This window comes from Mustela putorius, unplaced genomic scaffold (genome assembly GCF_011764305.1).
Source record: "Mustela putorius furo isolate JIRA1106 unplaced genomic scaffold, ASM1176430v1.1 tig00003834_pilon_pilon_pilon, whole genome shotgun sequence".
NCBI lineage: Eukaryota > Metazoa > Chordata > Mammalia > Carnivora > Mustelidae > Mustela > Mustela putorius.
In genome coordinates this window covers 104,092,490-104,236,668 of record NW_025421987.1, presented here as the reverse complement: position 1 = coordinate 104,236,668, position 144,179 = coordinate 104,092,490, and the positions used below count along the sequence as shown (strand labels likewise).

General features: G+C 37.5%; 1 pseudogene; it reads left to right on the top strand.

The window, feature by feature from the left end:
• Positions 1–105,592: 105,592 nt before the first annotated feature.
• LOC101687552 lies at positions 105,593–105,966 on the top strand (annotated as a pseudogene).
• The last annotated feature ends 38,213 nt before the right edge of the window (positions 105,967–144,179 follow it).

The window sequence follows — 144,179 nt, the reverse complement described above, 5'->3', positions numbered from 1 at the left end:
ACACAAGAAACAAGTGTTCGCAAGATTGTAGCAGAAAAATAATCCTCATGCATTGTTGGTGGGAAAGCTGGTGTAACCACTGTGGAATACAGTACAGAGGTTCCCCCCAAATTAAAAACATAAGCATCTTAACCCATTCCTTGTTTCCTATCTCTCTTTTGTCTCTTAATATGAAATTCTGAATAATTTCCCAGGTCTACCTTCTAGTGATAGAAAGATTAGAATTATGGAATTTTCTCTTCTTTTCTAATTTATGTTCAACATTCCATGACATTTCTAAAAGTCATATTTGTTCCTCTTTCAAATTTATCTGACTTTTTTCATAGAAACTTGATACATCTTTAGAGAATTATTTTATTTTTTAAAATAAATTTATCTATTTTGAGAGAAACAGAGAAAGAGAGGAGGGACAGAGGGAGAGAGGAAATCACAAACAGACTCCACACTGAGTGAGGAACCCAACTTGGACCTCAATCCCACAAACCCGAGATCATGACCTGAGCCAAAATCTAGAGTCATATGCTTAACTGACTGAGCCACTCAGGGCCCTCTAGAAAGTCATTATTTTATCTCTCTAATCATTTAAACATACATTTTTTCCCAGATTTTTCTCTTATTTCAGATTCTTGTTCTAATCATTGCATGCATTGCCTCTGTTGATGCTTACTCATGGTGCATTGCTCATGTGCTTAAGTGTTTTAAATTGTAAGTGCACTTATTATTGGATTATAATCAGTTAGTTATTGTCACAGTAATGGTTCATAGTAAACCATTTTAGGATTCAGTGCAAAAGAGATACAATAATGATTATTATTGAACACTTATTTTTGCTCACACCTGTGGGTCATTTGAGGTTTGGCTGAGTTGTGCTGGGCTTTTGCTAGGTTTGACTCTAACATACAGGTTAGTTCCTGATATACTTCAGATTCTAGTTGCAGATTAGACTCAGGTCCATCTGAGTCTGTTTATTTTGAGGACAAAATGATAGCAAAATATAAGAGTGCAACTATAGCTGCACTTAGCTTGTTTCATGTCCATCAATAAAACATTGGCCAAAGCAAACCACATGGTTAAACCCAACATCAATGAGGTAAGAAATTCATTCCACTTCTAATGGGAGGAACTGCAGAGTCACATTGCTCAGGTAGGAGGGGAATGTAGGAAGGGTTGAAGAACTGAAAACAATAAAGCAATCTATAACATTAGGCCCTCTTTTGGGGTGAGAAATCTATGTGGCTTATATTGGAAAATTTCCTCCAGAGTAGTTTTGCATTTATTCTTTTCAAGAGTCCCAGAGGACCAATTTCCATGACATTTTCTCCTTTATAAGAAAATGCTGACAGTATAAATTCAAATCCCATGGCCATATGAAGTTGGGCCCTGGATTTGGAATTTTCATGTCCTTGACTTCCTGCATGAGCTGAAATAGGAAGAGAATATATTTATCATCTTTCTGTGCCAGTGGATAGATTATTTTCCTAATTTCCTTAGGACACTGCCTTTCATGGACCCTGTATATATGAAGGTTCTTAAGTCTAACTCTCTATCTGACACAGCACCAGAGTCTCATTTCATATTCCCTTTTTGGGCCAAACTCAAGTGTCAAGGTTCATAAAATGGGCATCTTCCTCCCTGAACCCAAAGCAAACCCAACATAAACTCACCTGCAAATTCCTATCGTTTCAAGTTTTTTCAGGGTTTCTTGCACCTAGGTATTTCTCTTTTTTTACTGCAATTTCATCTGCACAATGAAGTAAATACTGTATCTACAATTTCTTGATGTTTGTCATGGGAAGGTTTTCATTGAATTCAAATTGCCACTGATTATAAGACACACTGTTATTTTTCATGCCACCAAGGGGACAGAGTAGTAATAATAAGACTGTCAATTAAGCTATAACACAGAGTTATCTTATCACTTAGAAATTTTTTATTTCTTTTTAGATATATAATTTTATTGTAACTCATGTGCATATATAAAAAAGGAAACATACGTAATATAAAATTAGTCAAGGTAGTTTTAAAACTTTTTCACACTCAGAGTTTGATGTTTCTAAATTACTTTTTGACTAAGAATTGTTGTGTTTTTTCCCCATGACATTACTTTCTTTTATTAAGAGAGCTGGTGATGAGTATTCTTCAAAGAGCTGGAGCAAATAATCCAGAAATTTGTATGGAATCAGAAGAGACCCTGAATCGCTAAGGAAATGTTGAAAAACAAAAATAAAACTGGGGGCATCACGTTGCCTGATTTCAAGCTTTATTACAAAGCTGTGGTCACCAAGACAGCATGGTACTGGCATAAAAACAGACACATAGACCAGTGGAACAGAGTAGAGAGCCCAGATATGGACCTTCAACTCTATGGTCAATTAATCTTTGACAAAACGGGAAAAAATATACAGTGGAAAAAGACAGTCTCTTCAATAAATGGTGCTGGAAAAACTGGACAGCTATATGTAGAAGAATGAAATTCGACCATTCTCTTACACTGTACACAAAGATAAACTCAAAATGGATAAAAGACCTCAACGTGAGACAGGAATCCAACAGAATCCTAGAGGAGAACATAGGCAGTAATCTCTTCAATATCAGCTACAGCAACTTCTTTCAAGATATGTCTCCAAAGGCAAAGGAAACAAAAGCAAAAATAAACCTTTGGGACTTCACCAAAATCAAAAGCTTCTGCACAGCAAAGGAAGCAGTCAAAAAAACAAAGAGGCAACCCATGGAATGGGAGAAGATAATTGCAAATGACAGTACAGACAAAAGGTTGATATCCAGGATCTATAAAGAACTCCTCAAACTCAACACACACAAAACAGGCAATCATATCAAAAAATTGACAGAAGATATGAACAGACACTTCTCCAATCAAGACATACAAATGGCTATCAGACACATGAAAAATGTTCATCATCACTAGCCATCAGTGAGATTCAAATTAAAAGCACATTGAGATACCACTTTACTCCAGTTAGAATGGCCAAAATTAACAAGACAGGAAACAACATGTGTTGGAGGGGATGTGGAGAAAGGGGAACCCTCTTCCACTGTTGGTGGGAATGCAAGTTGGTGCAGCCTCTTTGGAGAACAGTGTGGAGATTCCTCAAGAAATGAAAAATAGAACTTCCCTATGACCCTGCAATTGTACTCCTGGGTATTTACCCCAAAGATAGAGATGTCATGAAAAGAAGGGCCATCTGTACCCCAGTGTTTATAGCAGCAATGGCCACAGTCGCTAAACTATGGAAAGAACCAAGATGCCCTTCAATGGACGAATGGATAAGGAAAATGTGGTCCATATACACTATGGAGTATTATGCCTCCATCAGAAAGGATGAATACCCAACTTTTGTAGCAACATGGATGGGACTGGAAGAGATTATGCCAAGTGAAATAAGTCAAGCAGAGAGAGTCAATTATCATATGGTTTCACTTATTTGTGGAGCATAACAAATAGCATGGAGGACATGGGGAGTTAGAGAGGAGAAGGGAGTTGGGTTAAATTGGAAGGGGAGGTGAATCATGAGAGACTATGGACTCTGAAAAACAATCTGAGAGGTTTGAAGTGGTGGGGGTGTGGGAGGTTGGGGAACCAGGTGGTGGGTATTATAGAGGGCACGGATTGCATGGAGCACTGGGTGTGGTGAAAAAATAATGAATACTGTTATGCTGAATATAAATAAATTTAATTTTAAAAAAAGAGAGCTGGTGATGGAACAGTTTTAAAAAGCACTTCATTATTACTTGTGTGTTTTTTTTAATTTTTTATTTTTTATAAACATATATTTTTATCCCCAGGGGTACAGGTCTGTGAATCATCAGGTTTACACACTTCACAGCACTCACCAAAGCAAATACCCTCCCCAATATCCATAATCCCACCCCCTCCTCCCAACCCCCCTCCCCCTAGCAACCCTCAGTTTGTTTTGTGAGATTAAGAGTCACTTATGGTTTGTCACCCTCCCAATTCCATCTTGTTTCATTGATTCTTCTTCTACCCACTTAAGCCCCCATGTTGCATCACCACTTCCTCATATCAGGTAGATCATATGATAGTTGTCTTTCTCTGCTTGACTTATTTCGCTAAGCTTGATACGCTCTAGTTCCATCCATATTGTCGCAAATGGCAAGATTTCATTTCTTTTGATGGCTACATAGTATTCCATTGTGTATATATACCACATCTTCTTGATCCATTCATCTGTTGATGGACATCTAGGTTCTTTCCATAGTTTGGCTATTGTGGACATTGCTGCTATAAACATTCAGGTGCACGTGCCCCTTTGGATCACTACGTTTGTATCTTTAGGGTAAATACCCAATAGTGCAATTGCTGGGTCAAAGGGCAGTTCTATTTTCAACATTTTGAGGAACCTCCATGCTGTTTTCCAGAGTGGCTGCCCCAGCTTGCATTCCCACCAACAGTGTAGGAGGGTTCCCCTTTCTCCGCATCCTCTTCAGCATCTGTCATTTCCTGACTTGTTGATTTTAGCCATTCTGACTGGTGTGAGGTGATAGCTCATTGTGGTTTTGATTTGTATTTCCCTGATGCCGAGTGATATGGAGCACTTTTTCATGTGTCTGTTGGCCATCTAGATGTCTTCTTTGCAGAAATGTCTGTTCATGTCCTCTGCCCATTTCTTGATTGGATTATTTGTTCTTTGGGTGTTGAGTTTGCTAAGTTCTTTATAGATTCTGGACACTAGTCCTTTATCTGATATGTCGTTTGCAAATATCTTCTCCCATTCTGTCAGTTGTCTTTTGATTTTGTTAACTGTTTCCTTTGCTGTGCAAAAGCTTTTGATCTTGATGAAATCCCAATAGTTCATTTTTGCCCTTGCTTCCCTTGCCTTTGGCGTTGTTCCTAGGAAGATGTTGCTGCGGCTGAGGTCGAAGAGGTTGCTGCCTGTGTTCTCCTCAAGGATTTTGATGGTTTCCTTTCTCACATTGAGGTCCTTCATCCATTTTGAGTCTATTTTTGTGTGTGGTGTAAGGAAATGGTCCAATTTCATTTTTCTGCATGTGGCTGTCCAATTTTCCCAGCACCATTTATTGAAGAGGCTGTCTTTTTTCCATTGCACATTCTTTCCTGCTTTGTCGAAGATTAGATGACCATAGAGTTGAGGGTTTGTTTCTGGGCTCTCTATTCTGTTCCATTGATCTATGTGTCTGTTTTTGTGCCAGTACCATGCTGTCTTGATGATGACAGCTTTGTAATAGAGCTTGACGTCCGGAATTGTGATGCCACCAACGTTGGCTTTCTTTTTCAATATCCCTTTGGCTATTCAAGGTCTTTTCTGGTTCCATATAAATTTTAGAATTATTTGCTCCATTTCTTTGAAAAAGATAGAAGTTACTTTGATAGGAATTACATTAAATGTGTAGATTGCTTTAGGTAGCATAGACATTTTCACAATATTTATTCTTCCAAGCCATGAACATGGAACATTTTTCCATTTCTTTGTGTCTTCCTCAGTTTCTTTCATGAGTACTTTATAGTTTTCTGAGTATAGATTCTTAGCCTCTTTGGTTAGGTTTATTCCTAAGTATCTTGTGGTTTGGGGTGCAATTGTAAATGGGATTGACTCCTTAATTTCTCTTTCTCCAGTAAGGAGATTGAAACAGTCATTAAAAATCTCCAAACAAACCAAAGCCCAGGGCCAGACAGCTTCCCGGGGGAATTCTACCAAACATTTAAAGAAGAACTAATTCCTATTCTCCTGAAACTTTTCCAAAAAATAGAAATGGAAGGAAAACTTCCAAACTCATTTTATGAGGCCAGCATCACCATGATCCCAAAACCAGACAAGGATCCCATCAAAAAAGAGAGCTATAGACCAATATCCTTGATGAACACAGATGCGAAAATACTCAACAAAATACTAGCCAATAGGATTCAACAGTACATTAAAAAGATTACTCACCACGACCAAGTGGGATTTATTCCAGGGCTGCAAGGTTGGTTCAACATCCGCAAATCAGTCAATGTGATACAACACATCAAGAACCATATGATACTCTCAATAGATGCTGAAAAAGCATTTGACAAAGTACAGCATCCCTTCCTGATCAAAACTCTTCAAAGTGTAGGGATAGAGGGCACATACCTCAATATCATCAAAGCCATCTATGAAAAACCCACCGCAAATATCATTCTCAATGGAGAAAAACTGAAAGCTTTTCCGCTAAGGTCAGGAACACGGCAGGGATGTCCATTATCACCACTGCTATTCAACATAGTACTAGAGGTCCTAGCCTCAGCAATCAGACAACAAAAGGAAATTAAAGGCATCCAAATTGGCAAAGAAGAAGTCAAATTATCACTCTTCGCAGATGATATGATACTATATGTGGAAAACCCAAAAGACTCCACTCCAAAACTGCTAGAACTTATACAGGAATTCAGTAAAGTGTCAGGATATAAAATCAATGCACAGAAATCAGTTGCATTTCTATACACCAACAGCAAGACAGAAGAAAGAGAAATTAAGGAGTCAATCCCACTTACAATTGCACCCCAAACCATAAGATACCTAGGAATTAACCTAACCAAAGAGGCACAGAATCTATACTCAGAAAACTATAAAGTACTCATGAAAGAAATTGAGGAAGACACAAAGAAATGGAAAAATGTTCCATGCTCCTGGATTGGAAGAATAAATATTGTAAAAATGTCTATGCTACCTAAAGCAATCTACACATTTAATGCAATTCCTATCAAAGTACCATCCATCTTTTTCAAAGAAATGGAACAAATAATTCTAAAATTTATATGGAACCAGAAAAGACCTCGAATAGCCAAAGGGATATTGAAAAAGAGAGCCAACGTTGGTGGCATCACAATTCCGGACGTCAAGCTCTATTACAAAGCTGTCATCATCAAGACAGCATGGTACTGGCACAAAAACAGACACATAGATCAATGGAACAGAATAGAGAGCCCAGAAATAGACCCTCAACTCTATGGTCATCTAATCTTCGACAAAGCAGGAAAGAATGTCCAATGGAAAAAAGACAGCCTCTTCAATAAATGGTGCTGGGAAAATTGGACAGCTACATGCAGAAAAATGAAATTACTTGTGTTTTGTATTCAAAGTTGCTGCTGTTCATTGTGCAAGGTTTATGCTGTTATCTTCTTGATCTTAACATATTGCGTTAAAGAAAGGTTTACTGATGACAACAGGACTCATTTTCCTTCCCCTAATGGTTCTTAAATCATTTGCTGATTAAAATGTTAAGGGGATACAGTTATCTAGTCCTATCATTAGGAACATCCACCAAGTTTGTATCTGCACAGGCAATGAGAACACCATCATTTTCAGATGTCAATGTGAAAATGTAAAAAATATGCCTCTTAGAATCAATAAAATATGGCAGTCTGTATTTTTGCTATAACTGGAAGTCAATGTGATTTTTTAATAAAATCAAAATAATTTTTAAAAAAAGGGTCACTCAAGAAAACATGTGCATGTATACAAACAACAAATGTGAAGTTATATACCAAGATAGTAAGACCTGACATTTGTTTGGTAGTTACTCTTGCCAGACACCATGCTAAGGATTTTACATACATTATTTCACTCAGTCCTTACACAGTCCTACCTAACACACAATCCTCTTGAAAACTTTATTTGATCCTTAAACAATCAACTTTTGAACCCACTACCACTTGAGTATGCAATGAAAACATACCACGCACCTATCCTTAACTAATCTAAGCACCACAATCTCTCACTCAGCTGAGTAGGGGTCCAAATAGGTGGATAGAAACAGATTCAACTTTTCAATTTCAGTATCTCACTCTCTTTCCTAGTAAAGGCTCTTGCACTTTGATGGGACTCAACAAATATCAATGGTTGAATGAATGCCAGTGAGATACAATAATAGTCCAAATAGCTATAGTCTGTTGAGTGTGTAGTACATACAAGGTACTGTGCTAGGTGTTTTAAATAAACATGTTCTACCTTAATTCTTAGCAAACAACTTGCAAGGTAGGTATTTTAAAGAAGAGAAACCTGAGCCACAAAGGGCCTAAGTGACATGTCCAAATTCATGCAATCAGTGAGAGAACTATATTTGTATCACAGTAAAAAACACTTTGTCCACTACCTTCCAATAGCCTCAAACAGCCTATACAATCATATGCCCTGGAGGTACATTTAAGATTACCTGGGATTTCTGCATTTTCTAGGTTAGAATATAAGTCAGAGTCTGAGTTCTCAGGAATCTCTGAGAATGTTCCAGGGACAAATGAGGATGACTCTTGCTGAGTCACCATGACAGTGTTCATGTACCTCTTGGGTATTCAAATAGTCTGGCAGAAATTCCATTTCTCTTTTTAAGCCACTGACTCAATCTGCCTACCATAACCTAACCTGTAATTGAATTAGCTCTTAATAAAATGACATACACTTTGAATCTATCTTCATTGCAGCTTCAGAAATTATCCCTTGCCAATTTTTCTGGGTCAAATAACACTTTGTGTCAGGTGATTAGTGAGGAATTCTGATGTCATTCATTTTACTCTCTACATATCTCCCAGAAAAGGGAGAATTGGGATATAAATGACTGTGCTACAGAAACATAGATTAGCTTAGGTTTATAAAGTTGTACTAACAAATCTTTAAGGCCCAATTCAAATCATTCCACCTCCAAGAAAGCTCAGATTCCCTTGTTTCTCTCATTTCAAACTCTCATAGCAACTTGCTTATAGTTCAGTACTTAACATAGTCTACTTTCTTTTCTTTTCATAGTCTACTTCCTATTAAAATTATTTATGTACCCCCTCACCTATCATTAGTCCCTTGTGTCCTTCTTATTTACTTTTCTTGGGTCCCTTATAGCACCATTTTTTTGTATATGGAATTTGCTCAACAAATATTTGTTGTAGTGGTCCAAATGTTCAATATTGAATACCAACTCTTATTCCAGTTTTGATTTTTTTTATCATGATCTGATTAGTATGGTTAACTTTTTGAAATAATAGCCTAAGAACATTCCATTCTTGAAAATTCCATTCTATGATAATGAGTTAATCACTCAGTTTCATTTTTTTAAATACAGACACAATGAAAACAAATTCCAGAGCCTGGCATCTTTCCAAGTACACCAATAATTGCTTTGCCTTTTTCAGTTGCATTGAACTCAATCAATCACCTTAAACCTTCACAAAACTCAGTGGCAAAAAGTGAGTATAGTTTGGTGAAGTTATGGAAATTATTGGCCTATAAATGCTCCAATTTTCCCATGATGAATTTTATCTTATTTACTGTGATTTCTGGAAATTCCTTATCTTTGCAGTGTGCTCTGTAGTAGGTACTCAATATTTACTGAATAGGTTGAATTACTCTTGGTTCCTAGATTCATTTATCAGAATCCAAACTAGTTTATCTTAGAAAACTCTATGATAATGAGTTAATAACTCAGCAAGCGGCCAGAGAAGGCTTTTAATTTGTGATCAAGCTCATGCTGAATGTAGGTTTTGAGAAGTCTTCTTTTTTTTCTGAGAAGTCTACTTTAAAGATTTTATTTATTTATTTGACAGAGAGAGATCACAAGTAGGCAGAGAGGCAGGCAGAGAGAGAGGAGGAAGCAGGCTCCCTGCTGAGCAGAGAGCCCGATGCGGGACTCGATCCCAGGACCCTGAGATCATGACCTGAGCCGAAGGCAGCGGCTTAACCCACTGAGCCACCCAGGCCCCCTGAGAAGTCTACTTTAAAACTGCAAATCAAACCATATTGGCATGTTTTTGTTTTGTTATGACTTAATTCCATATTTTCCACATAGTGCGGAAATTTAGAAATAAGGAAGATGTGGTCCATATACACTATGGAGTATTATGCCTCCATCAGAAAGGATGAATACCCAACTTTTGTAGCAACATGGACGGGACTGGAAGAGATTATGCTGAGTGAAATAAGTCAAGCAGAGAGAGTCAATTATCATATGGTTTCACTTATTTGTGGAGCATAATAGATAGCATGGAGGACAAGGGGAGATGGAGAGGAGAAGGGAGTTGAGGGAAATTGGAAGGGGAGGTGAACTGCAAGAGACTAGGGACTCTGAAAAACAATCTGAGGGCTTTGAAGTGGCGGGGTGGAGGAGGTTGGGGGAACCAGGTGGTGGGTACTAGAGAGGGTATGGATTGCATGGAGCACTGGGTGTGGTGCAAAAACAATGAATACTGTTATGCTGAAAAGAAATTAAAAAAGAAGAAATTCCTTCTAAATCTATATGACATTCAAACATTTTAAAAATTTAAAAAAATAATAATTGAGCAACTGAAAATATTCTTGGTATGTATTTGGTATCTAAATAATTACTGGAAGAACTATTCAAAAAACCTCAACCAACATATTTAGAAATGATTATAGCCCCAGTGCCTTAGGTAGATTTGACTGTGACCTACTAAAGTGTCCTCTAGATGACTCCACTGAAAAATAAGCAACAATGTATACCTGAAGAATACAGTTACCACTGATTCAATTTTTTTCATTAATATTCTATGCGAGGCTCTTACCTGGCTCCTGACTTCACATACTTGAAGAGTTGTCATGGGCAATATTAGACTTGTCTGTGCAGACCTAAGGCCAAAACAAGAACCAGATTAGTGGAAGTTACAAAGATACAGTTTTTGGTTTAATATTTTACAAAATATTTAATTATTATAAATTATATAATCACCAAAAAATTTATTTACACTCACTGACTTTTTTTTAAAAGTAAATATAGAACTTTGAGCATGAAGGTGGAAAACTTTTAAAAAATCATTCATAGTCCTATCAACTGGAAAGAATCACTGCTATCTTTGTGACTATCATATATATATATACTATTTTAAGAAAACAATTTTCTCTCTTTCTCTCTTCAGTATAGGAAGTTGGGGTACCCCAACTTTGGAGGTGTGCAAACAGCAGCTGACCTCTCTGTCAAGGCTGTATGTGGACAGTTGGACACATGGGCCCTTTTAGAACTATGACTTGGGGGCCCATACCATGACTGTGAGGGTCCTCTGATTCATATGCATTCATATTTCTTTCACATTCATCAGTTTTATTACTACTTTCATATGGATAGTCTCTCTTTTATAGATTTTTTTAAGCTTTATTTAGGTAAAATTGACAAACCTGTATGATATTTAAAGCATACATGGGGATTATTTGATATTCATTTACATTGTGGAAAGATTCCACCCATCTAGTTAATTAACACATTCAACACCTCTTGGATTTACTTTGTGTGTGTGTGTGAGATCCATATTTATTTTTATTTGTTCTTTCAATAAATGATAATAATTCACATTGCTAACATTAAAAGTGGCCAGGGCACCTGGGTGACTTAGTTGGTTAAGTGTTGGTCTATTGATTTTAGCTCAGGTCATGATCTCAGGGTCACAAGATAGAGCTCCACTATGGCCTTTGTGCTCAGGACAGAGTCTGCTTGAGATTCTCTCTCTCCCTCTCCCTCTGTTTCTCCCCCAAATAAAGAATAATAATAATAATAATAATAAATGGTCCTCATCTTGGAAAATCTAGGATGTAGAAAACTAGAAAATCTTTAAGACCACTTCCTTCATGCAGTTTTAAGGAAAGAACTGGATGTTTTTCTTCTTTGTGCAGTACTCATCAGCATCAGAGCTTTCCCATGTTGAGCCCTGAAATGAACCAGCCTTTCCTATTGCTGTAACCCACACAAAAGCCCTTTGACTAGGTATTACTTTATTTTTCAATGGGGGCACTATAGATGAAGAATCAAGATTTAGGGAAATGAGGTACATTATTTGCCTCATTTCACAGAGGGAAAACAGAAACAAAAGCACCCTGTCTCTCCCATAATTGTTTAGACTCCACCTGTCACTCTGAAAGAAAAAAGACTGCGGTGGTTTTGGATTGTATACGTGAATGCTCAGATCCCCCTGTCAGGTGTCCTGAGAATCTGCAGTGGCAGGGCCAGCCCGCAAGCAGCTGGCCCAAGCTCACTGGGTCCTGGTCCTGATTTTCAGTACCCAGGACAGCGGCTGGATTTTCGAGGAGCAGGGCTGGACACACATTCCCAATACTCTGTCTCCCAGGCTCTTCCGTCTATCTTCCCAGAAACATCCCGTTATAGAGACACCTCAAGTGGTCTCCAGTCCTTCCCAAAGGTGAATATAGTCTTCCCCTCAGAGTCACAGAGCTTTCAGGCTGGGCACTCACGTGCCTGGCAATTCTGAGCTGCAAGCCGGCCACATTTTCCGGCTCACATCACGGCAGAAAGCAGACAGACTTGGGAATGGTTATCGGCCAAGAGCTGCAGGCGAACAGCTAATCCAGTCCTGGAAGGGGGCACTGGTAGTTAAGCCCTTTAATGGCCTCAGTCCTATGATAATTAGTCCTGGCCTGGAGCTAGCGAATAGCGAGCCCTTCTAACCTGAAAGGGAGCCTCATCCACTGCTCAACGCTAATCCCTTGCACAATGAAAGCCGAACTAATTCACTGGGTAAACACCCTCTCCAGTTACTTACAAGCTGTCTTATTTCAGCCCCAAACCAAATAGAGAGGCGGCCAGTGACTGGAGAGAAAATAAAATATTAAGAACTCATTTTGCCTGAAACTCCCCCTGGGATGCTTGCCTATCACAGTATTTTGTTATGGCAATCCGCACTGACTAATATAGATGGAAATAATTTCATTTTAGAAAAATTCTTCTATACTTATAAACCTGATTTTTCATTTACTTATAAACCTGCTTCACAAACATTCAAGAGCAGTCTCCTGGATGCCAGGCGCTGTTCTAGGCATTAGGCATAAGAGTGGAAGAAAAGCTGGATACGCTTCCATTCTCAATTCTATGGGCAGGACAGTGGATGCCTGGTCTGCACAGAACTAAAAGCTGTGATATGCACATTTATGGGTCAGACAGCAGTTTTCCTGGGGACACAGAGCTGCCTGAATTAACCAGCTAACTATATTTAGGAAACATACAGTATTAGCACAGCCCCATTTCAAGTCCAGTAGAAAGAGATTAAGAAAAACAGAGAAAACTCTTCCTGGACATGAATGCTACTAATTGCATTTTCTCAGTCCCAAGCACCTGCCTTTCAGAAACAGGAACAGCTACAACCTAAACTTTCAGTAGAAGATGACACTGTTATAGAAAAGAAGATTTTTTGTCCAGGAAGCCAAGATGAAAGCTCCCCATCTCAGTTTCTAGAGCAGAACATAAGAATTGTTCTCCTTTGAAAAGTGAGAAGATTCGAAGTATCTATATTCCTGTGCTTGAATCAAGCAGAGAGTTCTTAAATCCTGACTATGTTTACCATGTTTTAATCTGAAAAATTCATAGAAGAGTTGCATTGGAATCTCAGATTTTCATGTTTCATGACTTTAGCAAATGGGAAAGCAGTGTTTTGTTAACCACCATAAGCACACAAGAGCCATTATCTTTCAAAAACTAAGCAATTTGCACGAAAAAAATCAACTCTTTCCAAAAATGTTTTCCATGGTGGTTTCTTCAGATTTGGGGGATTAAACTGCAATTGTCAAGCTCCTTCTGAACTTGCTCTTGATCCGATTTGGGGTTTCTTGAGAGTATAAACAATATGCATCATCTCCTGGACACAGATGTGGTCTCCAGTGGAAGGTTATGCATCATTCAATGCTTACCAAGCTCCACTGGAGCCAGGCACTTTCCTGCACCCTAGATGTAGACTGCCTAGAGGCAGATGAGACAGACCTCTACCCCCCAATTATTTACAAGCTAACACTCGAGATGAGCAGGCAAACAAACATGGGTGGGTGTCACTGGCATAGCATTAATGGGGAATTGATACATACTCATGACAGAATACAGAGAATCATGAAACAGACATAGGTTTTCAGGCTGACCTTGGTTTGGATTCTAGCTACTTTCTAGCTTTGTGAACTGGTGCAAAGCATTTAATCTCTCTGAGCTCCAGTCCCCTCATCTGTCACATGGAAGAGCAATATCCAAATGTACAGGGTAGTTATAAAGATTAAATGTTAAATTCTAACCAGTTCTCTAGCACACTGCCTATAACTTTCTGCTGGTCCAATAAATGTTTGTTCTGTCTCTTTCAAATAACTGTCAATATTATTTGTATAAATCACTTATTTTATCTGAGCTACATATGATTACCTTCAAGTGTTCAGAAATCCAAGTGGGCTATGGTAAGAGCAATTGAAGTATTTCTTATAGTACTCCTAAGAACTTGGTTTTATGCTCAATATTTGATTGATTTTTCAGAAAGCTGTGCTTCAGGATGTGGGCCTACCATGAATCCAGCAGACATGGAAGATGCCTTTCTCCAAGCCAGGGAGGGGCTAAATCAGGAGACAGCAGGTCTCCCTTGTAAAGAGAGGGTGGATCCTGGTGTCAAGAAGTCAGGAGGTCAACACTAGTCTTTATCACTCAGGCTTCTGACCCTGGCTGGAAATCTGATGAGTACATAGGACCCTGGGTCCATGGGATAGGGGTGAAAGAATGGAAGAAAATAGGAATCCCCCCAAGAAAGGGATAGAGACTGCAGTACCACTTAATGACAGTAGACATTCAGGTGCAAGAGGACCAGGAAGGAAGTACAGCTGCCACCAAAGTTTTGTCAGGTCCATTAACAGTAGGGACCAGGAAGAGAAGTCAGGCTGGGCCCAGTCAGCTCTCAACACGTTACCAGTGATTCCCTTTGAGAGCCTATGGCTTTCACCATTGTACTGTCAGCTGTGTCATACCTACCTGATGCTAGAATGTCCACTGCCACCTGCATTCATTCTGGGACTGCTGACTTTTGTTTCCGGTTTACTTAATCTGCCTTTTTTCTGAGACTTCCTTCACTTCCCAATTTTAGTTTCTGACTTGGGTTGCCTGCTTCAAAACTACTCAGCTTAAACTCCCACCTCAGTCCAGCAGGCTGGGGTCTTGTGCCCTGGGGGCCTGGACTGGGCTGGGTTACCTGATTCTTACTGTGGGCATGGAGCCAATGATAATCTGAGACAATGTGTCTGGGGTGGAATTGAAGGGAAAACAAATCACATAATCCACTATGGGAAGGAGTGCAGCTAGAGGGGAGATGGGAAGCAGAGAGCATTTTTACGAGAAGAGGAAGAGCTAGGGACCAAGCTTGGGCACATCCATAAGCCCATGATCTCTGATCTCTGAAATTGCACATTTGAACATGAGAACACCTTGAACATTCGTCAAGGAAGTAGCATATCAGGATACAAGAAGCTGTCTTTCTGTTCACGTGTTTCTACCTTCATGTCACACTGCTCACGCTGTGTGGAGACCACTTTCATCAGAAAGAAACTGAGATTCACCAGTCAGGAAATAACAGGTGTTGGCAAGGATGCAGAGAAAGGAGAACCCTCATACACTACTGGTGGGAATGCAAGCTGGTGCAGCCACTTGGGAGAACAGTATGGAGATTCCTCAAAAAGTTAAAAATAGAACTACCCTATGACCCAGAAATCATACTACTGGGTGTTTACCCTAAAGATAGACATGTAGTGATCTAAAGGGGCACCTGTACCCCAGTGTTCATAGCAGCAATATCCACAATAGCCAAACTATGGAAAGATCCTAGATGTCCATGGACAGATGAATGAATAAAGAAGATGTGGTATATATATACAATGGAATATAAGGCAGCCATCAAAAAACCTCCAAATCTTGCCATTTGCAATGGCGTGGATGGAACTAGAGGGTAATGTGCTATGTAAAATAAGTCAATTAGAGAAAGACAATTATCACATGATCTCTCTGATATGAGAAATTTGAAAGGCAGGGCAGGGGTTCACTGGGGGAAGGGAGGGAAAAATGAAACAAAATGTGACCAGGGAGGGTGACAAACCATAAGAGACTCTTAATCTCAGGAAATAAACTGAGGGCTGCTGGGGGGATGGACACTGGGGAGGGTATGTGCTATGGTGAGTGCTATGAATTGTGTAAGACTGATGATTCACAGACCTGTACCCCTGAAACAAATAATACATTTTATGTTAATAAATAAATAAATATTTTTAAAAAGTAAAAGTAAAAAAAAGCAATTGAGGCTCTAGTCAATAATATTGTAATAACATCCTATAGTAACAGATGGTGACTACTTATTGTGGTGAGCACTGAGTAATGTATGGAATTGTTGAATCAATATGTTGTACACCTGAAACTAATATAATATGGTATATTAATTATACTTCAATAAAAAATAAATAATTATAGATAAGGAAAAACAAAACAAAAACAGATTCACAGATACAGAGAGCAAATTGCTGGTTGCCACAGGGGAGGAGTATGGGGATGAAACAGGTGAAGGGTGCCAAAAGATACAATATTCCAGATTTGAAATATATGTCATGGGGCTATAACATACAGTGCAAGGAATATAGTCAATACTATTGTAATACATTTCTATGGTGACAGATGGCAACTAAATGTATAGTGGTGACCATTTTCTAATGTATATAAACTATCAAATCACTATGTTGTACACCTGAAACTAACACAGTATTATGTTAATTATTCTTCAGCAAAAAAATAAATAAATAAAAGCTGAAAAAATGAAGGCAATTGAAGGAGGTTCTAGAGGTTTTCCCCATTGCTGATATTCTACATCCTCAACTGTAAATTAGACTATATCATTCCTAAGTCACAGGGGAAGAATAATTGTGGAGTCTATACTGCTGAATCCTTATTGAGTGTTTTCAGGGTAGAAAGAGAACACTGGAGTCACACTAGTTAGATTTTAGCAATTACCAGGGAAACCTAAAAACTATGGTCACCAGTGAAAACAGGACGGTCCCCCCTACCTGTGGAATCTGTACACCTCATTATCTGAAAGCACAGATAATTTAGCAAGTTAAGATGACAATCCTAAATCTTGACCACATTGGTCAGTTTTCTCATGTTTCCCCAGATTATGTGGGACCCTAAGAGAGACAGGACAGAGTTAAGGGGAGGGTTTGAAGGTCCCTGACCACACTCCCTCTGTTACCTCCCCACAGTTTGGTCCCTAACTTCTGCTAATTCCCATCTTTAGATACGTGACTCATAACCTCCTGGAGACTCAGCTTTCTCCTCTGTGAGGGAGATGGAACTAACGTGACTGACCTGTGTTTTAGGGTTATGCCAAGGATCAAGTAATATAATGGACAGAAAGGAGCCTTGTGAAGTACCACCCACATGCAAGGTATTATATTTAAGTAAGTGCTTAATAACTAATTTTACGTGAAGATAACAATGTTACTTGATACTTAAGTTTTCTCAGCACTTTCCAGATTTCTGTGTTTGACAAGTTAATCCTCAATTCCATGTTATCTACTTTGTCAGCCAATAGAGGATCTTGGTCTCTTCAGGAAATTTAGTGAACAATGAAACAGACATAAAGGCACAATTTGGGTATTTCAGGTTCAAAGACTTGTCTAAAGTATTAACTTCCTATAGAGAGCTTAAATCAGGTGTAATCATACAAGATCTCAGATGTGGTGGAGACTTTTTTTTCAGTTTATAATATAGGGATGATAGGCCTAGGGAAAAATAACTTCTATTATTATTGATAGAAATGCAAAGTTATTATGCACAATGCTGGTTTTCTGAGCATTTTTCATGTACATGTTTTTGTCTAGCTATTTATCAGTTTTTTAGTCCATTAGTTGGTCCTTACCTAATATTCTGAGAATGTGTCCATCAAATCAGAATCTGAGGAGCTCAAAGCCAACAGTCCCTGTCCTGATGAGGATGGTCCAGAACACCACAAAATAAATACTGAAGGATCTATGGGCAGCAAGGGCCTATAATTGATACGACTTTACAGGTACTTGGGGGTGACAGGTTATTTATAGATGATTGGAAGTGACTACAACCCAAAATGTCCTATACCAGTAGCCACTGTCCTATCTCAGAGGACCATCAAACCCTCACCAACAGAATCTGATTCTCCTTCAGAAGTGAGTCATCAGGCTAGAATGAGCCAGGTACTAGAGACCTCTTAGACATATCATGATGGGGCAGACAGAAAGAGTCCCTTAGTAACATAAAAGCATTTGACATCAGGGAATTCTAAACTGTGCCATTGAGAAGGCACGACCTTTAGATTCTGGAGACAGACATTAAGAACAGACACAGACATTCATGTTATGATGTCAGATAGCCCCCACCACAGGGACTGAATAGGACTGGACTGGGGCAGGGGGTAGGCACTGAGAAGAAAGCTCAGACAAAGACCAGGCCCCATGGAACAAGATTACGGCCCTAGTGTTCAAGGTGAGGGTTCAGACACAGAAAACAAGGTTAGAGCTACAATCCTGGAACCTGGATTTCAGGACAGAACATAAACAGTAGCAAACAAGGTTAGAGCTACAATCCTGGAACCTGGATTTCAGGACAGAACATAAACAGTAACAAGTCCCATGAGACTATGAAGTCTAGGAAACTGCTAGAGCTAGACAGGTACAGGGAAAAGACAGGCCTGAGCCATAGGTGGAAATAGTTGAAGGACATCTGGGAGGATAATTTGGCTAAGGGTAGGATTTTGAGCACCACTTGTTTCTGGAGAAATGGCCACACAGCATGAGCCTAGGCAGGTATAGCAGGGGCAGGCCCTACTGTGGCTGATGGTCAGTGCTCGAATAACAACATGGGGTAAAGTTGGGCATGTTAAGTTGGACTTGTCCCAGAGAGGGCAAAGTAGGGTCCCCATGACCTGCCTTGGTGTCAAGAGGACTGAGGATTTGATTCTGTCATGGAGCTCTAGCCTCACTCAAGGAGGACCTTTCTCCAGGGATCTTAGCCCTAGGGTAGCCAAAGATGCTCTGGATCTGCTGGAAGAGATGATCCTCACCCAGATAGGAGCCTTTCATTTTCAGATTACATGGGTTTATCTCTCAGGGCTAGGATCTCTGTCTCATGGCCAGTGTCATTGTTACCTAATATCCACGCTCGCCTTCTAACTAACTAGCGAACTGATTTCACTGGGATCAGTGCTGTGCCTGGCTTAAAAATCAAACCAAACCAAACAGATTTCCAAGCCCCTTAATGAATATGCATAGCCTTATGATGTTCTGGTAAGTGAAGTATATAAGCTGAAGTTAATGGGGGAAGAAACTCTGAGCACTGGTAATTGCCAGGTAGAGTGCTTCTGGCAAGAGCGTTAAAAGGGGACTGACTTACTAGGCATATACCTTTCTACATGTGCCTCTTTACCCATTAACCTTTTTCTTTCCTCTTCTCCTTTTCTCATTACTCCTTCTCCTTCCTTCCTCTTGCTTCCTACCTATAACTCTGATGTGCTTGCCAGAACTACAGTGATAATTCTATAACCAGGAGGCAACCCTGAGGATAGAGAGAAACCATTGCAGAGCACCAGCAAGGTTAATGCCAACCTTCAGGCTTCATATGACAGACTCACTCCTTTTCCATGTTACTGTAGTTGGGCATCAGTATTTTACTGCCAACCCTGACTCTCTTTAGTGCATATCTCTTCTAGCTGGACCACTAGGAACGGGAAGTTCACATGGAGGGAGGAAGAGGCTCTCACAATTTAGGAGATCAGTTGCCTTTAGCTGCCATAAGTGGGTAATGGGATTTCAGTGATGACTTCCTTGACTTAGTTGTCTTCTCTAGCTGAGAGACCGGAAGGAGGTGGACTTTTGGGAGAACACAGTGTCTGGAGGACACTTTGGCAAGGTCTTTTTCTCCAAGACTCCAAAGTCTGTGTCAGGTAGTTGGTCTCTTAATATTATTTATGTGTTGAGGGGAAAAAAAAATACTGGCTGCTTTCTTTAAATTAAGAACTCTTGGTCTGGAGAGTGTGAGCTTTTGAGAGCTTGATATTCTTGATCATGTCCCTAAATCTGGATCTTCTTGACTTTTGGAAATTTAGTTCTCTGGCCCCCAATCTACTCCTGCCAGTTCTCCAGCAGGAAAAGTCGTGCTTTTTTAGGATTGAGGGATGATGGGGAAGAGAGTAAGAGATGTTAAAAGTTAAAAGCTTTTCTCAAACTTCCCACAAGAGCTAGGTGATATGATTGCAGATACTTGAAGAACATATTCCTTTCCTGCTTTACTCCTGAATTAACATAATTAATCACATAAAACATATATTCACTATAAATAATGTTTTTCTGTTCAGGCTATGATGCATCACCTATGGACAGCACAGCAAACCCCTTCCAGTGCTCCCACTTTCTTCCCCATCTTCCCCACCTCAATCTCCCAAGCCCTGCGTCTGTTGAAGGCCCATTAAAGAAATCATTTCCCACCCTGCCCCCACTAGCACTGCACACCTGGTAATAAATAATATGATCATTGCCTAACAGGCACTCGGAAGAGCCCTGTGATAAATAAAGAGACTTCTCATCTCTCCACAGGCTCTGCAGCGAGGGCTGGCAGAGGAGAGCTCCTATTAAAGAACTCGCATAGCCACAGGCAAATTCTCTCATGCATCTCCTGGTGGAGACCTTTTCTTAAAAACTGAGATTGCTGCTATAAACATTCGGGTGCAGCAGCAATGTCCACAATAGCCAAACTATGGAAAGAACCTAGATGTCCATCAACAGATGAATGGATCAAGAAGATGTGGTATATATACACAATGGAATACTATGCAGCCATCAAAAGAAATGAAATCTTGCCATTTGCAACAACATGGATGGAACTAGAGCGTATCATGCTTAGCGAAATAAGTCAAGCAGAGAAAGACAACTATCATATGATCTCCCTGATATGAGGAAGTGGTGATGCAACATGGAGGCTTAAGTGGGTAGGAGAATAAATGAAACAAGATGGGATTGGGAGGGAGACAAACCATAAGTGACTCTTAATCTCACAAAACAAACTGAGGGTTGCTGGGGGGAGGGGGTTTGGGAGAAGGGGGTGGGATTATGGACATTGGGGAGGGTATGTGATTTGGTGAGTGCTGTGAAGTGTGTAAACCTGGTGATTCACAGACCTGTACCCCTGGGGATAAAAATATATGTTTATAAAAAATAAAAAAAAAAAAAAAAAAAAAAAAAAAAAAAAAAAAAAAAAAAAAAAAAACTGAGATTGCTCTGATGGTTCAAGGTGCTATTGAGTTCTAACTCCAGTCACAGCATCTGAGACGATGCTTGTGTCTGATAAGGTTGCTGGAGAATAATGTGAAGGAGAGCGAGGCCTGGTAATGGGTTGCTGTAAGGAGGGGACGAGGCATCTTTGCCCAGAGCCTGAAGACAGAAGCGCTGCTCTTGCGGGAAGGCCTCCCCTGCCCCACCCCCAGATTCTTTTCCATTTTTATTGCATTAAAAAAACACTCTCTAAACATGCACTTCAGAAATCATTTTTTTCCCTAGCTCCAAGCTAGTAATACTACTCACCAACTGATTTTGTATCATGAGAGGTTTTGAGAATAATTCTGTTTTTTCTCATTCAGGTTTTTTTTTTTTCCTGTTTTGTATTGAGAAAACCAAAGAGGGAACAATTGCATTTTGTGCCTTCCTTTTCTCCAGTTGCGTGTTGTTTCACATAATTTTCTACCTTATCTTATTCTTTGGCCTTCAAAACCTTTTACAAAAACAAACAAACAAACAAAAAACCCACAGCCATTATTTCATGGTATTTTATTTTCCTCTTTTCATTTTCCTGTCTCGGGTCTGTGGTCTTTGGGACCTCTCTTTTTCAATTTGGATTCAATGAAAGTGAATTTCCAGGGTTAACTAAATTTAGAAGTTCAGGCCATTTCAGAAACCACAATATAAAAGACAAAAGATGTGAATTCAGTCCAAAGACAGGATATCTTAAAGCAACCTGGAGACGACAGGGAGCAGAGATATGGGAAGGATTTTATTAGTTTGCCTCACTCAGTGTGGCCAGAAGCCTAGATACCCTGCCTACTTAAGGCAGAACCAGTACAGGTGCAGTGGAATGGTTTGGGGGCTGTTACAACACACTTGTAATTCCCCCATTCTTTTCTTTTTCACTTTGGGACTGCAGGAGATATAGCATAGGTAAGGCCTAAGAGTTCTGTGAGTCAAAGACCTAATTTCTTCCAAGTATGAGTGCATGCATGTGGTGGGGGGTGGTGAGGTGGGGAGCAGCATCAGTAGATGCAGGTTGTTTTTCACTCATGCCCTTCTCTTACCCACTGTTTGAGGCCATTTCTAAGGCTGAATAAGTTAACAAGAATACTTGCTCAGACTCAGAAGACAGGAGAGCTGGTTGTTTACCTCAAAGGTAAAAATTAGCACAGGCAGATCAATAATGGATTAATAATACAACAGTGTTATAGTCAAGTTCTGGGCTTTAAAGTACATACACCAAATGCTGGTAGAACCCAAGTGGTGAAGCCTTGGATAGTCAGGGCCATCATTAAGGCCAAAGTGGGATTTATGTGGGCCTTGAAAGGATTAAAAGATCTCTTTTTGACTATGGGCTTCTATAGAGAAGCCATTTAACAGCAGTTCTCCATTATGGACTGTCTCCATGACTATGTACTGCCTGGAGCCTATTGCATAGGAAGGTGAACATACATCTTTCTCTGATTCTAGCTTCCAGGTCCCATTTTGAAACTATGAACACTTGCTTAAAAGAGAGGGCACTGGATCTGGCATTCCTTCAGTACTGATAGTTCTGACCCACTCTCCATTATCAGGAATAACATCAGACCTGCTCTAGACATCTAAGTCTCCAACACGGGTGATGAAGCACAGGAAATTAGATGAGACCTAGAAGCCGGTTCCAGTTCTCCCTGTCTAGAAATCACCAGCATTAACTTAGGGTGAATCTTTTTCTATTCTTAAACTTCCACTTCCTCATCTATTCTAAAGATCCAGTAAGATGGATCCTAGGGTCATTTTGGGCTGCAGCCCTCAGCATGCTGATGTACGCGTCCTGGAGGCCAGCCATGCTTATTGGCCTTGCAACAGTCTATGGTGTTGATACCTGGCAATTGCAAACACACCATTGTGAGTTGTACAAAGATCCAGCAGGATTTTCAAACCCTCACCTCTGGTGTGGCCAGTAGGTAATAGCCAAGCAGGCATCTAGGATTAGTGATTTCCATTCACAGGAAAGAACAAAAGGAGAGTTTGGGGCATGATCGCAGTGACAGCTGTCCTGTCATGTATAGCTTCATTTGAAGGCAAAATATGGGCATAGATTATGAGACTAGAATCCCTATGGTTTAAATTCAGAAGTCTAGGGCAACATGTAAGAAATCCCAGGTGATTTAGGAAAAGAAAAATCTCTAGTTTTAAGTAATTTCAGAAAAATCAACCTGTCAATTGGTAGACCTGAGGCATGGATGAGCTATATAATTTGTGGGGACCTGTTCCAAACGAAGATGTGGAATCCCTCGTTCAAAAATTAAGACTATCAGGGCATCTGGGTGGCTCAGTCAGTTAAACATCTGCCTTAATCTAAGGGCATGATCCCAGGATTCTGGAATCGAGCCCAACCTCAAGCTCCCTGTTTGGCAGGGAGCCTGCTTCTCCCTCTCCCTCTGCAACTCCCCCTGCTTGTGCTCTCTGTCAAATAAGTAAATAAAAATCTTAAAAAAGAAATTAAGACTATTAGTTGGCAACAGCAGAGCATTAAAGACCAGCAGGGGTCCCTCACAAGTGTGGGGCCCTGTGCTATTGCATAAGACACACCCTCATGAAGTCGGCTCTGCTGGGCACATGGAGGAGGTGAGGATGATGATTATTGGTCTTGCAGAATGGGGAAAGTCCCAAAAGGTCATTTAGCTTACTTGGTGCAATGAGCTCCATGCAGTATCCAACTGACTGAGCTTCACACACATGGTGAGTATAAGACTGAAATTTTTTAGGTGATTCTAATTTAAAGCATTCTCTAGTATTATTGCCCACTGCCTAGTTTTATTGTCTTCTTCCTGTTTTGCTGCTCAGAAAGCATAGACATCAAGCATATAAAATATGTTCACTAATTTCTGGTCCTTTATTTCAATAAAAAACTATGTATTAGATTGTTATTCTTTGTTATACAAGAAGATGCAAGGGCTGCTGAGGACATTGCCCTGGCCTTCAAGGAATGATGATGCTTCTCCATTCATCAGAGCAGGCCCAGATGTACCTCTCCATAGCGATACTTTGTCATGCATCAAAAGATGCAACTTTGTGTACTTGGGCACAACAAAATGGACTTAACGATAGTTTGTGAAGGGAACCTGTGACCTTTTTAGGCTTAGTACTCTGGGGTTTGGTAATTTAACAGAGACCCAAAGATGCTTAAAGTGTTATAGTTGAAATTTTTGCTGAGAAAAAAATTTGAATCAAGTCTGTAGACTGGAGTGGAGGAGGCAGGCAATTATATTGGCCACTTGCCTTTCTTTACTATACAGGTAATCATACCTGTATGATGCAGTAGTATTTACAAGGTGGGACATTAACAAGGGACTAAAAATTTACTCTTCTAAATTGTTAACGGATGAATATGAGTGAAACTTGGGAATTATTCAGACTAGTAATCTCATAACTAGTTTAACACAAAAATTTTTTGCTGAATTTCTTTTTCTCTATCTATTTTTATACCCATTGGACCCATTGGATTGTAGTTTTCCACTATTTTTGACCTTCCTAAGTAGTCTGAAGTCTTTCAACATAAGCCCTATATTTGTGTCCTTTCCTACATTGGTGGCAGGGACTCAGTTTTCATATGCACCAGAGGAGATATACTAGTTAGCATATTTAAATTAAAATACTTTATTTGCATAGTTTGCATTTGGGTGGAAGGATTTGTAAAGAATATTTTACTTGTAAGTCCGTTAAACATTTGGGATCTCAGGTAGTTAATAGTAACCTTAAAAGATTTATGAATTGCTGTTTATCAAAGCACTTATTTTTTTCTTTACAACTCAATTACCCAACATATAGTGTATAATTAGTTTCAGAGTAGAGTTCAATCATTTATCGGCTGCATATAACACCCAGTGCTTATCAGTCATTTCACATTGCCCTCCTTAATATCCAACCCAGTTACCTCATCCCGCCATCTACCTCCCCTCCAGCAACTCTCAATTTATTCCCTATAGTTAAGAGTCTCTCGTGTGGGCGCCTGGGTGGCTCAGTCGGTTAAGCACCCGCCTTTGGCTCAGGTCATGATCCCAGGGTCCTGGGAATGAGTCTGGAATAAGGCTCCTTGCTCAGCAGGGAGCCTGCTTCTCCCTCTGCCCCTTCCCTCACTCATGCTTGCATGCTCTCTCTTTCTCTCCTTTTCGCAAAAACAAATAAATAAAACCTTTTAAAAAAATTCTCTCAAAATAATCTGAGGGTTTTGAAGGGGCAGGGGGTGGGAGGTCGTGGTACCAGGTGGTGGGTATTATAGAGGGCACGACTGCATGGAGCACTGGGTGTGGTGCAAAAATAATGAATACTGTTATGCTGAAAATAAATTAAAAACAATTTTTTTTAAAGTCTCTCATGGTTTGTTTCCCTCTCTAATTTCTTTATATTGTTTCAAAGCACTTATTTTTAAAGATCCATGTGTCTTTAGTGCTAGGAAACCCAAGAAATTCAATAATGATCATCTCAGAAAGCCCCAAGAGTCTTTAGATCAAGTGTTTAGTATGAAAGCCATTGTAGGACTAGACAGTGGTGACACCTGTTGTTAAGGAAAGAATAAACACCTGTTTTCCCTAGAGAGACATTTTCTATGTCCCCCCCGCCCAAGATTTTCAATTTCAGTATCATCCTCTCTCTACACAGCCCCTAAGGGAAGAAAGTTTTTCTGAGTTCCACATCTTCCATCCGAAGAACAATATCTCTTTTCAAAAGCATGTGCTAAAAGCCCTCACTGATTCAAGAGTTAAATGTCTGGTCCAAAATATCATTGCTAAGACAATGTTGATGGTTAGGGAGCTTACCATTTCTGTTTTCTCCTAGGAGTTTTATAGTTTCAAGCCTTCTACATTCAAGTTTTTAATCTATATTGTGTTGATTTTTGTGTTGGTATAAGACAAAGGTCCAGTTTCATTCTTTTGTATGTAACTGTCAAGTTTTCCCAATACCATTTATTGAAGAGACTCTCCTTCCCTCATTGCATATTCTTGCTTCTTTTGTCATAAATTAATTGCCCATCTATGTATGAGTTTATTTCTGGACTCCCTATTCTGTTCCATTGATCTGTATGTCTATCTTTATGCTAATACCATACTGCTTTTATTACTGTCTTCATAGTACAGTTTGAAATAAAGAAGTGTGATACTTCTGGTGTTCTTTCTCAAAATGTTTAGGCTATTTGGAGTCTTTTGTAATTCTATACATATTTTAGAATTATTTGTTCTAGTTCTGTGGAAAATGTCCACTGGAATTTTGATAGGGATGCATTGAACCTATATATTGCTTTGCATCATGTGAACATTTTAATAATTTAATTATTCTAATCTATGAGCACTGAAAATCTTTCCATTTATTTGTGTCTTCTTTAATTATTTTTATCTGTGTCTTACAGTTTTCAGTGTATAGGTCTTTCACCTCCATGGTTAAATTTATTTCTTGGCTTTTTATTCGTTTTGATGAGATTTGAAATGGGATTTTTTCCTGAGTTTTCTTTTTGATAGTTCATTACTAATGTATAAAAACAGAATAGCTTTTTGTATAGCAATTCTATATCCTGAAGCTTCACTGAATTCATTTATTCTAATGGGTTTTTTAGTGGAAACTTCAAGATTTTCCATATATAGTATCATGTCATTTGCAAATGTGACAGTTTTACTTCTTCTTTTCCAATTTGTATACCTTTCATTTGTTTTTCTTGCCTAACTGCTATGGCTAGGAGTCCAATACTACGTAGGATAAAAGTTAAGGAGAGTAGGCATCCTTGCCTTGTTCCTCATTTTAGAGGAAAAGCTTTCAGCTTTTCATGGTTGCATATAAGCTATGTTGTGGGTTTGTCACCAATTGCCTTTATTGTGCTGAATTATGTCCTCTATCCCCACTTTGTTGAGAGGTTTTTTTTTTTTTTTTTATCATAAACAGATGTTGAAATTTGTCAAATGCTTTTTCTGCACCTTTTAGGATGATCATGTAATTTTTATTTTTCATTCTGCCAATGTGGATTATCACACTAATTGACTCACAGGTGCTAAGCCAACTTGTATCCCTGGAATAAATCCCACTTGTTCATGATATGTGATCCTTTTAATGTATGGTTGAATTTAGTAAGCTAACAGTTTGTTGAGATTTTTTGCATCTCTGTTCATCAGAGATCTTGACCTGTAATTTTCTTCTTAAAAAGCTTCTGCACAGGGGTGCCTGGGTGGCTCAGTGTGTTAAGCCTCTGCCTTGGGCTCAGGTCATGGTCTCAGGGTTCTGGGATCGAGCCCCACGTCGGAGTCTCTGCTCAGCGGAGAGCCTGCTTCCCACTCTCTATCTGCCTGCCTCCCTGTCTACTTGTGATCTCTCTCTCTCTGTGTGTGTGTCAAATAAATAAACAAATAAATAAAATCTTAAAAAAAAAAAAAAGCTTCTGCACAGTGAAGGAAACTATCAACAAAATGAAAAGTCAATCTACTGAATGGTAGAAGGTATTTTCAAGTCATATACCCTATAAGGGTTTAGTATCCAAAATATATAAAGAACTCACACAACCAAATAACACAATAATCCAATTAAAAAACAAGTAGTGGGTTGTGCTTTAAATAAATGCTTTAAATAAATTTTAGATTTTTTTCCCAAAGAAAACATAGATGATTATCAGACACATGAAGAGATGATTGACATCACTAATCATCAGAGAAATGCAAATCAAAACCACAATGAGATAGTACCTCACACTAGTTGGAATGGCTAAGTATCAAAAAGATAAGAAGTAACAAGTATTGGTGAGGATGTGGACAAAATGGAACCCTTGTACACTGTTGGTGGGAATGTACATTGGTGTAGCCACTATCAAAAACAGTATGGAGTTTCCACAAAAAATTAAAAACAGAACTACCATATGATCCAGCAATTCCACTACTAAGTATCCATCCAAAGAACATGAAAACACTATGTTTGAAAAGATATATGCACCCCTATGTTCATTGCAGCATTATTTACAATAGCCAAGGTATGGAAACAACCTAAGTATTCATTGATGGATGAATGGATAAAGGTGTTATATATATACACATACATACACATATATGTAATGGATTATCACTCAGTCATAAAAAGGACATCTTCCATTTGTGACAACGTGGATGGACCTTGAAGATATTATACTAAGTGAAATAAATCAGATAGAGAAAGACAAATACTACATGATTTTATTTATATGTGGAATTAAAACAAACAAACAAACAAACCTCTAAAACAAACAGAAAAACAAAATCCAGACTCACCGATACAGAGAACAAATTGGTGGTTGCCAGGGGAGGAGGAGTTTGGAGGAGAGAGACAAAATAGTTGAGTGGGACTAAAAAGTAAAAACTTCCAGTTACAAAATACATAAGTCATGGGGTTATAATGTACAGTATATGGAATACAATCAATAAAATTGTATTAAATTTGTAAGGGGATGATGGTAAATAGACGTATTGTGGTGACCATTTTATAATGCATACAAATGTCAAATTACTAAGGTATACACTTTAAACTTATATAATATTGTATGTTGGTTGTACCTTAATAAAAATTTAAAAAGAGTTTAGTGTTAGGGAAGTCTCTATGTCTTAAAAAAAAAAAAAGGAAGCAAGAAAGAATAATTCTCAGTTTTCTAGAGTTCTAAAACTTATTTTTTAAATTAAAAATTTTTAAGCTAAGGATTTATAAATCAGCTATTAACTTTTAAGAGTTTCATTATAGTTTTAAAAATCATAATTACTTGAGGTAGGGGAGAGGGGGTGTCTACTTTATTCCTAATGGAAACTATATAGATGAAGTGTCTATATAAAAAATGGGAGCTGTGATTATATTAATACTGTCTAACTGATATTCAATAACTCACCCTTCTATTTCCTATTGTCCATATTTAAATACTTCAAAAAGAATTCTAATCAAGTGGAAATTAATAGGGGAGGAAAGACTGGGGCTGGCAGGAGAAGGTTCTAATCCCACTATCGCTTAATATTTCAAAGTCTCTTTTATTTTCTTAATAAAAGGGCAAGAGAAAGAGAGGGAGAGAGAGAAAAGGGAATTAATCCCTTGCTCTGAACTGTCCTCTCATCTTAATGCTTTAAATAAATTCTAAGAGAATATTACACATGAGAAGGCTATTTCTGGCCAATGGCCAGGCTTTAGTTTTGCTTCTCAACTTTTTTCCATCTTCCCTTCTCCCTTCCCTTTATTCTACCTGTCTTCTCTCCCCTCTTTTCTCCATTCCCAAGATCTTTAAAACCCAGTGATGGGAGCTATATTTAAAGTCCAAGTTCCTCTGACATAATCTGGCTACATATCTCCCCTGCCTTACTTTCTTCCCCACTCCATCACCTGGGGACAATGCACCCTTCAGAAACACATCATGTGCATTCCTGCCTCTGTGTTTCTGCACTTGTTAGTCCCCTCATTTCCTCCACGCCTACTTTTTCCTTTTGGGCTCAGACCAATTTATTATTCAAGCCCCACCTTCTCTATGGAAGTATCTATATGTAGCTACTTAAAAACTGTGATAATCATGAAACATTATAACTATGAATATTTATTGAACAATTCCAGTGTGATAAGCAATTTACTTTAATCCTCTTGGTTATCCCTAGGAGACTATACCAACCTTGTAGGTGAAGTCTGGGATTAGAAAAAAGTTATCTCAATTCTCAAAGGTTGGGGGACTCTTGAGTGGGAAAGCCAGAGGCAGAGCTCTAACTTCTGCTTTCTCTCTTGTTCCTGACTGCAAATGCACTTAGAGTCAAAACCCACATGGTTTAATAATTTAAAGTTAATTATTTCATGACAACATCAACTTTCTTAAGCAAAATGATAAGTTTTGTGATGAGAACAACCATTCATTTGTATGTGCCTAGGATCTCATCTGGGATAAGTGCACAGTAGATTCTCAGTGCCTACTGCATGATAAAGGTCTGGATTTTTCCCTATGAATTTTATTGTTTTCACTGTATACACTCAACCGCCATATAAACTCAATTTACATCTTCTAGGGATAAACATTATCTTGTTCTTCCTCAAAATTGAACTAAATGAGTCAATGATGACACATTTGCTATTTAATATATATTATCAATCAATTGATCAATTAATTCATTAATCCATTTAACAAACAGCTACTGAACACTTTTATGTGCCAGACACTATTTTAGGCACTGGGAAATAGAGCAGTAAAGAAAATATACCAAAAAAAAAAAAAAAATGCGCCCTTATTACATTGCCCATACTCTAAATTGGGCGACACAGAAAAAGTAAATAGGTAAAATATATTTTAGATGACAATGAGCTATAACAGAAAATAAAGCCGGAGAGGAGACAGGGAGTTGGTAGAAGAGGTGATGGTGCTATAATTTGAATATAATGATGCGGGAAAACTCACTGAGCATCAACTGGGAGGAGGTGAAGGAAGGAATGTGGATATTTGGGTCAAAAGGCAGGCAGAAGGAAAAGCAAGTATAAAGGTGGGAATGTGCCTGAAGTGTTCAAGAATCAGTGTAGCATATTTACCTCTAATAACAGAAGGGAAATTATTTCTTCTAAGTATGCTTGTGTGTGTGTGTGTGTGTGTGTGTGTGTGTGTGTGTGAGTGTACACTGGTAGAAGTTTAATATAAACCTACATAGGCAGGCAAATCCCCAAAGTCCATACATGTATTTTGAGCAGAAAAATAGGAAAGGAGTAGAAATGTGTTACTACAGGGGCACCTAGGTGGCTCAGTGGGTTAAAGCCTCTGCTCAGGTCAGGATCTCAGGTCCTGGGATCAAGCCCCGCATCAGGCTCTCTGCTCAGCGAGGAGCCTGCTCCACCACAACCCCCACCCCTGCCTCTCTGCCTTCCTCTCTGCCTAGTTGTGATATCTGTCAAATAAATTAAAATCTTTTAAAAAAAATTTTTTTACTACAAAAAAAAAAAAAAGTACTGGAATAACTAGTCAGTGTTTTAGCCCAGGCTTCCTAGAAAACGAAGTATGATGCCAGAATTAAGAGCTGAGACTTTTTTTGGGAGGTAAAATCCCAGGACAAAGAGAACATAAAGAGAAGTGAGGCAGGGAGAAAGAGAAGCAGGATGAGTTTATGCATGATTTTTCTGGTCTCTGCCTCATTAGGGGCCTGGAAGAAACAAGCAAATGACCTTGCAAGGGCACCTGCAGAGCAGAAGCTGTGGCTAGCCCAGTTCCCAGGAAGGAGAGATGAGAGAAAATTTTATTGGTGGGCCCCTTGCCATCACATGCTTCCCATTGGTCAAATCTCATCCTATAGGTAGATAACCAGCCAACCCTCGACCTGGGACTTCTAGGTTTTGAAACCTCGCTCCCTTGTCCAGTTCCCATGCCTGCAATGTGACAACTCAGTTAAGTTTAGATGTGGAAAGAGAAAAGAGACTAGACCTGCACTTGGTTAGGCTGGTTGCACAGCAGCTGCCAAGGGGGAGGGCCCAGCATCCCCAGGCAAACTGGTTGGCTCCAGGCATTGGGAAATGTGGGTTCTAGGTGGGGTTGGTAGGCAGGATGCAGAGCACTGACTAAGGGTCTGGAGGTGGCAGTGCTGAGGGAATAGAGGAGGCATATGGGATGAATCTAAAATAATCAGTAATGATCAAGAGCACACGCTTACACAAACCTCAAAACAAATGAGACAGAAGCCCTATTTCCCCTAAGTTTCTGATAAATGATGTAGATTAGTGATGTGTGTATGTATGTATATATGTAAGCATGTGTATATGTATATGTATATACATATGCATACATATATTCTGTGACAAGGGGAAGAGTGAAAGATGCATTGGGAAAAGAACAACCTAAGCTGTAACTAAGAAATATAATAGAACATGATGTTGACTTGTTACTCTCAGGAACGCAATTGCTAAATGAAGTTACCCTAACCCAGGTCAGTTTCAGCTACAAGTGTGTCCTACAAAGTTAAAGCCAGTGGAAGAGTTTGATAGCCTAGGTCAGAGAACAAAAAAAATCAAGCCAATTTAACTGTTTTTAATATGACAATCTCCTACTTTTTAAAATGGGAAAAATGATCAAGTTGATGGATTTTAATCATGGCTGGAAAAAAATCACTGTGTGAATATTATAGGTATCTAAAATACTAGATAAATCTACTCTGCTATATATATATATTTTTTTTCAATTTTCAAATCATTTAGTTATTGGAGAGACATAGTCATAGAAGAAACTCCAAAAATTTAATTTAGCAAAATGTGATATTTTTTATAAAGCAAAACAAATCTAAAAGGAACAGAAACATATAAATATCTAACCAGATACATTACTAAGGCAGAACTGTGCACAACACATTTTTGATGTTTATCATGAGAAACCTCTTTATAAAGATTGAATTTAGAATTGCCTACATTGTCTCCAGGTTTTTATTTGTTTGTTTGGGTTTTTTTGGAGGGTTTTTTTGGGGGAGGGGGATTTGATGTTTTCTAGTTTGTTTGTTTTGTTCACCATTCTTCCTGCCTCTGGATGTGATACCTAAACATTAGCTACATTGCCTTGGCCTTGCTCTAATCTGTCTTCCCTCTAAAAAATAGTTTTGTAAAAATTCAGTCAATGAAATTGGTCTGTTGAACTTCAACTTGGCAGCATAGGAAGAGCACGCATTTTGTAAGCCAACTATCTCACTCAAGAGGTTGCTTACAGAATTGGCAGCTAAACAGGGCCTGGAGAGCGTAAGGGCAACCCTTCATTTTACATCTGGTAAACCAGAGTCTAAAGAGCAAAAGAGACTCACTAAATACCTCAAAACAGAAAGAAATGCCTCCTGACTTCCATGAGTATGCATTTAAAAAATCTACTTCCATGTCTACACACAGGTAGGAAGCATGAATAAAGAAGAAATTTAAGATTCAGTTGAAACTCGTATCTTTTATATTACTTATTTATTACTGCATGACAAATTACTTTAAAGCTTAGTAGCTTAAAACAATAAACATTTTCACTCACAATTTCTGTTGGTCAGGAAATCAAGAGCAGTTAAAGTGTGTGTTCCTGGCTCAGGTCTCTCATCTTGCAGTCAAGATATTGGCTGAAGCTGCACTATTGAAAGCATAACTGGAACTAAAAGATTTGCTTCCAATATGACTCACTCACATGACTGTTGGCAGGATGCCTTGGTTTCTTGTACATAGGCCCCTACATTGGGCTGTCATGACTCACAGCATGGAAATTGGTTTCTGCCAGAACAAGTGATCCAAGAGGTAGAAGCCATGGTGGTTCCACTGGCTACGCCTACTGGAAGTCACATGCCATCCCTTGTGTATGTTATACAAGTCAGTCCTACCAAATGTGGGAGGGTCCTAGGCGGGAGTGTGAATGTCAAGAGGTGGGTATTCTTTAAGGGGTCATCCTGAAGGCTCCCACAATTCTTTTGAATTAAAACCAGGCATTCTTTAACTTTATATGGAGACATACTCTAGTGCTTCATAACTATCATTATCAAGAAATTCTACCTAAATTCTCTCTAACCAGTTAGGCAGCCTTGTAGTTTTTCAAACTAATTTTCAATTTACCACCATACTTGATTCCTACAACAGTTATTGAATGTAAAAATAAGATTAAAGATTTTGCTTGATAAACAAAAAAGCACAGACACACAGGAATTAAGTAATTTGCTTAAGGCAACTCAGTGACAGAGATGAGGGTTCAAATCCTCTTGGCTGAGGCTCATGTCATTTGACTATATTGCCTTCTCTCTTCTCTCATGGTCATCTTTCTTCCTCTTGATCATTACCCATCATTCTGAAATTACTTCAACTCATGGCTCAAATTCATCCTCTCTATCTCCTAGTCTCCTAGATGACTTCATTGTCTCAGTAAATGAATCCAGTCATTATGCTGGACTCTCAATTTCTTGACCTTCACATCTCCAATGACCTTCTCCCCTCCACCCTAATTATCCACATTGATGATCACTCCACTATGTCATACTGCTGTACCTCCAACCAGAATAAGCACATTGGAGTAGATGACCCCTGACATTGCTGTTTTTTATGACCGAAGGCTCCATTTTTAACATTTCTGCTATTTACTCTGACAGGCCTCCTCATGATCCCAAGTTTACAATTATGGCTGTGGAAGACCAAAAAACCCCAAATTTATTTGAAGTTACTTTGGTTGTGGCATTTGTGTGCTTTACCCATTCAAATCAACATTTTTATGACTATGCTTGCATTTGAATTATTGTATTGACAAAAAATAAGTAAATATTCCTTTCTACATTATGTTATCATCAGCACTCCCATTTTAGAGGTGAAACAACTAAGAGTCATAGAGAATGAAAGGCTTACATAAACTAACTTGATAAGAGAAAATAGTTTCAGATAAAAATCATGCTTTCTGAGTACCTGATTCCAAAGCTAGGATTCAGGCTGAGGATGCAGGTCTTTTTTTTTTTTATTTTTTTTTTATTTTTTATTTTTTATAAACATATATTTTTATCCCCAGGGGTACAGGTCTGTGAATCACCAGGTTTACACACTTCACAGCACTCACCAAAGCACATACCCTCCCCAATGTCCATAATCCCACCCCCTTCTCCCAAACCCCCTCCCCCCAGCAACCCTCAGTTTGTATTGTGAGATTAAGAGTCACTTATGGTTTGTCTCCCTCCCAATCCCATCTTGTTTCATTTATTCTTCTCCTACCCACTTAAGCCCCCATGTTGCATCACCACTTCCTCATATCAGGGAGATCATATGATAGGTGTCTTTCTCTGCTTGACTTATTTCACTAAGCATGATACGCTCTAGTTCCATCCATATTGTCGCAAATGGCAAGATTTCATTTCTTTTGATGGCTGCATAGTATTCCATTGTGTATATATACCACATCTTCTTGATCCATTCATCTGTTGATGGACATCTAGGTTCTTGCCATAGTTTGGCTATTGTGGACATTGCTGCTATAAACATTCGGGTGCACGTGCCCCTTTGGATCACTACGTTTGTATCTTTAGGGTAAATGCAGGTCTTTATCACCTAGAGAACAGAATGCTGTTATTTTCTTTCTTGTGAATTTCTTCAAAAATCATCTCAATCCAACAATGCTTGCATACCTTTTCTTTGACACATTCTCTAGGGAACTGAGCAAGTCTTTCTCACTGATGGCACTGGTCCTACTCAAGTCAGTTAATTCATTCTGTAACAAGTTGATAACTAGTTTAAACCTTTCTTTCCCCCTCCAATGGGAAGAAAATATTCTGTCTTCTGGTTTCTCCTTCTGAATGACAATTTATCTAAAAACTAAAGAGTAAACTGAAAAAATATGCTGTTTAAAATATTTCCTAAGTCTTTTGTCCCAGAAGTGGGATGTTTGGGCTTTGCCTTTTTTTCTGTTGAAGAAAGAGAAATTGGACAATGCCTTAAGTCTAATTTGGGGCTTAGAGAACAGTTTCCCTTCTCATAGCATTTGCCTGGACCCCAATGCCAAGATTAAAACTAAGACGAAATTTGCTTTTCACTGTTTCTAGGTGCGTTTCTAGGTGTGTCTTTTCCTTGACTTGGGGGCTGTTCTGAGTCCTTCTCCCACCATCTCCTGTGAGCCTTCTTTACATTCAGCAACCAAAGTCTGCCTTCTCAGCTGGATTTCAAATTTGGGGATAAATTCCTTTGGATTGGTGAATACATTTTGCTTTGCTTTTATTTCTCACAGTGAAACTGCTTTATATTTCTAATTAAATAAATAATATATCTTAGTTAGGAAAAGATGGAGCAATATATAAAAGTATGAAGAAGTAGGTGAAAAAAAAATCACATGAAATCCCAGCTTCTGAGGTATCCATTATTAATGAAATTTTGTTGGCCTTCTGTTAATGCATATATACATTTACATATAAATATGTAATTTTAATAAATTGAGTATCCTACATAATATTTTTTATCATGGCCACATTTTATGTAACCTTTTACTTTTGCATTATCTCCACCTCCCAAGCTCTTTTTCTCTACCCCCCACAAAACCAGCAGAATAACTGAATACATATTTTTCAGAACTTTCTGTATGCATATGTAATTATATTCAGACACAAACAGAGTTTCTTAGATCATTTTTAAACAGAGTTCTTGCTTTGTTGCACTTTCCTATCCAATGTTTATCTACTAATATAGTTTGTATTTATATAAATAAATGTAAATATTTAAGCATAATCTATTTATATTTTGCCAAAATTTAAAATTTTCTTTATATAATAAAATATTTATTTTTAAATATAATTTCTGAGTTTATTTTCTTGGTTAAAATGGTAGCCCAAACCAAGGTTATTCATGTAATCTCCTATATTTTAAGATTTTTTAATTTTATTTTTTACATTTCTCTTTTATCCATTTGATGGTTTTATACTGTATAAAAAGTCTACCTTTATTTTTGTTCAAAATGGATTTCCTGTTGTGCTAGCACTATTTATTAAAAAGTCCACTCTTTTTACATTACATTAGAATGTCACTGTTTTTATGCATTATATTCTCTCACATATCAAGATCTGTGTCTGGGCTCTTAATTATCTCTCAATGATTTGTTTGCTTAAAAAAATATATTTTACCAATATGGGACAACTCTCATAATAATATTGGCCATTTTCAGATATTTACCCTTCTGTAAAAATGTTAAGACGATCCCCATGCAACCCCTCTTTAAAGACAAAAACAAACAGTTAAATCAGTATTTTGGTAGCTATTAAGTCTTCTCATCTAAGAACATTGTACGTCTCTCAGTTTGATCAGATTTTGACTTTTATTAAGATTTGATATTTCTGGGGCACCTGGGTGGCTCAGTGGGTTAAAACTTCTGCCTTCAGCTCAGGTCATGATCCCAGAGTCCTGGGATCAAGCCCCACATCGGGCTCTCTGCTCAGTGGGGAGCCTGCTTCCCCCCACCCCTCTCTGCCTGCCTCTCTGCCTACTTGTGATCTCTGTCTGTCAAATAAATAAATAAATCTTTAAAAAAAAAGATTTTATATTTCTCCAAACATATATCTCATACCTCACACATTGGTTATTTCTAGAAACTTGACACTTTAGTCACTCTGTGAATGGAATAGTTTCTCATTTTTTCTAGTTGGTTTTAACTAGAATATAGAAAAATCAATTAACTCTGTTTATCCTGCATTACTCTCTTCTACCAACTCTAATAATAGTTTTTACTAACATCTTTTTTTATGTTGCAATAATATTATCAAAAAAGTAGATTTATTTTTCTAATATTTAATTTTTGAATTTACTAGAACTTCCAAAACAGCATTCATTTTAATGGGAAAAGGTTTAGTGTTACATTATAAGAATGATGTTGATGTTAATTTTTGTTAAATAATTTTTATCTTTTTTTTTAAGATTTTATTTATTTGACAGACAGAGGTCACAAGTAGGCAGAGAGGCAGGCAGAGAGAGAGATGGGGAAGCAGGCTACCTGCTGAGCAGAGAGCCTGATACGGGGCTCAATCCCAGGACCCTGAGATCATGACCTGAGCTGAAGGCAGATGCTTAACCCACTGAGCCACCCAGGCACCCCAATAATTTTTATCTTTAAGGAGTTCCTTATATTCCTAGTTTCAGCCATAATCTTTATTAGATACAGATAATTCTTACTGCCTGATTTTTGAAAATTTATTAAAATGTTGAAACTTTTAAAAATTATCATACTATTTTTCTCCTTTTATTTATTACTCAATTAAATTCATAGATATCAGATACAAAACTACCTTTGCATTCCTAAAATAAGTCTTATTTGATTAATACACTATTATTTTCATATATTGCTGGACTCCAATATGTAATATTTTATGTAATATTTTTAAAGTTGTCTTGAGATAAAATGGTTTTTAGTATGTTTATTTTTTTCCTTCTATCATTTTATAAAGTTTTTTGCTGAGGTTATACTCATCTTACAAAACAAATTTTAAGTGTCCCCTCTCTAAATGGTCCAGAATAATTTTCATAATATTAAATTTATCTAATTATTAAAATTTACTGGATAGAGCTCATATTTGAAACTATCTGGCAGATTTCTTATCACATTTATGATCCCTTCTTTTGCAATTGGTTTAAGCTTCCTACTTTTTTGATCAGAATTGGTAGTTTAGGTTTTGCTATTAATTTTTATTTTCATATGAAAATAAAAATGAATGAATATAAAAATGCAATGTATCAAAATTTACAGAATACAGCTAGAGTAGTACTCAAAGGGAAATTTACCTCATTAAGACCTTTTATTGAGAAAGAATAAAAGTCTAAAAATTACTAAACTAAGCTTCTACCTTAAGAAACTAGAGAAAGGGACACCTGGGTGGCTCAGTGGGTTAGGCCACTGCCTTCGGCTCGGGTCATGATCTCGGGGTCCTGGAATCGAGTCCCACGTCAGGCTCTCTGCTCAGTGGGGAGCCTGCTTCCCTCTCTCTCTCTCTGCCTGACTCTCCATCTACTTGTGATTTCTCTGTCAAGTAAATAAATAAAATCTTTTAAAAAAAAAAAAAGAAGAAGAAACTAGAGAAAGAAGACCAAATAACAACTCAGAGCAAAAATAAATAAATAAATAAATACAAACAACTCAGAGCAAACAGAAGCGTGGAAATAATAAGGAGCAAAAATCAGTGAATTTGAAAACAGAAGAACAGGAGAAAATCAATGAAACCAAAAGCTGTTTTTATCAAATATCAATGAAATTGATAAACCTTGAGCCAATCTGACCAAGAGAAAAGAAGGTAAAAATTATTGATTTCAGGAATGAAAGAGGGAACATTACTGTAGACATCAAAGGAATTAAAAAAATAAAAAGCAAAACCCCACAACACTAAGGGAATATTATAAAAAATCCTATGCTCATACATGTGACACCTAAGGTGAAACTGACTAATTCTTGAAAGACACAAGTTATCAAAGCTTAATAAGAAAATAGATAAATGAAAAAGTCCTATGTTAATTAAAGAATTTAAAGTGGTAGTTAAGAGCCTTCCAACGAACAATTAAGAAAAAATTCCCAAATAGTGTCATTAGTAAACGCAATGAAATGGTTGAGAAAGAAAATAACATTATTTCTACGTGGTGTCATACAGAAAATAGAAGAGAAGGAAACTCACTAACCTGTTTTATGAGTTCAACATTACTTTAATTCTAAAAAAAGACAAAGACATTGCAAGAAAGGAAAACTGGAGACCATGGCCTCTCATGAACATAGTTGAAAAAACCATTAACAAAATATTAAAAAATCAAATATTGCAATTCATAAAAGAGATAACACATCACAACCAAGTGGGGCTTATCTCTGGAATGCAAATCTGGTTTACTGCATTAACAAACTAAAGAAAAAATAGTGATTATCTCAATAGATGCAGGAAAAGCACTGAATGAAATTAGAAATCCATTCATGATTAAGACTATAAACTTGGGTAAAAAGAAAACTTACATAACTTGATAAAGGACACTTACAGGATACTTATATAAACCCTATACTAAAATCATATTTAATCCTGAAAAATGGAATGTTTTCAACCCCAGATCAGGAACAAGGCAAAAATGTCCTTTCTCGCCACTCATATTCAACAATTTCAGCCAGTAAGTCAAGCAAGGAAAAAAAGAAAATATACAGACTGGAAAGAAAAAAAACCGTCTACAGTCACAGATTCCAAGATTTCTTATGTAGAAAATATCAAAGAATCTATCCCCCCAAAACAAAACAAAACAATACAAAACAAAACAAAAACACCTTCTTAAAACTACAATTGATTTTTTTTTTCAGGATAGGTCAATAAACAAAACAATTATATTTCTATATACTAACAGTGAATAATAGGAATTTAAAATAAAAAATTACTATTCATTTATTCTTCTCGTACCCACTTAAGCCCCCATGTTGCAAAACAAACTGAGGGTTGCTGGGGGGAGGGGGTTTGGGAGAAGGGGGTGGTATTATGGACATTGGGGAGGGTATGTGTTTTGGTGAGTGCTGTGAAGTGTGTAAACCTGGTGATTCACAGACCTGTACCCCTGGGGATAAAAATATATGTTTATAAAAAATAAAAAATTATATTAAAAAAAATTACTATTCATGATAGCACCAAAAAGTAAAAAAATACTTATGTATAAATTTAACAAATTCAAGATCTTTATGCTGAAAACTAGGAAACAGTCATGAAAGAAGACCTACATCAATAGAAAGATAAACCATGTTTATGCAAAAGATGTGATTCTTAAAATGTCCATTTCTTCCCTTTGGCTTATAGTTCCAGTGTAATTCCAATAAAACTCCATAGGCTTTTACATAGATATTTCAAAGATGATTTAAAAATGTAAATACAGAAACAATGGAATTGATTAGTTCAAATAATTTTGAAAAGAAACAAGTTAAAGAACTCACACCATATAACTTTAACACTTAACTGTAGAACTATAGTAATCCAATACTGTGGTGTTAGTAAAAGAAAAGATACAGAGATCAATGGAATTGAAGAAAGAGCCCCCAAATTAGTCCTATATAAATACAGTCAACTGGTTTTTGAGAAATTACAAAGTCACTTTAATGGAAAAAGAATATTAGTCTCAATAAATGGTGACAAACAATTGGATATCCATACACAAAACAAACTTTGATCTAAATCTTATACACCTTATATGAAAATAAATGCAAAATAGATCTAGGCCTATGTGTAAATAGTAATAGTAAAGCTTTATGATTTCTAGGAGAAATCATAACCTAAATCCACATGATCTAGGTTTAGCAGAAAGTTTTTATTTTTATCTTTTTTTTTTTTTTTAAGACAGGGCATACTTTATTTAAACCCATCAGAGAAATGGACAGTTTGGGTCTATAAGAAAGTATTGTGTTTTAAAGCACAGGTCAGTAATTGCATATAAGAGTATACACTGCTTCATGCAAATTAACAGACCAGAGTACAACTTATCAATGTTTAAAACACAACAAGCTTCCCTATAAAAGCAGTACCTTTGTGACGTTAAAATTTTTTTTATGTTTTATTAACATATTATGTATTATTAGCCCCAGGGATACAGGTCTGTGAATCGCCAGGTTTACACACTTCACAGCACTCACCATAGCACATACCCTCCCCAATGTCCATAACCCAACCACCCTCTCCCTACCCCCCTACCCCCAGCAACCCTCAGTTTGTTTTGTGAGATTAAGCTTCTCTTATGGTTTGTCTCCCTCTGGATCCCATCTTGTTTCAATTTTCCTTCCCTACCCCCCCAAACCCCCCATGTTGCCTCTCAAATTCTTCATATCAGGAGATCATATGATAATTGTTTTTCTATAGTTGACTTATTTCGCTCAGCATAATACCCTCTAGTTCCATCCACATCATTGTAAATGGCAAGATTTTATTTGTTTTGACGGCTGCATACTCATGAAAGAAATTGAGGAAGATGCAAAGAAATGGAAAAATGTTCTATGCCCATGGATTGGAAGAACAAATATTGTGAAAATGTCTATGCTACCTAAAGCAATCTACACATTTAATGCAATCCATATCAAAATACCATCAATTTTTTCAAAGAAATGGACCAAATAATCCTAAAATTTATATGGAACCAGAAAAGACCTCGAATAGCCAGAGGAATGTTGAAAAAGAAATCCAAAGTTGGTGGCATCACAATTCCAGACTTCAAGCTCTATTACAAAGCTGTCATCATCAAGACGTTTTTAACTTTAGTATTCCACTCTTTCTTCACCCTCCCCTTCAACAGAAACCACACCAAATTCCTAATAATCCTTCTCAAGGGCAGCCATGCCCTCATGGACCTCAGAAAACTCTGCTTCCTCCATTGCCTCACCCATATACCAATGAACAAAGGCATACTTGACATATATCAGGTCAAACTTGTGGTCCAGGTGAGCCCAGGCCTCAGCAATGGCTGTGGTGTTGCTTAGCATACACACAGCTTGCTGTACTTTGGCCAGGTCTCCACCAGGTACCAAAGTGTGAGTGTGCATGTATACAGTAAAATTAAAACTTATGTTCATACAAGAGCCTGCATATAAATGTTTATGGAAGTTTTATTTGGGAAGTCTGGATGGCTCAGTTGGTTAAGCATCTGCCTGTGGCTCAGGTCATGATCCCAGGGTCCTAGGAGAGAACCTCACACTAGGCTCTCAGCTCAGTGGGGAGCCTGCTTCTCCCTCTGCCTGTAGCTCCCCCTACTTGTGCATGCTCTCGCTCTCTCTCTAATAAATAAATAATAAAATCTTTTTTTAAAGTTTTATTTATAATCACTAAAAACTGGAAACCCAGGGGTCCTTAAACAAGTGAATCTAGCTCACTAACAAGCTAGGTAGCTATCTAAATGTCCGGGTGTATGTGCGCATATATATAGGTCAATTAGTACATACCTATATATTTTCTAGCTCCGTTTAGAAGTAGAGACGCACCAGTAGCAACGAGTATACCTAGTGCCCAGATCTTGAATTTAAGTGACATTCTCCAATAAAAGCAACAAGACTCCTTGGAAAAGTCCAAGGAGTAAGCAGAGAAAATATAAGATGAATATTTCATTATGCCAGAAATTAAGGAAGTGCTAAAATTTAAAAAAAAAAAAAAAAAGGACTCATGTAAAAAAGACACAGCAAACCAACTGGTAGAGCTCCCAATGGCTGAAGATGGAACCATTTCAGCAAAATGATAGTATTAGATTTATAACTCAAGAAAATAAATATCCAGGGGTCCATACTGATAAAAATAAATTATTAAATAAATAAATAGAGGAAGAAAGGGTAACTTTTCTTTACAGAAGAATTCTAGTCACTCTATGTAAAAAGAATGAGATAAATAGGAAATCACCACAAGAACACCATAGTAATAATTGCTACAGGTAATATCCTCCAGTGAATGCTAAAATTAGAAGGTGAAGTATGATTTAAGGTAAAACAAGATTTTTACATAGCCTCAAAGTATCTCCCTTCCCAACTACTTATGAGTTTTATTTTTTAAAGATTTTATTTATTTGACACAGAGAGGGGGGTGCAAGTGGAGGGAGCAGCAGGCAGAAGGAGAGGGAGAAGTAGGGAGTCAATTGCAGAACTTGATCCCAGGACCCTGAGATCATGACCTGAGCCGAAGGCAGACAATTAACAGATTGAGCCACCCAGGCACTCTATTTATGAGTTTTAAAGGGAAAAACAGTAACATTATATTTAAGAAAGCTGTCAGACCCCACCTTAACTAAGTGATCAAGATTAACATAATATCACCAATATTAAGATAAATTACATTATTTAGCCACTGATATGATCCACTGAAAAGAGAATATAAGGGTAGCCTTATATAGGTAGCCTTCCTAAAATCCATTACTTCAGCCTAATCATGAAAAAACATCAGACAAACCAATAGCCAAACCCAATAAGGAGACATTCTACAAAATAGGGAGACATTCTACCTGCTACCCCTCAAAAGTGTCAAAGTTAAAAAAAAAAAAGAGAGAAATGACTGAAAACTGTCACAGATTGGAGGGTCAAAGGAAATTCAACAGCTAAATACAATATGGTATCTTGGATTAGATGCTCAAACATCAAGAAAAGGGGACATTAGCGGAAAAACAAGGGGGAGCTAAATAAGGTCTATAATTGAGTTAATAGTATTGTGTCAATATTAATTTCTTGTTTTTGACAGTTGTACCAGGATCATGTAGAGAAAGCTAGATGGAAGATAGACAAGAGCTCTCTGTACTATGTTTATAACTCCTCTGTAAGTCTAAATTTTTCCAAACTAAAGTATTAAAAATGAATTTAAAATTGTACATCTATATTTATCTAGCTGATACATTGTTCAGTATATATAGATTTCTAAAACTTCATGGTTTTCAAAAATTCTACCTTTATCACTGTAGAACATCCTTGTTTATCCTTTCACCCTTTTCATCCTAATTACCCTTATATTCCAACTTATCAGGTTTAACGTTTGTTTGCATTTGTCTTCAGTTGTTTTTACCTCCCTTTCCTCCCAAGTATTCTTTACTACTTTAAATGTAATAAAGTAATTTTTAAATTTTTATTTATTTTTTAAATTTCTTTTCAGTGTTCCAGGATTTGTTATTTATGCACCACATCCAGTGTTCCATGCAAAATTATAAAACTATTATAACTATTATATACTATTAAATATATATATACCATAACTATTATGTACTATTATAACTATTATATACTATAACTATTATATACTATTAATAACTATTAAAACTATTATAAAAGAAAACAAAACAAAAAAACATATAGAGCAAAAAACACAATACCCAATCTATTATCTATCTCCTTCCAGGAAAATTTTTCTTATTCATAGTTGGGGTAAAAACTGATATACTTAATTTTATTCCTTCCAAGTTTAGATATATACTCTTCATATATTTGTTGTTTTCTCTTTTTCACTTTTCATTATTAGCTTTAATTTGGTCAGATTACCATTTATTCTTTTCTATTAATTTATAAATTTAATCAGACACTTGTTGCATTATATCAATACTCGTGATCAAACATATTTCTCTATACTGTTCTGTAGATAACCAGCTTCTTCTATTAACAATGTGCTCATTTCTACCATTGTCCTCCTCAATATGAAGATCCTCAAAATAAGTTTTTTTTAAGATTTTATTTATTTACTTATTTGACAGAGAGAGAGAGAGAGAAATCACAAGTAGGCAGAGAGGCAGGCAGACAGAGAAGCGGAAGCAGGCTCCCTGCTCACGATGCAGGGCTCGATCCCAGAACCCTGAGATCATGACCTGAGCCGAAGGCAGAGGCTTAACCCACTGAGCCACCCAGGGCCCCCCTCAAAATAAGTTTTATTTCATTATCTCCTCCTTCCATAAAGGAAGGTCAAATCAGAGTACTTTTATTCTCACACTTCAAATCTAAGGTTTTGCTGAGATAATTTAATACTTTTAGTTCCAGAATTTGATTATATATTCTCCAATAGTATGTCTCTTTCATTTGGCAATCTTTATTTGATAGTTATATTAGAAACATTACCTATCAATCTGTTATTCTCCATCGAAATTATTATACCCATGGCATGGTTCACTGCTCACCATTCCTCACCACTTTCTTCTTCGTCTTCTGTTATTATAAGTCTCTGCTCTGTTCATTTGGCTGGAATTCCTCAAATATTTTCTTCAGATTGATATCCAGGCAGTGTATACTCAGAATTCTTGAATTTGTGCAAATATTTTCCTTTTACCATGATAGGTAAATTACGTCATGGCTGGGGATATAGAAACCCTGGATTGGGGCGCCTGGGTGGCTCAGTGGGTTAAGGCCTCTGCCTTCGGCTCAGGTCATGATCTCAGGGTTCTGGGATCGAGTTCCGCATCGGGCTCTCTGCTCAGCAGCGAGCCTGCTTCCTCCTCTCTCTCTCTCTCTGCCTTCCTCTCTGCCTACTTGTGATCTCTCTCTGTCAAGTAAATAAATAAAATCTTTAAAAAAAAAAAAAAAAGAAACCCTGGATTGCAGTCATTTTTTTCTGATGATCTACAGATATTATAGTACTGTTTCTGTCTTCTCCAATTCTCTCTGATTCTTTTTCCATCATAAGAAATTTGCTCTGTTTCTAAGATTTTTCTCATTATCCTTGACGTTCACAGCTTTTCCCAGAATGTGCCTGAGTATATCTATCCTTCCTCATCAATTCTGCCTGAAACTTGGATTTCTAGATTCAGTCTGTCTTCAGCTCAGGGATTTCCCCCCTATTATTTACTTAATTATTGCTTCTCCATGTATTCTTTTTTTCTCCTTCTGGAGCTCAATGTTTTCATGTTAGGGCTTCTGGTTCTGTACTTTGAGTTCTTATCTTTTCCCTTTCTGCATGTTTTGTCTATGTGAGATATTCCTTCTATTTAATCTTCTAGAAGGTTATCTAAACTGATCATACTCTCAACTCAGCTCACCTTACTACTTTTAATTAATATCTTGCTCCTAGAAATTCATTTTACTGCTGTAATTAAACTTCTCTAATTGCTGTATATTTGGGGGGCAGGGATCATGTGACTCACCCAGCAGTACTATTTAACTAGGACTTGCTATTTTCGATTTTTGGATTATTTTGGATCCCTCTGTTTATTGAGTCTCTCTAAATGTTTTGTGAGCTTTCTTTGTCTACTCTTTGGAACTCAGATCCAGCTGGAGACCTTAAGTCATAGCAATCTCAAGACTGATGGACTAGGGGAATATAACAAACCAAGTGGTCAGTCTATGGCTGAAGTACCAAAATGGGACATTTCTTCTCTCTGATTAACTCAGCTCAAAGGCTAGAGCTCCTCAACTTCAGGAAGACCTCAGCCATCTTTGCCAGAGAGTTGGGTAGGTCCTTCCATAAATACTCACAAAAGTGGGTGCTGTCCTCCCTTGAGAGAATATACAAATTTCTAAGGCTTAGAGTTCTTTTCTGATTTTCAACTCATGACTCCCTCATCACCAGTTCTCAGGCCCTTGTTAGGCCTAGGAAAGAAAAATTCCTACTCATGCACTGCAGTTAGCCTGGTAGATAGAACCTGAACTTGGTTCACATCCACAAATCTCCATCTATCTGCTGGCCCTGAGAGTCTGATTCCCAAAGGAGGATACTCGTGGACAAATTATGGAGTTAGGAAGAGGGACCAACCAAAACTATCTATTGACATCACCTTTAAGAATTACCTCTCAGTTTCATGCACAATCCACAAACATGCCAGGCCATTCCTCTATCCTCAGCCTGTCCCAGTGGAACATCATATTTCCAGACAGAGACCTTAACTTCTCAGAACTCACCTATTCTAGAGAGGTGAATTGGACAAAAAAAGTTATCTTTCTAGATATCATTATTCATTATTATTAATCACTGCCCTAATGGTGATGGCAAATAGATTTAATCTTGTTTTTCAACTCCAATTCATTCATTGCCAACAACTGAGCACAAAGAAAGTCCCAGGTTCTATCCTAAGTACTAGAGATACATCAGTGAATCCTGAGTCCTTTGGAAACTCCTCTCGGCTTTTGACACAGAGTCTGAGCTGGGAAATAGGGTGCTACAGGGGCTCCTGGGTGGCTCAGTGGGTTAAGCCTCTGCCTTTGGCTCAGATCATGATCTTAGCATCCTGCGATTGAGCCCCACATTGGGCTCTCTGCTCAGCGGGGAGCCTGCTTCCCCACTGCCTGCTTCTCTACCTACTCATGATTGATATCTCTCTTTCTCTGTTAATAAATAAATAAAATCTTTTTTTTTTAAGAAAGAAATAGGGTGCTACAATCAATTAAGGTATCTGGCATGAACAGAGGACTTCAACATGGTAACATATGTGTCAAGTATTTGCTATCCCTGCCTTAGAATCATGCTCATTTTTGGAGTAGAATATATCATTCTATTTTACTTTGAGACTTTCTTTTTTTGTGACTTGTTGAAATTTTTCTGACTTAGGAATATTTAACAAATTCTGTACTAAATTTGGATCTACAAACCTTCTAGTCTCCTTAATATTGGTTGCTATGTATCTCATCTTTTCGTTTCTACAACTACAGAAGTACTTTCTAGCCCCCTTTCCTTAAGCACAACTTGGCAGAAGCTATAAGGAACAATATATTACAGCTCTTTGGCAATACCAATAACCATAAATGTCATTTTAATGTTAAAAAGGAGTAATTTCCTGTTTCTAAAGGAGGAAACCACTCCTCTCCCACTAAGTATTTTGAATCATTATGTTGTTGAACTGGACAGTGAGAGTCTTATACCCTAGGCACTTCACTTATCTCACATAAGTCCAAGCCCATTGTAATTGCCATTCCTTTGTAAGTAATTGTTCTTTTCTCTCTGGCTATATTAAAGATTCTCTCTTCTTCTTAGGAATTCTGTAGTTTCACTATAATGTGTCTAAACACAAATTTTTAAAATTTATGCTTAGTAGCATAATTTTGTCTCTCATCAATGCAGGAAAGTTCTCATCTATTATCTCTTTAAATATTGCTACTTCTTCATTAGCTCAGTTCTTTCCTTCTAGGACTCTGATTTAATGCATTTAGTTCACCTTTTTTCCTCTCTGCCCTGCATTCTGGATAATTTTTCAGAACCAACTTCCAATTCATCAATTCTTTATCCAACTATTTCTCATTGACTTAGTAAGTCATTTTTTTTTACCTCAATTTTTATATTTATATTTCTGGAGGTTCTATTTGGTTTTCTTTGAAACTGGCTCTTTCTTGGTCTTTTCTTTGAGAGTCACAACTTAAATTTCTTCTTTCATTTCTTTAAGTATTTAGGCAAGCTTATTTTATATATTTTCTGTCTTTGTGGTCTTGATTTTGCTATTTTTAGACTGAATGAGCAAACTTTAGCTCATGTTGCACTATTTTGTCCTAAGAGTTTTATTTTTGATTGTTTGTATTTATTGAATTTTATATGGAGAATTACTTGAGGTTTAGGTTTAAGGTGAGTTCTTCAACAGGGTATCTTAAAGCAATACAAAACAGAGTGCACTTTCAATTAAACACTTAATTTGGATTTTTGGCTCACACATGTAATGTAAATTTTGGTCCATGAAAGGGCCAGTGTATGGTTACAAATTCCCAAGGAAGACATCATCTACAACTAAGGAAAGTCTCCTTTCCATCTTCTTTGGTAGGGTAATTTAGCCCTAGTCCACAATTTATTTTTTCCCTGAGTGCCATTCTTTGGGAGACAGATTTAGGCAGAGAGCTGTGATCTGACTTCCTACCTTGTGCTGATCTTAAATTTTGTCTGTTTCCAAATCAGCCCTTGAAAACTGAAGCTCTAATTTATCTGGAATAAGCTGATATCCCAGGGCAACCACTGGCTCATTGCCTAATTACCTTTCTAGATTACTGCCTTACTATTTTTAGCCTTAAATATTTTCCTTCCACTTTGCCAACTTAGCTACAGATTAAAGCTATTTGTATTTAAACATTTTATCCAGTGTTTTCAGATATTTTGTACAGGAGGAGCCTCTGAATATTTTAGTTCACTATATGCTAGAAACAGGTGTGTCCATCATGTTTATATTTACCTTCACATCTGTCTACCACTAATCCACTTACTCAGTTTTAGGATAGCCAGTCCCTTGGATGACAGCCCTTTAAAGAAATCCTCTTCCTTTCGGCTCATGTCCACACCCTTCTTTTCACTGCCCACCACTGAAATTTATTAATAAAATTAATCTAAATAGAACATAGAGATACACATGCTTCTAAAATACCTTATGCTGTAGATGGAAAAAGTGAATACATCTTTATAATCTTTTCTCTTTTACAGCTCTTCTTCTAGGCTGATAGTGGTAAAGATCATCTCTCAGGTAAACCAAAATAGTCGAAAATAGAATCCGAACACTTAAAAAAATCATCATTATCACTTCAGCACACAACATATATCTTATTCAGTAGATAACTGCTAAGTACCTACCAGGCATTTCAGATACTACACTAAGTTCCAAGAGCACAGCAAATGAGGCTTGCCCAATCTGAAATGACATTGAACATGTGCAGTGCGAAATGCTAACATACGTGCAAACAAAGTCCACGCAGGGTCCTGTCCTGATGCACTTCCACCAAGCTTAGCTCCTGAGGGCTCATCACTCTATTTTTCTCCTGTCCTTTCCCTAATAAGCAACCTTGATAGTGAAAACTCTGGGAGGAATCTTCACTCTCCCCGTAGCTGAAAGATTAAATAAAGTACACAAAATAGCTAACAAAACTCAGCAAATCCCCCAGTTTTGCCCTTTTGAAGAGAAATCACTTTCTCCTAAAGAAAAGGAATTTTAAGTTATATTCATTAAAAGTGGCTGGCTGGCAGTTTGTATTTTTCAGAAAGTTCATCAGTTTAATATAATGTGCTGTTCAATTTAAAAGAAGTGGTCCCTTATTAGAGATATGATTTATTCTTAGATAAATCACTGAGTTATGGCTCACTGGGGTATATATTTAATACTGTCAAAAAAATGAAAGGACACCCCAAACTATCTGCAGTGCCACAGCTACTCATTCTAAAAAGGATCTGAAGCAGCTGAGCCCCCTGGGTGTTAAATGTAATCTTTGCCCGGGATAAAAGCACGGAGAATTGCTGATCTTCATAAAAAGATCTGTCTCTACCCACTGCCTTCCTCCTCTCTCTTCTGCCACAGTTCAGTTCATTGTCAGAAAGCTCCAAACTGAAAATTAAGGGGGAAAATGGGTTATGTTCATGTCATTTAAAAAAATCTACAGCCAGACAGGACTCCTTTTTAATGCTTGCCAGAGGGAAGTTCATCACTAAAACAAATATAGCTTCTTGATGGTAATGGATAAATTTGACTAGAGAAATAATGGAAAACCTATAGAAAAACAGGAAATATGTTTCCCCAATCTTACTGTTACCATCAATTGAATGAAATGTAGTATTGGCTGCCAAAAGTAACTACATAAAAAACTCATGTAGCACCAATTTCCAATTCTGAGTCAGAACTTATGCCTTTATTTTCACTCTGAAATCTCATCTACTTTTATCTGTATGGATTCTACTGATGACATCTAGATCTACAGCTTCTATCCTGACCTCTCCCCTTCACAGAACACCCTCATTTTAGGCCTCTTAATATTTCCCACTTTGATACTCAACTCCACATCAAATTCAGTGGGACCAAAACAAAGCCTTACCCTTTTCTTTCATTTTATTTCAAACTGTGTTTCCTTCCAACTTTACCATTTTACTCAAGGAACTCATCTGGTCTCCCAGTTGAAAAAATTTAAAAACATCTTTCACTTCAATCTTTTCACTCAGCTTCTGTGACCAGTTTGTCACGAAATCACCACATTCCCTATCTGAAACACTCCTTGGATGTAACCTTACTCTTTGTTCCTGCTGTGGAACAGAGCAGGCAGCCTAGTTAAGCTTACACCACCTGAGACTTCCATTAAAAGACTTCTTTATGATGTTCTCTAGATCCACTCAGTCCTTCTTTCTGCATTTCAGTTCATTTGACTTTAACTCTAAGAACCACCCTAAAGAGTGTCTGCCTTCTTGCTTCCACCTTATAACTGATTTTCTCCAATATTACACCCATTTGTACTCCTGTGTTTTTGTCCATTTTGCTTTCCTTTCTGGGAATATCTACCTTCCCCTCCCCCAACATTTGCCTACTCAAATCCAGGTCATTCTTCAAATCCACATATGTAAATTTAGTTAAAAATAAGTATTAAGTATTTTAAAATACAGCAATTAATTGACAATGATCTGGTTACTCTTCTTCCCCAACCCTGCTCCAGACCCAAACCAGTATATCTAAGTATTATAAAAGCATCATCCTTCCCTCAGAGCCTAGGCAGAGTCATATTAATTTTAATTGAGTTCTATCTTCCCTTTAAAAATGATCCAATTGGGGGCACTTGGGTGGCTCAGTGGGTTGAAGCCTCTGCCTTTGGCTCAGGTCATGATCCCAGGGTCCTGGGATTGAGCCCCGCATCGGGCTCTCTGCTCAGCAGGAAGCCTGCTTCCTCCTCTCTGCCTGCCTCTCTGCCTACTTGTGATCTCTGTTTGTCAAATAAATAAATAAACAAAATCTTTAAAATTTAAAAAAAATGATCCAATTGTGTCTATTACAGACTTTCTCTCTGTTATTATACTGGTGTGAGACATAATATAATGATCCTATTTTACAATGTATAATGATCACAGGTTTTCATAGACCTTAGCATACTAGGTAAGACAAAGACTGGCTTCCATCTTCTAGGCTCTGGAAGAAAATCACGGACTCTATAATCTGCAGAATAAGGGGTCTTTCCACTTTGAGTGTTCTTTGGTCTGCCCATTTTCTCTCTCATGAATTTGGAGCATTGTCTTCTGGTTTCATGGAGCCTTGACATGAAACCTGCTTTGTGACATGATCAAAGATATATTCTGAGTCACCAAGAGACAAAATAACTTATTTTCCTAAAAGGTATCTCCTTACTTCTAACTTAAATCCCTCTGATGAACATCTGGCATGAACATCCCTACCACAGATATGAAGTAAGTTCTCCTTTGGAGAACCCTCATGGGTTCCTGGACCTGTGCCAAAAGTCCTAAAAGTGCAGTCCTAGAAATTCAACAGTATTCTCTGTTGAGAAACCAACACAAGTCCAAATCCAAAAGAGGCTAATATTTTAAGTCATCTACTGAGAATCATGGAGATATAGTCTTAAAAAATATAATAGCTTTCCATACTTGTTACAGTGTTTTGTACAAACTGGAAAAAAATAAAGACATGCTCTATTTATTTGAACTGAGCAGGTTGTAATTTCATTTTAGACAAAAACACTAATAAATACATTTGGAATAATTGGCTTCATAAAAAAATTTAAGTTTATAAGTATGATAATTTCATGAAAACCACAAGTTTTAGGCATACAAACCTTATAATGTATAACCATTCATAAATTAGCAATCTGATTTCAGTGCTATAAAATAGTATAGTAATAGTTGTTAATTATCTTGTTTCCAATTGAAACAAATAATTTTCAGTCTTTTGGCTTTTGGCTATAGAAGTTATGGAAAATATTTCTCTCCAAAGAAAATGTATCTTGGGTTGGAGACTTTAGCTCTTCACTGTGCAGGACAATCAGCTCTGGAGACACAAGGGTTGCTGGAGTACATATCATGCATAGGCATCATTAATCAAAGTCAGAATCAAGGTTTGAGCAAGCTAATTTTGCTCTGCCCAAACCCTCCCAGTATGACACAAAAACCATGCTCTTCAACAGTATCTTTAACAAGAAATTAACTCTACAAATATACTGTGCTTTCAATAATTTTGATGAAAATTCCCAGAATATGGTTACACAGTATGTGGTAGTTCCTTGGAAAAATCACCTTTAATTACATCTCTGCTGGGGGAGGGCTTGGTTGGGGAAGGGACTTTATCCTCTCTTCTCTCTTGTCGCCCAACATCTCAGGTTGTCCATCTGCTTCTTCCAGGATTTCTATATTCCCATCTTATTAACTCACACACCTTTATCTTGTGGAACCATGTAACCCTACCCCAGCTCCTCTGACTCTGAACTTGCTTCCTCCACCGCTGAGGGCATTTAATTTACAAAGCCTCCTATATTACCTGGAAACACCCGACCCAATGAGGCAGAGAGATTAGAAACAATTTTAAGTATTGTTTTCCTCCTTATAAGCCTCCCATTATCATATCTGTCATATGCTACAAATGGACAAGGGGTCAGTTTAAATGGTTTCAGCTTCACATGGGTAACCAGACTTGTGCAGGTGGCATCATGACTGCCTTTTCTGACTGGATCACCTGCTGGGCAAGGAGCAGCAAACAGTGGGTGGAAAAAAAACTGTATTTGGGTAAAGCAGAGAAGTAGATGGCAGGCTAAGAGAAAAAGGACTGCATTCAATCTTTTAAAATACTTAAAAGTGGCAGATAAAAGGAAAAGGCACTGATCCCATGATGGTTCTGTTAAGAACTGTAGAAAATCCATGACATTACAGGTGAGAAGCAAGGTGACATGACTTGGAGAGTGACATCACTGAGATCAGCAGGAGCCTGGGCTGGCTGGCAGCCCCCAGAGAGTCAGGAAAGGAAGCCCTGCAGCACACCCCCATACTGTGCCTAGGTGCCTAGTGTGGGGAGTTCTGGACCAAGATAACCCTGAATAGCCTTTCTTTAGGTCACTCTATTTTTATTTATTTTTTTTTTAATCAGGCTCCATGTCCAGAGTGGAGCCCGATGTGAGACTCATGACCCTGAGATCAAGACCTGAACTGAGATCAACAATCAGACACTTAACCGACTGAGCCAGCCCGGTACCCCTCAGGTCACTGTTTTACCACAGCTTTCTCACATTTGTCTTAGAAGTAGATTTTAGATGAGAAGTCAAAAGATAAAAAATATCAGGGAAATAAAACAGGTGGGGATTTTATATCTGGCCATCTGTACTGCTGAGGTAGTTGCTCTTAGTTGGCTTTTAGACTTTAACCCAGTTAAAGTCTTCTTAATTAATGTTTAATTGGTATGAGACCCTATATTGACACTGAATGGGAGACAAAGATAAATAATTCATTTTTAGAAATTTTTTCATACCAGGTACAATTATTCCTACCTGTTTTGTCTGATTTCTGATCTATTATCTTTATTTTAACCATAACACTTCACTTATGGGGATTTTTTTTAATCTAATGCTTTCTTTAAAAAAGATTTCAGGTAAGCAATCAATTAAAACTAAATAAAAATATAACAAACATATATAAAGAGAATCAAGACATGGTCCTTGCCTTAGGGAACTTGCCCTGAATTGAGAGATACAGGTATATTTAAGGCAGACTGACAAGGCAAATAAAAGTACCATGGAACACTGAGGGCAGGCTTCATCTAAGGAGGAGCATTTAAGAAAGGAATGGAAATTGATAAGAAGGAGCAGAAGAAGAGCATACCAGGCAGAGGAAACAAAATGTATAAAGCTTCTGAGCTGGACAAGAGTTTGGCTAGTTTGAGGAACTGAGAGCAGACAGGTACTGCTGAGCCCAGAGACCAGAAGAGGGTGGGTGGCAGGAGGGGAAGTTGCCAAGGCAACTTCTGAGGAGAACTGCTATGAGAACCACAGGATAGGTGTGGTGATCACTCACCTATAGAGGGACAATAGACCACATTCTTTACCTAAACAGCAACACCCTCATATCCTTCGTGTGCACTGTACCAGGTTCTTCCATGATTGGAGAAAAGATTTTTGTGGGATCAGTTACTGGTTAACTGGCTAATGGTCACACACCTTGATCACTTGGTGGCTACTGGTCAAATGCTTTGCTAGCTGATTAGTTTGGCCCTGATGGCAATCAATGCCAAAGTCAATTTCCTTATAAGCTCATCCATTCCCTCTTTTATGTATTCATTCAAAACATATTAAGCAGAGTCATTATCATATTCCTCATCACAGCATTTGCATTTAAAACTTGTTTCTTTGTGGTTGTGTTTATACATCCAACTATATAGCCAAGAAGTGTGTGGTAACATACAAGCACAGGATCCCTAGGAGCTACAAATAGAAGTGGAGCTCGCACTTACTTCACAGACCTACAGTGGGTCTCACAAGAAACCATGAGGATGCAGGCAGAAGAAAGGCAAGACCTTCCCTCAGTGGCACAAGCCTGGAAGAGGGGAGTGACTGCCACTGCAAGAAGTGTATGGAACCCTATATGAACCTTCTCAGCTTCCTCCAGGTGAAACCCCATTGTACTGGGGAAAGGATAAAAGAAACCTCTTCACTCATGGAGAAGGAGCAGTATTCTAGCCATTGGAGTGCCTGGGTGGCTCAGTCTGTCTTTGGCTCAGGTCATGATCTCAGGGTCCTGAGATCCAGCCCCATGTCAGACTCCCTGCTCATGGGAGCATCTGACTCTTGGTTTCAGCTCAGGTCATAATCTCAGGGTCTTGAGACTGAGCCGCACATAAGGCTCTGTACTCAGTGCAGAGTCTGCTTCAGATTCTCTCTCTTCCTCTGCCCCTCCCCCTGCTTATTCTCTCTCTATCTCTTTCTCAAATAAATAAATAAATCTTTAATAGAAGAAACACTGGTCACCATTGGAGCATGCAAAGAAATCACCTAATATTTTTAAAACCAATCAATAAAAGGAAAGAATCAAGTACCTTAGCTGTTCTTCCTTCATGAACTGTACCTTAGGGAACCCTAGTAGTTGTTGAGGGGAAGCTTCTCTTTAGCTGGATGTATTGTAGCTAATAAGGTAAGAAGTAAAAACAGAGGGGCACCTGGGTGGCTCAGTAGTTAAGTGTCTGCCTTTGGCTCAGGTCATGATCCCAGGGTCCTGGGATGGAGCCCTGCATCAGCCTCCCTCACCAGTGGGAAGCCTGCTTCTCCCTCTCCTACTCCCTCTGCTTGTATTCCCTCTCTCTATCTCTGTCTCTCTGTCAAATAAACAAATAAAATCTTAAAAAAAAAAAAAAGGAAGTAAAAACAGAATATCACCCTTTGGAATGCCTTACGAATTATTGGATCTAGAAAATAATCATCAGTGGGTGATAACACCCCCTAAATAGAGAAAAACAGACAATATGTACCTCCTGTTAGAGTACCCAAAACAAACTATGAAGTAGTCCTTAAAAAATCCATATTATTGTTTAATATCATTATTATTATTATTATTACTATCATCATCATCATCATCATCATAAATCTTTCAGGCAGGATAATGCTGTTATGGTATATTTATGGTATATTTATAAAAAAGGAAGCCTATAATTTAATTTGGACACTTTTACAGATAAAATGATGAAAAGAATTAGGTAGGGTCTAGATGAAATGACATTGCCCATGAGTTATAATCACTGAAGCTAGGTGATGGGTATGTACGGCTTAATAAAATGATTCTATTTTTGTATGTATTTGAGTTTTAAAAAATTCAACTATGCACTGTAAAAAAAATTTTAAACCATATGAGCAGTGATAGCTGCTGAGAAAAATTTTAATAAAAATCCTTACCCATTATTTATTATTTAAAACAAACCTTGATATAATAGCAGTAGATGAATTCTTCATGAATATTATTAGAAATATGCAGTTATATATTTACATATATAGTCAACCTAAAAGCAAACCTTGTTATTAATGAAGAAACACTTAAGCACATCTTCTTGTTAAAGGAATAAGACAAGAATGACCTTTATCACCACTATTATTTAATATTGTTCTGGAAGTATTAGCCAGTATAATTAGGTAAGTGAAAAAAATTTAAATATAAAAAATAAGAAAGAATCTGCAGTAGAACTATCACAAATGATAAGGAAATTGAGTGAGATATTTTGGCAGATAGTTAGCATCCAGAAATCAAAAAATACACCCATTTAGAAAATCCTGAGTTTAAGGTGCCCTATTATATAAATATATTTAAAAAGGAAAAACTACATAGGAATAAAAGAGGAAAATGTGCAGATCAAAACAAAAAGATTAAGTGCTACTGAGGAACACAAATAGACCTAAACAGACTTTGGTTAGAAAGATTTCAAAAATTATAAAACACTTCTTCCAAAGTTAATCTTGAATACAACAAAATGCATTCAATAGAAAATAAAGATGCCAATAAAATTTTTTTCTGGGGGTAGATAAACTGCCTCTAAAGTTCATATGAGTAAATACAGATGCCCCCCAAAATCTGAAGAAATATTACTACCACAACCAGAATTCAAATATATTATAATAATTAAAACATACTGCTGCCTCTAGAAAGACTCATATATACATAGAAATATAGTATTTGATAAACACAGCATTCCCAACTAGTGAGAGAAAAATGGATTATTCAGTAAATGGTGTTACAACATTAGGGAAGCCCTATGAGAAATTTAGATTTCTACTTTACATTTCACCAAAATTAATTCCAGATAAATGAAAATCTTACACATATGAATGAAATCATAAAAATACAGAATGAAAATATGAAACTTGTTAACCTAAACTTACCCACTACATTGGGGAAGGCCTTTTAAAATATGAAAAAAAGTCCAGAATCCATAAAATAAAAGACTGATAAATCCAACCTTATAAAAATTAAAAATTTCTCCAAGAGGAAAAAAAAATCAAAAGACAAATGAATAATTGAGAAATATCTGCAATCAACTGGCTGGAAAAAAAAATTCCCTTAATACATTAAGGACTCCCACAGTTGAATAGGAAAGAGAATAGCAATGCAATTTGAAAAAATGGGCAAATGATATAAACAGTTCATAGAGGAGGTACAAAAAGCTCTTAAACGTATAAAAAGGAACACAGCCTCACCTGTAAAAAGGGAATTTCTTTGGTGAGTGCTGTGAAGTGTGTAAACCTGGTGATTCACAGACCTGTACCCCTGGGGATAAAAATATATGTTTATAAAAAATTAAAAATTAAAAAAAAGGGAATTTCAAAATAAAGTTGGTAGAGGTTTAAAAATTTAATAGCCCAATATAGTAATGAATCTCTGGTGGGAGTATAGTTATGTTTCTTGTGAAAGCAAAAACTGATTCACCCATACGAGGGATGATTTAATAGTATTGATTAATAATACAAATGAAGTGACTGAGCAATTCGAATTCAGGAGATTTATTTTCCAAATATTCTCCAAATATGCATTAACAAAATATGACATGTACTACGTAATCATTGCACTGTTCTGTAAATAGCAAAAGACTAGTGATAATCAAGACATTCATCAATAAGGATCTAGCTAAATAAAGCATATCACATACAATGGAATACTATGTAGCTACTAAAAAAAAAAAAGGCAGCCCTACATACATATATATATGCTTGTATAGGCATCTGTAAACTGTAATGACACATAATAAACTAGTAATAATAGTCATCTCTAAGATAGGAAGTTGGTTGTCTAAGGGTTAGGATTAAAAAATAGATTTAATCTTCATAGAATATCCTCTTAAAGCTGTAGAATTTTTAATCATATTCCTTCGGTACCTATTCTAAAATATTAAGTACAATAATTTTAACAATACACTGTGAGTTAGAAAAAAAATACAATGTGATGTATCCCCCACCAAGGCATGCACACACATATTTAAGGATAGCTTTAGAAATCAATGCTCATAATTATGACAGAATATCCTAGACCATTTAAAGGTGACTGCTTAATCATCTAAGAAAGATGGTCATTAGTGGAAAGTTCATTAAATATATTTGTAAATAAATACTACAGAAAGTAGAGTACTACTACAAAAAGTCTAAGTGTACTACAAAAAGCCAAAGCGTAAGCTTGATGAGTTTTTACAAAGTGAATATGCTGAGTCACTAGCACCCAGATCAAAGAAGAGAATATTACCAGCACCCTAAAAAACCCCTTACAATCACTAGCCACCACCATGATATCTAACATTACAAAGTAATTTTGACTGTTTTTGAATTACACATAAATAAAATCGTACAGTGTGGAGGGTTTTTTTTAAAATTTGGTTTGTTTTTGTTTTCTTGTTATCTAGTTTCTTTTGCTTAACCTTATATTTATGGGATTCATCCACATAGTTGCATATTATACTGTTATTCTCATGTAATGGTCCATTGTGTGACTGTACCATTCATCCATGTTGATGTGCATTCAGGCTGTCTCTAACTTCTGACTGTAATAAAGAGTACAGCTCTGAATGTTCTTGTACATCTCTGGGTGAACATATATGCACATTTCTGTTGGGTTTATACCTAGAAGTGAAAGTTGCTGGGTCCTAGGATAGGTGAGCATTTTTAGTAGATATTACTAAGCAGTTTTCCAAAATGGCTGTGTCATATCTCACTCTCATTGTGCGTGATCAATTTCATATTTTAGCCATTCAGGTGGGCAACTAAAGTTATTACATTGCAGTTTTAATTTACATCGCTTTGTACCTGTTCAGTGATGTGCCTGTTCAGGGTTTTTGCCCATTTTTCTATCAGGTTGTCTGAGTTTTTATTATTTGTTTGTTTTATAGTCTACATATGAGCCATTTCTCAATTATGTGTAATGCAAATAATTCTCCAATTCTGGGGCTTTTCCTCCAGATATCTGCTTGGCTCTTTTTTTTCACATCTCTGTTCAGATGTCACACTGTCAGTGAAGCCCACCCTGGTCATCCCATATAGTAAATTTTTTCGTGAAACCACCTGATACTCCCCTCACCTCTATTTCCCTGCTTTGATTTCTCCTTAGTATGTACAACCATATGACATGCTACATACTTACTTGTTTCTTACTAATTTCTCTTCCCCTCCCACCCTACCCTCAATGGCATGAACTTATTTTATTTTATTTATTTAATATGTTCCAGACATTCAATACATTTTTTTGTTGTTGGAGGAATGGGTATAAACTAGATGAACTGCTTAGTGCTTTATACATATTCTCTATCTCACCTTTATCCCTGAGTCTATGAAACATGTTATTTCCAAATTCAAACACACATTGATGTATGTTGTGTGAACAAATTTTATCATCAAAAAGTGATGTCAAGTTTAATATTTAAGAACTGAAAATTAAAGATCACCTTTGACTCCAAGGGTCCAAAAAAATCCCATTGATTCTTTGTCTCTTTGTTTTAACCATGATCATCTGCAATGATGATTATTCTAGCACTGTACATTTATACATTATGTTACCAAATAAATTAAAAAGAAACTCAACATACTAGTTCAAGCACTCCATTATTATAAAAATACAAAGAACTCCTCAAACTCAACACACACAAAACAGACAATCATATAAAAAAAATGGGCAGAAGATATGAACAGACACTTCTCCAATCAAGACATACAAATGGCTATCAGACACATGAAGAAATGTTCATCATCACTAGCCATCAGGGAGATTCAAATTAAAACCACATTGAGATACCACTTTACTCCAGTTAGAATGGCCAAAATTAACAAGACAGGAAACAACATGTGTTGGAGGGGATGTGGAGAAAGGGGAACCCTCTTCCACTGTTGGTGGGAATGCAAGTTGGTGCAGCCATTTTAGAGAACAATGTGGATATTCCTTAAGAAATTAAAAATAGAACTTCCCTATGACCTGCCATTGCACTACTGGGTATTTACCCCAAAGATACAGATGTTGTGAAAAGAAGGGCCATCTGTAACCCCAATATTTATAGCAGCAATGGCCATGGTCACCAAACTGTGGAAAGAACCAAGATGCCCTTCAAAGAACGAATGGATAAGGAAGATGTGGTTCATATACACTATGGAGTATTATGCCTCCATCACAAAGAATGAATACCCAACTTTTGTAGCAACATGGACGGGACTGGAAGAGATTATGCTGAGTGAAATAAGTCAAGCAGAGAGAGTCAATTATCATATGATTTCACTTATTTGTGGAGCATAACATAGCATGAAGGACAAGGGGAGATGGAGAGGAGAAGGAAGTTGAGGGAAATTGGAAGGCGAGGTGAACCATGAGAGACTATGGACTCGAAAAACAATCTGAGGGTTTTGAAGGGGCAGGGGGTGGGAGGTTGGGGGAACCAGATGGTGGGTATTATAGAGGGCACGGATTGCATGGAGCACTGGGTGTGGTGCAAAAACAATGAATACTGTTACGCTGAAAAGAAATAAAAAATAAAAAAAATACAATGACCTAATTATGTCAACTTCCAGAGAACCAAAACAAAGAATTAATTTCTTGACTAAATTCATCATTATTTTCAAAGAAGTTATGTGAGTGTGCAAAGAAGTTATGTGAGTAGTACTAAAAGGCATTACTATAAAAAGTCAGTGAGTATTTAAATGAAGAAAAGAAAGAAAAATATAACTTAATATATTTCAGACATGATATTTAGGCTCAAATGTATCTTCCAATATGTGCCGCTATTAAATATTATAATACCAATCCAAAAATTGTGTCACTTATACAAGATATAATGTTTTTACCTGAACATTCCATTTTGCATATCTTATATTTCAATATCTTTCACAAATCTTTCTTTACAGCTACTAATTTTATTTAACCAAGTATTAATAAATAGATACATATGGGGGGAAAAAGTCAGTGAGTATGAGCTTTAAGAACTTTCCTTATGTCCGGGCTCTCTGCTTGGAGGGGAGCCTGCTTCCCTTCCTCTCTCTCTGCCTGCCTCTCTGCTTACTTGTGATCTCTCTCTGTCAAATAAATACATAAAAATCTTAAAAAAAAAAAAAAAGAACTTTCCTTATGTCTATGAGTGAACAGGGAGAATGGAGCTTCAATTATCCCCACTGAACAAACATGCCACTTTAGATAATTCTATGTTGTCTAACAAGCATTCACTAGACATCTCCCCTCTGTGCATGGCCCAAGTTTCATTTTCCGAACTCTCAGAATAGATGACTTAGTGGGAGAGAACGTGTGTGCCTAAACTGGCATATGAAATTAGGTAACAAACAAAATGCATTGTCCTCCTTCCATCACAGTCTTAATGTCTGTCTCCAGTCTGACTTGGGTTTTTGGCTTCAGGCTGAATGAAATCTCTGACTTGAAAAGGATTAAGAACAAACAGCCCTGTCCTGCTTCTCTCCTAATATGCTTTGGGACAATAGGGGTACAGAAAAGAGTGTCTCATTTGTGAAGACGGCTTAATTTAAATAGCAGTTCATGAAGACTGACTTGAGCCAACATCAGGACTTCTTTGGTTTTCTCCCATCCTGTATCTAGGGCCGTCCCTCATCACAGTCTTCAAGACATGATATGTGCTCCCCATCCAGGTGAATTTACACAAAATTGATTAACACTTCACTTGCATGTTATTGAACTTGATGTATGAGTTTTAAATCATATAGCTCATGGCACTTAGTCAACAAAACACTAAAATGTCTCTTTTTTATAATGATTTGGATGATGTGGCTGAAGTTTTCTAAAAATTATTGAGACTATAAACCAATTTGTTAAATTTAGTGAAAAAGTTTCCATATTAAGTAAGATGACTCTTTTTCCATGCAAAACCTTCTTGTGAAAGGTTAAATGACTTTTTCATCATTCTTTCAATGTCTAAGATAAATGGTCTTGGGTTGTCAGCCAGATGATATTTAACTCAGCACTCTACCAAAATTAAAAACAGCCTATGAGAAGAGGAAGAAAGAGATACAGGAAAGGGGGCTGAACAAAATAAATGGAACATTCATGTTTGTATGTGTATGTTTAGACTCCCAGACAGAATGTAAATGATCACAAAATGATTGTGGGTTTTTTGCACCCTTTTCATGCTGTCTGACTCAGTGTCCAATGTGATGGCATTAAACAATGAACTACTGGAAAGACACAACCTGGAACAGGAATACTGACCTTCAGAAAAATTGTGAAGAAGCAATGGTGTATCTTTGGTGCTTGCCAACAGTTGTTTCCTCCGTTCTATCCTTTCCAGTACTCCTCCATCCTTGTAAACACTTTAATTTTTCAAGGGTCCAGGATCTCTCTTTCAGTGAAAAAGAAAATGCCCATGGAATACCTACTATATCTAGATACAGCGCAAGACACTAGATACAATGCAAGATACTTCCATAAGAACAAGGAAGATTGATCTTGCTTGAAAATGTACACTACATAGGATGTATCATATATAGGATATAGGTGTATGTTTAAAAAGCTACCAAAATACACAGAAGTTGTTGATATGATTCTGACAAGTTCAACTACATTAAAAATTTTTAAAGCCATCTACAAAGAGTAGTGATTAAGCCCATGTTTAGGACCAGATTATAGAAGATACTGAATAGCAACTGAAGGAATAGAGTACACTGAGAGCAAAGGGAAGACATTAAAGGTTTTGGCAACAATGCATGAAAACCAAGCTTTCAAAAAAACAATTTAGGGAAAAACAGATTAAAAATGCGACTTTGGAAGTCACTATTGTCAAAACTGGTATGAGAATAAATAGAAATTCTGAATAGATCTATTTCTATTAAGAAATTAGCTTTATAATAAAAAACATTCATATAGACTTCTGCTTCTGAATGTTTTAGATTTATACAGGATATGTTCTCTTGCAGTGAAAAGCTAAACAAAAAAATATTTCAGACTTTGCACAACAGGTAGTATAAGACTTTGATTTCTGAAAGAAAAGAGATATTAAGATCCTTCTGATCATGCTGGAGACATTTTCTGGATTGTGAGGCAGGGATGGATAACAGAGAAGAGCCAAGTGATCACTATGAGGTAAGAAGACAAAGACTGGAGCTGAGAAAGCTGAGGCTGTTGGAATGTGTAAAGCAGAATACTGGAAAGGAAGGTAATACAGAAAGAAAGAACTCTAGAAATCACCATAGTGGGTCCCCTTGAATGTTGTTTAATACTAACCTGTCATATACAGAATGAGATTCTACAAAGTCGAACAAAAAACTACCAGGGAGTTGTAAGCTGAACAACATCCAGAGCTCATTCAGAGATGATATTTGTTCAAGTTCTGTCCAACTAAACTGAAGAGACTTTGTTGAACACTCAAGCCATTAAGACTCCAGAAATATCATACCTTATAAGAAGGGCTAAAGTTTAGTCCCAGAGCTAAGGCTATTCTGTAAGTACCACAAAATGCTTCAATAGGCCTCAAAAAGATCAAACTGAATCACAAGTAAATCAATTGCCTGCTTAAACATAAGTCAACCCTCTTTAAAGAAAGACAACAAAATCCAGCCCAAGAAAATAATATTACTAATGTCCAGCATCTCATAAATAACAGATGTATGAAGAAGCAGGAAAACATCAACCAAAAGTGGAAGAAAAAAATCAATAAGCAGCCCCTGAAATAACAGGTAAAAATACTTTATTACAATTATTATAAAGCTAAATATTATAAATATGATCAAGGATTTAAAGGGGAAAAACATAATGAGGGGAGAGATGGAAGATGTTAAAAAGTGTCAAATGAAACTTCTGAAGCTGAAAAACGGTATCTGAAATGTAAAATGAAACATAAAAATTAATAGATTAGGTAATATAGATGAAAAGATCAGTGAACTTGAAGACACAGATATAGAAACTATCCAAATTGAAGTGGGGAGAAATAAGACTTAAAATAAGTGAATTGAAACTCTGTCATCTGTGGAACAACTTAAGAAGTTGAACATATATGTAACTGGAATTCCAGTAAAGGGAGGAGCCAGATATATCATGCAAATACTGATAATAAGCACACTGGAGTGGCTATACTAATATTAGACAATGTTCAAGACAAAGAATGTTACTAGGAATAAAAAGGATCTCATTGTAATGTCAATTCATCAAGAGACCATAACAGTCCTGAGTATATACCTACTAACAAAGTTTCTGAGTCGAAGAAACAAATGCACTGAAATGGACATAGAGAAATCCACAATTATAGTTGAAGTTTTCAACAATTCTCTTTCAATCTTTAATAGAATAGAAAGTCTCTAAGGATAATGAAAAGTTGAATAGCACTATCAACAAATTGATCTAATTGACATTTATAGAATATTCCATGCACCAACATCAGAATACACATTCTTTTAAAGAACACATGGACAAAAGATCCCAAATAGCCAAAGCAATTCTGAAAAGGAAAAACAAAACCAGAAGCATCACAATTCCAGGTTTCAAGCAATACTACAAATCTGTAGTCAACAAAACAGCATGGTACTGACACAAAAACAGACACATAGATCAATGGAACAGAATAGAGAGCCCAGAAATGAACCCACAACTATATGGTCAACTGATCTTTGACAAAGCAGGAAAGAATATCCAACATAAATAAAACAGTCTCTAACAAAGAGTGTTGGGAAAACTGGAGAGCAACATGCAAAAGAATGAAATTAGACCACTTTCTTATATCATACACCAAAACAAATTCAAAATGGATGAAAGACCTAAATGTGAGACAGGAGACTATCAAAATCCTAGAGAATACAGGCAGAAACCTCTTTGACCATGACTTCAGCAACATCTCAGTAGACACATCACCACAGGCAAGAGAAACAAAGGCAAAAATGAACCATTGGTACTTCATCAAGACAAAATCTTCTGCAGAGGGAAGGAAACAGTCAAAAAACTAAAAGACAGCCTATTTGCCAACAACATATCTGATAAAAGGTTAGTACCCAAAAATCTATATATAGAACTTACCAAAGTCAACAACCCCAAACCAAATAACCCAGTTAAGAAATGGGTAGAAGACAAAGAAAGCCTGAAATCCAGACTTCATAAGGGAGGAAAGGTGAGAAACCCTGCTCCCCCAAAAATTCCATCCCCAAATAATAAATATTTTACCCTCTTCTTAACAGCTATCAATAAAAGATAAAGATCCAAACCCTAGGGTGCATAGCTCTCCCTTGAGCTTATCCCCTCACATCTCAAGAGTAAACTCTAACAAACTCCTCACTTGTGCTCCTCAACCACTGTCCCGTCCATCCTTGAATTCTTTCTTGTGACAAGATGAAGAACCTTCAGCAACTTCTTTGGGTTGGACTGGGTCAAGGCCCCAGCACCCAGTGTGTCCTTAGTCTACCTGACAACATTATGGCCTAGAATTTCTACTTAGATTTGTACTTAAAGGAAATAAACTTATATGTCTACAAAAACACTTGTACAAATATGTTCAAAATAGCTTTATTCATGAGAGTAAGAAGTTGGAAACAATTCAGATAACTATGAAGAGATAATAAAAAATAAATTGTGGTACATTTATTCAATGTAATATTTTTTAGCAATTAAAAGGAGTAAACCAGGGACGCCTGGGTGGCTGAGTTTGTTGAGCAGCTACCTTCGCCTCAGGTTGTGATCCCAGGGTCCTGGGATCGAGTCTCACATCCAGCTCCTGGCTCAGCAGGGAGCTTACTTCTCCCTCCCACTCCGCCTGCTGCTCTCTCTGCTTGTACTCTTCCTTTCTGTTAAATGAATAAATAAAACCTTTAAAAAATTTCTTAAATAAAAAGGAGTAAACCATCAATACACACAGTATATCTCACCCACACTATGCTAAATGAAAGATGTCAGACACAAAAAAATGTACATACTGAATGATTCCATTTACATAAAATTCTAGAACCATTACAGCTAATTTAGGATGAAAAATATCACATGGGGCCCCTGGATGGTGCAGTCATTTGAGCCTATAATTCTTGGTTTGGGCTCAGATTATGACGTCGGGGTCCTGAGAGAGAGAGCCCTGCGTTGGGGTCTGTGCTCAGCATAGAGTCAGTTTGGGATTCTCTCTCCCTCTTTTTCTGCCCCTTCCACTTGTTCTCTTCCTCTCTCTCTCTCAAAATAAACAAATCTTTAATAAAAATTTTTTTAATTATCACAAACGTGGTTGTCTCTTTGGGGCTGAGATTGGGAAGAGTAGAGGGAATTTTATGGGAGGTGATAAATGTTCTATATGCTGGTAGGCCTAGGTTATATGGATCACAATTCAATAAATTATAAACTTAAAATTTATACATTAAATTGCCTATAAACTCTACCCCACATGCTCGCTTCAGCAGCACATATACTAAAATTCTACCCCAACTTCCTACTGCCCCCCCACAAAAAACCCCACTGGAAACAAATATTAAACTCTAATTAGACTTGTTATTCCCAAAACTATGTATTACCAATTCTGAAACTACCTTCTCTGTGCTCTAGGCTTAAGCGTATTAGTAAATTTACTGAGCTTAATAGAATATAGAAAGAAGGAAGATTAGAACATACCCTGTGGTACTAGATTGGAATTAAAGATACCATTGAAGTTTTTTTTTTTAAGATTTTATTCATTTAATCTTGGAACACTGAAAACTAAAATAAAATTTAATTTAAAAAATAATAAAAAACAAGATTTTATTCATTTATTTGTCAGAGAGAGGGAGAGCGTAAGCAGGGAGAACAGCAGGCAGAGGGAGAAGCAGGCTCCCCACTGAGCAAGGAACCGATGTGGGACTTGATTCCAGAGCCCTGGGATCATGACCTGAGCTGAAGGCAGATGCTTAACTCGCTGAGTCACACAGACGTCCCATCACTGAAGTTTTTAAAAATAAATATAGATACATAAATAAAGATATATATGGACACAAATGGATTTTCTGGCCCTCACCTCGGAAGAGACCTAAAAGTGCCCTCCTTAATACCCATCACCCATTTAGCCCATCTCTCACCCACGTCCCATCATTGACCCTCAGTTTGTTCTCTATAGTACAGAGTCTCTTATGGGACATTTTTGAACAAAAGGACATTGGAGCAACTGATTAAATTTGAATATGAACAATGGATTATATAATAGTGCTGTATCAGTGTTAGATTTCCTGATTCTACTAACTATACTGTAGTTATACAAAAGAATTTTCTTATTCCAACTAAATACACACCCAAGTATTTAGATGTAAAGGGGGGGGGATTGAACCATACCAATGGTGAGTTACCATTATTTTATTATTATAATTGATAAGACACCCAATATGATTTCAGAACAAGGTTAAACCACGCTATTGCCTTTAAAGAGTAGTGACATTTCAAAAGCCACAGGTTGATAAATGTGCAGCATCAAATTTAGTATTAACTTGTACAAATTCTTGAGAAAATAACATGCTAAAGATAAGCCCAAATTTACATTCTAATTTCTCTAAACGTTGATCCTGGCCTAAGTCAAAATTGTCTAAATATGAGAAATAGTCTTGAAATCAGCCAACAGTGAGAGGTTAGTTCAACTACAGAGGAAAGAAAAGCTTTGCAATACTGAGCACCCCCCCCCATATCAGGTCCCATTTAAAATCAGGAGACAGAAAAAAGAAATGAATTAAAATATGTCCCTTTAATAGCTTCTGTGCACGCTCCACAACCACCATCTATCTCTACCCCCATCCTCCTGCTCGACATACAGATTTCTTTTTCCCCACAGACACCATTTCCATTTGGGAATGAACCACAGCCATTTTTCATACATGTTTTTGTTTTTAATCTAAGCATCGATTTAGTATTATTGTATGCTTTTATAGCCCACACACCCTGGCAAGAGTTAACAGGAATTCCAGATATTATCAAATATATTTAAACATGATGCTTGAGTGGTCTTTGCAGCTGGTAGGTTATACATAAAATATGTTCAGCCAGTGATAGTGTCCTTATCTAAAGACAGAAGCTAGCAAAATTTCATCCTGTGTGCTCTCTCAGATTGTTCCCTTGGACAGATGGCAGAAGACTCCCGATGACAAGTGTGAGATGCTATCTGAGTGTCATGGCAGTGGTTTTTCTCATTGCCCTGGACAGAGTTCCCTGGCTACTCTCTTCATTTGAAGCGTGCAAATGAGTAGATGTGGATAGTAGAATGTGTGTGATCAATAAACTCACATAATTAGAATCTTGCTGAAAGGAGTATTCTCTATGAAAAGAACCTCCATTAAGCCGCTTGGTCTCCCTTACTAGACACGGGCTCATATTGTCTCACCCTTTTGTATATTTTTCCCAAGTGACAAGAGTAAAGTGACAACAAAAATGACAAATTTTTAAGTGCTGCCCACCTTGTCTAGAATCAGGTTTTTAGTTCCTTGACTCAGTGCCAGCTGGGAGCTCACTGGGGAATTCAAATCCAACACCTTCCTCAGTATACTGTCTGCTTTTATCTTATCTCATCTCTCTGCTGCTAAAGGGCACTGCTACTCACTGCACATGAACCCATACACCCACAATGCACAAGTTCCTCCCTTAACCCCTATACTCCATTTGCACAGGACCCTCTTTAAACCAAAGGTTAAGGTTGTACACCCCCTTCAAATCATCTCTCGGTAAGCCCTCCCATTCACCCCCTGAAAAAAATAGTAAACATATTCCCTCAAGGCACTTTCACACTTAACATACTTTTATAATTACACACACACACAGAGTGGTAAAATACATGGAACATAAAATTTCCCATCTTAATCATTTTTAAGTGTACTGTTCAATGACATTAAGTACTTTTACACTCCTGTACAACAAATCTCCCAGATTCATTCCATCTTGCAAAACTGAAAATTTACACCCATTAAAAAACAGGGATGCCTGGGTGGCTCAGTTGGTTAAGCGGCTACCTGCCTTCGGCTCAGGTCATGATCCCAGCGTCCTGGGCTCAAGTCCCACATTGGGCTCCTTGCTTGGCAGGGAGCCTGCTTCTCCCTCTGCCTCTGCCTGCTCTCTGTCCACCTGTGCTCACTCGCTCTCTCTCCCTCTATCCCTGACAAATAAATAAATAAAATCTTAAAAAAAAAAAAAAAAAAGAAAGTCCCCAGGCCCTAGCGCCAACTTCTGACAGCCACTATTCTATATTCTCTCTGTAAATTTGACTACTCGAGGTACCTCATACAAATGGAATCATACATTATTTGTTTTTTTTATTTTTTAAAAGATTTCACTTATTTATTTGAGGAAGGGTGATAGCATGAGACAGAGAGAGCACGAGTATGAGCAGGGGGAAGGGCAGAGGGAGAGGGAAGAGCAGACTCCCCACTGAACAGGGAGCCTGACATGGGGCTCCATCCCAGGAACCCTGGGGATCATCACCTGAGCTGAAGGTACTACTTAACTGACTCAGCCACCCAGGCACCCCCATTATTTGTCTTTTAGTGACTGGCCTTTTTACCTAGTATCATGCCTTTAGGGTTCATCTATGTTGTAGCATGTGTCAAAATTACCTTCTTTTTAAGTATGAATAATATTCCTATGTATATGTACCAAATTATGTTTATCTATTCATCTTTTGGTGAACACTTGGTTGCTTTTTAGCTATTATGAAGAATGCTAAAAACACAAATATACAAACATATCTTTGAGACTTTGCCCATAATTCTTTTGGGTAGAATTCCAAAAGTGGAATTTCTGGACTATGTAGGAATTCTATTTTTAATTTTTTGAGGAACCACTCTACTGTTTTCTATAGTTGATGCCCTACTTTACATTCCCACTATCAATGTCTAAGGTTTTCAGTTTCTCAATATCCTCTCCAATACTTGTTATTTCCTACATTTGGTTTGGTTTTGTTGACAGTAGCTATATTAGATTCCTAGGATTGCTAGAAGAAAATACCATAGACTTGGTAGTTTAAACCATAGATATTTATTTTGTCACAATTCTAGAAGCTGGAAGTCCAAAATCAAAGTATCATTAGGTTTGGTTTTGTTGGTTTACAGATGACTGCCTTCTCACTGTGTCCTTGCATGGCTTTTTCTCTGTGTGTACACATCTCTAGTGTTTCTTCCTTTTCTTCTAAGGACACCAGTTCTATTGTTTTAGGACCCCGCCTTTATGACTCACTTAATCTTAGTTATCTAATTAACAACCCTATCTCCAAATGCAATCATATTCTAAGGTGCTGTGGGTTAGGGTTTGAACATATGAACTTGTGGGAGGTGGTGAGACATAATTCACTCCATAGAAGGGGTCATATGAGTGCAAAATGGTATCAAATTGTGGTTTTGATTTGCATTTCTCTAATGATTAGTAATGTTGAACATCTTTTTATGTGCTTATTAGACATTTGTACATCTTCTTGAGATAAGTGTCTATTCAAGTCCTTTGCCTATATTTTAATCAGGTTTTGTCATTGTTGTTAAACTATAGGAATTCTTTATATATTCTATCAAATACATGATTTCCAAATATTTTTCTCTTATTCCATGGTTGCCTTTTCACTTTGTTGATAGTGTGCTTATATATTTTTTAAAAATCTTTAAGTTTACAAATATTTTTTGAGAGTAGAATCCAGAAGCTACTCTTTACCTAATATTTGATATTTAGACATTCAGTAATTTGTCTTAAATTCATGTCATTTAATAACACCATAACTACTTGACAAAAGTATCTAAAACCATGAAGGGCTTATAAACCTATTTTTCTTATAGCTTCCCTTTTTGGCCAGAGTGACTATCTTCCTGATGCATTCAAATATTTCTACTTACTATCAACATGGATGCACATGTTTCTCCAAATATATCTATGGTCTTGGAGGTATCAATATTTCCTTTGATGGTCTCTTGACTTCTTTCTAGGCCTAAGAGAAGGAATGTTAGCCTAAAAAAATTATTTACTCCAACAAAAAGAAAAAAATAGGGCATTACTCATGAAATTATTCCAGTCAACAATGTACTTGCCTACATATGATATTGATAGGCTATACCAAAAGGAAAATAATATAGAGTTCAAACTTAAGAATGGTAGAGTAGGGACCACCAAAAATCCACTCCTCCATAAAAGCAGTAAGAACATTGACAAAAACTGTCAAAATAAACTTTTCCAGAACAAAAGGCTTATAATCTGAGAGTATTAACTTTTTTAAAAAAAATTATTGAATCTCTGCAAGAACAGCAATTCTTGTGGTGCTTTAGCTACTTCCATGCTCCTCTCTTCAGCTCGGCAGCAGCTATTGAAGCCAACAGCTTTACAACTACAGTGACTGTAAGAACCAGAGCCCAACAGGCCTGGGTAAAGGGGACACAAATAGACTTGGAACAATCTAAAGGTCCCCTGCCCAGAGAACTGTCACTGTTTGACTTGTTAAGCAGCTTGTTGAAAACTTCCATTTTCAGAATATGTCTTTATTTTTTTTCCAGTCAGAGCTCACTCCATGTAAACAGCCGTACCCACAGAGCATTTGTCAAAACAAACAGCAACAACTGTCTTATATCATGGCTGCTCATGGCTGCTCAAGACTGTGACATACATATATATATATATATATATATATATGTATATATATATATATATAGCTATCTGCATTCATAGGGCCATGTGCAAGCACAGAAAAAATCTGAGGTCCTAAACTCTCACCTCTGACTTACATTGAGGTTCTGCACAAATTCTAGCTCCATTGGTTAATGGAAAACTTGCCCCAACACATACACAGAACCAGTTAGCAGTGACTAAGAGACTTATTGATTCAAGGTATTTAAGGAAATCTTTGGCCATTCATTAGCTGACAACAGAGCAAACTGATGGCCATAAATAACAAAGAACACAGACTTTCAGAATTAGTCCAAGAAAGTCACTAAATAAACAACATTAACAAAATTGATAGCAGCAACAACAAATCCTGGACAGGAGGAGAGTCTGATTTTCAGAGCTGACACACATTATTTAAAATGTCCAGTTTTCCACAAAAGGTACACAAGACATGCAAAGAAACTGAAAACTATGGCCTATATCCTGGGGGGAAGGGAAGAGATTGACAGAGAAAGTCTCTAAGGAAGACTAAAAGTTGCATTTACCAGACAAAGATTTTATCTTTTTTATTTTTTTTAAGATATTTTTTGCTTATTTGACAGAGAGATTAATTGTGCACAATTAAGCAGAGCAGCAGGCAGAGGGAGAAGGAAAAGCAGGCTTTCTGCTGGGAAGGGAGCCTGATGTGGGGCTTGATCCCAGGACCCTAGGATCCCAAGATCCCATGACCTGAGCTGAAGGCAACTGCTTAACAGACTGAGCCACTCAGGTACTCCAGACACAGATTTTAAATTAACTTTCATAAATATGTTCAAAACCCTAATAGGAATCCATGCTTATACAATTAAAGAAAGTTTAGGAATGATGTTTCACCAAACAGAAAAAACCAATAAAGATAAAAGAATTATTTGTTTCAAGAGAAAGGAAGTGAAGGAAAAGGAAGTAGAGAAAAATAACCAATTAGAAGTTCTGGGGTTGAGAAGCACAAGTGAAACTTAAAAATTGACTAGAGGGGCTCAAATTAGTTTGAGCAAACAGAAGAAAGAATAAGTAAACTTGAAGACAGGTCAAATGAGAATAGCCAGTATGGAGAACAGAAAGAAAAAAGAATGAAACAAAATGAACAGAGGCTCAGAGACCTAAGGGTTACTGTTAAGTATACCAACGTACACACAATGGGAGTCCCAGAAGGAGAGAAGAGCATAAAAAAGTTATTTGAAGAAATTGTTGCCTAAAACTTCTCAAATTTGAGGGAAAATATTTATTTGCCCATCCAAAATGTCAATATATTCCAAGTGGGATGAACTCAGATATACACACATCTGGATACATCAGAGTGAAACTGTCAAATCTAATGACATAGAGAATCTTGAAAGTGTGAAGAAAGTAACTGTTCACACATAAGAGATTCTTAACAAGATTAACAGCTGATTCTCATCAGAAACACAGAGACAAAAAGGCAGTGGCATGGTATATTTAAAGTACTCAAAGAAAACAACTGTCAATAAAATTCTACATCCAGCAAAACTATTCTTAAAAATTTGGGAGAAGACATCAGAAAAACAAAAATAGAGAACAATTTATTAGATTATGTTAGATAAACAAAAATAGAGAAAAATATCACTAGCAGAAATTGACAAATTCTAAAATTCAAAAAGAAATGTTAGAGACCCAGAATAGCTAAAACAAACTTGAAAAGTAGAACAAAGTTGGAGGACAAAACAAAACAAAAGAAAAGAAAAAAACCAAAGTCACCTACTACTACAAAGTCACCTACTAGAATGGTTAAAATCCAAAACACTGACAGTATTAAAAGCTGTTGAGGACATGGTGCAACATGATCTCTCAAGCGAATGCAAAATGGAACAGACACTTTGGAAGACAGTTTGGTGGCTTTCTATAAAGGTAAACATACTCTTGTCATACAATCTAAAATCACAGTCCTTGGTATTCACCAAAAACATCAAAAAGTTATGTATACACAAAACCCTGCAACCTTATAATTACCTTATTTGTAAGTGCCAAAATTTGGAAGCAACCAAGATGTCCTTTAATGGGTGAATGGATCAATAAACTGCGGTACAGGAGGAGTCAAGATGGCGGAGAAGTAGCAGGCGGAGACTACTTCAGCTAGCTGGAGATCAGCTAGATAGCTAATCTAAAGATTGCAAACACCTGAAAATCCATCGGCAGATCGAAGAGAAGGAGAACAGCAATTCTGGAAACAGAAAAACAACCACTTTCTGAAAGGTAGGACTGGTGGAGAAGTGAATCCAAAGTGACGGGAAAATAGACCCCGGGGGAGGGGCCGGCTCCCGGCAGGCGGCGGAGCCACGGCTCACATCACATAATCAGGACTTTTAAAAGTCTGTTCCAGGGACGCCTGGGTGGCTCAGTTGGTTAAGCAGCTGCCTTCGGCTCAGGTCATGATCCCAGGGTCCTGGGATCGAATCCCATATCGGGCTCCTTGCTCCGCAGGGAGCATGCTTCTCCGTCTGACTCTGCCTTCCACTCTGTCTGCCTGTGCTCACTCTCGCTCGCTCTCTCTGACAAATAAATAAAATCTTTAAAAAAAAAAATAAAAGTCTGTTCTGCTGAGGGACATCGCTCCAGAGGCTAAACCGGGGCAAAGCCCACGCGCAGTCAGCGTGGACTCTGGATCCGTAGGGTCACAGAAGGATCGGGGGTGTCGCAGAGCTTGCGGGTATTGGAACGGGAAAGCCGGCTGCAGAGACAGAGCTGACAGTAAGCTCACAGCTCGGTGTTACCTTGAACCAGCCACAGGCTCGGTGAGCTCGGAGCGCGGCCGGAGGTCAGGCAGACGGGAGTAACTGGGTGCTGTTCTCTGAGGGCGCACTGAGGAGTGGGGCCCCGGGTAAGGGTGGTGCAATTCCGCCTGGGGCAAAGACACTTGAGAATCACTACACCAGGCCCCTCCCCCAGAAGATCAACAAGAAATCCAGCCAAGGCCAAGTTCACCTACCAAGGAGTGCGGTTTCAATACCAAGGAGAGCAGCAGAATTCCAAAGGAGGAGAAAGCAAAGCCCGAAGACACCTCCAGATTTAAAGTGAGGGGGTGGAAAAGAATTTACCATGCTAATGGACATCAGAAGAAAGAGGAGTGGCAATCCTTATATCAGATCAATTAGATATTAAGCCAAAGACTATAATAAGAGACGAGGAAGGACACTATATCATACTCAAAGGGTCTGTCCAACAAAAGATTTAACAATTTTAAGTATCTATGCCCCCAACGTGGGAGCAGCCAACTATATAAACCAATTAATAACAAAATCAAAGAAACACATCAACAATAATACAATAATAGTAGGGGACTTTAACACTCCCTCAATGAAATGGACAGAACATCCAAGCAAAAGATCAGCAAGGAAATAAAGGCCTTAAATGACACACTGGACCAGATGGACATCACAGATATATTCAGAACATTTCATCCCAAAGCAACAGAATACACATTCTTCTCTAGTGCACATGGAACATTCTCCAAAATAGATCACATCCTCGGTCCTAAATCAGGACTCAACCGGTATCAAAAGATTGGGATCATTCCCTGCATATTTTCAGACCACAATGCTCTAAAGCTAGAACTGAACCACAAAAAAGAGTTTGAAAAGAACCCAAATACATGGAGACTAAACAGCATCCTTCTAAAGAATGAATGGGTCAACTGGGAAATTAAAGAAGAATTGAAAAAAATCATGGAAACAAATGACAATGAAAATACAGCGGTTCAAAATCTGTGGGACACAACAAAGGCAGTCCTGAGAGGAAAATATATAGTGGTACAAGCCTTTCTCAAGAAACAAGAAAGGTCTCAGATACACAATCTAACCCTACACCTAAAGGAGCTGGAGAAAGAACAAGAAAGAAACCCTAAGCCAAGCAGGAGAAGAGAAATCATAAAGATCAGAGCAGAAATCAATGAAATAGAAACCAAAAAAACAATAGAACAAATCAACAAAACTAGGAGCTGGTTCTTTGAAAGAATTAATAAAATTGATAAACCCCTGGCCCGACTTATCAAAAAGAAAAGAGAAAGGACCCAAATAAATAAAATCATGAATGAAAGAGGAGAGATCACAACTAATAGCAAAGAAATACCAACTTATAAGAACATACTATGAGCAACTCTACGCCAACAAATTTGACAATCTGGAAGAAATGGATGCATTCCTAGAAACATATAAACTACCACAACTGAACCAGGAAGAAATAGAAAGCCTGAACAGACCCATAACCAGTAAGGAGATTGAAACAGTCATTAAAAATCTCCAAACAAACAAAAGCCCAGGGCCAGACGGCTTCCCGGGGGAATTCTACCAAACATTTAAAGAAGAACTAATTCCTATTCTCCTGAAACTGTTCCAAAAAATAGAAATGGAAGGAAAACTTCCAAACTCATTTTATGAGGCCAGCATCACCTTGATCCCAAAACCAGACAAGGATCCCATCAAAAAAGAGAGCTATAGACCAATATCCTTGATGAACACAGATACGAAAATACTCAACAAAATACTAGCCAATAGGATTCAACAGTAAATTAAAAGGATTATTCACCACGACCAAGTGGGATTTATTCCAGGGCTGCAAGGTTGGTTCAACATCCGCAAATCAATAAAAGAAAGAACAAGAATCATATGATACTCTCAATAGATGCTGAAAAAGCATTTGACAAAGTACAGCATCCCTTCCTGATCAAAACTCTTCAAAGTGTAGGGATAGAGGGCACATACCTCAATATCATCAAAGCCATCTATGAAAAACCCACCGCAAATATATTCTCAATGGAGAAAAGCTGAAAGCTTTTCCGCTAAGGTCAGGAACATGGCAGGGATGTCTATTATCACCACTGCTATCCAACATAGTACTAGAGGTCCTAGCCTCAGCAATCAGACAACAAAAGGAAATTAAAGGCATCCAAATCGGCAAAGAAGAAGTCAAATTATCACTCTTCGCAGATGATATGATACTATATCTGGAAAACCCAAAAGACTCCACTCCAAAACTGCTAGAACTTGTACAGGAATTCAGTAAAGTGTCAGGATATAAAATCAATGCACAGAAACCAGTTGCATTTCTCTACACCAACAGCAAGACAGAAGAAAGAGAAATTAAGGAGTCAATCCCATTTACAATTGCACCCAAAACCATAAGATACCTAGGAATAAACCTAACCAAAGAGGCACAGAATCTATACTCAGAAAACTATAAAGTACTCATGAAAGAAATTGAGGAAGACACAAAGAAATGGAAAAATGTTCCATGCTCCTGGATTAGAAGAATAAATATTGTGAAAATGTCTATGCTACCTAAAGCAATCTACACATTTAATGCAATTCCTATCAAAGTACCATCCATCTTTTTCAACGAAATGGAACAAATAATTCTAAAATTTATATGGAACCAGAAAAGACCTCGAATAGCCAAAGGGATATTGAAAAAGAAAGCCAACGTTGGTGGCATCACAATTCCGGACTTCAAGCTCTATTACAAAGCTGTCATCATCAAGACAGCATGGTACTGGCATAAAAACAGACACATAGATCAATGGAACAGAATAGAGAGCCCAGAAATAGACCCTCAACTCTACAGTTAATCTTCGACAAAGCAGGAAAGAATGTGCAATGGAAAAAAGACAGCCTCTTCAATAAATGGTGCTGGGAAAATTGGACAGCCACATGCAGAAAAATGAAATTGGACCATTTCCTTACACCACACACAAAAATAGACTCAAAATGGATGAAGGACCTCAATGTGCGAAAGGAATCCATCAAATCCTTGAGGAGAACACAGGCAGTAACCTCTTCGACCTCAGCCGCAGCAACATCTTCTTAGGAACAACGCCAAAGGCAAGGCAAGCAAGGGCAAAAATGAACTATTGGGATTTCATCAAGATAAAAAGCTTTTGCACAGCAAAGGAAACAGTTAACAAAATCAAAAGACAACTGACAGAATGGGAGAAGATATTTTCAAATGACATAGCAGATAAAGGACTAGTGTCCAGAATCTATAAAGAACTCAGCAAACTCCACACCCAAAGAACAAATAATCCAATCAAGAAATGGGCAGAGGACATGAACAGACAGTTCTGCAAAGAAGACATCTAGATGGCCAACAGACACATGAAAAAGTGCTCCATATCACTCGGCATCAGGGAAATACAAATCAAAACCACAATGAGCTATCACCTCACACCAGTCAGAATGGCTAAAATCAACAAGTCAGGAAATGACAGATGCTGGCGAGGATGCGGAGAAAGGGGAACCCTCCTACACTATTGGTGGGAATGCAAGCTGGTGCAGCCACTCTGGAAAACAGCATGGAGGTTCCTCAAAATGTTGAAAATAGAACTGCCCTATGACCCAGCAATTGCACTACTGGGTATTTACCCTAAAGATACAAACGTAGTGATCCAAAGGGGCACATGCACCCGAATGTTTATAGCAGCAATGTCCACAATAGCCAAACTATGGAAAGAACCTAGATGTCCATCAACAGATGAATGGATCAAGAAGATGTGGTATATATACATAATGGAATACTATGCAGCCATCAAAAGAAATGAAATCTTGCCATTTGCGACAACATGGATGGAACTGGAGCGTATCATGCTTAGTGAAATAAGTCAAGCAGAGAAAGACAAATACCATATTATCTCCCTGATATGAGGAAGTGGTGATGCAACATGGGGGCTTAAGTGGGTAGGAGAAGAATCAATGAAACAAGACGGGATTGGGAGGGAGACAAACCATAAGTGACTCTTAGTCTCACAAAACAAACTGAGGGTTGCTGGGGGGAGGGGGTTTGGGAGAAGGGGGTGGTATTATGGACATTGGGGAGGGTATGTGCTTTGGTGAGTGCTGTGAAGTGTGTAAACCTGGTGATTCACAGACCTGTACCCCTTGGGATAAAAATATATGTTTATAAAAAATAAATAAACTGCGGTACATACAAAGAACATTATTTCGGAATAAAAAGAAATGAGCTATCAAGCTAATAAAAGACAAGGAGGAAATTTAAATGCATATTGCTGAAGGAAGCCATTCTGAAAAGGGTATATACTATATGATTAAACTATATGACATTCTGGAAAAGGCAATACTATAGAGACAGTAAAAGATTGCCAGGAAGATGAGGATAGGGAGGAATGAATTGGCAAGGTACAGGGGACTTTTAGGGCAGTGAAAATATTATAATACCATAATGGTGGATACATGTCATAATGCACTTGTTCAAACCCACAGAATGTACAACATCAAGAGTGAACCATAATGTAAACTATGGACTTTTTTTTTTTAAAGATTTTATTTATTTATTTGACAGAGATCACAAGCAGGCAGAGAGGCAGGCAGAGAGAGAGGAGGAAGCAGGCTCACTGCTGAGCAGAGAGCCCGATGTGGGGCTCGATCCCAGGACCCTGGGATCATGACCTGAGCCGAAGGCAGCGGCTTAACCCACTGAGCCACCCAGGCGCCCCTAAACTATGGACTTTTGATGATAATGATATGTCAGCATAAATTCATCACTTGCAACAAATGTATGACTCTGGTGAGGAATATTAATAATGGAGGAGACTATGCGTGTATGGGGGTGGGGGAGTATATGGGAAACATCTCTTCCCTTAGTTTTGTTGTGAACCTAAAACTGCTCTAAAAAAATAAAGTCTTAATATAAAAAATAGAACAAATTAAAAAGAAAACAAATAAAATAACATTAAACTTGAGGTGCAAAAATGCCAAACAAACATACATAGCTACAATCAAGACAAATGTCTGTGCTTCAAAGAACATCATTAAGAAAATGAAAAGGCACCCTACAGAATATGAAAAAAATTTTGCAAACCATTTATCAGATAAAATATTTGTATCCAGAATATACAAATAATTCTCACAATTCAACAATAAAATGACAATCTAATTTTTAAAATAGGCAAACAATTAGATAATGACTATACTGCTAATAAAATAAGTGAGTCAGAAAAAGACAAATGCCGTATGATTTTACTCATATGTGGAATTTAAGAAGCAAAGGAAAAAGACAAAGCAACAGACTCAACTATAGGAAACAAACTGTTGGTTCTAAGGGGAAATATGTTGCGGGGATAGATGAAGGCGATTAAGAATGATGAGCACTGAGTAATGTACAGAATCACTGAATTGTACACCTAAAACTAATATAACATTATATGTTAATTATAAGGAGCTAATTTTTTCATTATGTTCAGTTAGCTAAAATTTTAAAAATAGGCAACGGATTTGAAAAAGTTTCTCCATAGAAGACATACTGATGGTCAACAAGCATATGCATAAATGTTTAGCATCTTCAATCAATAAGGAAATGGAACAAAATCATAATAAGAGAGCACTGCACACTTACTAGAGTGGTATAACAAAAAGTATGGATCCTAACAATTGTTATAATTAAGTATAATTAAAAGAGATCTAGAGCTTAAGCGTATAAAGGACTTTTGTTTTTAAGATAAGCTCTAGACCTCTTTTGTACACAGCTTCCTTCCAGGCTCATTGCCAGCTTATGTTCACCATAAGAAATAGGTGAGCTTTTGTGGTACCTGCTCCTTTACTGGCCATTTATAGGCTTGAAAACATCTTTGTGACACTGTCATTAGTTAGATTCGTGGTTTTGTTGATCTTTCCTCAGGCTCTGTGGGAAATATTAGTTATGGGCTGGTCTGCCTGTATGGATCCTAATTATAAACTCTTGCACTGAATCAGTATACAATATTCCCATGAGGCTCTGAGAAGGTCAAGACAGTTGCCTGATAAAAGCAGATCATTTCAATTGGACTAAAAGAGGTTTTGTACCCTGTACCTCATCACCACCATCACCACCTTATTTTTAACTTTTATCTTTATGTCTTGAGACCACAGTTGCCTCAGCTACATGCAAACTTCCCTTACCTATCCTCCACCAAACATTCTACTGTAGGAAGGAGACAAATTGCAAAAGCATATGTGCAGATGATACTATTTTATTACCATAAACAGAAATGTCCCTATAGATTGTTGCCATTGCTTTCTAATTACTACCAGGGAAAATATAAGATCAATTATTCCAAAATTTAAGTCATAAGTATTTTTCATCTTTTATCTGGTCTAAAACTAAAATGCATAAGAAAAAAAATGTATCAGGGATTGGCTCCAAGCCTCAGGGTTTAATCCAACATTTTGTGAATGATCTTATTAACTATGAGAGCAAATATTTTGTTACTAGCTTATCTTGGATAGTTGACCTGAAAGTACATTGTTTAGTTAGAGGTGCTTTACTGTCTGAGGTCTACATTCATCAACATGCACCAACAGACTTTCATAAGCCAAACCAGAGCGGCTGTGTCACTTTCCCACCCCAGTATTGGCTCTGATCCCAAATATTTCTGTGTAAAGCCTTGTTTCCACTCATGGGTATTTCAAGTGGAGGAAAACTGGTTTTCTTTTTAACTGAAGTTCCAGTAGCATTTCCTCCATAGTCATGACTGAACATCAATCTTGTTGAGTTGACCTTTAAAGCATGGAATTCTGCATTAAACTGGCCACACAGAATATCTGCAGACTAGTTATTCGTCAGAGAACCCACTACTGATCCTGAATCCCCTGCTGCTCACTACTTACTAGAAGCTCACTGGAATCATGCATAGAACTATTCTCACCTAATGATTGCCATTTTTGCAGTAATTCTACACTGGAAACACACGGGGCAGTTAAGTGAATCATGTTACATTTACTCTAAGAATATTATTGAGGATGTTATCTGGACCAAGAAGAGAATGTTTGAATCTCTGAAGAAATTTTTGTGTCTTTCTTAAGCAATTGGTTTAATTTTACCACAAAGACACTCTGAACAATGGAATTGATCCTATTTCTTTCTTCATATTGGCCATAAGGAAACTGTGAGGCAAGTTTATGGCATACTCTAGTACCCAACACTTAAAATGCATGAGTTCATTCTTGCTACATCTATTGTTTTACCTTTATATTTCCTTGCCCCTATTTTCCCACTAACTAATATTTGTTTCTCATCTTGGTTTGTATTTTTATAAGCTGCTTCAAATACATCTTGCAAAAAGGATGGATATAAATAAATACGTTTCTGTAATAATGCTGTGTGAACGATAGTTCTACAAAGCAGTAGGATAAAATCTTATCAGAAAAGGGGACTTCTGTAGAATCTCTGTGGGTAGAAATTCCATTCTCACATAATTAAAAAGTCATAATAGGGGTATGTTACAGCCCACCTGACTAGGAAACTGAGATAGAAATGTTAATTGAGATTGCAGAAGCTGCGAAATTAGGCCAGGTAGTAATAATGGAAGACTTTAATTACTCAATCATAGATTGGAAAAATGCCTCACTGGGACAGAGGTTGGAAGTGAGATTTTTTTAGATAAGAAAAATTACTGCTTCCCAGCAAAGGACGAGAAGGAGCCTATGCAGTAGAGAAATATACCAGAAATATTCTGACAATGAATGGAACCTGGTCTGAAAGGTGATACAAAATCACCAACAGTGACCACCACACAATTTAATCCCACAGTTTTGTAGGCAAATTTAAATCCACTACATGTCTACTTATTATTTGAAAGTATTCTACTAAAAAAAATGAATGAATTTTAAAACTCAATAACATACAAGAAAGAAACGAAGAGAATATGCTCAAAGTGACTTATCAGCAATCCAAGAAAACATCCAAGAGGTTATAATAACCCTCCAAGGCTAGTTGACAGATTCCAAAAAGTAACTGCTGGGTGCAGGGGAAGGGAGATTTTTTTCATAAAGCATGAAAAGAACCAAGGAAAGTAAACATATAAACCCACAAAATATGGCCGGTTAGGAATAACTTCAAAATTAGATAAATTTTTTTAAAAAGGTTATACATCTTATAGAGGTTTCCAAAAGGACTGGGAAGAGATTCTTTAAATCTATCAAAGGAGGGGCACCTGGGTGTCTCAGTCATTAAGTATCTGCCTTCAGCTCAGGTCATGATCAGGGGTCCTGGGATCCAACCCACATCTGGCTTCCTGCTCAGCGGGAAGCCTGCTTCTTCCATTTCCTTTCCCTCTCCCCACCCCACCCCTGGTGTGTTCCCTCTCTCACTGTCTCTCTGTCAAATAAATAAATAAAATCTTTTTAAAAAATCTATCAAAAGAAAGAAGACAGTTTGAGAAACAATGGAATCTCTTTAAAATAATGACACCAAAATTAAACAAAAGGAGGAAGAGAGCAAAAGGATGGATAAAATCTGTCTCGATTTTCAGAGAGATCCCCTCTTCTAAAATAGCCCTTGAAACCCATATAAAATTGAAGACTGCTGCAGATAGTGATCATGAAGCAGACTAATAAGCTAAAGTACCAAAACAAACATAGATCACTTGGAGGTAAAATGTTCAGAAAAGAAACGATGCAACTTCTACCTACAATGTATACCTGTAGCGTTACTGTAGATGGCCTCCATCCTAGACATATTAAGACCAGCTTCTCTTATGACAGGCAAGGAACTATGATTAAACAGAGACTTGCTGGATACCATTTTTTAAAGAAAACTTACCAAAAAGAAAGAGAATATGACATATGAAGGGACATATTAATATACTGCTATTTTTGGCATCAGATATGTATGTTAGCAATAGATATATTTAAAATGTTTAACTCAATTATCATACGGTTTTGCTTATTTGTGGAGCATAAGAAATAACACAAAAGACATGGGGAGTTGGAGAGAAGGGAGTTGGGAAAAATTGGAGGGGGAGACGAACCATGAGAAACTATGGACTCTGAAAAACAATCTGAGGGTTTTGGAGGGGTGGGGGTTGGGAGGTTGGGTGAGCTTGGTGGTGGGTATTATGGAGGGCATGTATTGCATGGAGCATTGGGTGTGGTACATAAACAATGAATTCTGGAACACTGAAAAGAAATTTAAAAAGTAAATAAATAAAAAGAAAGAAAGAAAGAAAGAAAGAAAAGAAAATGGTTAACTAAAAATATATTTTTAATTGAACTAAGACTGAGGGAAAAGGGTTACAGGGAGACTATTTTAGACAAAAGAGGTAGACTCTGAGAAACAAACTGAGGGTTTTGGAGGGGAGGGGGTTGAGGGGTTGGGTGAGCCTGGTGGTGGGTACTATGGAGGGCAAATATTGCATAGAGCACTGGGTGTGGTGCATAAACAATGAATCTTGGAACATTGAAAAGAAATAAAATAAAACAAAATTTTTTAAAAGAGGTATGAAAACACAGTATCTCAAGGGTAGGTTCCTAGCCTCGTAGTTTAAATTTTTCTAAGTGATTTGAGAAATGAAGCAGAGAGCAAAATCTCTAATAACTCAGATTATTAAAGAGACACACTAATAAAGATCCTATAAGTATTTTAAATAGCGTATGTGAATAGAGGAAAAATCGTAGAAGAACAAAACCTGTACACATAAATAAGCCAAATTTTCCTAATAAAGGAAGAGCTCCAACTTAAGAAATCTTCCAAACAAAATAACAACCTTCCTAACTTTGCACCCGATTTATTTCCTTCAAATTCACCTGCCCACTGTGGGGCCACTTTTCCTAGAAGGGTGTCTTGGGACTGCTGGAATTGAAGGGATACCCATGTTTAGGGCAGTGTGCTTCAAGAGAAGCAACACAATGAGTAGCTGTGCAGAGTTTGGCATATTCACATTCAGTAACCCACCGCCTCCTGAAATCCAGCATGTGGGCAGTTGCTCACTCTCTTTACAGATTAGGAAGCTGAGGGTAGTGAACACAATGTGAGCTCTCTGGCTCACCTCCAGGTCCATGTCCTTGTCAGACACCCTTCTCCCAAATGTTAGGACCAAGAGGCACTTTTGAAACTTGAAAAAAAGGTATTTGGAACAAATAAAAAGGAATGCAGATCACACAGCAGGTTATAACCTAGAAAATTCACTCCCCAAGAAGTAGAGCTGGGGGAAATGGGAATAAAGGCAAAGGTGTTTGGCAAATGGAGAGGAAGGGACAGAGCCAGTTGGCCTCTAGGAGGCCAATCTTGTCATACTGGAAACATTACGTGACGTTGCTCTTGCTAAAACAGCCCCAAACTGAAGTTGGTTTTCTGGCCCTGAATGCCTCATTTCTTTCAGAAGCCCATTCCAGCCCTTGAGGTCTAGACTGCTCCACTATGACTGGATCCAGTCCCCCTGGTCTCCTCTCCTGTGACAGATCTGCTCTAGCTCTTCTAATTCTAGAGAATCCCCAACCTTCCCTCCAGACACCATGCAGCACTGGCCTGCAGAACACTGGCCAGCTGCCACACTTAATCTATTCTGCATGTCTTCTTGGCTGCCACCCAGGTCCCCACCCTGGGCACCGTGTCTGGCCTTTGTGCTGCCTTGTTCTCTTGTAGGCAGAGAAGCAGCAGCCGTGGAAGGATCTCATTTCAACAGACTGTAGGAAATGTGGGATTTACAACCTTTCACTAACCTGGAGTAGCAGCTGCAAATCAATCCAGAGTCTGTAATCTCCCTGATTATATCTCTTTGGGAGAAGTTTTAGAAGTGAAGTGGTTTGCAGGTGGTCTCTTTGAGGCACATACCTGGAACCAATTGTAGAGCACTGGCATGAGGAAGCCGGACCTCATGCTGAAGTATGCATGGCATTCACCTTTATTCTGGGTCTGCCTTTTCCTCCCATCTGTGAAGAAACTACTAAATACATTCGTTCTGAAATGGTTTTGTTTAGCTTCCTATACAAGAAACAATGGTTGTTCAATAGGAGTTTTTACAAAATAATAAAGGAAATAAATTATCATTTTATACTGCCAAATTATAAGGAGGTAGCTGAGGGGGTTTGGGCATAAAACATATGATACACTAAAATAATCACATGTAGCTGTATGTGCAGCCAAAAGAAGAGCTGAAAGTAAAGGCTTTTCCTCCTGAGTTGAATAAGTATTTATTAAATGATAATAAATAATAGATACTGGTTTAGTGGGACATGTATCTAATTGCATACATAAGAGGAACCTAATTTTAAGAGTATTGTGATGGGACCACACTATTGGGATCTGATCCAATCTCTGCTAGGACAGTGCAGTAAAGTGTGTGAGAACATGAACTCTGAAGACAGGCAGCCTGGGTTCAAGTCCCAGTCTGACATTTACTAGCTCTGTGACTATGGAAAAGATATTAATGTCTCTGGCCTTGGTTTTCTCATCTATATGAAGGGCATACTTACAGAGCTGAAAAAATAATTTTGAAAGCATGTAGAATAAATGCAGAAACTTACTTGCTCTTGAGGCAACTAGACCCTTTTGTCTGCCTTACATTCAGCTGCAATTTTTCTCCTTATAAAAGTCCACATACATGAATCATGGAGCACTACATCAAAAACTAATGATGTACTCTATGGTGACTAGCATAACATAATTTTTTAAAGTCCACATATTGTTGAAGGGCAGAAAGATTAAGAGTCACTTATGGTTTGTCTCCCTCCCATCCCATCTTGTTTCATTTATTCTTCTCCTACCCACTTAAGCCCCCATATTGGCCTAGCTTGGCAATATAAAATATTCCCCTTCCATGTGACAATCCTTTAAACTTTAAAAGACACACTTTAAAAAAACACTTCTCCTATGTCAATTATACTTCAATAATATGTACATACATACATACAAATACTTCTCCATGCTGGCCACATGCGTTTCTTCAAATTTATCACATATGATAAAGTCAATGTGTTCGCTAACTCATAGCAGCCAAATCTAAATTCTTTCATAGTTTCTTCCTTGCTGCCTTCTACTATAGTGCTAGAACACCAAATATTTACTTTCCCAGCCCCTTCGCCTCTAGAAATAGAAAGGTGGTCAGGTTCTAGCCAGAGAAACATCAAGAAAATTTACTTTGACACTTGATCTTTTGATAAGAGAGATACACTGACCTATGTTGTCCACTTTCTCCCTTCTTCCTGACTAGCTTGGGTGGGAACCTAAAGCCAGGTTGATCCTCTCACAACCATGAGGATGCTAAAGATGGAGAAGCAGACATAGGAAAAAGCTTCGGCCTTGATGGCAGGGTCGAGCTGCTGAAGATGTGCTGGTAATTGTCCCTCTCTCAACTTCTTTGCACACGAGAAAAATAACCTCCTTTTTGTTTAAGCCAACATTAGTCCAAGAAAACCTAATTAGTACATCTTATAATTTAGTTTGGCAAAGTTTTTATCCTCCTGCTTATTCTCCTTTGGATGTAGGTTACTTTTTTTTCTTTTCTTTTTTTCTTTTTTGAGGAAAGGAGCTAGGAGGGGGCAGTGGAAGAGAGAAAGAGGGACAGAATCCCAAGCAGGCTCCATGCCCTGTGCAGATCCCAGTGCAGGTCTCAATCTCCCAACCCTGAGATCATGACCTGAACAGAAATCAAGAGTTGGACACTCAACCAACTGAGTCACTCGGGTGCCCCAAAGATGTAGGTTACTTTGGTATCATAATTTTTAAGGGATAATTCCAATCTTCTATTCATCTGCCATTTTTGATAATTTCCTAAAACTCAGGGTTGGATCTAAGATCCCATATTTAAATTTTGTAAAGTTCTTGGACATAAATTTACCCGTAACTGGGAATATAAAAAATAAAAATATGCTGCCTTGAGGAAAATAATAAGATCTTTAATCTTGCATAAAAACATACTAGCGATGGATTAGTGATCTAAATTTTTTTAATTAGACAAGTATAGGAAAAAATACAGAAGGATATTGAGAAGACTTTTGTATATATGAAGAAAATTCCAGGGACACCTGCGTGGCTCAGTTGGTTAAGTGGCTGCCTTTGGCTCAGGTCATGATCCCAGTGTTCTGGGATCGGGTCCCACATTGGGATCCTTGCTCAGCAGGGAACCTGCTTCTCTCTCTCTCTCTCTCTGCCTGCCATTCTGTCTGCCTATGCTCTCTCTCTGATAGATAAATAAATAAATAAATAAAGTCTTTTAAAAAAATAAAGAAAATTCCAGAAGCCCAAAGGAAAAATAAATAGATTTGACCACACAAAAATTAAGTTTCCCTATGTAAAAGGGTAAAATATGAGTAGCAGAGGTGAGAACAATATATGAAATTCAGAGAGAAGACCAGGGATTTCTATTGATAACACATTTTAAAATTCCTACAAGTCAACAAGAAAACAATTTATTAAAAATGATCATCTAACTCACATACATGTCCAGTGAAAATACAGGCTATAGGTTTGAATAGGCACTTGACCTAAGAAGACACACAGTGGCTAATAAGCACATGAAAAGATGTTTGGGATCATTAGTCTTTAGGAAAGATTCAAACCAGAATGAGATACTTCATATCTATTAAAATGTCTAAAATTAAAAAGACTGATCATATCAAGTGCTGGCAATGACGTGGAGCTAGTGGAATTCTCAGTTACTGCTGGTGGAATGTAAAATGATACAACCATTTTGGGGTTTTGGGTTTTTTTTTTTTTTTTAAGATTTTGTGTATTTGTTTGAGAGAGAGAGAGAAAGAGAATGAATGAGAAGGAGAGGGAAAGAGACTCTGAAGAGGCTCTGCCTTGAGCCCAGCCTGATGAGGGCTCAATCCCACAACTGTGAGATCATGACCTGAGCCAAAACTAAGATCTGATGCTTAACTAACTGAGCTACCCAGGCACCTGATACAACCACTTTAGATAAGAGTTTGGCAGTGCCTTAAAATGTTAAACATGTACTGACTACATGACCCATCATTTTACCTCTAGGTAATTTACTTGAGAGAATGAAAGCACAGGTCCACACAAAGACTTAAACATGAACATTCATTATAGCTTTACTTGTAATGTCACCAAACTGGAAAATATCCAATGTCCTTCAAAAGGTGAATGGACAGATGAATCATGAAAGAATATGGACTCTGAAAAACAATCTGAGGGTTTTGAAGGGGCAGGGGGTGGGAAGTTGAGTGAGCCTGGTGGGGGGTATTATGGAGGGCACATATTGAATGGAGCAGTGGGTATGGTGCATAAACAATGAATTCTGGTACACTGAAAAGAAATTCAAAAAATAAAAAATTTTTTAAAAATGAGTGGACAAATTGTGGTATATCCATACAATGCAATACTACTTAGCATTAGAAAGGATTTAATTATTGATATATGTAACAACAAGGATAATCTCAAAATGGTGTGAAAAAGCCAGACTGCCCTCCACTGCAAAAAAAAAAAAAAAGTAGGTAGCATATTTTTATACTTATGTAAAATTCTAGAAAATGCAAACTAATCTACAGTAATAGGAAGCAGAGCACATTTTGCCTGTGCTTGGAGTTGGAGGAAGGGAAGGGAATGAGAAGAGATTACAAAACAATGCAAAGAAACCATGGAGAGTGATGAACATGTTCGTTATCTTAAGTGTGGTGATGGTTTCCTAGGTGTATGCACATATGTCAAAATTCATCAAATTGTACACCTTAAGTATAGCAGGTCAATTATACCTCAATAAAGCTGAAAAAAGTAAAAACAAAAAAAGAGAAGAAAAGAAAGATGACCACTAATTGTAATACATGATCCTAAATGGAATCCCACATCAGAAAACAAAATTGGTATAAAGGACCTTATTAGAACTAGTAAAAATTATAAATTTAGTAAGACAGGAAACAACATGTGTTGGAGAGGATGTGGAGAAAGGGGAACCCTCTTACACTGTTGGTGGGAATGCAAGTTGGTGCAGCCACTTTGGAGAACAGTGTGGAGATTCCCCAAGAAATTAAAAATAGAGCTTCCCTATGACCCTGCCATTGCACTACTGGGTATTTACCCCCAAAGATACAGATGTAGTGAAAAGAAGGGCCATCTGTACCCCAATGTTTATAGCGGCAATGGCTATGGTCGCCAAACTATGGAAAGAACCCAGATGCCCTTCAACGAATGAATGGATAAGGAAGATGTGGTCCATATACACTATGGAGTATTATGCCTCCATCAGAAAGGATGAATACCCAACCTTTTTTTTTTTTATATTTTATTTATTTATTTGACAGACAGAGATCACAAGTAGGCAGAGAGGCAGGCAGAGAGAGAGGAGGAAGCAGGCTCCCCGCTGAGCAGAGAGCCTGATGTGGGGCTCGATCCCAGGACCCTGGGATCATGACCTGAGCCGAAAGCAGAGGCTTTAACCCACTGAGCCACCTAGGCGCCCCCAATACCCAACTTTTGTAGCAACATGGACAGGACTGGAGGAGATTATGCTATGTGAAATAAGTCAAGCAGAGAGAGTCAATTATCATATGGTTTCACTTATTTGTGGAGCATAACAGATAGCATTGAGGACAAGGGGAGATGGAGAGGAGAAGGGAGTTGAGGGAAATTGGAAGGGGGGATGAACCATGAGAGACTATGGACTCTGAAAAACAATCTGAGGGTTCTGAAGGGGCAGGGGGTGGGAGGTTGGGGGTACCAGGTGGTGGGTATTATAGAGGGTACGGATTGCATGGAACACTGGGTGTGGTGCAAAAACAATGAATACTGTTACACTGAAAAGAAATTTAAAAATTTTTTTAAACTATAAATTTATTCATAGTAGTATGATTTAGATAATAGTACTGTGTCAATGTCAAATTTTCTTAACTTGGCAATTGTACAGCTATCTGAGAAAACGTACATGTCCTTAGAAAAGGCACACTGGAGAATTTAGGAAGGAAAGGGTGTGATGATTGAAACTTATTTTCAGATAGTTCAGAAAAATAATAGCATAACAACAGTATGTGTGCATGATACATATGGAGAAAGAGACTTCAGCAAAGTGTTGAGGTTTGATTGACCTGTGGGAGCTCTTTATACTATTCTCATACTTTTTCCATATGTTTGAAATCATTTCAAAATAAAAAGATGACAAATAATATGTTAGCACAAATATTTATGAAAAGGCTATTGTAACACTTGTTTTTATGAGCAGAAGTTGGTATGACCTAAATGGGCATCTTTAAGGGAAGTCTTAAATAAATTATGTACCTTGCAACTTTTGAAAAGCATACCGTGTATCTCATTCTTTCCTGACATGAAAAGCTCTTCAAGACAGATCAGCGAAAAAAGCGAGCTATATAATAACATGGTAAGTATGGTCCACATATATGAAAAAGCTAAGAAAAAAAAATATTCTAAATGACTATGTATAGTAAATTTCTACAAAATTATATGAAAGGATATACATAGAAATCTTAATCATAGTTTTTTCTAAGAAAAGGATGTTATATTGAGGATGGAGGTAAGGGATTTGGCAAAACATAACTTTTATATATTATTACAGTTTGATTGTAGTATTTATTATTGTATTATATTATATAGTATTGTTATATATATATATACATATATGTAAATTGAAAAATGGATTTTTCCTTCTCTTTGTCATATATGGAAATTGCACTAGCAACCCTAAGTGATGCATGTTGCTCAAATTCTGTTAGGGACTAAAGATTAAGGTTCATTTTGAGCTTTGTTCTCTGTTACTTTTTGATAGGGTTCTGCTCCTATTTCTAATTCATCCCTATATTGGATCCTTTTACTACTGTTGTGCCTATCTCCCAGGATATAAGTCCATCAAAAGTTCTAGGAAAAGCCTCAGGAACCCTTTTTGCTCCTTGTTCCAATTTTCCTTATTGCATCTGTGAATAATGTTTGGAAGCATCTCAGTTTAGACCCTACAGGTTCCATCCCAGTCCATAAGACTATGCTCCTGAGAGAAAGAAATGTAACTGTCAAATTAAAATGAAAATATGTCTTTTGCAGGAAATATGTGGAAGCAACTACACACATTTTATAGTTCAAGACTGCATTTTTAACCTCACAAGGGTGCACAAAAGTGTGTTTCTTTTATTCATCATCTCTTCATGTTTTCTGAGATAAATTCACGTCATAACAACGCTGATTAATCACAGATAAGAAGCATTCAAATGTGTCTCCCTTATTCTTCTAGGAACCCTGGGAATGAGGCAGAGGCATTCAAGACAGGGGAGGGAACTGGGAACTGTAGGATGTCTTCTCTTTTTGTAGGCAGACAGCAGAGCTGCCTACTAATTCTACTTCCAAATTTCCAAACTGCCCAATGCAAATGGATCTATTTCCCTCTCCATTGCCTATTTCACTTTCTATATTTTGGAAAATGCGTAATAATATCAGTCTTCACCTTACATAGTGTGTAGCAGTCAAATTGCAGTAAATCCTATAAATAACTCAAGAATATTAGGAAGATCTACAACATTCAGCTGCTACATGTAAGAGAAGCGGGAGAAAGAAAGAAGACAAAGGAAATTAAAATGACTTTCTCTTTTTGACCTAACAAAGTTAGGTTAGAATAGGACCGGTTTCAAGAACTAGAGAAATCAGGTAATCAAGTGCTCTAAGGGATACACAATTCTACCTCTTTCTCCCTCCTCCCCACCTCTCTTCCTCTCCCACTTCCTCTCCCTCCCTCCTTCCTCCCTGCCTTCCCCTACCTCAGAAAGTAATCTCATCCTTTCGTCACATATTATTGAAATCCCAGTTCTTTAAAAAACTCTCATTTTTGCCCGGACTGAGAGCATGTCATTTGGAAGTGATGTGCAAGGCAAGAGATAACCAGGTAGAACTCAGCGATTCGCCACAGAAAATGGTTCCATGTTTGGCCGTAATGCTATCAGAGTCTGTCCCTCAATAGCTCTTTACTGCTCTGAGCTCAGAATCTGCTGATTCAAGACTTTGGCGGCATGGGGAGGTGTGAGGGTGGGAGAGAAAGGGAAGCCTAGCAGTGCAGGAAGAGTTAGGAAGAAATATTAATAGTCCTTCCAGAACACATAAGAAGTCAGAGGATTTTTTTTAATAGAAATAGTGCCCACACTCCTTCTCTTCCTCCCTCCTTCTACCTCATTCCGTGTCTTCATTTCATGCTATGGTTGTGTTGATTGGGAGGGAAGAATCTTCTCAGCGAGCTGCTTAGTACCAAGCAGATGCACTTCAGTTGAAAATGGCTAGCGGTTAGGGGTTAGCCATATACAGGCAGCAGACATGATAAAGGTAAGTACGGATGTTTGGGTGGTGTGGTAATGGGAATTCAAAAAATGAAAGACTTCAAATCACCCAAAAGCACACTGGTACATACATATATTTCCATTTGTATAGGTTCCAGAGAGAATCAACACACACCCCAAATGGGCTGACAGAATAGAAACATCAGGGAATAAGTTATGTTTCCATTTCTTTGATAACTTTTCCTTCAGTTTCAGTACTTCTGTGCACATTGAGAGGGAGATAGCAAAGTTTCATTGTCTTTAATCAAAAAAGATTTTTAAATGGTTGTATTACCATATATTTATGATTCTCTTGTTTTAATGTACCTCTTAAACTTTTATTTATTTAGATTTATAAAATAAATAAGTTGTCATTTTTTCAACTATGCTTTATTCTAGTAACTTTCCTTTGTGTTTGAATCATGGACTTTTAGAGTCCTGGACACATGTAGGTCCTCATTTATTAATAATGTTCTTGGAAGTAGAGAGCCAGGTACTAAATTTACAAATTATATTTACATTTTATATGTTTTAAATTGTCCCACCCCTCGGATACTTTTCTGTCATGATGTCTCCAGTCAGGAGGCATTATTTAAGGAAACTGATAAGGACTTCTGTGGATCAGAGTCAATATAAAGGCAGAAAACATTAATGTTTACATTTTTATTCATTACTGTGGAAATTAGTGGATCTTAGCTATTCAGTTATACAAATAATTTACCTAATGTGTTAGAGGAGTGAGAAAGAAAAGGGGAGAGAATCCAGTCTGTTTCCCCACATCTAATAGATCAGCCTGATCTTAATGCTAAGTGGCTTTTCCGTCTTTCTTATCTTTATTTCCTATCCAGCCAGGCCAACACTTAGATGATTTGAGTACTTTCTTTTCTCTTAGAGCCTCACACCTAATGCCAAATTTCATCTATGATGAAGCTCCCTTAATACTTGCATACATACTCCATGTCTGATGATAAATTATATGGATATAGGAACCAGAATCATGCCTGTGAGTGAGAAAAACTTAAAACAACTTTATTTATCATCTTTATACTTAACTCCCGAAAATACCCATGTCTTTTGAGGTATAATCTCCATTATCTATTACTGCCAGGAAGAATCATTGAAAATAAGGTGCTTAAATATATATATTTACATGTGAATGGCATAGAATTTGTATTTCTAACTTGGGTTACTACTCCAGGTAATTTTCACAAAATATGGATGATCTTATGGAAACCAACAAATTTAAAAAGAATGCTAGAAATAAAAGCCTAGCATATGAGGATGACTTTTCTCTATATAATTACTAAGAAATTTTCAAAATTATTGAGTCCTAATAATTTTAGTATCAAATCATTTATTTCAACTATTTTAATGAAATAAAAAAAATCTATAATATCATATATACCTCCTTGCTTTTCTAAAGTAGAGAGTAGTGTGAATGTAACAACTTCTAGAACACTCAGGACCACTATTAGTATCATTAATTATTGCAGTATTTATTTCTTAAAAAAATAAAGAAAAGAAAAGATGGGTACATTAAAAATTTCTTGTGTATTAAGGTCAGAACAAAGATAATAGTTTGGAGGTAAACTCATAGAACAAGTCATAAAAATCACATTTTGAAGACATAATGAAGGTAGGAACTAGAAATCTTAAGCCAGGTTAAGTTTTATTGCGTTCAAGCCAAGATTATCTGAGAACAATGGACAACTCTTTCTCTACATCATTTATAATAATAACCACCTATTCCTGTGCTAAGGCCACATTTTTCATAAGTGGCTGAGAAATTATATAATCAGCCCCATATGATAGGAACTCCTAAATGACTTGGACCCTCTACCAAGAGTCTTCAATGATGTCAAAATCTTGAACTCATCAAAAGACTTTCACCACCACTATAAACTTCACCATCATAATGGTGACATTTCTTCCAGATACTTATATTATTTCATTCAATCCTCACAACATTAACAGGAGATCAATAGCAGTGGTTTGCAGATGCGGGAATTGGCTTTTAGAAGGGTTTTGTAACATTCACCAGGTCATATGACTGGGAAATTATGGAGGTGGGAAAGCCCTTGTTCGTTACCATTCAGCTACACTACTCCTAGTCCTGTGGACCTCTAGAGAGGGTTTTGCCTCCATGAGGACTAATATTCTCTGAGACAGAACCTGACATCAGCACTCATGTCCATTTTCACGTTCAACTCCAAGACCCTTCCCAAATACCTAATATCATACTTTCATATCCACCTTCTGCTCAGATCAGCCCTTCTGCATCTCTTTGCACCTGAGCACCCCATCAAAATGGGCACCTTTCTTTCCACTGCTCCATCCCTCAGTTACTCAATTATCACCATTTATTACCACAGCCTTCTCACCTTTCTTATTTCCCCATTCCATCAAACCTCTCTCCATCTCCTTCCTTCTATGGCCTTCTCAGACCTCCACTCAGTTGACTTAACATCAGCTCATCTAGCTTCACAAACTTTATAAGCCAATTTCTAGCAACATTTAGCCCTCATTCTTGGGTCAATTATTTTAACATGGCTGCCAGCCACTTCAGATTCACAGATTCATTTCCCATGGTTCTCTTTTCCTGCTCTACATGATGCTGTTGGCTACAAAGTCCCCTTAGATCCTCATAAGAGTAAAATGAAGTCAAATAACACTAGCCACTTTCCTCTAATATGTGACACTTGGTAAAAATTTTATTAATCTATTTCCCCCTATTTCTTAAAATTAAAATTCTAAGCCCTTTTGATTTCCTAAGCCCACATTTCAGGACTCTACTATAGGAGCATAAAGGACCCCAAATCCACCTTTGAGGATATCCAAAATATCCACCAATTTACCCATTCTTTCATCCTTCAAAATTCATGGTTGTCTACATTCATTCTCTTTTCTTTTCCTTGATCTCTAGAAGAAAGAGAACATCTCTTTACTATCATTTGAACTGTGAAATCTGTGCTCCACAGCCCAAATATTCCCTCCCTCTCAGGAAACTTCTTCCCAAATTACCTTCACTCATTATTTCCAGTCCCTCTTTGCAGGCTCCTTTCCTTCAAAGACAAGCATGTCTCTTCCATGTTGAACTCTGCTTTATCTGGCTTTGCTCACTTCTAAAGCCCTCCCTCCTTCTTTCACTGGCACAGGTTTTGGGATGAATGATTCTCTACAATTTGATTTCTATTCCCACTAACCTCCAGAAATGGAATATTTCTCTTCTAATGACTCTAACAAGAGTCCTTTCTCAAATTCAGTGGCCTTTCCTCTGTCATCATTTTCTTTGATCTTTCTGAAATAGAATATAGTTTTCTACCTCATTTTTTTCACACCCCCCTCCTCTAGCTTCCCACTATGTTGTATTATTTAGTTTGTTCTCCATTTCTTTAGATGGTTCTTTATTTCCTTTGCTGCCCTTCTTCCTCTTCATGCTCATACTCACCAATCTTCCTGTACACCTGTCTTTAGTGACTACAGTCTTTTCTTTTGGTAATTAACTCCTACTGTTTCAGCTCTATGGATAAAACAAATCCTCCCCCTGCCTTGGCAATGCACCTGACACTACACCAATATCTTCCACTATCTGTAGGACATCTCCTTAGATGTTCTCTAACAACCTAAATCTATACACCAAAGTACTGTTTCTCACGATAGTACACACATATCATATAGTCACCATTACTCATTGCCACTTCCTGTTGCCATCAAGTATCATTGCCTCTACCTTTAAAAACTGTCTCTCACATCAGCCCCTCCTTCCTATTTCCAGCATGTTACTATTTTGTAACACTGTCTTGACTGTATTCCCTTGCCTCTGTCCTCTCTGATTTATGCTATATTCCTGCCCAGATCAATCTTTCCTTTATAAAGCAATTTATTTTTATGGCTGAATGAATTCATTTTATTTTACAAATTTAAAAAATAAGGATATAATAACCAGTAAATACATTTTATAAGCTTATCATCAGATATAACCTCTATTAATATTTTGATGTATTACTCTTCCAATGTTTTTAATACAGACCTTTTAATTTTTACAAAATGGCATAATACACTGAGTTTAAAACTTAAACATGTATTATGAATATTTTCAATGCCAACAAGGACCTTTCTTCATCATCACATAATTTTAATGGCAAAAAAAAAGCATTTCCTCATATGAATGGGAAATATTTATTTAATTATTCTCCTTCTGGGGAACATTGAATTTGCTTTCAAGAGCTTAAATCTTATAAACAATAGTGTGGTAAGCATCCTTAAAGTTAAATCTTTGTGCACATTTACACTTTTACTTAAGTACAATTGCTGAGTCAAAAGGTATCAGTATTTTTAATAGCTTTTGATATAAACATCAAAATTACCCTTCAGAAAGGTCACAACAATTTGGAATTCCACTAGCACTTTATGAAAAATGCCTGCTTTCTTATACCTTATGCACACTGGGAAATATTTTTGAAAATCTGTGCCAACCTGGTTAGTGAAACAGTAAATTGAAGTTGAATCTCTTTTCTTATGTTTGTTAGCAATTTGCAGTCAAACCTACTGAAAAAAAAAAAAAAAAAGGAGAGGGTCTCTGTGTGCTTATTGCATTTCCCATGCGAAGAGAAAAAGAGAATAGAAAGCTTGGAAGCTAAGTTAGAGCCACAGTCTTCATGGCAGAGAGTATCAGGACTCTCTAATCCCCCTCATCTCTAACTCAGAGAATATTTAAATTCCTTCCATTAGCTTTCTCTCCCTCTCTTTTTCTCTCTCTCCCTGTCTTTCTCTCCTTGCTAACCCAACAAAATAATAATATCTAATGTTCTGAGGTGAAATGTGGAAAGACAGCATGTGTGAACTATTTCTTCATTCCTTCTATTAGCTTCAAAGCACCCTTTAAAACGTGCCATTTCAATAAGAGTTATACAGCTGTCAGCTCACCATCTCCTTGAGCTTTTGCAGAAGACTGAGATCTCCAGCAGTATGCTCATTATAGAACTCCGCTCCAACCAAACAACTTGGACACACTATGAAGTTCACTGAATGGGGGCTGGTTAGTATGGAAATGTCTTTGCCTTTGACCCTGACAATACATGTTTGTTGGAAATCTGGGATCTGTCAGAAAGGGAGGTAGAATTAAATGAAGGTGAGGTGAGATGTAAAGATAGACCTTAGAGAAGACAGAGAAGAATGATCAGTGTGAAGACATGAGGGAGGACTGAAAACACTGGAAAGAAAGAATCATCATCATTATCACCCAAACCATCACCTACACTATCTATAATCAACTTTGGATGGGGTTTCTTATAAATTTAAAAGCTTAAGTTTTAACTACTCCCCCAGTGTTTGTTTAGATGACAGTTTTTAATTCTTTCTTCTAGGGGTTGCCAGAAATGATCTGGGATTTGAAATCTGACAGCACATTGCCAGAGCCGTGGAAGGAGAATTGAAATAATTTTTGTTTCTCTGAAATCTGGAATACTGACAGACTTCTTTTATTTGTAATTCTACTTAAAATAAAAGGGAAAATTAGATATCTAAATTCTCTAAAAATGTCTAGGTATGCTTCTGTTTGGTAATCCCGAGCTATTCAATTCTCGAACCTCAAGCCCAGAAGAAAAGTCATGGGACTCTGTCTTCTCATTCTACAGGAAAGGTGAGGTAAGTCCCAAGACATAAGGATGTCTTCAGGTTCCCCCTGCAACCATGTGAAAGAATAAGGACTAGAATCCCAATTCCTAAATCTGTGTCCAGTGCTCTTCAGAACACAACCAGTTTCCTGGCATAACATTCCAGAGAAGCTTCTTTCCTTTATGGGTATGAGGCTGGAAAGAAGAGCATAAATAAACTTCATTGAGTCAGGGGAAGATTTTCTTGTAAGAGGCTTTGGTTTTGTGCATTCTCCCCTTCACCAGATTCTCCCCAAGCTCATTCATTCATTGTTCCCTTCAGAGGACTTGACCTGAATCTGTTTGGTTTGTAAATTCAGAATCTGGAGTTGGAGTGACTTTTTCCATTAAAGAATATTATCTGATTATCTTCATAACTTTGCTTGTAATGTCTAAATTTTCTCTAGCAATTTTTAACTCATGTGATTAATCTTCAATGATAATATGACAGTTTAACTGACATAGTTCTAAAGAAACTATAATTAATTTTAATGTACAGCTCATTTTTTTCCTAATTTCACACTTACATTTATCTAATTATATATGTTATATTAAAGACATTAATATTTCATTTGAGCAAAACATATATTTTAGGTCTCACATGGCTAGAATAAAGTAGGGGATTTTGACAACATAAAATTACATTTTCTTTAAAATTTCTGAACATAAAATTTATGTAAACCCTCATCTTCAGGAACATTAATTACATTCAATGTCCCCCCCCCAAAAACCCAGAAACTCAAAACCTAACAAAAATTCAATTCAATCCTGAGACTAAGAACTGGGTCTGTGGTTTCAGCTCCATTTTCTCTCCTCCCTGTCACACACTTCTGCATATTTACTCTGATTATACAGCAGCTGCCCTAAAAATGATCACATATTGAAATCCACATCATTGAGGATGTGAGATGAGGGGTGCGGGCTCAGCAACAAGAAGAGCAAGAGAGATATTGGACAGAAGCTCTGAAGAGAAGAACCAATAAATATTATCAAGAACTAAGGTCCAAGAGCAAGTTATCACAGAAGGCTGATGTCATCATTAAAATGTCATCCTGAGATTCCAGGAAGCATGAGAACCCCTAGAGGGAAAGTCACCTTCCTATTTTTTTTTTTTGCAATCCTTCTTGTTCCCACTGCAGGAGGAGCCCTCATAGTCCCTGCCACTCTGGCCTTTGCAACCTTTTCTTCTGTACGTATTTGGAATTATGGTTTCATTTTCAAAATAATCTTGGGGCCCTGCATCTTTCTGGAAATCACCCAGTTTCTTTTTTTTTTTTTTTTTTTTTTTTTTTTTATGTTCAGTTAGCCACTGTATAGTATATCATCAGTCTTTGATGTAGTGTTCAATGATTCATTAGTTGCATATAGCACCCAGTGCTCATCACAACACATGCCCTCCTTAATGCCCATCACCCTGTTACTCCCCTCCTTTCATCTCCCTCCCCTCTGAAACGCTGTTTGTTTCCTGGGGTTTATAGTCTAAGATGTGGCACATACGTACTATGGGATAGTACTCAGCCATAGGAAAGGATGAATACCCACCATTTGCATTGACATGGATAGAACTGGAGGGGATTATGCTAAGTGAAGTAAGTTAAGCAGAGAAAGTCAATTGTCATATGGTTTCACTCATGTGTGGAACATAAGCTATAGAATGAGGACCATAGCAGAAGGAAGGGAAAACTGAAGGAGGAGAAATCAGAGAGGGAGATGAACCATGAGAGACTATCGCCCACAGTTTTTAATGTAATCTTACTTTTTCCAGCATGGTTATTAGAAGATACTTTACTAACATGTTATTTCAATAAAAAATGTGTTCTCAAACAAGAATGACCAAACATTTGATGAAATCCAACACCATGAGAGGAAGTAACCTCAATAAATAGAGGAAACATTACCTAAGAAAGCATAGTTAACAGCACTTAGTAGAGCAAGACAGTAGATTAACTTCAATTAATTTCCTCAAAAATAGGTGAAAAAATATAGTGCTTGTATATGTCTATATGTATATATTTGTGTATTCTTGTGAAATAATCAATTAGAGGTCACAGGCATTAAAAATGGGATTGTGGAAGAAATTCAAAAGATGGTCTACAGAGAAAAATGTACTTGGCCAAGAATGATTAATGAGCTGGAAGCTTAAGTGCAGGGTTCTTACCAGAATGCAACAGAAATGAATAAAGATGTAAGAGTATGAAAACAAAATGAAGAGACAAGACTAAAAGATCCAAAAATTTCATCATCTGACTAAAAGGAATTTAGGAAAAGAAAATAAAGAGAATGTAAGGGACTAAGTACATGAATGTGTAGATAAAATTTCCAAAAATTAACAAAAATAAAAAGGCCCTATCTGACTGCAATGGCTTAGTAAATGTCAAGTAGAATTTACCATCCACAGACTCCTCCAGCAGGAAGGATGTCCTCTAATAGTTCGGGAGTTGGAACAGATCTCATATATTAATGTCTCCATTTTACCAATAAGAAAGCCGAGACTCAAGGAGGTCAAAATAATTTTATGATAATCATATAGTTATCAAAGATAAGAGTCAGAGTTAAATCCAAGTATCCTGGCTATGACCCAGTAATTTTTTTCTCACCTTTCTGCAATAGTAATTCATAGATAATTAGGTCTGGTCAGGTTTCAAGTTGTTCCATAACAGCAAGACCCTACTGTTATAAGACTGTAAACATATTTAAAAAAAGAAAAAGAAAAAAGAAAAAAACTCCACATGGGTTTGAATTTAAAAAAAAAAAAAAAGTTGTGATTCAGTGGACATTTAGTCAAGAGAACATTCACTGTTGACTTCAATGACATCAACATCTCCATTTTCCTACATACTTGGGAGTGTATAAATACAGTACTGGCACTAAGCAGTTATTCATTGAGTGATATGGCTTAATTTACCCGGGCTGCTCCCCCAAGCCTTGATAACAGTCTTAGAGAAACTTGACTAGTTTTATTGTGGTTGTTGCTATTATTGCTGGTTTGTTCTTACTATTTACATAAAAGGTTTATTTACTATTTGAATTACTACAGGCAGTTTACTTAAAATAGCTAGCCTCAGTTTTCTCATCTACAATTTGAGTATATCAATACCTTTGCAGTGCTTTGCAGGACTCCTGCATGAATTTAATGATTGAATGTAAGGCACTAAAGCACAAGAAGGGAGTGCTTGCCCCAGGATGTGAATCAGCCAAACACCCACTCCGTCTTCATTCTCTGCCCTCATGCACAAAACAACTCCTTTCCTCAAGAAAGGGATTTCTCTCTTCCCTTTCCCTATTTTTTTTTTCTGCCTCCTTCCTTTTTACTTTTTTGCTGTTGAAATGTGAGATTTTTATAGACATAAATGAAAATAATTTATTTAGCGATATTCTTTCTATTAACTCAGAGTTTTCAAAATACCTAGATGGCCTTTTAAGATAGAAAGAAGCAAATGTGGGACATAAGCTAAGAATCACATGTACAGACATAAGAAATAAATTAAGACAGTAGGTCTGTTTTGAGTTCCAAATTCTAACTCTATTAGTAACTGTATATTTTGAGTTCCAGACAAATGTGAAAGTATTTAGTAACTGTAATATGTTCTGCCACTCTCATATTATAAATGGTCTCAAGATTATTCAGAATAAAGAGTCTCTACTCCCAACACAGATATGAGACTGCTATATAATATTCATACAAAAAATTCTTATGGGTGTGACACCCTGGACTGAAGCAACCACACAGGGCAGTCACAGAAAAGTATCTGCCTGAGGGAGTGCTTCTCTCGGGTGGCACAAATTTACATTGTATTAATGAACACTTTTTGCTTGAGAGCCAACAGAAAATCCCAGCTTGGAATTTTGTTATAGAAGAGACTGTCTGCTGGGTGTTTCTTCTGTGCCTGCATGAATGTGGCATATTTTAAGGAAAACCTTTCTAAAAATTCCACCTACATACTGTACAAGGATTTACTACTCTTAAAGCAAGCTCCCTTGGGCATCTAGAAAGGTAGTTCATGTACAAAAATCACTATACTTGTCCTATTCTCTTTATTTACAGGAATCACCTGAAACAGAATCACTTACATCTTGCAGAGTGCATGTAAACCTGGGATACAAGTTTCCCTGAATTGGGGAATTTAGAACATGAGAGGGGAAAACAACAGGTTTTTTTTTTCCCAGTGCGGGATGCATATTGTCACTATGTTTAGGAATGTAGAGCTTACCTCTGTTCTTCCTTACTGCTCTGAACTAGCTGGTCCTTTACTGCCCCCATTAAAATGCAGGAGACATGAGAAAAAGAGTCTACCTTTGGCTGCCCAAGACATGATTATTTCCATTTTGACACCATTTTCTTACCTTAAAAAGTGACTTTAAGGTGTTTTCCCCTCTCTCCCTTCTTGAAAATCACTTCCAAATACCAAGGAGAAAAAATAAATAAGCAAACAAATCTCATGTTCATTGACTGAGATAGAACATATAAAGAGTGGGAAAGCAGATGGGTAAGTAAAATAAATTACTGAGAGGAACAGAAAGGTAAATGTAATTATTTGCAGAGGGCAACTAGTGAGAAGGAAGCCAATTCAACCACACAACCTCAGAAAGACTCAATTAAGCAACATGTACTCCAGAAAACAGGGTGGAAAGAAACTGAAAACAGGGATTGTTTAGTCCATATAAGAAGCAATTAGACTCTCAGGGTTCGTATCATTTCATAGCAGAGTCAAGTAATTATTTCCCTACCCCCAGAATATACTGTAAGTATATTACAGTAATATATTGTAAGTATATTCTCTGGAAAAATTACGCAAGAGAACTCTAGAGTTGAGATGTCAAACTGAAAATGGGAAGGGAGGATTACTTGAAAATCACTGAAGAGAGGAACCCATCCTGACATTTTCCCCACCCAAATTCCAGCATGCTGTCACCACATACACAGAATTTTCAATAAACATTTTAGAAACTCACTCTTAAATATAAGAGGACAGCAACATTTTACCATGAAAGCATGGACCAAAAACAAAGCAACAAAGGGAAATTTGAAGGGAACAGAGGCAATGCTAGGAAGAGAAGAAATATCATTAATGAAGGGTCATAATTAATGTTCTTCAAAAAAATACTATATCCATGAGATAAAGGTAACATATTTTAGAAAATAGAAAAGAACTCTTAGAAATTATATATATATATGATTAGCCAAAATTAAAAAGTTAACAAAATGGTCAAAAGTAGAACAAAAAAGAAGAGGGGAAAATGGATGTGAAAAGAAAATAAAATTAGAAAATCGCTCCTGGAAGTCCAACATACAATGAGGAAGAGTTCCAAGAGGAGAAAGCAAATAATATTTTGAAAAGGAGGGGCACCTGGGTGTCTCAGCCATTATGTGTCTGCCTTCAGCTCAGGTCATGATCCCAGGGTCCTGGGATCCAGCCCCATATCAGGCTCCCTGCTCAGCATGAGGCCTGCTTCTCCCTCTCCCACTCCTTCTGCTTGTGTTCCCTCTCTCGCTTTCTCTCTCTGTCAGATAAATAAATAAAATCTTAAAAAAATAAAAAAGATTTTGAAGAGGAAATTGTTTTTCAAAAATACCAGAAAGCATCTAAGAAGTGAAGGACATGAGTTTTTAGATTGAATGAACCTGCTCAGTATTTTCCAGTGAATAAAATAAAACCCTGCCAAGGCACATTATCATAAAATTTAAGAGTATAGAGAAGACCCAAAGGATTTTCAAAAAAGCAGTCTGCCTACAAAGAATTACGCAAAAGAAGCCATGAACCTTTTCAAAAGCGACTGAATGAATATGGTTTTCAACGTAGAATTCTATGTATCAATCAAAAGTGAAGATAGAATAAATCAATTGACACACAGGCAAGGTATCAAATTTTTATCTTTCATGAACCTTTTCTCTGGTGAATGTATTCTTACAAAATGAAGAAAAGATATGAAAAGAAATGGAATCCTAGAAACATGGTATCTACTATAGGATCATGAATCTCCATGATAATAGCACAGAAATTGCCAGGCTATAGGACAGGACTAGAGATTCTAGAACTCAATCCAGGGTAATCTGGAAAGCAGAGGGTTTCAGGTGGGGTGTCTCAGAGCAAAGAGATGAACTGAGAATTTTACCATGTGAGAGGTGGTTGACTGAGAGTTAGAGGGTGTTGGAAAACAGCCATGAGTCAAAGAAAATTAAGCAAATGAAAAAAGAAGACAACAGTTAATTCTAAGAAAAACCAGGAGTTATGCAAGAAAGGAAACATTTACACTCCATACTATAATACATTGTAACATTACAATTTACGATTTGTTATAATACCCTGCACTGCAAAGCAAGGAAAAGTATTTTCACAATTATAACACTGCATAGGTATTTAACTAAAAATTGTGATGCAGATATAGAGAGAAGAAAAAGAGAGGGCAACGGGATAGATGAGAATGCTATAATCTTCATTGCCTGTAATATAAACTCAATGTGTAAATGTGATTAAACAAGGAACACCTGTAGATACATGGACTAAATACCATAAAAAGAACCTAGAGTGTGTAAACCTGGTGATTCACAGACCTGTACCCCTGGGGATAAAAATATATGTTTATAAAAAATAAAAAATTAATTAAAAAAAAAAAAGAACCTAGAAATTTTTAAATGGCTCCTTTTTTTTCAGGATGGAGAAGGAAGCATGAAGAAAAGAGTAGATGACTGCTATTTTTGGTTAAAAGACTTTAGCACTAGCCACTTACTGCTTCCCTGTGGGTGGGTCCTTTCTGTGTCCCTGCAGGAGACCACCCAGGGAGATGCAGTGATGGAAGCTGATGTAAACCCAAAGGCCTACCTCCTCCAAGACACCCTTCTCATCAAGAAACTACTGGACCTTGCTTAGCAGTCATGCAACTACAAGCAGCTTCAGGAAGGAGCCAGTGAGGCCACCAAAACCCTCCACAGAGGCATCTCTGAGTTCATCGTGATGGTTGCAGACACTGAGCGCCTGGAGATCATCCCGCACCTTGCGCTGTTGTGTGAACAGTGCGTCCTGCGTGTTTGTGAACCCCTGCTCCTAGCAGGCCCTAGGGCTGTGGGATTTCCAGGCCTGCCATTGCCTGATCTGTCACCATCAAAGTAGGCTCACAACTGAAGCAGCAGACCCAGTCCATTCAGTACTCACTGAAAGGTTCTTAGCCCAACCCGGTGGCCTCTGCTCCACTCATCACTGAGTCCACCTCCCTAGGGTTGTGTTTGTGTTAGCATGCAGAGTCTCCAGCTGCCTTCTCTTGTTATAGTCTAGTATTAAATCTGGTTTTTGCATCTTTGTATTGCTTTTGTTTTATTTTGCCGGTTTTTATCTATATGTTACTCCCCACCCCACCCCAATCTCCCATTCTACTCTCAATCTCTCTCATCTTATCCTCTCTTTTGAAAAATGACCTAATGCTGAGAACAGGAAGAATTTGAGTGGTGATACCATTCAAAGGCAGGGGAAAGCCAGGATAGAGCTCTGGTTCCAGGTTTCAGGTGCTTATTTCCTATTGAGGCAGAAGGCAGAATTAAACACCATGCACCTTGCATCCCTTGTGCCTTGGTTTACAAAGTCATTCTGTACATGTTTGCTCTCCAAGAGATTATGCATCATTTGGGGAGAAAACATGCACCCTGTGAGGTTGTAAGGTGTATGTTCAAGTGCCATCTGCTAATATAATCCTGCTATTTGCTTGGGTAAGGTGATGTAATTGCCCTTCTCCCTCAACTCCCAACCATGCCCCTGAGGGTGGCAGAGAAGCAGCACATCAAAGAAATTCAACTCAGAATTCCTGGGTGAGTGAGACAGGGGGCAGTTAAACTAGGTCTTGAAGGAGTCCAGAGTGGCCAGAAAATAGAGGGTCAACTGATGCTGGAATGAAGAAGTCTGGCAGGTTATGGAGACCTGACTGAAGCTAAAGCAGAGATGTTGGAATCCAAGGGAACATCCTCTCTGGTGAATGGAGATGGCTTCAGTGGACACTTGGTACCAGCCCTAAGAGCCCTGACTCTTATTTCCTGCCACAATGTGGGTCAGATTTATGTATTCTTTATCACATCAGAGACAGTGCTAGTGTGTCATTCTTGTGCGCACCCTAATAAATATATTCATATTCCAAAAAAGACTTACCAACATTTCACTGTTTAATTTAAAATACTGATAAACATAAAAGGTAAGTTTTGAGTGATAAGGTTTTTTTAAATTCTTTTTTATTATGGCTTTTTCATATTACAAGATATATGCAGGCTCATTGAAGAAGACTTGGAAGATACATAATAATTTGGAGAAAAAAATTAAAAACTACCCATTCTTTATTCACAGAGAATCTTGAATCTATATTGCTAACCATTCTTTATTCCTCTGTGGATTATTTTACACAACAGAAACTATTGTCTGAATATGATTTATATCTTTTTTAGCCTGATAATTTATAATCAGAAGTTTTCATACATTTAAGTATTTTTCAGAAACATTTTTATTAGCTGCATAATAGTCCATCTGGTGATAGAACATAATTTAACTATTGCCATATTTTCAAACATTTTTTTAGATGTCCCAGTTATAAACAAAGCTATTTTAAATATATTTGTTTATTGATCTTTCCCAGTGCTTTATTACCTTTCCCTAGGAAGAATTCCTGGAAATAAATTGGTAGGCTAAATGGTAAAAAACATTCTTGAGGATTTTGGCACTTGTTGCTAAATTGCTTTCCAAAAAGATTCTTCCAATTCATATTCCCACCAGCAATATATGAGACTAACTCATTTCAATGACACTGTGCTGACATTGGATTTTTCTCATTATAAAAAATAATTTAAAACTAAACCTCAAGTAAAATGGAGCAGTTTTCCCCCAAGATCTTGGACTTTTTCAAATTTTTCAAAATTGGTGACAGGAAGATAAGCCTGCTAAGCAAAGTCTCATAGAAAAGAAAAGATGCAGGCCCTTTCCCCCACTGCTCATACCCTCTCTGTTATCTGTGTATAGAATAGAGAACTGGTGAGATAATTTAGAGTAAGGAAACAGAAACAAGAACTGAAACACATTATTTCAGTATTCTCCTCAATATATGAAAAATTTGTGCTGATGGAGGTGTTAGCTAACACTATGGTAGTCATCATTTTGTAATATATAAGTATATCAAATCAATAAACTGTATACATTAACTTTATGCAATGTTATATGTCAATCTTAATAAAGCTGCAGGGGGAGAAATGTGGGGGTTGTAAGGGTATTTTGAATTATAAAAATCAAGAAATAAATACATTTATAAAAAACAAGATTCTCTGTGGTAATTTGCCTAGAACTTTCCACTTAGGTCAATGGTGACCTTACCAAGATTATAGGGACATCTCCTTTTGTGGAAGTGGGGGCCAATAAAATAATTAACAGTGGCTAACATTTACTGAAAATTTTTTTAGTAATTTAGTAAAATTTAGTAAATTTTTTTAACATTTACTGAATTTTCCTAGACATGAGACATTTTAGTACAACGTCTCAATTTAACCCACACAGTAACTCTATAAGCTAACAATTATTCCCACATTAGAAGACATTGATGATCTGAGGAGCTAACTTGCCCAAGACCCCAGAGTCTTGGCACACAATGGCACTGCCAATCCAGGGTTCTCACCTTTGCAAACAACCATAAGCCAAAAGTGACCTGAAAAGACTTCATGCTTCTGAGCTACATGCTGAAAAGTTTCAAACACAACCGTAGTCTAACTGGTTTGAAAATGGGTCTACAAGTTAGAGGCATTCTATCTTTCTTTTTGTTTTTTCTTTACCATCACCAGGACATTTTATTTTTTATTGAGTATATTTGACATAACAGTGTAAATTTAAGGTGTATGACACATTAATTTGATATATTTACATGTTGTAACATGATTGTCATTATAGTGATATTTATTTAGCACCTCCATCACAGTATATAATTATCCAATGATCTGTTCAGTGGTTGGAATAATTAGGTTCTAGTCTCTTAGGAAATTTGATTATAGTACAGTATTGTCTGTATTCATTATACTGTGCATTAGATCTCTATGGCTTGTTTACCACTTTTTGCAAGTTTGTACCCTTAAACAACATCTATCTTATCTCCCCCCCACCCCCTGGTAACCACCAGTTTACTCTACATTTTTATAAGTTTGACTTTTTTTATATTCTATATGTAAGTGATACCATATAGTACATGTCTTTATCAGACTTATCTCACTTAGCATAATGCTCACAAGATCCATCCGTGTTGTCACAAATGGCAGGAAGCACTCCTTTCTCCTGGCTAAATAATATTTTATTATATATATGTATATTATATATATTATATATAATATGTGTAATTATATATAATATAGATAATATAGATATAATATATAATATTTTATCCATTTATCCATTGGATTAAAAAATCATACTTTTATCCATTTATCCATTGATGGACAATTCAGGTTGTTTCCATATCTTGGCTATTGTGAATGATACTGTAATAAACGTAGAGACGCATATATCTCTTTGAAATACTGTTCTCATTTTCTTTGGATACATATTGGTTGTGGAATTTCTGGATCATAAAGTAGATATATTTTGAATATTTTTTAAGATTTATTTATTTCAGAGAGAGAGCGTGCATGAGCAGGAGAGAGGCAGAAGGAGCAGAGAATCCCAAGCAGATTCGGCTAAGTGTGGAGCCCCATGCAAGGCTCTATCCTACAACACATGAAATCACAACCTGAGCCAAAACCAAGACTGGACACTTAACTGACTACACCACCCAGGTGTTCCATGTATTTTGAATTTTTTGAGGAACTTCCATATTGCTTTCCTTAATGGTTGGGCCAATTTACAATCCTACCAGCAACGTAAAAGTTGCTCACTACCTCACCAGTCCCCATTGTCTCCTGTCTTCTTGATAGACTGTCCTTTTTTAAAAAAAGAAAAACAAAACAAAACAAAAAACTTCCCAGGGTAATAAGAGATACATGGTAAGGAAAGGGAGAGCAGGAGCATTCTGGTTGGGGAGAGAAGAACTAGGGAAATCAAGTGATGGCGAATAAGGATCTATTCCACACTGTTTACAAAGACAGACTCTGGACTGAGAGGTGAAATCGCAGGCAAGAAAATTTCAGCTCAATGTTTTTTAACTGGTTTCTAATTACATTTTAAACTTTAAAGAATTATGCAATTTAAAGTTATTATTAACAAGAGCTCCTCAACAATGAGGCAGGCTCTCTCCTGAGATAATAAATAAAAATCAATTTCTTTTTTAAAAAGATTTATTTATTTATTTATTTATTTATTTATTTATTTATTTATTTGACAGAGATCACAAGTAGGCAGAGAGGCAGGCAGAGGGGGAGGGGGAAGCAGGCTCCCTGCTGAACAGAAAACCCTATGCGGGGCTTGATCCCAGAACCCTGAGATCATGACCTGAGCCAAAAGCAGAGTCTTAACCTACTGAGCCACCCAGATACTCCAAAAATTAATTTCTGATAATTCTTTTGAGAAAGATTTACCTTCACATATTTGGGCTGCACATGCCAGTCTTAGAGGGTAACAAACATCATTTTATTTCAGTCACCTCCTAGCTCTGCTGTTAGTTGCCAAACCACTACAACCAATAACTGTTCCCAACAGTTGTCACTAACCAAATGGGCAAAGCCCTGGTAGATGGACTCCAGGAGAAACTGTGTTCCAACCACGCTCTCCCATATACCCCCAATACATCTTCGGATTTATACTTTTCTTCCCATATTACCAATTACTCTACATATGCAGGAAACTACAACAAACCTTCTTAGACCCTCTACCAACATCTGTCAAATCTTATTGTACTATGTTTTTGTTTATTTATTTGAGAGAGAAAAAGAGAGAGCATGTGTGCATGAGAGGGGAGAAGGGGGAGAAGGAGAGAGAGAATCTTAAGCAGGTTCCATGCCCAGCATGGACCAACACAAGGCTCAATCTCACAATTCTGAGATCATGCCCTGAGTTGAAATCAAGAGTTGGAGACTGACTGAGCTACTCAGGCATCCCTTAGTGTGCTAATATTTTAAAAGAACACAAATTACAGATACAGTTAAAGGCTTCTGTGAACCTCTCTTTGTTCTCCTCTCTTCCCAGGGTTAAACATCATCCCGAATTGGGTACTCACTATCCCCTTGCATGTGTAACTATTTATATACTTTTCTCTTTATATTTAGACATTAATGTATCTGTATTAGTTTCTGAGTGCTGCTATAGCAAAATACAAGTATTCCCTGCTTTTTACACCCTTTGCTTTTACAGCAAAAACAGCGTTCACTGTCTATTTTGCAATGAGCCATTTAAGAGGTAATGTGAACCCGAAGCAGCCAGAGTGACACCACCAAGCTCCTTTGCTGGGACCTACACTCAGTACCTCATCATCAACCCACCACAGCTTTGAACTGTGTCTGTGAGCATCTGTGCTTCATCTCCACTTATTTTGTATAACTGTTAGCAAGATGTGTCCTAACTATAAGAAAAGACTGAGGGAGGTTATTTTGGGGGTCCACAAATGCTCAAAATGTTTTCCATTTAAATTAACAAATAGTGTTTGCTTTATGCCCTTTTGGCTTCTGAAAAGTTTCATGGGAATACTCTAATAGCTAAGGAAACCCGCATCATAAACTTATGGCTTAAAATAATGGAATATTTTTTTCTCACATTTCTGGAGGCTTAAAGTCCAAATCAAGGTGTTGGTAGGGCCACACTTCCTCCAGCCCCTTTACAAAGGATCTTTCCTTGACTCTTCCAGGCTCTGGTAGTCCCAGGTGTTCCTTCACTTGTGGCAGCTCAAGTTCAGTCTCTGCCTTCTTGGCATTCTTTCTGGTGTCTCTGTCTTTTCCTATAAAGACACCAGTCTTATTGGATTAAATCTTATCCTAACTTAACCAATTACATCTGCCACAATCCTATTTCCGAATAAGGTCATATGCTGAGTACTAGAGGTTAAGACTTCAACAGATTATTTTGGGAGACACAATTCAACCCATAACAATGTCTGTAAACAATACCTGGAAATGATTGGTTGTTTTAAAACTTACATAAATGATATCATTCTGCAACTGGCTTTTTCTCGTTTACTTATAATTCTGAGATTAATCTGTCTCTATACTTGCAACTGTGGTTTGTTCGTTTTAACATAAGTATGACATCATATTCCCTTGTATGAACATAACACAATTACTTATCCATTTTCCTTTTATGGGCATTTTTGTTGCTTCTGTTATGTAATGATCACAAAAATTACTGCAATAAACTTCTTTACACACATTGCTTGTGTACCTGTGTGCCTGTTTGTCTCAGGTATAAATATAGGAAAGTGGGGACTAGGTTTGTAGGATTTGGGCATCTTCAATCTTTAGAAGGTATTGCTAAACTGCTGTCCAAAACTAGTAATAACAAATTAAACACCCACCAGCTCTATCCGGGAATTCACACTCAATATCCTTGCTAATATTTTGTACGATCCTATTTTTTAAAATTTTTGTCTATATAGCTAGTGTGAAATTATTTATTGCTTTAATAATTTCATTTTCCTGATTCCTAACTGGTTGAATAATGAGGCATATCTAGTAGCCATTAAGTTTTCTCTTTCTGTGAATTGCTCATTTATATACTTAAGCTTTTTTGTTTTCTCTTGTTAATTTACTGGGACTTTTAATATATTTTGGGTCCTAACTGATTATAAATTTTGCAACCCTCCTTCAGAGTTTAACTTCTCTTTTTTCCTCATATTGACACCTTTTGAAAATTTTAATATAGTCAAATTGATGAATCTTTCTCTTTATGATTTGTGTATTTGACATGTGATTTACAAGTGTGATATTTTCCTATATTTACTTTTCAAATAATTTTCAAATAATTCAAATATGTGAAGTGATAAATTTTTTTTACCCAGATTCACCAATTGTCAACATTTTATCAAATGTGCTTTTTTATTCTCTCCCTCTCTCTATATACAGTTACTCTTCTGTATGTTAATATAATCAAATGTGTTGTATATTACATATTACCACAGGTAGAAAAGAATATAATTACAAATGATAATTATATAAGTATAATTCATATTATATAATTATATTACTCACTATATATTACTTTAATTAGTACGCTTTAACGTACATTTTCTAAATAATTTGAAAGAAATATCCCATTTCTTTAACACTTCACTGTATACTTCCTGAGAACAAAGACATTCACTTACGTCACCACAGTATAATTATCAGGAATTTTAACTCTGATATAAAACTATAATATATAGATCATATTCAAATTTTGTCAGTTTTTCTAATATTGTAATTTTTTGACATTTTTTCTGGTATATGATCCAATTATATTACATTTAATTTTATGTCTATTTAGTTTCCTTTCATTTAAACACTTCATCATGCTTTATATCTTTTCTAACATTGACTTTTTTTTTTTTTAAGGCATACAAGCCATCTGTTTTGCAGAATGTCTCTTAGCCATCTGTTGTTTTCTCATGATTAGATTCAGGTTATGGAAGGGCACCTGGATGGGTCAGTCGGACAAGAGGCCCACTCCTGATTTCAGCTCAGGTCATAATCTTAGGGTTTCGAGATCAAGCCCTGCTTCAGGCTCTGCACTTAACATGGAGTCTGCTTGAGGTTTTTTCCCCCTCTATCTCTGCCCCTCCCCCCACGCACATGCTCTCTCTCTCAAATAAATAAATAAATCTATCTATAGATTCAGGTTATGGCTGAAATGATACATAATTCTCATAATTCTCTTTTTTTTTTTTTTGCTTTTCTCATTTAAATTTAAAACCGTCTATTTTTATATATGGTGTGAGGTAGAGATGTATTATCTTTTCACATGGATAACTATTATTATTAATCAAATAGTGAGTTATTTCCCCAAATGTTTATAATGATAATAAGATTTCTGCCATATGTCAATTTTTCATATGTACACAGTACCATTTCTGGGATTTCTGTCCCATTCCATGGATTTATTTGCTCATCCACATGTCAATATTGTCTTATTTAATTATTTTAGTTTCACAATAGGGTAAGATAACCTAGTCTGTTATTTTTTCATTTCAAAATTATCTTGGCAACTTTAACCTTTTGTAAAATTTCTCACACACACACACACACACACAACTGATAAAGTATTCACTTGACTGCTTTGAATTAATAGGTTATTTTCCGTGCAATTGCCATCCTTAGAACTAAATCTTTCCATTAATGGACTGAACATGGTTTCTCTTTTTGTTTAGACCCTTTTGGGCAAATTTGATAAGGCTACACATAGAGACCCTATACATTTTTTCTTGCATAAATTCTGAATTATTTTCTAGGTTACGTTTTATTATATCTTTAGATGTTATATTTTCTAAAATCCATTTTGTATTTCTTTAACTAACAGATAAGAACCACAATTTGTGTATATTGATCTTATATCCAAAAACTTTACTAAACCTTCAAATCAAAAAGTTTTCAAGTTTATAGACTTTGAATGTAGATAATTACACTGCCTGCAAACAAAGACTTCCATTACATTGTGGAATAAAAACATCTTTGTACGTTTAAAGGAAATTTGCCTAACTTTTCACTATAAAGAATGTTTTATGCTTTGAATTTCTTTGGGATTCTTTCTTTGATGTTTTAAGACTTTACTTGTTTTTTATTCTAAGTAGTCTCAAAATCCCTATTAATGAACAAATACTCTTCATTATGTTCCTTAACCCCACATTCTGTTTCTCTTCTGTTCCATTTCTCACTTCTCTTCACAGTAAATTCTGCAAAAAGTTGTCTGCATCATTATTTCCATTAATTCTTTGCATAGGCTTTCTTGAACTCATTTCAATCAGGCTTTTATCTTAGTACTCCACTGAAATTGCTCCTGTCAACACCACCAGTAATCTCTACCTGGCCAAATAACGTTTAGGTCTCAATCTCTCAGCAGCATTTGACACTTCTGCCACTCGGCTTCAGAGATACCACATCTCCTGTGTTTCCTCTCTTCTCACCCTCCCCTCCTTATTCTCCATTGCTAGATCCTTCCCCTTTTGCTCAAAATTGTGGAATGCTGTAATCTCAGCCTTCCTCACTATCTATTCCACATTGTTTGTAGGTAATTTCAGACTGTCTCCTGACTTTAACAACCAGCTCTATGCCAGTGACTCCCTAGTATATATCTCCAGCCCAACTGCTCCCCTAAACTCCCAACTTATATATCCACCGGCCTACTTGACATCTTTGCTAGGATGTCTAATAATAAACTCATATTTCAGAAAACAAGCCCTTGACTTTTTAACAACCCCTCCCAGCAACACTCTCAATCTTAGGAAATAATATTCCCTGATTGGAGTTACCCTTGATAACAACTCTTTTGTTCACAATCCACACACAACCTGTCAGGAGATCCTGTTGATTATACTTCAAAACATATTTGTATAAACCACATACTAACATATAGATGTGAGCCAGGAGCCAATAAAAGGGAGGTAAGGTACCTCTAGAGAGTATGGGGCCGCTGGTATAAAAAGAGAGAAAAGAAGCTCTGGGTAAGTAGATAACGGTCTTATAACTAGAGGATCTGGTAGAAATCATGCATTTTTCTGATGTGTTCTCAAAACTGTATGCCAAAATTCCTTGTGCATGCAGACAGACAAATACCATATAAGCAGAGGTGTTTGCTAAAAGGATTATAGATATCACAGTGCAGATTTCCTGCCAAGATAGTCTACTAAGCTTATGTAAAAGAACCCCCACCACAAGTACAGACAGACACATAGATAAAAATTTTTTTGTTAAAAATAACTTTACAATACATAGCCACGTTTGGAAGAAAGAAAGAAGTGGAAATTTCTACAAATAATTAATAAGACAAAAATCGGAGTCCATGTTCATTTTGGGGTCTGGAATTTGGGCTTGTCTGGGGAAGAGGGTTTACACACAAGGCTTCAGTAAAGAGCCTTCCTGTTCCTGAACAGAGACCTTCTTCCCATGAACCCAGGATTCTGCCCTAAGCAAGCTGCCCCTAAGAAGAATGGCCCATGATAAGTCTCATTCATCACCTAATTTTTTACTCATAACCAAAATCCTGCAGACCAATGAGGAAAACAGTAGCATGTCTGAAAAACGATCAAGATAACAAACCAAACTGGTCCAAGGGAAGGAGAAACAACTTAGAGAACAGTGAAGTCTTTAAAAAATCCCAGTGAATTTCTTAGAGAGATTTGAGAAGATGCTGCAGCTACTAAAAAAGTTTAGGCTGCTATGATGAAGCAGCAACTAAGAAACAAGAAAGAAATCTTGGGAATTAAAAACATGATTGTGAAAATTACAAGTGCTACAGAAGTGCTGAAAGAAAAAGAAATCTGCAAAGTAAAACCAAAGAAAAATGGAAAGCATGAGGGAAAAGTCAACGGAAACTATTTTTATAATGTGTATTGTATAATACCTGACATATATGAAAGAATATATGTAACAGCTGTAAGTTATGACAATCACATGAACACCAGTGAGTCCAGCTCCCACAGAGCATCATCAATCTGTTTATTCCGGCTCTATGCCCACTGCCTGCATCCCAACCAGAGGTAAATGTTATGACCTTGCTTTTGAAATTTTACTTTTTTTTGTACATATGAGTGTATCCTTAAACAATAGCTTGTTTGTTTGTTTTTAATTTTTAATTTTTTATAAACATATATTTTTATCCCCAGGGGTACAGGTTTGTGAATTGCCAGGTTTACACACTTCACAGCACTCACCAAAGCACATACCCTCCCCAATGTCCATAACCCCACCCCCCTTCTCCCAATCCCCCTCCCCCCAGCAACCCTCAGTTTGTTTTGTGAGATTAAGAGTCACTTATGGTTTGTCTCCCTCCCAATCCCATCTTGTTTCATTTATTCTTCTCCTACCCCCTTAAGCCCCCATGTTGCATCACTACTTCCTCATATCAGGGAGATCATATGATAGTTGTCTTTCTCCGCTTGACTCATTTCGCTAAGCATGATACGCTCTAGTTCCATCCATGATAGTTTGTTTTTAATAACTTGTTTTTAAACCCAATAAACCCAGATTTGTGGGGAGGGGTAGAGAGATATAAGGCTGTCCTTTCAAGAAGAGGACAGGACAGAGTGAGATGGAGGCAGACTTGAGTGGTGCATGGGCAAGCCAAGGGACACCAAGGATTGTGGGCAGCCAAAAAAAGCTAAAAGAGAGGCTAAGGATCTCTTCCTCAGAGCCTACGGGAGGAACCAACCCTGTTGACACCTTGATTTCAGACTTCTATTTTCCAGAGCTGTGAAACAATAGATTTCTGTCATTTTAAGCCACCAAGTGATTAACTTATTACAGCAGCTCTAAGAATCTAGTACATTCATATTGCAAATCAATGGAGAGTGGAGACATAAACATGACAAAAAGGATGTTGAAATATCTACACATATATACATGTATAGATAAAGAATATGGAGGGGTGCCTAGGTGGCTCAGTGGTTTAAATGTCTGCCTTCAGCTCAGGTCATGATCTCAGGGTCCTGGCATCGAGCCCCGCATCAGGCTCCTTGCTTGGCAGGGAGCCTGCTTCTGCCTCTCGGCCTACTCGTGATCTCTCTCTGTCAAATAAATAAATAAAATCTTAAAAAATATATATATGAAGAAAATGGAATTAGATCTCCAAATTACTTCTCTTCTTGAAAGAACAGCAGTATTGGATTTAGGGTCTAGGATGATTTCCTCTCTATATCCTTAATTGCATTTGCAAAGACACTATTTCCAAATCAGGTCATATGCTAAGGTTTTAGGTAGACATGAATTTTGAAGGCTATATTTAGTCAACCTACTACAATGCATCAATATCAAGATTCCATATAATTGTCTCGTTCTGGGCCCTTTTTTCTTTTCCATTAACCTGCTTTTCTATCCTTGAACCAATACCACACTGTCTTAACTGTGGATACTCTGCTTAATTATTGATATGTGAAAAACAAGTCCTACTTCCTCCTCCTTTTAGAACGTTTAAGCTACTCTTGGGGCTTTGCTTATCCATATAAATTTAGGCATCAGATTGTCTTATTCCTTCAAAAGTGCTGCTGATATTTTCATTGAAATTATACTGCATCTATGGAAAATTGGGGAGAAACTGACATCTTTATTGGATCCTCTAATTCATAAATATAGTGTGTCTTTCCCTTTGTTTCAGCTTCCTTTAATATTTTTTAATAATGTATTATATTTTCTCCCATATCTTTTTCCATTGAGCTTTTCATTGTAGAATAATTTTAGATTCAGAGAGAAATAGCAAAAGTAATACCAAAGATCTAGGTTGACCACTCACATGGCTTCCCCTAATGTTAACATCTTATATCTTTTTTAGGTTTATTCATAAGTAACTTGTATATTATGTTGCTTTTGTAAATGGTGAAACATAATCCACATGGTTCAGCAAATAAATAATAGGAGTCTCCAAAAATGAAAACAGAGGAGGAATTGTCAAAGAGCAAAATTTCTAAACAACAAAGAGGCAACAACCTTTAAATTGAAAGAGCCCACTCAGTTCTAAGCAAGATGAATGAAAAGTAGACTTTCACCTAGGCCCTCCCTTGTGAAATTTCAGAACACCAAGGAAAAGAGATCTTAAAAGCTGTGTAAGATTGTCTACTTTAAAATGTGTTATCCTGGAAAGCAGCTACAACATAGAACTCGGAGTCTCTGGGTTCAGTTTTTCCTTCTAAAAACACAATCTCTTTTTATGCCCTCAGTAGTTCTAAAGTGTTCTCATGCATGTCTTGGATATTCCCTGCTAAGTCTATTCCTAGGTGGCTTACACTGTTACTGTTATTTACATTACAAATTAAAAATTTTTTTCTTATATTTTCTGGTTACCACTGGTGTAGGAAAGCTATTGCTTTTTGTTTTCATTTATCCATATATGGTCACTTACTAAATTCTTATTATTTCAATATATCTTAAATCCGTATATCTGTAGTGTTTTCCTATTACATAATTACATGATCTGCAAACAATGCCAATTTTGTCTTTCTTAGTTCTCTTGTTGCTTTTTCTTTTCTTACTAGTCTGGCTGGGACATTCCAAAAAAAAATTTAATAATAGCAACGATAGGGAGTACCCTTGTCACTACTTTTTACCTATAGTATTGTACTCTTAAAAAAGTGCCTTTGGTTTCAGAGTCTCTATCATCTTATAGAAGAAACAGATTAATCTTAACATATCTTTGGCATTAATTGAAATGGTCTGTTGAACCTTTTGATTTAATGAATTTAATCAAAATATCCCAACAATTGAATCATCTTTACATTTCTGGTATAAATCCTACTTAGTGAAGGTGTGGTATGAACTCAATTTTATTCTCCCCAAATTCCTAAATTGAAGCCCTAACTTCCATGGTGATGATATGGGGAGATGGGGCCTCTGGAAACCACACAGGATGAGATTCTGAGGGTCAGGCCCTCATAATGGGATTAGTGCCCTTATATGAAGAAACACCACAGAATTTTCTCCCTTACTGTCCTTGCCATGTGAGAACATAGCAAGGTCATCTATAACATAGGAAGAGAGTTCTCACCAGAAACAAATCGTGGTGGCATCTTGATCTTTAACTTTAAGCCTCCAAAACTGTGAGAAAATTTTTTTTGTTTTTTAAGCTACCCAGTCTCTGGTATTTTGTTAAGGCAGCCCTGGCTAAGAACTCCTTCTGCCTGACTGCTTTGAGCTGGGACATCAATATTTTTCCACCATTAGACTCTAACTGAAATATTGCTACTTGGGTCTCAAACCTGCCAGTTTTTGGAATGGAACTTAACATTATTAGCTGTCCTGGTTTTGGCCCTCAGATTCAGACTGGATCTACACCATTAGCTGTCCTGGGACTTCCCCTTGCTGATCACAGTTCTCAGGACCTGTCAACCTCCATGACTGTGTGAGCCAATCCCTTATGATAAATGTGTGTTTGTGTTCTACTGGTTCTATTTCTGTGAAGAACCCTGACTAATATAAGGTGTAATGCCTTTTTAAAACACTCCTGAATTTATTTGCCAGTAGTTTATTTATGCTCGGTTAACTGTTATTTTTCTTTAGTTTTTGTATATATGTATATCACTTATACTATTAAGATTTGAAACTGGGTTTGTGTCAACCTTGTAAAATTATCTGGAAATTTCACCCTTTTTTCTATGCTTGGGCAGTTTAAATAGCAAAGACAGTAGTATATGTTTCTTGCAAGTGTGTTGAAATTTTCTCTAAAAATCATCTGGGCTTAGGGGTACCTGGGTGGTTCAGTTAGCTAAGCTTCAAACTCTTAGTTTCAGCTCAGGTCATGATCTCAAGGGTCATGAGATACAGCCCCATGTCAGGCTCCTCGCTCAGAAGGGAGTCTGCTTGAAGATTCTCTCCCTCTGCCTCTAACCCCTCCGATCCCCTTTCTTTTCCTCCCTCCCTCCCTCTCTCTAAAATCAATCAATCAATCAATCAATCAATCTTTTCTAAAAAAATATCATCTGGGTGGCACAGTTAGGTAAGCATCTGACCCTTAGTTTTGGCTCAGGTCATGATCTCAGGGTTATGAGATCAAGCCCTGTGTCAGGTTCAGTGCTCAGCAGGAAGTCTGGCTCAGATTCTCTCTCCCTCTGCCCCTCCCTCCTGTTCTATCCTGTTCCTGTCCGTCTCTCTCTAAGATAAATAAATAAACATTTTAAAATATCACCTGGGCCTAGCATGCTTATTTTCAATAATTCTGTGACAGGTTTTAAAATTATTATTTCTTCCAGTTATTTCTCCAGTTATTTCATCTTTTTTTGCATCAATTTTGGTCATTTTTTAATTTCCCCAGAAAATCATCCATTTTATCCAGAAGGCTTATTAGGACCATGTTGTACCTGGTGTTTTCCTTAAAAATTGTTTAATCTCATCTTTTTACATGGTGATATTCCTTAATATTATGTATTTATATAAACTTTCTTTTCTCTCTACCACCCTTATCACAGGTTGGTATATCTGAAAATTTGTATAATGGGTTGAGTTTATATAAACCAGTATTTAATAAATTTTTGTTTTTTTAATTTGGGGGGCAGTTTGAAGTACAATTGACATACAATGTTATATTAGTTTCAGATGTACAACGTAGTGATTTGACAATTCTACACATTATTCAACATTCACCATAAATGTAGTTACCATCTGTCACCATACAAGGTCATAACAATATTATTTACTATATTCCCTATGCTGTGCTTTCCACCTTTATGAGTTTGTACCTCTTAAACCCTTACACCCATTTTGCCCATCACCCCACACACTATCTCTCTGGCAATCACCAGTTTGCTCTATGTATTTAAGAGTCTATTTGTTTTTTATTTATTCTTTTATTTTGTTTTTTAGATTCCACGTATAAGTGAAATCATATATTTGTTTTTCTGTCTTACTTATTTCACTTAGCATAATACCCTTTAGATCCACCCATGTTGTTGCAAATGTCAAGAGCTCATCCTTTTTTATGGCTGAGTAATATTCTATTGTATACATATACATCACATCTTCTTTATTCATTCATCTAGGGATGGACAGTTGGGTTGCTTTCACATCTTGGCTATTGCAAATAATGCTGCAGTAAACATAGTATTGTATTTATCTTTTCTTTTTCATTTGGGTAAATACCCAACAGTGGAATTACTAGATCATATGGTATTTCTATTTTTAATTTTTTAGGAACCTCCATACTGTTTTCCATAGTGGTTGCCCCAATTTATCTTCCCACCAACAGCATGCAACAGTTCCCTTTTCTCCACAACCTTACCAGCACTTGTTATTATTTGTCTTTTTAATACTAACCATTCTGACATGTGTGAAGTGATATCTCACTATGGTTTTGATTTGCACTTCCCTGATGATCTTTGTTGTTGAGTATCTGTGTTAGCCATCTGTATGTCTTCCTTGGAAAAAATGTCTATTCAGGTCCTCTACCCATTTTTTAATTGGATTGTTTGTAGGTTTTTTGGTGTTGCATTGTATAAGTTCTTAATATATTTTGGACATTAACCCCTTATCATATCTGTCATTTGCAAATATCTTCTCCTATTCAGTTAAATTGACTTTTTGTTTAATTGGTGGTTTCTCTTTCTGTGCAAAAACTTTATCTTGGTATAGTCCCAATAGTTTATTTTTGTTTTTCTTGCCTGAGGTGACATTTCCATAAATACGTTGCCAAGACCAACATCTGAGAGATTACTGCTTATGTTTTCTTTTGGAAGTTTTATGGCTTTGGGTCTCACATTTATATCTTTAATCCATGTTGAGTTTATTTTTCTGTGTTATGTCAGAAAGTGGCTCAAATTCATTTATTTCCATGTAGTTGTCCAGTTTTCCCAATATCATATTCTATTTTTTCTTTTTTCCTATTCTTAATGGTTTCTTTTTAAATTTATCACTGATTTTTGCCCTCATTTTCCTTCTCCTTACTTTTTCTAGTTAAGCTTTCAGCCCTTTTTCTAATTTCTATAATTGAAAACTGGTATTGTTTTCAAACTTTGTCACTTTCTAAAGCATTTCTAGTTCTACCTAGTTCTGTGGATTTCCCATAAATTCAGATTTGGCCATATATAAAACTTGTAATGTTCTCTCAGTTGTTAATTACTCAACACACTGCACAGAACTAACTTTAGAAAAGTTAGAAAATGCTTGAAAAATTCTAAGGGGATAAAATTAAAATATTATGGATACCTGTTTAGAAAAGGAATGGGGGTAATGATTAGGAGGTGGGCATGGAGAAAGGGAGAAAATATATACAAATCACTACCTCAATTTATGTGAAATGAGTACAATTTCTGGCCATATTTGAGACCTTGATTTTGAAGCACTTCTTAGTCCATGGAAACACTTCTTTTCAGGCTATGTAAGTGTCTCGTTGGAGAATCTTAATGAACTGGTCTAAGAATCTTTCTGTTTCCTGTTGCCTCCTTAATTTGAAGGGTAGAGAAAACCCTTGGGATGCAAACTCTTTCTCAAAAGATTTTAGACACCGCTCAAACATTTTCTGGTATTTAGTATTTCAGATGAAAAGCCCAATGATTTTATTTTTCTTTTAAAAAAAAAAGATTTTTACTTATTTGGTAGAGAGAGAATGAGAGAGAGCACATGTGCACAAGCAGGCAGAGCAACATGCAAAGGGAGAGGAAGAAGCAGGCTCCCTGCTGAGCAGAGAGCCCCACGATGACGTGGGGTTCCTGCGATCATGACCTGAGCCAAAGGCAGCCGCTTAACCGACCAAGCCACCCAGGTGTCCCTTTGTTTTCCTTTTTATGTATTATCTTCTGACCATATATTTGAGGGTGGGTTTTCATTCTTGAAATTTAAAATTTTGCCAGAACTTTCAAATTTCAATTATAAAGCAGACTTCAAATTGTTCCTTTTTTTATAAACATAATGCTCTCTCTAATCTCATTATAATTTAAGAGTTTCTTATATTTGCTCCTATGTCTCGGTTCTAATCAATATCAGAATGTACTGCTGCCCTTGTTGCCTTTCTCTGTGATTGTAAGTCTTTTCATAAATTTAGGAACATTCTGTTTGCCCATTCTCTTGGGGAAGGAAAGTCTACGTTTGTTCCATATTGTGAGTTCTGTCACAGCTCCAGAATAACTTGTTTCTATTATTTTAGTCTCAGACATTGTGAACATTTTTATTTTCTAGACTTTCAGTATAACACTTGAAGGGATAGTTGGTCATAAAAAGTATGGTAGAGAGCTGTTTCTTCAGGGGTTTCTTTGCCTGGTGATATGGAGTGGTCATCCAAAGACTCATAAAAGTCATTCTCCAGTGGCACAATTGACGTTCTCAAGACTCCACTGGTCTGTGCAGAAATCAACTGGCACTACTTACTATGCCACCCATACAGCTAGGGATGTATCCCATGGTCAGTAGCTTAGAAAATAACTTCATTCATTTATGAAATATTTTATAAGCACCCACTATGTAGAAGTTACTGGGCTAGGCGAGATAGAGCAGAGATAAAAAGAGACATGGTATCAGCCCTTTCAGTAGAGGAAACAGACACAAACAAGAAATTATTTAAAAAAATATATATATATGTATACACACACACACACACTTAATTCTGGAGCTCATAGGCGACTTCTTGGATGAGGACATAAATTTGGGAGTCATTAAATTATAAGTAATCAAGTTTATGAGCAAGTTTATATTTCATATATGAAATATAAAGGCACTAGGACCAAGACTTAGGAATGTTAACTTCTAGAAGTATGATAGAGAAAGGCAAATTGGAAACTAAGAAGAACTGATCAGAGAAGTAAGAGAAAACTTTTAAAATATATTTCAACTAAATAGAATGCCTGAGTTAGACATTGTCATTTGCTTTCTCAATACCTATTCCCTACTTATTCCTTGCTAACAAAGCTCATCTTAGTTTGGGATAACCAAGTTCCCAGTTCCAAGCAAGATACTCACTTTCTTAATCCCCCTTGTTTATGGCAGGAGCCATGTACCACAGTTCAGGCAAATAAAAGTGAAGTTTCCTACAACTTTTTTGACTAGTTTTTGTATTCTGTATTCTGTATCCTCTTTTTTTTTAAAAAAGAGGGAAAGGGGCTTCAGATCTGTTGATGCTGTTCTTTGTCCTTTTCTGCCTTGAAGATAGACTAGCTATCTGATCTTCAGCAACAATCTTGCTATTATGCAGTAGGTAATATGCACAGAAATAAAAGTCAACTTGTTAAAAGTAGGAAGGCTTGGATATATTCCCAGTGGCATCATTTAGTAGCATAACAAATACTAGCAGGCATTTACCTCCAAATTTATTGTTAGATGAGAAGATTGACATTATTTTTGTTCTAGTCACTATAACAAACTTTTCTATACTTGCAATTGAACACATTTCTAATTAGCAAATTTTCCATCTTAAACATAAAATAGTTTCTCCACTATAAATACAATTGAATGTACTTTGGAAAAGTAGAAAAAATAGTCTATGTAATTCTGAAATACTGTTTCTATGTATTGCCAGTTCATTATAAAGAATGAATGAACAGCACAGAACAAAACAAAAAACAATCCTCTTGTTTTCATCTGATTTTACTTGATAATGAAATAGAAAACTATTTTTTTTTTTTTTTTAGTTTTGCTGCCAAATCTTGGACCTTAGTCTCTTTTAACTAAAAGTGTATTGCTAATACAGGATGGACCAAAGGAAGAGTTTTCTTTGTTTTCTGACAAGCGGAGGACATGAAGAAGAAAGAACATCAAGTCCTACTTAACTTAAAGATGGCAGAAATTACATGTGCCTGACTAGAGGCATGACTTTTGGTAAAAACACAGTAGCAAATCTATGATTTTCAGCTAGACACATCAGACCAAGGACATTTAAAGTCAAACTTTTTTATCTCTGATTCTCCCCCAAAACTACTCTCTGCTCTGTCCCCAAGACTTGCCCTAAAAATGAATTGTTGCAATTACTACTATCTCAGACTAAGGATCTCATTTGACCCTTCTATTAATTCAGAACCTTTTGTTAAGTTCTTAGCACTTCTCAGGCCCTATACTGACACTGAAGATACAATGTCAAAAAGATATGCGTAATAATATAAAAATAAGTGCTAGAGGAAAAAAAATCAATGAAAATAAACCTGAAAATTAAATAGAACATAAATCCTGCTCCTAAGGTCCCTAAGTGGGCAAATAATAATTATTATTATTATTATAAATTAATGTGACAAATGATAGGACAGAAGTCTATGAGCCCTACAGCAGTGGTTCTAAAATTTTGCCTCCCATTTGAATCACCTAGAGGGTTTTTAAAAGTTCCAATGCCTAAGCCACACTAATGAGACTCTCTAAGACTGACATCCAGTCATTGGCTTTTTTCTTTTAACTCTTTAGATATTCTAATATGTACCTAAGTTTGAGAACCAGTGCACTAGTGTCAATCCCATCAAAATCAGGAACAAGAGATGTTCTAGAAATGTTATTTTAAATTAATACAAGAATTGTGTCCAATGCAATAAGACATGAATATTTGAAAGTATGTAGAACTGATATCACTGTCAAATATGAAAGCAAGGAGAAGTGATAAACTCTTAAAATTAGTACAAAGGTTTGCCTAAGTAGTCAGATATGAGAATTAGAGAAACTGGAACTCATATACTGTTAGGAATGTAAATGCTATAGCTGGCTTTGCAAAAAGAGTCTGGCAGTTCCTTAAATGGTTGAACACAGAGTTTCCATATGATCCAACAATTCCATTTACAGACATAAATGAAAACATATCCACACAATAATTTATACATGAATTATTCATAGCAACATTGTTCATAATAACCAAAAGACAGGATAAATTGTGATATATCCATAAATAGAATATTATTTAGTAATAAAAAGGAATGAAGTACACTACTGATGCATGTTACAGTATGGATGAACTTTGAAAACATTATGCTAAGTAAAAGAAGTCAGTGAAAAAAGGCCTTGTATTGCTTGATTATATTTATATTAAATGTCCACACAAGGCAATCTGTAGAGACAGAGAGTAGATTGGTGATTGCCTAGAATGAGGACAATGTGGATACTAGAGGGTAATGGCTAAGAAATATGGAGTTTCTTTTTGGGTAATGATTCCCTTCTAAAATTCATTGTGGTGATGATTATAAAACTCTATGAATACACTAAAAGCCATTGAACACTTTAAGTGAGTGAATTATATATTAACTGTATCTCAATAAAGCTGTTAAAAAAGAATAAATATCTCAAACACAACTGCTTTCTGGTATAATGTAATAAATAATAAGGACTAATTAAAACTATATTTTACTTATAGTTCTTTCAACAAAGAACTTAAAAATTTATCTAGAATCTCAAAATGTAAACAAACATGGTGTTGTTTGAGGCAGAGGTGAGGATACCAGAGTCCAGCCTGCTTGTTCCTGCCTTGTCCCTTCCTCCCAGAGACTCCTAAGTATGATTTAAAATCCACCACTTTTAAAAATATAACAGGAATCTTTTTTATAGTAATGACAAAACAAAATAAAATAATTCCCATGTAAGAACCATATGATAAAACTGAATAATTTTACTGATGGATATAAAGGATGGCCTGAATAACAATCCTCTTACATTTTGACACCATTTATTTAAAAGAAACTGGATTTTGGAGAACAAATTTTCTTCAATTCAAAGCTTTTGGTGTTTTTTTTAAGCCCGAACTATGACATTTTAAAAGAGAAAGGGATATACTACCTTCACCAACACAACTTCAGGAGCAATTTTGAGTAACTTGAAGTATATAAGGAATACTTGCTATTCCTCATCTAGGTTTAGCCCCTAGAAAGTAAGATCTGACATTTTTCCAAGTATCTTACCATCGTCAGTGTGGAATCTTTAAATACCAAAACCGAATTTAAGAATCTTACTTTTCTTTTCTTTTTTATCCCAATGAAAAGGGAATAGACTTAAGAAAAACAAATCTAGTTCAAATCCATCTTTGCCACCTCATCACTTAGTTTTTTCAGCTATTAAATGTGGACCAAAATACCCACCCCATAGAGTTATTATACGGATTAGAAGCTATGCATGTAAAACACCTAGCATAGGATTTAGCACTTTGTAGGAGTCAATAAAAATGTGAGATTATTTTTTGCTATTCTTAGTTATAATGTGGTTATAAAAATGAACCTATTAACTGAAAAAATAGTTACAACAACCTTAAACTCACTGACTAGGAAAGTTCTGCAGTGTTCAATCAATGGAAAATATGGACTGAAAGGATGTTTCTCCATAAGATGTACTTCTCTATGACACATTTCATTGTCTCTACACTAGTTTATTTGAGATGCTTCAGAGGTTGGGGTGGGAGTTCAGAGGAAAGGATTTCAAGAGCAAATAAGTCTGAGAAATATTTTGTACAACTAGATCCACTTTGAACATTTCAAGAACTGGGGTAGGTCATCAACTATTTCTTAGGACATGGGGCATTCAGTGTTAAACTGAGAAAGTCCTCAGCAAATCCAGACAGTTGGCCACCCTAAATGGTGATATATGTTGTATACTTACATATAAAGCTTATAATCAAGCTGATAAACTGTTAAATAAAGTATGTTCCATCCTTCCACACTGACAAAGATACCCTCAAAGTGACATGGAAGACCAGGTTGACATTCAGAAATTCTGGAGCACTGAGTGTTTACACTAGACCATGTCTGGTGAAGAGAGGCAGTCCCTAATCTCTGGTCCCCATTCTCTATACCCATTCTATACCCATTCTCATTTTACCAGACCAAGAAGCCTATAGACACCCCAACCTGTGCATCCATATCCCATCCACATCCTTCTCCCCTCCAAACAGCTACTCTTTGCCTCAGGGAGGGTGCTGTGAATACTGCTCTCTGGAGGAAGAATCTGTGGAAGCTGCCATTCATTCAGGTTCTAGAAGCAGGCTTGGGACAACTGAGTGGTACATTCCAGGTACATGTGGGTAGGCAGATATCCTGATTCTTGGGACTTCTTACCCCTCTAAGAGGGGCCCAGTAAAATAGCCATCTTCGGACAATGTGCAAACTGCAATTTTTCCTCTAGGAGATATATAATTTACATTAGCACATTAAATGTTTTTAGAAGTAAATATACAACACTGATTTTCGTTTTTGTTGGTTTCTTTTTTTTTTTTTCTTTTTTTTTTTTTTCAGCCTGAGTTCCACATAGCCCAAAACCTGGATATGGGCACCAGGGAACAGGCAGAGAAAGCTCCAGGAAAATCTATCTATGTCTGGCTCAAAGAAAAAGATAGGAATCCCTAAAATTGAGAGAGAACAAGAGAAACTCCATTTCTTCCCTTCTTTTCCATGTTCTTTAGTGTAACCACCACTAACCTATCTCATAGTGGAAGCAACAGTGGCATCCAGGGGAATACTGAGTACCAAAAGTAGAGAGGTACTGAGTACCTCTCTAACTGGACAATTCCTTAAAGAGTTGGAAAACTCCCAATACTTTTTTTTTTCTCTCCCTATCATCCTACCACTTGGCCTGAGATGTGGCACCGTCATTGAAAGTGGACACCTGAGCAAGATAGTAAAGCTAAAACTTTTTGGCCAAAGGATCAAAAAAGGGAAAGCCTTGGAGAGCCAGAAAGTACCAGGGAAATCATAAAAAGCTCAGAAAATTGGCTTCTTAAAGTCATTTATAAAATCCTAGGTTTACTCATGAGTGATGAATACAATGATCTGACCCTAAATAGCATACCTAGACTTTGACAACGGAATTACAGGATATATTACCAACCCAGATACCAGACTGGCTACTGGGTAGCACATACACACAAAGCAGATACGAGGCTTTGTCATTTAAACTGACACTGGAACCATACTCATAGAAGGTAGATCTGAAGCTGCAGCCTCAACTTAACAGGGTCAATTGCCTATTAACACAAAAATATCAACATTCTCCATATGACTTAAACAGGATGCAAAATCTCAAAACACAATATTAAAATGTCCAGGATATAAAGAAGAACCAGAAAAATCTTAATGTATGTGGAAAAGGAAAATCAAAACACCAATGCTGAGATGACATAGAGGCTGGAAATTATCTGACTATGATGATTTTAAAAATTCAGTAAGACTTCCACTTCTGAGAAGATGAAGTAAATATACTTTTTCCTGCTCCCCTCACTAAGTACAGCCAAACACACAGGACATTATATAAAATCACTATAACTAGACTCTGAAAAGTAGAAAGAAGAAAAAAAAATAGGTTTTTGGGACCCGAGTTGGTAAGTTTCTTGGCTTTCTTTTTCTTCATGCATCCTACTGGGTATTAGAGAGGCCAACAACCTACAAATGCCAACAAGCACCAACAAAAACCAACAACAAAAGTCTGCTCTCTCTAGCCAAAGGACCTGTAGCACCTACAAAAAACCTATACCTAACTTCATACTTACTTACTGAATGCTTTTCTCCCAAATCAGGAACAAGGCAAGGATGTCTGTTCTAACCACAGCTATTTAACATTGAATACCTACATAGTGCAATAAAGCAAGAACAAGAAAAGAACTAAAACTCCCTACCTGCAGATGACATAAATGTCTACCTAGAAAGTCACCAGAACAAACAAACCAAAAAATCTTACATATGTAACTGTGAGTTTATAAATGTTACAGGATATAAAAATCAATTGAATTTCCATACGTCAACAATGAACATGTGGAAACCAAAATTTAAAATATAATATCATTTATAATCACTCAAAATAAAAGGGAATCCTTAAGCACAAACCTAACAAAATATCCATGTGGCTCGTATGTTAATGAAAGATTTAAATAAATGGAGAGACAAACCCTGTTCACAGATTTTTCCAATCTGCAATTCAATATGGTAAGGATGTCCATTCTCCCCCAAATGATACACAGTTTCAATGCAATTCCCACTAAAATACCAGCCAGATTTTTCATAGGTATAGACAAGATTATTCTAAAATGCATATGAAAAAGCAAAGGAACTAGAAAAGCTAAAATAGTTCTGAAAAATAAAAAATAAACAGGGAAGAACCACTCTATCCAATTTCAAGACTTATTACAGAGTTACAGTAATCAAGATCGGTACTGGCAGGAGAGACACATAGATCAATGAAATCTGCTAAGTCTATTTGCTCTAACTAAGCTGGAGAAGGTCTCTAGGGGAATCAAAGACCAAAATAAGTGATACCTTATCTTTCCCAAAGTCCTTGGCAAATTCTGTACCCTCTGGCCCAAGTTTCTTAACATTCCATGTGCACCACAATTTCCAGGCTTTAAGCAGAAATCTCCTGCCACTGATCTCTGTGTCCCTTAATTAGAAAATGTTTATGAACAACTTGCTTATTCGTGGTGGTAACAGAGTTGTGTCCATCAACCAGACCCACAGAGGGACCAGATCAAGAGCATCAGATCTCAGTGAGGGTCTCTGGCTTAGCCTACTCCTCCTGAGCTTCCCTTGTAACTGGCATGAGACAATGGTGATCCCCCAGGTCTGGCGGGTCCAGGCAGTAAGTGAATCTAAACAATGCACACTGACGAATAAAGTTGCTCAGGAAATAATGACGGAAACATGTGAGATAGCAGTATATGTGTGTGTGTGTGCATCTGTGAGTGGTTACCTATTTGTATGTTTTCCAATCTCAAGACACCACCTGCATTCCTAGGCTTGTGGTTCCTTCTTCCATCTTCAAAGCGAACATCATAGCATCTCATATCTATCTGAGTCTGACACTGACTGTGCTGTCTCTTTCACTTGTAAGGACTCTTGTGATTATATAGGGTCTATTCAAACAATCAAAGACAATCTCCCCATTTCAAGGTCCATTGGTTAGCAAATTTTTTTTTAAGATTTATTTATTTGAGAGAGAGAGAGAAAAAAAATGTATGTGAGTGCAGGAGAGGCAGAGGGAGAGAGAATCTTTCAACAGACTCCCTGCCCAGTGGGGAGTCCTATGCAGGGTTCTATCCCAGGACCCCGAAATCATGACCTGATCCTAAATCAAGAGTTGACTGACCAACCAACTGAGCCACCCAGATGCCCCAACTTTAATTACACTTGCAAGCTAATTCTCTCTTGCCAATCACGAGTTCTGGGGAGTAGGATATGAACATATTTGAGGGGCTATTATTCTGCTGCCATACTACTAATGAGATTATTTCAATAAATTTGCTTTACAGTTACATAATACTATTTTCAAGACTTCCCAAAAACCTGTGCATTTCTCCAGGTGTCCTGGGAGCTTGCATTTCTTGTCGTTATCTCAACTACACTCCTCACAACTCAAAGTCAGTGGCTCTTAAAGTATAGTATCCAAACCCGCAAAAGCACCCCCTAGGAACTTGTTATCAATGTAAAATCTCAGTCCCACCCCACACCTACAGATTCAGAAACTGGGTTTGGGACCCAGCAATCTGTTTTAACAAGCTCTCCAGGTGATTCTACTGTACACACATGTTTTTGAGAACTACTGGGCTAGAGACTATTAATTCTAAAGTCTTCTTACACTGTATCTAAAATATATGGCCTTCAAACCAGATTTATTCTTAACATCCACTGCTGGAACAAGTTCTGATATTAGGAAACTCTATTCTATTATCCAGGAAGAAACAGAACAAAACAAAGTATACATACCATACACACAAAAAAGTCACCAAAATATTAACAGTTTTTTGGTTTTGTTTTGTTTTTATTTGTTTTTTGTTTTTGTGAGCATTGGAATAATTGAGGGTTTTCCTCACTGGACTCTTCTGTTTCCTAATATTTTATAATAAATATAATTATGTTAAAGTGGATAAGAAATAGATCGCAAAATGGAAGGAACAATTTGTAGTATGAGCAGGAAACACATACCAAAATCCTCTGCAGCCATTTCGAAAGTCAGGCCAATCAATCAATAATAACAATTTGACAGATTATTTCTCTTTTAGTGCCTGCCGTCTCAGTTGTTTATTTGATCACTGTGTTGTAGTTACGGTCTTAATAGGTCAGTACACAGCAGAACAAGTCATTATAGAAGAGTAGAAACATCTAGAGATCTTCAGAGGAAGAAGTCCGACCTCCCGGATGCACCCAGTCTTAGATGAGGCCGCCAAGTCACCCACATCATCACCTTTTCTCAGGACTCTGATAAGCTCTGGACCAACAAACGCCCCAGGGTCCCGTTCACAGTCTAGCAACACGCTGCACCCCCACCTGATTTTTTTTTTTCCAAAGCAGACAATGTGGTATTGTGATTAGATATAAACTGAAAGTGTATTTTCTGCCCTTCAGTAATTACACTGCCTTATGGTAGCATTATTCAGTGTGAAGCCTTATTATGCTGCAGAATGAAATTCTGTATAATTTTCTTCTCCTCCAATGCACAAATGGAAATCATATTTTGGTCTGAGTTGGGAAGAAAGGCTCAGTTATCACTTGTGAGCGTGGTGTTATTTTCCCCAGAATTAAAAAATCCATCTGGGTGTCCGACCTCGCTCACCCCGCTGCCTCTCCATTCAGCCTTTTGTATGCAGATGAACCTTATCAATTTCCACCGCCTCAAAAGCCCGCACCCAGCTTGGTGCCTCCCCCTGGTCCGCTCGGCTTTAATGGAAATGCATGAGGCTTTTTTTTTTCTTTGATGTCTATGCAATATACGCATGTGGATAAAAACCTGTGCTTTTATTTAGGGGGAGGGGGAGGGGGGTTCAAATCAAAGTTAAAGTCTCTACCCTATCGCGCCTCCCTGGCGATTAGTGGAGGAGAGAAAGGAACAGCAAATCCAACACAGAAGCTGTGAAACTGGGGTTATTCAGATTATTGACTAACAAATAAAGGGGCATGGGATGTCACATTTGTATTCTAAGGGTTTTCATCCCGCCACGGGCCTCATCAACAACTTAGTGGAGTGCTACTAAATCCCCTGTGTTAACACGCGGGGCTATGGGGCTCCCTGTGATTAATGCATTAATTGCAGCTCCCTCAGGCCTGGCGCTGGTTGTGTCAGTAATTCACTTAAGGCCAGTTGGCCTTGAGTTATTCCACAGGCTAGTGTAAACAACTCACGAATAAGACCACTCAGCCGTTTACCCGGATCCGATTGTAGGTTCGCAGGCTATTAGCAACTTCCAATGAATGATCCATCCGCCAGTGACAAAGCCTAGCCCGGGAATTGTCTGAAACCGCCAGGACTGCAGGAGATCAGAACAGCCTGCCTTTCCGCAGAGGCGGAGACTCCTGTGCCTCTCGGAAACGCAGCTTTGCCGAGGCCAGGTCCACACGGTACAAAGCAAACGGTTGTTTCAAAAACGAGTGCCAGATGGGATGGGGAGGGAGACAAATCATAAGAGACTCAATCTCACAAACAAACTGAGGGTTGCTTAGGAAGAGGGAGGCTGGGTGATGGACACTGGAGAGGGTACGGGCTATGGTGAGTGCTGTGAAATATGTAAGCCTGATGATTCACAGACCTGTACCCCTGGTGCAAATAATACATTATATGTTAATAGAAATAATTTTTTAAAATGCCTGGAGAATTTAGGCATCAACCCTCCCTATTCACCCAGAAAAATCATTCAGGAAGAAGGACAAACAGGCAAACAAAAACGGATTTTCTTTGGCTTTCAGTATCCCACCCACTCATTACATTTCTAAGGGACTGTGATTCTATTGACAGGACTTTTGTATTGTGACTTAAAGATGCAATTCTTAAGAACGTAGACTTTTAGTGGAAGAGTGAAAGCGCCTTCCCTTTTTTTTTTTTTTTTTTTTTTTTTTTGATTTAAGACTTTATTTATTTATTTGGGAAAGAGAGAGAGTATGAGAGGAGAGAGCTCAGAAGGAGAAGCAGACTCCCAGCCTTCCTTAAACAGTGAGAACTGGGCTGGGTGAACTTGAGCAAGCAGCTTAGCTCCTGGACTCTAAAATGAAAATATTATTCCTTCTCTTTGCCTAATGAGATTGTTGTAAGGATTTTAAAGTAAGGATTTTTAAAAACCTTATAAGTTTTCAGAACTTACTAAGAAGGTAATGTAAGTACTAATCAAGTGAAAAACTAAAGCTCTTATTGATTAATATGTTAAAATAATATATCTTTGGTTTGTAGCAAAATTTCCCTAAAAATAGTCATATATATGAGAATTTATAGAGATGAACTTCAAGCTTATAGATTTGTCACAACAAGGATTAATTCACTTTTTTAGATCTTAATAATCAGGTTTAAGGAAAGAAGCAGGAACTTCAGGGTTAAATGATAGACTCCCGGCTGGCCTCATTCGATTTCTGTCTGAAGAGGAAAAACTGTTTCAACAACCAACAGGGAAGTCCATTTTATCTCTGTTGTCTCTACTTTGAGAAAAGGTTTCCTCACAGGGACCAGACATCTGTCTCCATGTAGTCATCACTCATTCTTCCTAACTGCTTCTTGAGATCCCCCAGAAAGCAAATCTCTTTGTCCAAGTCAGGGGGACACTTGACCCCACAAACAAGAGAATCTTAAGTCCTGTAGAGGGTTCTGCATATTAGACTCTAGGTCAGTGATCAGTCAAAATCATTGTATTTCCCTCTGTTTTTTTCTTCTTAAAATTTAAAAGTAAACACGTTTAAGGGCAAAAAGAAAAAAAGTTCAAACAAAATACAAAGTAAAAAGTGACAAGCAAATATTCCCATCTACCCCTACTCCACCCAATATCCCATTTCCGTGGGGCAAATGTAACTTCCATTAAGAGTTTCTTTAGTAGCCTTCTGGCGATTGGAATGCAATTTACAAATTTACAAGGAAACACGAAGTTGGAAAATATGCACACTTTTCTGCATTTTTTTGAAAGGATCTTAGACATCTGAACATAATCATACATGTAATATAACAAAGTATTTACCGGAAAAGTATTTGTAATAGAGTTTTGTGTCTAAATTCATACATGAGTTCGGCCAATAGTTTTCTTCCACTGTTTCATAGATTGTGTTGATAGGTTTGCTAGTTTCAAAAAACGATTTAGTAGCTTCTCTCAAAACTCTTTCTTCTTCCTTATGTTTTGTAACAGTTTAAATGACATGAAAATTATCTATTCCTTGAAAGTTTGTAAAGTTCATCAGTAAGATTGTCTGGACCCATTACACTTTTTATAGGTAGTTGTTTTTATTCTTTTTAAAAATTTTATTTACTCATTTGAGAGAGTGAGGGAGAGACAGAGAGAGTACAAGCAGGGGGAGAGTCAGAGGGCAAGGGAGAATCAGACTCCCCACTGAGGGAGAGCCTAAAGAAGGGCTTGATACCGGGACCTGGAGATTGTGACCTGAGCCAAAGGCAGATGCTTAATTATCTGAGCCACCCAGGCGCTCCTGTTTTTATTCTTCTTCTAATGTCTCCTCTGATTAATGTTCTATTTTCTAAGAAAATTTTCTAAATTTAATTTCCAAGTCTTTACTTGATTATTAGGATGCAAAATCCTCTATTACTCTGGAATGATTTTAATTATGTTTATTTTAATATCTTATTCTTTTTTGCTTCTAATTAGCCCAATTTCCTTCCATCAGCACATATACTCCTTGACTTTACTGGCTCATTTTCATAGTTTTGCCTTTCCCAAATGTTTAATGAATCTGATTGTGTGCTCATGTCTTTATTTGTAATTCCCTTTAGCCTATAAGTAGAAGCCTTCCTCCAAAGTTATAGCAGAGGCATGGAACACATGCTGGGCAGCATAAGCCAAGATCTCAATTCCTGAATAGTGGGGGCTCTGTACGAGCTCCAACTTCCTGAGACACCATCCTTCTTTTCTGAGCAAAAGCCCAACCTCCCCATCTATGGCTTATTGCCTGCCTTGACAGAGAGAGGGGTGGGGACTTGAAGACATTTCTCCTGCCAGGTGAGGCTCTCACTCTGAATCCCAGCAGCCCCTCCTGTTCTAAAGATCTGGCCCCTGGTGGTTATACCTGGCAGCAGCCATATCCTCCTTTGCAGAAATGGTCTTCTGCAGACATTTCCTGCTACTGTCTGATTTCATCTGCCTTCATGTCTCTGCGAGTCCCCAGAGTTTGGGATACATCAGTGACACCTCTTATCTTCCTCTCTGGTTGTGGGCTTTTCCTTTCAAGAACTACACCATTTGTCCATCATTATTACAGATTTGGGGGGAGAGATATGTGCTTGTGGTGTGTGCTCTGCCTTCTTGATCTCATCTCTGGTGATTAATCTTAAATTGCTTACTGACTGTTGGCCCTGAAATGGGCACCTCCCCTTGAAACCATTGTCCTTGAAACAATGGTAAATGATGAATCTGGAGATTGATGCTGGAGGAATTGTGGGGAGAATAAAATCTTATGGTTGGTGAACATGCATTCTTAGGGAAAGAACTTGTATTTACCACAATATTAGTGTAAAAAAAAAAAAAATCAGACACCAGGTGAAAGGTATTCCTTTGCATTCCCTGGTGACTGCTCTAGGTGGAGCCTGGGAGGGCTGGCCTTCCTGGGCTGTTCCAGGAAAGAGCTACACCTATTTGAATAAGAGATAGGGGAAGGAAGACCCATCCATTTACAGGTCAACAGCAGCCTCACTATCTGATGCCTTGTGGAACTAATTCCTAATTGGGGCAGTGTTTGTCAACACTGACAGGACCCTAATACACTGTAATCACTCCAGCCACAGCTCCGATAGAGATCTTAATCTTCACACTGTCCCCTCACATGGCAGCAGGCCCAGGGCCTCCCTTGCCCTCTCCATTCTTGGTTCTGTCTGTCTCAATCTTCTCCTTCCACCTCACCCCCTTTTAATACCATGTTTGTACTGTGTTGCCACCTCCCTTTGTCTCTCTTTCCATCCTGCAGTCTTTGTAGGATCCTGGATCTCCATTCTCCACCCTTCTCTCTTATGCCTTTGTCTCTCTCATAAACACCCATCAAATCTAAATCCTCAAGAGTTCCCCGAAAGCCTGGGCCACATTTAATTTTACTATGGGGGTAGTTTGTAATTCAATGTCCACAATCTCTGAAATCATTCAGAAGGTCAAGTTATACCTTGGCAGATTTTCACAAATAGAAGCAGAGGGTTCAGATAAATGTTTGTGGCAAATTGAAAGAGAGTGGCTTTTTGTTTCTTGGTGCCTCTGTTTTGCTAATTTGGCAAAATAACTGTCTCAGCTTAGCTAGTATCCTGACTGTAGTCTGCAGCACTGTCTGAACCTAGAAGCGACATATTCACCACAAAGCGAGACACGCAATGGGCACCGCTGAATCAGGATGAGTCCCTTCTGTTCTATACCTGTGCTGGTGCCCACAAGGGTAATGACCCACTTCCAAGATGGTCTGGAGAGACCTGGGTAAAAAGCAGTGGCCAAGTGGGCACTCCAGTCAGAGGCCCTGCAAGCAGATTCCAGCCGGAGGCAAAGGACTCATTGCATTTTCTTCAATTTTCAATTTTGCCTCCAAAATAGCCTGTTGATACTTGAGTCACACTGTTGGGCCTGAGTCCAGAGGCTCATCACTTCCTCTGGATCATTGCTAGAAACTTTCATCTCTCTCTGTCCTTCAAAGTCCTTCTTGGAAATGTTTCTTCAGGAGATTCGTTATTCTCAGCCTAAGGGTCTCAGTTCAAATAGTCTACCTCTTCAGAGAGCGAAGGCCTGACCAGTCAAGCCAGAGGACTGGTAGCTCTCTACACACCAGTGACTCCCTATCCTTAACCTGTTTGTTTTCTCCACAGCAAAAATTTAAAACTGTACTCATCTCCTTTGTTTCTTTCCTTCCAGAAAGATAAGCTTCATGAAGGCAAGGACTATCTCCCTCTTTCCCCCGGATACCCTCATTACATTGCCTGGCCTTCAATAAACATTTGATGGATAAAAGATTGGATGAATGGAGGAATGAATGAAATGATGGAACACAGAATGAGGGGCTCATCCTCTAACTTCTCTCCTTCCTGACAATAGCGATCACAATTCCATTGCTTTCATTTTCTGTCCTCTCAAAGATTCTCAGTGGCCAATCAAATCCAGATTTCTGAATTTCTCCTTTGAGGCATCCTAAAATTTTGTCTAGCCAGTCTTGTTGATATATTTCTCAAAATTTCCCCCGACAAACCCTCAATGCAGGCTCATGCTCTCTCCTACCTGCCTTGCATATCCTCTCCTGGGATGTTCGTATGCTGAAAGCAAGCCATGTTTCATACTCTTCTGCACCCCTAAACTCACAGCAGACTTCCCAAAACGTCTGTGGTCTGGTTATTGGCACCACTGCTTGCCTGGTTCTTTAGAGTTGTCTCTCCACCTGTATTATCACAGTCTTCAGACAAGAATGTCCTTTGCCCATGTATGGAAACTACATGTGTCATGGAATTGAACTTACAACCAATTCAACCCTGTGCCCAGTTCCCCCTAAAAACTCCCTCTGCATTAGAAACCTGGACTTAGGAGGTTTCTTGGAGTCCAGCGATAGGAGAGAATTTCTTACACAGGGATGTCTGTGTAAGACATCAGAGATATCTTTCTTCTTTCAGAAGAAAGGAAAATGTGCAGGGATATGGGGCCTGAGGGAGTGAGGGAGGGCTGATAATCACTGAAAAAGGAGTAAAAAGACATAAAGGAAATTCTAAAAGGGGAGAAGACATAAGCAAATCACAAAGTCTGGATCTAGTGACAGGACATGGTGACCCAAGGAGAAAAGAATCTGAGGGCTGAGTCAATAGACTGTGGAGAGAGAGTCAGCAGGAGGGCCTGGGACCTGGCTTCCGGCAGGCAAGTGTGTGGGGCCACCTGGAAAGGTGCAGAGGCCAACCTGGACTGGGCCATGTTCCTCCCCTTTGCTGTCTTCTCTGGCTTTGTCCTCCCCTCTGTCGTTCTCTAGCCTTTCCTCCTTCCCCAGCCCCTTTCCATTTCTCCTTCCACCCCCTCCTCCTCCTACACTTTGTGTCACCCCACAAGGCCCCCTTTCCTTGCACACACAGAAACCTTCCTCCCTCTCTTGTGCACTCTCTCAGACACTATCTCTCCTCAGGGATGTGAAACTCTGTCCCCAAATGTGATGGGAAACGGGGTTGAAGGCATGCCATCAAACCACCGCAGACTCCCACCTCCTCTGAATGGACAGAGTGGATGCTCTGCTTCTGAGGTATCCCCACCAGGCCCCCCAACAAAGGAAGTCCTGAAAGTCCAGCCTCCCTCAAGTGTCGGCTCTCACACACTTTTTGTTCTTCCTTTTCCCAGTGGCTTAGAAGTCTTTCTGCATTGGTCCCTGCCACGGACACACTTACCTGTGATTTATTGATGATAATCGTAGGAAAGCCATTTGTAATCAAACGTTAAACAAAGACATCCTCTCGCTGAGAGGGAGTGATAACGCACCATTTAGTAATTCTTGTGCGCTTGGTAATTTGGAGAATGAATGATAATTTCTGAGCCTTGAAAAGCTACGTTGACAATGCCTGGTGTTATTCACCTAGTGAATAAAGACACCTTCCTCTCCATGTCTTGTGATAAATTTCTTTTATTAGGGCCACTTACGTGGGACTTTATCTTAATGGTCTCTCATATGGGGCAGTTGTGCTTGAGCCGTCAGGTTGTTTTTCATCACGCCTTAAACACAGGGCTTGGAGAAAATAAATGGCAACCGTGGTTCCAGGCAGCTCAGCTGCTGCAGAAATTAGGTGCTGAAGCTAAGGGGTTTGCCCAATCACAACTGGCAGGAAATGCACAGAGAGAGTGGATCCCTACACTCCCGTGAGGATGGTGAGACTCCCCCATGTACCCACCATCTCACTCCTGCTTGCCCTTCTCTCTTCCCTTTGTCCCCTTCTAAGAGACTCCTGCCTTCCCTTCTTGGTCCCCACTCCCACTCTATACCAGCATGTCCTTATAACAGCCACAATAATGCCCCATTGGTTACAGGTTCTACAGCTCACCGCATTCGGAAACCCCAGGGGGGCAGAGCCTCGGGACTGCGCTGGTAGAGGTCAGCTGCCTCTTAGTACTGTTCCTCAGAGCACCAGCCCTGGCAGAGGGGGCAGGCTGCCGCAGTGTGCTATTCATAGACTCAGGGCCTCTCCACAGGCATCCTGGCCACCTCTACAGATGTCAACAAATAATCATGAATGCTGTCCTCAGGTAATTTCCCCTTTCCCACAGTCCCCCTCTCCTTAACCCCTTTTCTCACCCAGTTCCCATATCCAGCTGTGTCGCATCCCTCAGAAAGGGCTGTCCACCATCTCTGCCTTTTAGTTTCTTCACCAGGTGGGGGGAGGGGATGGGAGAGAGGGATGGATGGGGCTACCTTCGTGAGCCAGTGGTACACCTAAAAACCATATACTAAGAGAGTAACTGTCTCCTTCTCAGCCCTGGATCGAATTACAAAGGACTCCTTTCACTGCCTTAGCCTGGGACATTTGTGGCTCCAGGAAATGGGGAGGATAGTATTAACGAGAGCTGGCATTTAATTCATGTTTACTATCTGTTAGAAACTGCACAAAGAACTTTGCCATTTAACCTTCACAACATCTTTAGATATAGGCACTATTATTTTTTTCAGCTTTATTGAAATATAATTGACATATAACCTTGTGTAGGTTAAAATATACAGTGTGATGATTTGATACATGTATATATTGTGAAGTGATTCAGGAACTAATATTATTATCTGTTTTTCACTGGTGGAGGAAAGAAACCAAAACAGCCTAAGTTAGCTGGCCAGAGCCACTGAACTAGAAAGTCCTGGAGATGGAATTGGAACCCAGACCTTCCAGCCTCAAATCCCTCAATCTTTTCCTCTCTGCTGTCCTGACAGTGACAGTCCCATACAACCACACTCCTGAGTGCCCCTAAAGGGCTAGCAGGTGCCCTCTTCCCCCAGAGATGGGTAAAGAGAGATGCCATGTCTGAGTCCATCTTATTGATTCCATACACCAGGCAACTGGTGGCCCTGGGAGAATGCCTCCCCTGGGCCCCATGCCACCATGCCCTTGGGAGAGCTGGGTGGATTTCCTGGCACCCTCAGTAGGGAGCTGATACTTCTCTCTCAGAAGATGGACCAACCTTTGCTTAGACACAGCTACTTTTGTTCCTCAACAACACCCTTCTCTTCATCAGGGAAGTAATGGCCATATTCCCTGGGCTCAAATACTACTTCCCCTGGACCACAAAAGAAAGCTTGCCCTCCACTCAGCTCAAAAACTTACTGCTGCTCCCACCTCAAAGAGTGGCCAGTCCTATCACTGCCCTCTACTCTCTACCCATCTACTCTATGTCTGGCTATGGGCTTTTTTGGTTCCATTTGGATCCTGCCTATAAATTCAGTATTGGGTGTCAAAGGCCATGTCCCACAGGAGGGTAGTTTTCTTTCCACTCGTTCCTGTATGGAGAGATTACTGTGATGTACCACCTCACCTTGAGGGATACAGACCATCCCATCCAATCTCTGCCTCTTTTATAAACTAGCACAGATCCTAACCAGCCACCCCCAAAGAGTGGGTCTATTTTCAATGTCAAGAACCTATGAAACCTATAGCCATCTCTAGTCTGTCACTCCTGGTACAGAACCTTGTAGCACAATATCTTTTCTCTCTTGCTGAGTTGTGTTCAACTACCAGAATACCGAGCCATTCTTCAGCTTACTGATACATTTTTGTCTCTTCTGCCTCCTTATCTGCCCCAAACCAGACATCAGTGGGCATCCAGGGCTCCTCTCAAACACCAAAAATCGGGACCTCATCAGAGGTGGCAGTCTTATTGTTACTATGACCATAAACATGAACTTCATGTATCCCCATGATCTTTACAGCTCAGGGTACAGAATTTCCAGTATTTTTATATAATGTTCTATTAAATCTGTTGGTTTGTAAATTCCTTTGTGAGTAATAAGGTATTCCCTTAAGTGAAGTAGGAATGACCATGATCCACCACATTCAGAGATCCCTGGTCAGGATTCCTATTGAAACAAACAGAAAGTCAGACAAGGACCCCAGACTAAGAACAAGCAGCATGAAATGGAAAAGCAAATTGAAAAATATGGTTGTCACGCCCATTGTTAACCTCTGAATGGATAGTGTTCAGAACCAAGACCTAGTCAAGACTTTGAGACCAGTAAATCCTTTTAGTTGGTCAAAATAGCTTAGAAAGGAGGATAAATGTGTGGTTTTTCTCCTAAACCTTATGATAGATTCAAGATACCCACATGTGAGAGGAAGGTGATGGGAGAGAAAACATGTTTTTAAAAAACTGTTGATATACATGTTGGCATACAATGCTGATTAGAATCAAATATGTAAGAAGCTGTCCAAGTTCTATAGAGAGCTGCTGAGCTAAAATGTGCCTGAGCCAAAATATCAATATCAAGGATTGCTAAAGACCTAAATCAACTCTTAGGCTTTCAATATTCTATGGCAAGGAGATGGGTTGAGAAAGCTGCTAAAACACTAAAAAGGATATATTCTCCAGTGCCCATTTCAAATGTGGTCAAGAACAAGGGAAAAGAAAGAACCTCTGAGAACAATGGATGGGGAGCTCCTCCCTGATCACAGAACCAAGAATATTCTTCACCTCCAGGAGTCTGGTCCCAGGTAGCAGCCATCAACAGGATTTTAGGATTGCAGTAGACCTGTACTATAGGCTGTGTCTCCCAGTTTTCCCCTACTGAATAGTAGTTTGTATTTTGGTTATCCTATTTGTGTTCTGCCTAATTGAATGTAGGAGGGGACTTACTGTCTTTTTTTTTCTTTTCCTAGCTCACTGGTCTCTGAATGAAGAGGTATATTTTAAAGGAATCGATAGAGTGTAATCATTTGTTTTTACCTTAATGTTAGAAGCATACTTCATGAACAGCTCAGTCATCATTACACTGAATGGATAGAGAAGAAAATAAAATTCTAGGCCACTACTAAGCCCCTCAACATTCAATATCCATGTAGTAACAATATTAATAATATTTATTGCTTAATGTTTCCAAGTCATTCTATGGTCAAAGCCGAGAAGACTTACTTGTGATTTCAGAACAAAATGTAAATGTTAGCAACCATGCCAATGAAAAAGAGAGCTTATAGAAGGTGGTAGAATTGGGAAGAAAGTATGAAAGAAGGTCTAGGGCTGCCATTATCCTTATCCTATAAAGTTGGTGCAGAAAGATACTGTTGAATGATGATAGGACAAGGTATGACAGTTTAGAATATTATTTGAAGTTATAATACAAAAACAGATAATAAGAATAAAATTATAAAATATTAGAGAGAATGAAGGGGGAAATTATGTATGTAATCCAAATCTTTCATTCATAGAGAAAACCCCAGTTAGCTATCTAATATATATTAACCAAGAAACTAAAGTATAAATACATTGTTTAGGGTAAAGAATTAAAAGAAGAAATTGTTTTTAAAATTAAATCTGGCAAGGGTGCCTGGGAGGCTCAGTTGGTTAAGCATCTGCCCTTGCCTCAGGTCATGATCCCAGAGTCCTAGGATGGAGCCCCACGTCCGGCTTTCTGTCAGCAGGGAGCCTGCTTCTCCCTCTCCCTCTGCCTGCTGCTCCCCTGCTTCTGCTATCCCTGCTTCTGTTCTCTCTCTGTGTCAAATAAATAAATAAAATCTTTAAAAATTAATTAATTGATTAATTAAATCTGCCAATTAGTACTAGAAATAAGGACAGGTGAAAAATGATCATCATTTTTCATCCTTAAGATTTCTATCCTTTTTTACTTATTTTTTAAAAGATTTTATTTATTCATTTGATAGAGAGAGAGGGAACACAAGCAGGGGGAGTGGGAGAGAGAGAAGCAGGCCTCCCACTGAGCAGGGAGCCCAATGCAAGACTCTGGGATCATGACCCGAGCCGAAGGCAGATGCTTAATGACTGAGCCACCCAGGTGCCCCCTTTTCTATCTTATTTT